Genomic DNA, 144179 nt, shown 5'->3' on the forward strand with positions numbered 1-144179 from the left:
TTTTTTGAATGGAGCTTTTAACTTTATTTAATGGAATTTTCGTTACTTGACGGCTAATTTTACATTTCAGTGCGTTACTTTAATTATTTGAAGAACTTTTTTCTCATTTTAATGGAGTTTTTAGGGTTCTTTAAGGGCTTGTTTCGTTTGAAAGTCCATTGAATAGGCGAAATAACGAATGATATTGCCAAACAAATAGTTTCTTTGCAACTTTGACAAAACATGACGGCAATGAACAAAATGAAAAATGATCGCCAAATTTTAAAATGAGCCAAGTGAAGAAACACGAAAAAGTGCCCAATTCCTTATGTTTTTCATTCATTTTGTGTGTAGAAAAATGTGCAAAAATCTATTCATTTAAGAAGTACTGCCTCTAACGCTTGTACACGAGTACACTCACCCGTTCTTTGGAGTTATTAAAAACATCTATTATTTAATATACGTAAAAAGAAGAAGTGTGGTAACTACATCATATTTTTCTTCGTAGGGAATAGCATTTCAACAATACATAATTAGCAAAAACTTAGTTAGCTTCACCAAATAAAAGTTTTTGAGGGGGGAGGGGGGAGTAAAAATTGTATTTTTACCTATATTGTGCTACTTTTTCTCCACGAAAAAAAAAAAAAAACTAAACAAAGATGGAAATTTAAATTCCTTTTACCTAAGTTTCACACTATAGGTTTATTTTAAGCCTATTGCGAAGAGAAATTAACTTTGAAATTTTAACCGCCTTGGAGATTAAATTTTATTTTTTATAATTGTGATTTTTGAAGTGATATTACTAAAAATCCCATAATTTTTGGAGATCTAAAAATAGGTAAATATGTACTCCCCCCCCCCCTTTCACTCTTAATCTTTTATTCCCCCACCCCCCGTCTTTGTATTATTTTAATTTTTTTGCTCTCAAAACGTATGGTACATTCATCCGGCAAGGATAACTTTGAACCAAGTTATTCATTCTAAACGTCTTTTATAGTTACTGTTTCTTTTTTTTGAAATTTTACAATACTTTAGGAGTTTTTTCTGTAGCTTTTTGTCAATCGATGCAATAACACTATTTTTATGAGTGGAGCAGTTAAAAATAAGGAAGTTCTGGTTCCTTAAAAATAAGGAAGTCTGGGAGTCAGTATCCTAAATACTTTCAAAAATTCGATTTTCTGATTTTTATATATTTTGAAACTCCATTTCAATACCTTTTTAATGATACAAACTTCTTGATCGTGCTCATATTAGAAGTAAGTTAAAATAGGCTTTTAAAAAAATGTAAACCTATTTTGATGAGGTATGATTTTCCCCTTTGAATTGCAATATCTCGAAATGTTATTTTTGAAACTAAATTTTCCTTTTTCTCAGAAACTAAACTGTGTAAGGCTTTGAAATTTTTACCACCTATTCCATACATCTAATTGCATATACTGAAGTAATTTTTTTTAATTCTAAAAATATTTTTTATAGAGCTGATTTTGTGTTGCAAAATGGCATTTTTGAAAAAAATACAGTGACTTACACATCAGAATTTAAAAAAAAACTAGCTTGCTTTCTGTAAAATTTTACTTCAGTATAGAAAAAAGAGTCTACTCAAGGCACAGAAAAAATTTCATAATTGCATCTTTAATAGATTTTCAGAAAAAGGTGCATGAACCTGTGCAAATTAACATTGACGGTATAGGGGGTACTGACTCCCCTTAAAGTTACTCTGAATGACCAAAATTTAAATGTGCAGTTTAGTAGCTGCGGTAGAATCTCGTTTATCTGGACAAATTTGTAGAGTTTTAAAATATTTCTATTCATTGAAATAAAAATTTTAAACTATGATAGCAAGAACGGAACTATAAATGCGCCAAATATTCGCGCTTTATTTTGATTAAATGTGCAAGTCCAGGCATAGGCCTTGAAATAAGTTATCAGCCTAATAAACAACATGGCGTATTTGGAGTGTCAGTTCGACACTACTGCTGTATGTAAAACTAAAATGATTAAAGTTTACGAGTAATAATCCTATATCATTTTGTTACAAAGCATGTTTTTATTTTTTACTGAAATAAAAGAGGAGCCTACCTACTGCTTATTGCGGATTTTTGTTTATCCGGATTACCTTTGGTACTACCAGTTAGTCCGGTTAAACGAGGTTGTCCTACATAATCAGGGGGCAATATCATAGGGTACCAGTGGGAGGGCACGGCATATTTGGAGTGCCAGTCCAGTACTACAATAGCTGAACTGAAATGTGAGGAGTATGCGAGTAATACTCCTATATAATTTTGTTAAAAAGCATGGTCTTTTTCTTTTTTTGCTGGAATAAAAGAGAAGTCTGCTTATTGCTTATTACCCATATACTATCCGGATTACTTTTGGTCCCAGTTAGTATGGATAAACGAGGCTGTCCTGTATAATCCGGGGCCCGCGTGGGGGGACACGGGAGATCACTGTGAAACTCGCAAAAAATTAATCATTCGGCACGTTTTGTATGAAAATTCGGCAAATTTGGAGACAGCATTGAAAATGTATAATTAAAAAAAATCTTCTAATATTGCTATGCTAACATTTTTGTATCTGAGAGCCAGACTGAAGTCAGTTCAAAACTTTTCGTTTATAAGTGCATTGTATGTAGAAGCCTATTCCTTGTCGAGCCATGTGAATGCAATTCTTAAAACAAAAAAATTCTTTTCAATTTTCACCAGGGTTAAAAGAGCACGCATCCCGTACTGGTTTTATCATTCGATAAAATTCGAAGTTTCACTCAAATTTCCACTTTCTCAAAAATTGAAGTTCGAGGCACAACTGGTTGTATGCGAGTGTAAAGCAGCGTTTCCCCAACTATTTCACACTTTTGTGGAACGCTTTTGACAATGTCCCAGCTTCAGTGAACTCTGTATTCCTTGTCATATTTCTTCAAAGAAATTCTTTGATCTGTCTCTACTTTTATATTAATTGATAATGAGTACAAAAAAAAGAGCAATTAAAGCAGTGAGAAGCAAAGAATGTAAGTGGCGAAATTAAATATTTGGAGATAACCAGTTCTCAAATGGTAGGTGAATCTCTTCTCTGTCTTGGGCAAGAAATAGCACTAGTAGCCCAGATAGGTGCGGCTGTACAGCATGAATTTGAAAAAAAAAATCAATTAAATCCTACTCAGAACCTTATCTTTTACTTAAAACCTGAAAATGTCCACTTACATCCCTTTTCTTCTCACTGCCTGAATTTTTTGAAGTTGTAATATGACGACAAAATGCAGATTTTGTTTTTCAAAGATTAAGTCACTGAATAGAAAAATAATATAGAAAAAAAACTTCCGAAATGCTTTAGCAGTTAAAGTAAACAGCATGATTTATGTTGCAATTTGAGATCTGAAATTGCAATAACAGCAACAAAAGCTCAAGAACAGCAAAAAAAAAAAAAAAAAAAAAAAGAAAAAGAAAAGAAATTTGCAAAGTTAACAAAAATGAAATAAATATGCCTCAGACCAACACCACACTAGAGACACTGTCTCTAGCAACACCACACGGCAGGCTCAGAGCAGGGAAATTAATGTTTTAAGTACCTAGTCAAAGACATACAGTTATTTTCCGGCAAGGGTGCACTTAATTTTTCTGTAACGAAACGATAACCATGACGTCACTCCACAACTACCAAATTAATTGGTTTATCAGGTTTTAATTCCACGGCAAGCCGTAGAGTAATAAGTGGATCGCTGAAGGATAAATGATCGCAGTCTTCAATTTTAGCATGACTGCAGAATAGGTAAAGCCTTCAGTGCCTTTTACACAAGGTAACTGCTGGCGACCGACCAAGCACTTTCCGATCCACGGAGGCTATGAACATATACTCCGATTCTAACCCATTGGGTATTTTTAGAGTCCAGGAATTTTGACGTGTCAGACGCAAGCTCCCAACCCGGAACCCTCCGATTCCTAGTCCATTATATTTCTACAGAAACAGAGGCCCAAACAGCACAAATCGTCCCAAAATCGTAGAAGTAATGTAACATCAACGTGATCACATGTACCGAAATCCTCTTAAATTCGTAGAGAACTGGTTGATAAAACAGCAAAATGTCCGCCCAGCACAGCGATTTTACGTGAAATCGCTGTAGATATGATATGACTTTCAACATTTTTGGGAGCAATTATCAACGTTTTTTGGATGCTTACAAAATATCAACGATATTTCTATTTTGGTTATATTGTTCTCTGGAGGAGTTTTCAACGGATTTTAGAGGTTAAATAGATTTATCTACTAATATTAGATGAACTAACAACCTGTTTCAGATGATTTATCAACGATTTTCTCATGTGTTTGTGTCACGAAATATCTACATAAATTGCATCTTGGTAAGTTACCAATAATTTATAGCCTGTTTGCACACTTTTTGAAAGTCTTAAAATCTTTTTTACCCTCAAAATTTTTAAAATATACTTAAGATTTTTTAAAAAATCATTTGAATGAAATTTAAATTTGGAATATAACTCAATAAAATAAGAAAGACAAGAAAATGAAATAATTTTTAAATTAATTTCAAATATAAATAAATATGTATATTTTATTTGGCTCTCCTCTGATATGCCCCCCTCTTGGCGAGATTTTAATTTTTCGCTCGATACGAAAATCGCCAATAAGGCGATAACTTGGCAACCCTGGTTTTGCAACTTGAACGCTGGAAAGTAGTTTCTCGAAGTCTGTCTTTTTGCACTTGTCTGTGTGGTAGGAGGTAGGTGCTCATATGTTCCGCTCTTAGGGAGATTTTAAGTTGAATACTCTAAAATAAAGTTTCAATTCAAACTTTATTTTAGAGTATTCTTTTTCTTGTTGTTTTTTAATGTTAATTTAGTTGAATTTTCTATTTTAATTATGAGTTCGGTTTGTGATGTTGTCCAAATGTATCAATTGAAATTTTTGAATGAATGAGGATATGTTTGTAAAGTTTTTGGAAATAATTCGCGAAATTAATTGGGTGGAGTACAAAATACAAGTAAAATAAGGTTGTTTTTTTTGGAATTTTTTTTGTCAAAACAAACATAATTTAAATATTTTTGTAAAGTAATGATAATAAAAAATGGGATAATTTCCCTAAGAGCGGAACATATGTGCACTGCCTCACGTGAGGAAGTAAAAGAAAAGTAAAAAAGGTAAGTGAACATATTTTGAATTATTGTGTTTTTAGTGTGTTTCTGGTAGTTTGTATTTTGGTCTGGTTGGCATTTTTGTAGCACAAAAATGGTGTTAATTTCACATAAAATCTGTGACTTTATTGTATACTGAACGGAGGAGATCTGTGACTTATATCCGACTGTGATGTATATTAAAAGTCGGAGGGATAACGGACCGAGCGGCAGCGAGGTCCTGGCGAGCCCGAGGTCTCATAGTACTTTCGTAATGAGACCGAGGCAGGGCCGGCGAGCCGAGGTCTCATTACGAAAGTACTATGAGACCGAGGGCTCGTATCCCGGAGAAACAACGGAAAAAAATTAATGCATTAATTTCATTAAATAATTAATGACATAATTTGAATTTTTCCTGTTGGCGCTAAAAAAGATGTATGACATATGACGTCATACATAGGTTTCTTGGCGACGCTTTTTTGGCGCCAACAGGAAAAAGTCGCCAAGAGGGGGGTATATCAGATTTGTTCCTTTTATTTAAATAATTTAAGAAAATAACTATTTCTAGCGTTTTAAAAAAGTAATTTTAAAGATTTAAGACTTCCAAGAAACATGCAAGTAATTTATGAATCATTGATAACCTATTTTGTGTTCATATTTAAGTAGACAATAAACCATTTCTTTTGTATGCACAATTCACAAATTTTATTCCAGCAACAATCTGAACAAACAAACAAAATAATAATAGTAATAACATGAGAACTTTTAATTCAGAGCTATCTCTACGTCGTTTCTACGATCAGAACATTGTTTCTTGAATTTAGAAAATATAATTTTAAAAAACTTAAAAAGCAGGCAATTACTTACTTTACGTTAATACAAGAAATCGCTAATTCTTTTACACACTCACGCTCGCAACAATACACAACCCGACAACTGACAACGTGGAAACATACTACAGTCAGTAAATAGCCATTTTTCTAAACTGAAATTGTTGCGCATGAGCAGATTAAACAGTTTTCAGACATGTAAAAACTCGTCAAAATGATTACAAAAATTAGAGATACGCTATATACTATAAATGTAAACTTTCAAACATATTTTGGATTTATTTTGAAACCTGTGCCAATTTCGTACTTTTGTCAACCATATTTGGAAAAGCCCAACTACGTGAGGAAATCGACATCGCGTCGATATCCGTTTGTGATATGTCATGAGTTTTGCACCAGTTCAACGACATAACAACGAATATTGGAAGGTCTGTGCTGTCTGGGGGGGTTTTGTTAGCTAAAAGGGCAAAAGGTTTCAGCCAAAGGGTTATTTTTAGCTTTGTTGTATTAAAATTGTCTGTACTAATGAAATAAAACACACCTTAAGCTCAATCAATACAATTTTTGCCACGGTACATTATTGCTCTTTTTAAATGAAAATACATTATAACTGTGGTTACAATACATTTTAGCCATATCATTAAAAATTCTTGCATTCATGGATATAGGAAAAACAGTTTTGGTGCTAAAAATGTAGTTCAAGCAATGCGTAATGCGAGACAAACACGATAGATATGACTGTATCACGTAATATTTTATTTTCCCCTGACGAACCATCTTCTTTCGAATCGGCCTTGAGAAAATTCACTGTTCCTACCTTCTATTTCTTTCTGCAGTTTGGCAATCGCATAATTTTCAATTGTAAACAAAATGTGTGAACATGGCCGTGCAAAATTCTGAGACGCATAGTTTGTGTCCTCCTGTGGTTATAAACGTAAGTTAATTTGTTATAAATTCATAAAATGCCAGTTTAAGTGTGTGCTTATCAGTTCTCTTAACCTTTCATGCAATTAAATTTGATTTCTAAAAATATATTTGATAGCCTATTGCAGCTACACCCAAATCTCTAAAATGTTATTTTTGTTTATTCACCTAAGGTTTCAGCTAACATAATTTGTTACGAATCAGAATAAAATCTTCATGTTTTGTTGAGTATTTTCGTAACATTTTTCTGTATTTGTAACGTTAAAACTAAAAGGCTGAAGTGTAAACTTGTGAACTCTGAGGTGGTTTCAGATTATTGACGTTTATCTGTAATTTGATGAAACTTGACCATGTTCTTACATTTGTTCTTGAATTTTAAGCTAAAAGGTTCTTACACGGAACTTATTTCTTATTATTTCTGAAATCCAACGGCCTTCAAGTTAACGTAGCAACGAGTTATTGCTAAATAAATTTATTAGGATAAATCTCATCTTTCCGATGTATTTTTCAAACGTAAAACAAATAAGTTATTTTTCCATGCCTGTGAAATATTCATTGGCCGTATTTTGTGAATCTTTTTTTTTATGTTTTCTATTTGAATACATATTGTAATATTTTGATTTGTATATAGCTTTGAAAATTATCATCTTATACTTTGCTTCACAAAACTAGTAAATACGGCCAACTATTTTTGCAACATTTAGGTTTTAAATAATTATTTTGCAATTTTATATCTCTGTACAGTTTTGGACCCGAAGTTGGCAAAGTTTTTGCAGGATGGGTCACAGTAATAAAAATTGAAGAAGATGTGAACTCTATGGGGTTAACGAAGTATTAATATCATCTCTTCCAAGAATTTTTTTTCTCCAAAACTAGCCTCTTAAAATGCTATTTTAGGCCATCTTTGATGCATAAAGATAAGAAGGAAAAAGGTTTGAGAGTTCTGTCCAGAAAATTTTCTTTCGTTGACAGTATTGAAAAACACTGTTTTTGTTTTTCTACGTATGGTTTTAACAACCTAGAGTTGAAAGTTTTTGCCCCCCCCCCTTTTTTTTTAATTGACGCCTTATGTTTTCATTAGTGATATAAGGAGAGTCGGGATCGTGGGTCTCTTTCGGCAATTTTCCAAAACTGTTAAAGTTCTAAGAATGCAATTTTAGGTTATCTTTTCTAACTTAAGGAAAGATTCAGGGGCGCTGCCATGGCAAGTTTTTGAAATTGAAATATTAAAAGGAGCTGTTTGATGCCCTATTTAGTGGTGTTAAGAGTTAAGGGTTCAGAAGATCATCTTCAAAATTTTGTTGAAATTGAAGGCTTTTAAACTTTAAGGCTGGTTTTGGAGATGTTATGGTAGAAGGGGAAATTTCAGGACCTAGTGTATTAAGGTGGTATTCTAATGTAGAGGCTTGATTTTAAGGTGATTTTACAGGTGTAATAAAAAAAAAAAACAGTAGCTATTTTCACTATCCATTTTTATCAGTTTTTTAAACTTTAAAAGTAAAAAGATGCATAATAGTTGAAAAAAAATTCAAAATTGTAGTTGGTGGAGGCTGGCAAAGTGGTTTCCTGGTTGACGCGATTCCAATCCGCCAGGTGATCTGAAACATAAAGTTAAGGTTAATTCTTTTTAATAAGGATGTAAAATTGTCTGGATGTAGCCAATTTGAAAATAATAAGAAAAAATTCACTAAATGGCGTCTCTTTTGAAAAAAAAAAGTTCATTTTTTGGCTCCGTTTTTTACTTTGGTATTTTTTTAAAAATAATAAAAATTAAAAATTACAAAAACCCCTACTTGGAGACAATTTTGATAGTACTAAGAATACATGAAATACACCGCCAGCTCAGTCAATTCCAGTCGAGGACTGCAGTTTCGTGCTTATTAGCACTCATCTGCCCGGCATAGGACTAATTGAGCTGGAGGCGGAAAACCTCTTAAGGAAGCCAAGAGTGCCAAACAAACTGGTAGCTAATATAGAATTAGCACAGACCAGACGAGTGACCGAAACAATGGTTCGGTTCAACTCGAATATTGCAGGCAAGGCAGGTATGGCGGTGTATTTCATGTATTTCTGCCTTAGCCCTTGCTATAGGGTTGTAACTTACTGAAGTACTAAGAATGTCTGTACCAAATTTCAAGTAAATCCTAGCATTAGGACTTGAGATTTCTTGTCAACCGTATCGAAAAAACTAGTTTCGAGAAAAACACGTTTAAAGTTTGCAGTCTCATTTCAGCAAAAGTGTTTATTTTTAACAAAATTAACTAACTCCAAAAATAATTTGAGTTTCCAAAAATCCTCTCAGAAACTTATTCTTGAAGCTTTAAACTTTGAGAATATGAAAGAAAAAAAAATCGATTTTTTTGAATTTCTAGACTAGAACACCTCCTTAAAACGCAGATTTAGGCCATCATTGATTGGGGACAAGGATTCCCTTCCTGACGTTTTTCAACACAGAGGTATTGAAACATTTTTTTCAAGCAATCTTTGAGTGACTTAACTGAAGGGGAGTCACGTACTCACCATCATGAACCTTTCGGAATGGATGACTTTTTAAAAATGCTAATTAAGTTCATTTTTGGTGTTTGATCGGAAGGTTCTGAGGCTTTTCCCTTTGTCTTATTTAAAATTAAAATCTTTGAATCCCAATTTTGTAAGGCAAAGAGAAAGGGTGAAAAAAAAATTTACTTAAAACAATGTTTTATGTTAAAAATTTTCATAAAAATTCATCTGGGGAATTTCAAACTGTGTCTTATCTTTTTTGTATATGCACGGAATTAAAAAAAAAAATCTTGGAGAGGGAGCAAGGGCTAAAAGTTCAATAGATGGGACATAACCCCCTCTAGTCCGCTCCTCCTCATTATTTGTGCCATTGATAACCACTGTGTTTCACCCACTCTGGATGGTCGTAACCCCTGCATGAGAACCAAACCACTTCTGTGTACTGTAATTATTCATGGTAATCCTAAGACATGATAAAAGGTGGGAAGTTCAAGAACAAAATAATGTTGGCTTATAACAGAACTGGTACTTTGTATGCTTTTATTTCCCCTAAGGGCCATTCATTAATTATGTAAGGATGATTTTGGCAATTTTTGACCCCCCCCCCTCGCGTGTAAGGGTACGTAATAGAGACCTACCAAGTACTTGGTAACTACTCGGTACTCAGCCAATTTGCCGAGTGCTTAGTACTCGGCCCAATTTTGATCAGATACTCGGCTAATACCGAATATTTGCAAAAAATTGAATATTGTCCAAGACATATTAAAATTTATAAAAAAGCAGAAGCATATATGATATTCTGCAATCATTTACAATTCAAATTTACAAGTCAAATTTAAATTTTGAGAATGATGAAGTTTGTAATGTTTCAATGGAATAAATCTTTATTTTAATGTCCCCAAAGTTAATAAAGCTTATTTATTAAAAATAGGGAAGTTGCAACCTATTAAATGTTCATATTTTGGCTATTGCATATTGTTAATTGACCCTCAAAACTAAAAAATTCACCATCGCCGAATTTTAAAACACCGTGGTTGATTTTTAATGAATTTTTAAAATCCACGCGCAAAAGTGCGCTCTTCTGAAACGTCACGAGCCTACGTCACAGGGCGCGAATGGGCAGCCTTCCGCCGAAGATCCCTTGTTTTCGCTAGGGACATTTTGAGCGCGCTGATATTTTTATTTTTTAGAAATTCAATAATCCTTTTGAACACGCTATGGAGGCCGGATTCGTTAAAGCACGATCTAATAATCTTCTTCAAGTAACATCAATGATGGTATTCGAATATTTCCGAGAGGGATGAGAGGTTTAATATTCCAGAAACGTGAGGAGTTAAACAACAAAGGTAAGCCTTACGTTTCGTCATTGAAGCCAACTGCACGTCCTTCGGCTTCTCCCGCGGCGGAAGAGCGCATGACGTCACTTCATGTGCCATTTGACGTCACAATCGCTTGAACTTTAAAAATTAATTTAAAAAAAACTACTTATCGTATCGCAAAAATTTTTTCACCTATGATGTTCATACATGTTACTCTATCATATAAAAATAAAATTGAAAAATCGAAAACTTCCCTATTGTGCAAAAAAGGTAAGTATAGAAAATATGGAATTTTTATATTAAAAATGATTTTTTGTTACAAACAAAAATTAGTTATAAGAAATATAAAAATACCTTTGCTTAAAAAATAAAAGGAAATAAAACAATGTTAAAAGCACAGTGCAGACACATGTTTTGGCATTACAAGGAATTCCTTTTTCAATGCACAAAATATGAGCTCGTGAATTTAAAGGCATCCGACAAAAGTCGGATTTTTTTGTCGAATGTCTTTACAGTCTTTAGCTCACATTTTATGCACTGAAAAAGACATTCCTAGTAAGTGTGTGACGTCCACTGCAAAAACACATGTCTGCAGTGTTCCTGCACATTTGTTTTATTTGCTTTAAAAATTTTTTTTTGTTTGGCGGATTAGAACTGTAATAGATTGGTATAATTTGTTTTAATTCCAACTTATTAATCATACCTTTTATTTAGTTATTTTTAATTTTAAAAATAATTTTTTTGTAAAATTTTTGACAAAAACAAAATTATTTTAATAATGCACAATTAAATTTCAGCAGAAATTTAGTTTTAAAAACTATTATATGGACAAGGAGGTTTATACTACTAGTCCAATAAGTTCAAAATTCATCACATGTGTGTCGGTGATTCTGCTTAAAGCATAATTGGTACTTGGTAACTCGGCCGAGTAGTGAAAGGCCGAATACTTGGTAACTCAGTTCGGCGGAGTAATGAAAAGCCAAGTACTCGGTACGTCTCTAGTACGTAAGACTTTTCCAACCCCTCCACCCTATTCTTACATAAGATTCCATTTCATTTTTCAAAATAATAAAATGCTGTTCAAAAACTATCAGTTACACTAAAACTCCCAGTTTGACAAAATCAAAGATTTTTATTTTTCAAATATATTATATGATGCAATACTAATTAAAAATAAAACATGCCATAAAAAGTGCGATTCTTTAATTATATTCTATACTATCCATTCTTTTAAAATAAGTAAAAAACAGCTTATCCTAATACTTTTTTTACCTTCCAGAAGCAAATGAAATATGATCTCTTCCAAACCACATGATCACGATTTCCAATATAAAATATCGACTTGGAAAATATTACTTAAGAATGGGTTTGACCCGTCCCTCCCCCAAAGTAAGGGTATGTAGTGATTTTTGCACCCCTCCCCCTCGGGACCCTTACGAAATTAATGAATGGCCCCTAAAACATTTATCTCATTTAAAATCTATGTAGGCATTGAAAAAAAAAAAAATTCCTATTTTGTCTGCAGTGAAAATTCTTGCAGAATTTCAAGTAATTTTTACATTCAGAAGTCTGGAGTCAAACTTCGCTTGATACGTCGGCTTTATTTCCGTTCGCTGATTTCAGTATAAGACTATAAATATGAAAATATTTTCAATACTTGATGACAATTTCATTGACATGAAGAAATTTGAATTCAAAAATTAGGACATATTACTGGTAAGCATTGAAAATCACTAAATAGAATTTGAGCCCTTGAAAGAAATTGTTTCTTACAGAATGCGCAAAACTCTCATTAATTTCAAAGTAAAATTATTATTGATGTAAGGATTCAGCTGCCAGGAAAATGTGCTGAAAAAGAAAAATACTAATCAAAATACAGGAAGCTCAAAAAAATAAATAAATAAATAAATAAAATAAATAAATAAAAAAGAATAGATCAAATGCTTTCTGCACAATAAATTGAATTACCTCTTTTAAATTAATTGCTTAGGTACTTTTTCGTTAAAGGTACATGGCGTTGGGACTTGTTTACTTTCTATCTCTGCGGCAATAGAGAAATTGCTTTAAGCAATTGGCAATATCTACAAAAATGCTTAAAGCAATGAAATGCAAAAATGTCGCAACTATAGAATTTAAGAATTATAGTTGTTGAGAATGTTGCCAACAACAAGATTTTTAGTTTACAATAGCAATATAAATAAATTAAAATTGCCAAAAACTAAAAATGCTTGTAGTGATTTACCTTTAACCCTCCAACGTAAAGTGTACCTCTGCTTATTCTGAAGAATATTTCATTGCATGTAATATAATGTTTAAAATTTATAGTTGTATTTGTTGAATATTAAGAATTTTCTTTATCGCTTAGGATCCTGATGCTAATTCAAGCTTAGAAAATACAGAATTTGTTCAACAACCTCCTCAATATTCAGAAATTCCTGGTACAGTTCCCTTAAACCTAGATACTGAAAGTGGTCCTCCGCCTTCATATGAAGATGTTATCGACCCTGAAGGTTTTTGAATATTTTTTTCAATTAATTACTATATTTCTTTATTGCGGTGCATTGACTTTGCATTTTTTAAAAATATAGAATTTTTCTCGTTGCGCTCATGTAGCATTACTTACTTTCTTTTGAAAATAGTGTCAAAGTATTTATTTATTTATTTTTTATCATCATTTTTTAGGAAGCTCCCCTTGAGATAGTTTTTGAAAAAAATGACAGAGTTAAACTTTTAAAATGCATTTTTCGGAAACTAAATTTCTGGTTGTTATAATTTTAAAATATTACTTGTATCTCAATATTTGTTGGACAAGGTTGAAAACTTGTATTTTGCTAGTTTACGCATAGATCAACAATGAACTCTTGATCTATGATATAATAGAAATACATTAAGTAATTTAAAATCATCGGTATAGTTAAGAAATGTAAATTTTCTGGAAGAAAATTATAATTAATGTGAGAAGTACATATATTTGTACATATTAGAATAACTTTCTGACAGACTCGTAGCTGAAAACATACCTTTATTCTCCTTGCTTATAAATGTTTGATTTCTGTTGGACAAGGTTGAACACTTGTATTTAGCTAGCTAGTTTATACATATTTCAACAATTAATTCTTGATCTATGATATGATTGAAATACATCAAGTATTTTAAAATCATTTTTATGGTTTAAAAATGTAAATTTTCTTGGAAAAAGTTACAATAAATGTGACAAGTACATATGTGTGTTATATATATTTGAAATATTTTCTTACAGACTCTTAACTGAAAAACATCTTTTGCCTGTAAATGTTTGATCGTGTTAAATGTTTGTTTACAAATATTTTATCTTTCCTTAGCTTCACCTCCATCCTATAATTCATTGTTTGGGCAAGTACGAGAAGCAAGAAAAAATTCTCATTCATTTGTTGACTTCCTGAGGAAAATTGTTGTCCTTCTCATAGGGACAAGTAAGGAAAATCATATATTTTTTTTATTAAAGTGTCCTTTTCACTGTTTTTTCTGTTAGCTTTTTCTCTCATTTTCACTGATGCATAGATACTCCTAACACAGTTGTATTTTTATTGAACAAGTTTGTTATTTAAGGTTTAATTTTGCATGAGTGGCATGCGGAACATCTAAAGTTGATCTTTTGTAATTTGCTGTATGAATTAGTTGCTCACTTTTGCTCTAATAATAGGCAATGGTAAAACAAGTTGTAAGTTTTGATAGCTGAGGTTCTGATGTAAAGGAAACATTCTCATTTGTTGGGAAATAACAATTCAAATCGTTGAAAACATTTATGTGTAAGACAAATCCACGAAAAAGTTGCCATTTTGTACCACACATGATGGTTCATACACAGCCATATGCAAGGAGGTGGTTTATAGGGTTCAAACCCCCTCCGAAATTTTTTTTCCAAATAAATGCTTTCCATTATTTATTTATATTTTGGGGACACAAATAAGATTGTTGTTATTATTATTATTTCAATTTTTTTGAAAATCAAGTTAGAGTGACTGAAAAATTGTACAAAATCATCGTGTGCTCATGGTAGTTTACGATAGTTATTGAGAAACTCATTTATTATGTAACAATATGGCATTTTGTAAGAACATCCCCTCCCTCTATTTAGACAATCCATTGTAACAAAAATCAATAGAATACACAAGAAACCAAATTGGATAGACCATATAAATACGTGAAATACACCGCCAGCTCAGTCATTTCCAGCCGAGGACTGCAGTTTCGTGCTTATTAGCACTCATCAGCCCGGCATAGGAAAGTGACTGAGCTGGAGATGGAAAACCTCTTAAGGAAGCCAAGAGTGGCAAACAAACTGGTAGCTAATATAGAATTAGCTTAAACCAGACGAGTGACCGAAACAATGGTTCTTAGCCCTGGCTATAGGGCGGTAACTTACTGTGAATATACCTGCCTTGCCTTCAAAATTCGAGTTGAATCGAACCATTGTTTCGGTCACTCGTCTGGTTTGCGCTAATTCTATATTGGCTACCAGTTTGTTTGGCACTCTTGGCTTCCTTAAGAGGTTTTCCATCTCCAGCTCAGTCACTTTCCTATGCCGGGCTGATGAGTGCTAATAAGCACGAAACTGCAGTCCTCGGCTGGAAATGACTGAGCTGGCGGTGTATTTCACGTATTTCTGCCTTAGCCCTGGCTATAGGGCGGTAACTTACTGTGAACATATAAATGTTTAAAAAAATGTCTTTTGTAAAACGTGCTCCGAAACAAAAGTCTGGTTACGGCCCTGGATTCATATATTTATTTTATTTATTTATTTAGTTTTTTTTTTTTTTTTGCTGCAGAAATCACACATACGATTATGATTTCTCAACTCTCTTATCAACAAAATTTTGTTTATTACCCTTTTAAATTACTATTTTCAATGAAATATATGAGGCGTAAGGTTTGAGATAAAATGGCTGTTTTCCCATGGAAGAACCCTAGATCACTTTCTTTTGTTACTTTTTGTCTGTGAGACTAACATATAGCACAGAAAGTTCTCATTTATTAGGGTCGAGGCAGAAAGAGGAGGGGGAGAGTAATAAAAAGGAGCCGGTGCTGCTTATTGTCCTACCTCAAATTCTGTACTGCTAGTACATAAACAATTTATGATAAGTTATATCTTGTTTGTTGAGTAATCTGCAAATACTGCACTATCAATTAGTTTAAGACTTCTTTTTTTTATTTAGTATGTGTCACGGCCAGATTAATTCAGAAGAAGGCGCCGTTGCAGTAAAATATTGTGAAATGAAATTAGCAACGGCAAGAGATAAAAATAGATTGCATCCTTCGAATGTTGGTTGTATTAGTTGTGTTTTGAAGGCACAAGCCTAATTTTTACTAATCCTTTTTATTGTAAATACATTTTAACTTTACTTACCTCATAGTGTTTTCTAACTTATTTGAATTTTACAATTTACAGTATGTTCAAAAAGTTTTCTCTTTTGTTCTGTTAAATCAATGTAGCACAACCTGCTAATACATCTTGAAAGATTTAGTGCTTCAAATTAATATAGTATTTTGCGAGCTAGTATACTATTGAACGCATACCTGCTGTAGTTAGAATATTGTGAAGGAGGGGGGAGGGGAGATTCGATTTCAAAGCAATCTGACAAGAACTACTTACAGTTCCGAGGAGTTTTTGAACAAGTCCCTAGTTATAGAATAAAACTGAAAAGTGACAGCAGCATTTTAATCATTTTTTGTTTCATTAGGAGAAAAAAAGAATATCCTTTTTAAAGAAAAGAATTTGAAGAAAATGTTTGCACAATAACAATCAACAGTGAAACATTAGAATTTTTTTCCCCCCAAGTTTTTTTTTTTTTGTTTGTTTGTTATTTTTAAGAAATATAAATGGTATCTTTCTGCAAAAAATATGAATGATGAAAACATCATTATTAAAGAACAAAAGTTGCTAATTTATATGCTGACAAGTGTTTCAGGATCACAAGAAGCTCTTTTTTCTTTCAATGCAAAAGAAATAAACTTATGGTTAAAAAATCCTTACATACATCAACTTGCTTCTTTTGCATGAAAAAGGGGTAATGTGTTAGAAGCATGTTTCTGGAATCATTTGCAACTAATGTGCTTTAAAAATATTGGGTTTTATCATGGATAGACATTTTGTTTTGTTCTATGTTATTAATGGACTGGGTACATTCCTCATTATTTTGATTTGTTTTTAACTTGGACTTGATCTTTTTTTTTCTTTTTCTTTTTTTCTTTCTAAATGCTTAGAAAAATTGATTGTGTTAAATACTTTGACATTTTATTTATTTTTCATTTATAGCTGATACAATTTTATTTCATTATTGTATTTGTATAGAAGTTTTATCAGTGGGATACACAGAAGATGCAAAGATGTTTAAACTTTATGTATAGTTAATTTAGATGCTGAATATATTATGTCTTGATATATATTAACATGTAAATATACTATATATTAACCTATAAATATCATCATATAATAGCTTCTAAATGTCATAACATATTTACACTCTAGCCGTGCGCAATCTACAGTTCACTAAGCTTTTGTGAGTCATCCAGCTTTAGCTCACTGATCAGTCTATAAATTTGACAAACCATGATATTAAAGCATTTAAAAAAATCAATAAAATATGGCCATGCAACCGGTTGATTAAAAAAAAAGTCAACAAACTTCCATGTTATTTTGTTATTTCCTATTTATTTATGGTGTTATTATACTTTGTATTCTTTTATAAATGATGTTATTTTGATAGTGATAGCTTGTTGCTGATTTATTTATTTTTCTTACAGTTGGTTGTACTATCATTTTGGGACTTACAATACTTGTTCCCATCTCAATGATTCTTGTTGGTAAGATTTCATCAAAAGTGTTCATGATTTTTTATGGCTATGTATATTAAGAAAGTTGAAAAGTTAATTTTTTGTTCCATAGTTCATTTTAAAACTGATTTCAATGAATTAGCTTAAAATTTTTATGATTAATATTGACTATAGATGTTGATTACAATCTTCTTCTGTTGATAACTAAAAATTCCTGTTTCCGTAATTAAAAAATTGTTTGTGGCAACCAATTAGCCCTCTTCAATTTTTTTGAAATCGTACTATTTTTAAAACTTTGTCATTTCAGCAGAATTCGTACTTTTCGTTCTTAAAGGTATGCATCAACTTAATAATAGCATTACTACTAAAATTAGTGAAATGTGTAATCAACAATATTAATCCAGAAGAATTTAAATCCAAGAAATCTGTTAGCGTTTTTGACAATTTTATAACTTTATCAGAACCTCTGTATCTCAAAAACTTTTTTTGAGTTTTTTGAGGGATACTTGTAAATAAGAAAAATAAATGTTTTTTCATAAAGATATAGGATCATTTCACAGTAATTTAGACATTTATGTAGTGTCCGTAACGTGACCTTTTTTGCCATAACTTTTTAATTTACTGTTTGATTAGCATATTATTTTATTTTGAGCTTTTCCTACCAAAAACACCAACTCAAATTAAAATAATTTGCAAATCAAACGGTAAATTAAAAAGTTGTGGCTAAAAAAGGTCACGCTACGGGCTCTACATAAATGTCAAAAATACCGTGAAATGACCCTATAGCGAATATGTAAACACAAAGTGTAAAATTTTTACCAACTCTAATTGGATGTATTTTTCAGGTACAAAATATTTTGGTCAGTGCCCAGTTGAAAAATTCATTCCAGTCTACCTAATTGTAGGAGGGACCTTTGGTGTTTTGAAAAATATTATGGGTTTTATTAGTAGGTGGCGAAAAGACGAAAATGAACAGGAGCAAATGATGCATCGGTCTCGAGATAGTATTCTAAATTGTTTTTTGTTTGCATGGTTCATTACTGGTAAGTATGAAAAGCTTAGTATACAGTAGACCCTCGTTTTACACGGGGGTTACGTTCCTCAGAATTGCCTCGCAAATTGAGACTTAATATCAGTGTTAAAATAGGGGTTAGGTTCCGTAGATAAAAAAACACACATCATTCTAGTGATGGCTAAGTGTATAATAAGTTTAATGAGTGCTTATATTGATTTCTATGCACAACATGCATACAAAAAATGCAAATTAATTTAGTGTTTATGAAAAAGGAGCTGGCTATGATAGTCTTTTGTAGTCAAGAATTTTTCTCCGTAGTTCTTTGCAGAGCATTAACTCATCCATGAATCATTTCCATGATAGAATCTTACTTCACTAACAAATCAGAAAGATCATTTCCATTGTCAAGGTTGGTTCTGTGTCATCGGTATCCTCGTTGCTTTTGTCCTCCTTTGTTACTCCTAAAAGCTCTTCTTCCAGTAAGTTCTGAACTGTATGAGTTTTATAACTTTACTTTTGGAAGGAGCTCTGGAACCAGTAGCATAAAATGCCTCCACCCTACTAGCAAAATTTCTTGCAACAACCTTGACAGATCTTGATATTATACTGACGGCGTCAATATTGACGTGTTTCATACTGCATAAAGCTTGCATAAAGATTAAAAAGCAATATTACAATAACAACACGTATGCAACATTGCATTCATCTTAAAATATCAATATTGATATTACCTTACAATAACAACATTGCATACATGTTGACGCCGTCAAGATGTATTGATTTCATGCTGTCGCCGTCAAGGTAATTAGTACACAATAGAGCAGGTGGACCTTCGTTGATACTTGCGCATGCGCACAGTTCTTTTTACCCAGCGTCCCTAGCATTGCTGGCACATCTCCCTCCTTTATCCTACGATTCAGTCGGTTCAGAGGAGCTGCACGTGGCGTTGGCGTTGCGTTCTTTAGGCTTCGTTAAGTTGGTTGCTTAGTTATTAGTGTGGAATAGTATTGTTTTAGGAATAACTTATGAATGAGTGATAATTGCATTTGTTTATTAATATAGTACTAAACAAGTCATATCGCAGACGATGTGCGATCAATGTTAGAAATGGTCGAAAATAACTTTTTTCGTCCCTAACAAAGGACATGAAGCCCAGAATTTTGTATTATCACTTCAATCTCATGAGTAAGATTAATTTTATTCAATGGTTATTTATGTTATTCTTTAAGATAAATTCATGTGTTTTGTCCATGGGATATTTTCAATGCTGACATCCATTTGGAAATGTACTTTATTGTATTTATTTACTTATTTATTATTTTGCTTTCTTTACTCTTAAATGTGTTATAAAAACTTCCGCAATTATTCCTAACTAGACATTTTATGTCTTTATAATACAATTAGAAGCATGAATTAAAAAATAAGTCAAGTATTACCCAAAACAAAGAAACTTTCATTTTTTAAATTAAATTGCGAGTACTATTAATACCTTTATATGAATTTCCGATCAGATGTCAGCTTTAAGGAAATATTCTTAGGCTAGAAAACTATCTTGAAGAATAACAGAAATAATTAAAGAATGAAATTTAATTCAATGAATGAAGTTTAAAGTGAAAATAATACAAATAAATAAATAGATAAAACACCTTGAAAACGTGCTGATTTCATACTGTCATGTCAATGTATCCTGACATTTTCCTGTCATATCAATATGTATGCAATATTACAAAAGCAAGATCATCTTGCCTAGACCTTGATTTCATGCTGTCATGACAACATCTTGATATTATCCTGTCATATCAATACGTATGCAATATTACAAAAGCAGCCTACCTTGATATTTTCCTGATATTATGCTGCATACACCTTGTCAGTCAATATTGTGGCAGCCTGCTGACAGCATAAATGGAGTAACATAACAACATTGAGGCAGCATTAATGCAAGATGATTTTTCTTGCATGTCAACCTTTATGCAATACTGGGGCGAGATATTTTGCTTACTGGGCAGTGGCCCAAGCTCGATTATTAGCACGCCAATATGTAGTTTATTATGTGTAATTTGCAATCTTTAGGAGTTTGGATTTTGAAAGAGGGGACAATTTTATCTGTTCGCATTGCCGCATCCGCGTAAAGCCAAAACTCATCCGGGTAAAATAGAATAAAAGGTATCAAATCTTAAACCACGTAAAATAAACCTGTGTAAAACGGGGGTCTACTGTGTTTAGTTTTTTGTTTTTCCCTAGACTTTTCCTCCCAAACCTCCTTCTAGGTGTAATTATTGAAGGAGTTTTATGATTTTTACATATTTATTTTGTTAACCCAACAGAATGTTTCAAATTTAAATATAGTTAGTTTACTATCATTTTCCTCCCATGTACTGTTATTTGCAAAGCAATAGTTTAAACTATACAATTTGCTGACTTGAGTTTCTGAAGTAAAAACAGAACAAAATGTTCTCATATGTTCCAATCTCAATGGTTAACCAGACTCATTTTAACATTTTCTTCTTTTTATTATCCCTGGCATTATTACACTCACTGGACAATGAATTAGAAACCTTTGAGAGAAATTTGCCTTACTTGCAGTATGCAAGGGTCTGGGCTGGGGCCATGGTGGCCTGATCTATAAGTCATTGGACTTGGGTTCAATCCTAGCCCAATCGAAAATCCACCATCTTCATTAATGGTGACATGGGGTCGTTAAATATACTTGTGATCACAAAGTCCTCTTAACTGAAACGACACCTCTGGGGATGCTGGACTGGGGTCCCACCAGGGGGATCGAGATTATGGCGCAAGTTGCGCCATCAAAATTTTTAGGGAGATTTTTTTAATGGTTTTTTATTTTATTTATTTAAATTTATTTATTGATTTATTTTTAAAGAAAATTATTATTTTTTTTTTATTCTGTTTATATTTTATTTCATGTATTTATTTAGCGTGTGTGTGTGTATGTCCTTAGCGTAGCAGTGAACTTTTCAAATAAAATTAAGAATAATAATAATTGTAAATAAATAAATAAATATTTTTAAAAAATAATCAAATAAAAAATATTTTAAAAAAATAAATAAATAAAAATAATTAAAAAATAAATAAAAAATATTTGAAAAAAATTAATTAAATAAAAATATTTAAAAAAATAAACAAAAAAAAAGAGAGGTACAGGGTTCGTACAGGTCATGGAAATCCTGGAAAGTCATGGAAAAAAAATTAGCAAATTTCAGACCTGGAAAAGTCATGGAAAATTCAAATTTTCTTTCCAAGTCATGGAAATTTATTTGAAGTCATGGAAAAATGTCCTGACCAAAGAGAAAGTAACGGTAGCTAAAAGAGTATTAGATATCTTGAGTGATTTAACAGCATTGCACATAAAAGCTATTAAAACAGGAAAAATTGGACAATCCCAAAAACAGGTCTGAATTTTGAAATCTCATTGCATCCACTTCTGTAGCAGCCACTTGTCTTTTTTTTGCAATGTAATTTTACTACTTGGACCATTACTCCTTTTTAATTTACCATTATTTTCAGCACTTCTTATATATTCTATAGAATCAAACTTGCGGATATTTGATTCGCCCTCTCAAAAAATGATTCAATTGCATCCGAGTTTTCCATCACTTGTAAAAACTTTATTATTTTATTATTAAACTCATCATAGTTTATCTTAAATTGTTGAAAGTTTTAGAAAATAAAGATCTTTAGTTAGGCATTGGGATACAGAAATAGGGAAATTCTAGTACACTCTAAAACAGTAGTACCCAACATGCAGCCCGCAAAACTAATCCCTGCTACTCACTGCTACATTCAATGTCAGGAATCAAACACAATGTTCTGGAATTTCTGAACCTATTAGTTTATATGCATTTAAAAATGTGCAAATAAGTTAACAAGTAGTTATGAATCAGAAAATTTATTTACTACTAAAAGTTTTTTTAAAAAACAAATATCTGGTTTAGAAAAATGAATTTACTAAAGAATATGGCTTTACTTTAAAAAACGAAAATACTGTCAGATTATGTGCACGTTTAAATGCGCAGTTGACATTAAAACGCAACTTTTAAACAAATCTATTAAAACTCGATAATAACTCATTCAACCTTTGTCCCATTCATTATTTTTTTGCCTGTTAATAAAATTAAGAGACATTTAAGAATCATTATACTCCATTCACTGTATTTTTACTTTGCTTTGAAATTTTAAATTTATGTGATGAAGACAATTAACAATAGATTTTTAGGTGTACACCAATAATTTTGCAATTAGAAGTGCTTCGATGAGGTAGTGGCACTCACGTAGGAGTTTTGCTAATGATTTTTTCTGAAAAAATTGGCAAATTTGATATTAAATAGTAATTTCCTTCTTGTAACAAGGTCATGAAACATTTTATGAAGTCATGAAAAAGTCTTGGAAAAGTCATGGAATTTTTTCATCCAAATAGAGTATGAACCCTGGAGGTAAAAAAATAGAAAAGGGAAAGGTGGTTGAGAGAAATTTTGGGGGTGGGAGGGGGGAATTTGTGCCATTGAACTTGGGGAGGGGGATGGGCACCCTTGTGCTGGACCAGAGATTGCTTGGCTTCTGGTCTGGATCAAAAAATCAGAGCTGTCTTCCGGGCTTCATCCAAGTAATTAAACCACAAGTAGTGGTAGGTACTTGTAAAGTGTGCAAGGGTCTGGAGGGAGTATCATGATATGGAACATATTCTGCTGGCATGAAAGTGGTGCCCTGGTGTCTCTTGAGGGTGAACAAACAGCCATGCGATACCTAGATATATTGGGTCGGTGAGGGACTAAATCAAATGAAAGTTACCGCGCCAAGAACCAATTTGGTACCCTTTAAGTCAGATTGTAATTGGAATCATGCGCAGAAAACAATACTTATAGCTGAAATTATCTTGCTTTATTTTTCTCTATGGTGATAATATACAAATGATTTCCTTGGCGGACTATTTGCATATGAAATGTGAATTGAAAATTTATTTCTCTTGAAGCATTAAATAATTTAGTAGACTTGCAACACCATTATTGATCTATCTGTAATATGACTAATAAAGAGTCATTTAAAGAATCAAAGTTTAAATAATTTAAAAGTTAGGCTTGCTGTTAAAATTTACAATTTTAAACTGCCTATTTGAAAGCATGATGGCCAACAGCCAACTCGGCTGACCAAGTAACTAAAAATAATGCGCCTTAAAAGAGAGAGAGCATATAAGCTACTGAAACATTATATACAGTCGGCCAGAGTCATTTGCATGGATTTCAAGACATGCATTGAGAAGCCCATTTCCTTTGGTGTTCCCATAGGGTTATACTCCTTATACGTCGTACACTCTCAAAAATTTTTTAGGCATATAGTGTATATACCCTTAAGCTTCAAAAATGTTCATATTATGACATATTACTGTGCACAATGGATTACTGGGAGTATACCCTCAGAAAAAAATGATGGGAACATCACTGCCCATTTCCCGATGTTAGAACCGCGGCCAATCAAATGAAAAAGGAACTTTGTCATTTCATGATGCATGGCACGCATGTGTCTAAGATCAGGAAATAGGTTGCAATCATTGAATTAGCATTTGTGACTTTGCAAGATAAAAGAAAACCGGGATTTTATTAAAGCAAAATATTATATGAAAATAAACATAAAGAATTGATAATATCATTTTGAATTCCCAACGAGATATACTGGCAGATCAAGTGCACCCTGCAATGTTGCATTTTTATCCTGATGGCGACGGATACTTCATGCACTATAATGCAATTATGCATCGTGACAGAAGTGTTGAAAATTGGTTCACTGAGAATCAGTCTGACTTCGACACCTTCCCCGACCACTGAATAGGCTGAATTTTCTCCACCATAGACAGGGCTGGATTTGGAAGGCCCTGGGGCAATGAAGGAGTGAAGGCCCCTAATCAGGGTTCGAAAAGATCATCATATTTTCGAAAATATCCGATACTTTGGTATATATCCGAATATTATGGTATACAGTGAAGCACCGTTTATATGTTTCTCTTTTATACGTTTTCATCAATTATACGTGTTTTAAATTGGTCCTTTCAGAGCCTCATACACATTAACCTATACCTGTTATACATTTTTTCATTTGTACGCTTTTTTCATACAGTCCCTTTAAAAACGTATAAACGGTGCTTCACTGTATATGTATATATCCGATATTTTCGACCCGTGAAAGTTAGGATATTTTATCAAAAGTTTATTGTGGGGCCCCCTTTTTTGTGGAGGCCCCAGGGGAGTAGCCCGCCTGCCCTCCCCTAAATCCGGCCCTGCTCATAGAAAATTTGAGATATGGTCAGGGCCTGATTACCCAAAAGGCTCGGGAAGCTTGAGCTTCCCCTTAGAATTTTTAGGGAGCCCAAATATCACTGTAAAACTGTGCTTAAAAATTAGTTTCTGCTTTTGACCTCGTTTTATAAAGATATTGCAAACATTAAAACTTCCTAGACAAAAATGTTTGAAAGAATTAAATATTATTAGAGAAATACATTTGATAAAATGTAGCCATAAGCTAGATTTTTCAAATGTGAGATTTGATTCAACTCTGTTACAATGTACTTTTATGTCATTTAATTTCCTTTATAAAGTATCAAGTATGATTCAACATGTTACTACCCATATTTCCTGAGAATTCAAGCGCAGCATACGTAATATATAAATTTCTGTCAGTCGGTAAGGTGGAATTGACTTAAGTTCTGAATTTTTCTGGCCCTTTTAGCGTTAGTTAGTGCTCTATCAATGTGCATAGAATGTTTGAAAAATTTCCCCAAACAAAAAGTGGGGGGCCCCAAAATGAAACCAAGCTTCCCCTAATCTCAGAGGTGAATCAGACCCTGAATATGGTGGAAAGACACATTTAACAGCACTAATTTAGCCATCTAATCATCTTTAGCCTTGAAATCTATTTACAAAATCTAAAAAGCTGCATAACCAATGCTTGGCATTATCTGGATGTGAATGCACTCCAGAAGATTGTAGACTCAATGCCCAAATGAATCAGAGCAGTTATCCGTGCAAAAGGTGGTCCAGTAAAATATTGGTCTTGGATTTCTTATTCATAAGCCGATGAGTGTATTATTAACATTATTATTTTTATTTATTAATTAATTTATTTTTTGCAAGAAAAGAAATATCAATTAATAAAAGGTCAATAAAAAGTTTTTTTTTCTCAAAAATAGACTGAACATAAATCTTCACAAAGATAGTTACAGTCAAACTTGCTTATAATGAACACAAATGAACTGAGGTTTTTACTCTGTAAAACCGAGTGCTTGTCGATGGATTTCGGAACAAAATCGTAACATTCAAACATACTTGCTTTGTTAGTGTTTTTTTATTTCATTCTAGACCCAAGACATTGGTTAATTTGCTTTTAACTGCATTATTGTCTCTCCCTTCTGTTATTGTTTTTGAAGAAATATTTATGGCCCGCTTCGAAAGCAGTTTGAAGTGTTTTCTGCGCATCAAAAGCGCTCGACTATTTTGAAGGCCACTCTGTTTGAAATTCTTTTCATTTGTTGTTATCATTGCTTTTATTATCTTTTTCATCTGTTTGTGCTTGAGTTGGAGATACAATATCCTTGGAAGTCATAACGCTAGTGTCAACAAATATGTTTCTCTACTCCAGGAATTAAAGGTTAGGGCTGTCATCTTTTGTTTTTTTAATATTTATGACTCGTCAGGGGGGGGAGAAGGGACACCTGTGTTGGTTCGGGACCAAGCCTGAAGGGGGACCAATATTTTTAAAACTAGGAGTGAAATATGGAGGGGGCCCGGAAAAACCATTTGTGACGGGCCCCAAAATTTCTGTGCACGCCCCTGTGACTCGTCACTAACTTTCGACTGCCTTTGGATTGTTGAAGGAATTTTTCCAACAAATAGGTTGTGCTAAAAGTCGATATAAGTTTTATGAATCACAAAGTATTGCAAGCTTTAAGTGGGGTGGGAATTAATCCTTCAAGGTGAGCTATGCTCTCATAGACTTAACAAAGGAATTCTGATTTCCTCCTTAAAACTGGGTTCTCATTAAATCCGGGCTCGTTATAAGTGATTTCAACCATATAAAAATTCTCAATTCTCCCTTAAAAGTTCTCTAAAATAAAAAGAAAAAAGTTACAGTTGTTTCCCTATTGTAGAAAGTCTTCAAATTTTCCATTAGCTTCTGTTTTATTCTTTCTGACTTTATCTTGCCATGTTTAAAAGATATTTTGTTTCATAGGTTGTGTCTGGACTTACAAAGTATATGAGCCAGAATATGAAGATCAGAAAAGCCCATTTTTTTGCAATAAGACACTGTATTTATTTGCGTTTTGGCTGATCACTGCAACATTTTTAATAATTGGTCTTATGAGTGTCTTCATATTATGTTTTTTGTTATCATCTATAGTTGCAAATTTGGAATGATTTTTTTTCCTTTCAAAAAAGAAAAAGGCTCACATATTTTTGCTTTTGCAAAGTAATGTATATAATTATAAATTTATGATGATGTGTGTGAATGTGAGAATTAATGACATTCATAGCTATGAAAATTCGTATTTTAATCGTCATCTTTGAAAGAAATACTGTAAGCTTAATGCAGCTTGTTTTGTATAAATTTTCCAATTTTATAATGAAAGAAGTGCAAACGATCACGTAAAAAGTTGATAAAAATAGTGCTTCAAGCTTTTTTTTCCAATTTACGGTTTTGATTTATAGTGTAACCTACAGTTTTAAATTTATAATAACGCCATACAGTCAAACTTCAATAGAACGAACATGGGATATACTGAGTGCCTACTTATAGTAAATGCTTCATTGGTACTCAAACTTATTTTCTGCTAATTAATTCAGTTTTCTACTCTTCTACTATTTCAATTGATCATAATTAAAGCCCTGATTTTGAAAGCTTTAAAAAGCCCCAAAATACCCTTAATTTTTGATATTTATTTTGTAAATTATTTTTGTTTATTTTATTTTGTTAATATTCTTTAAAATTAAAAAGTGTTCCAATTCTTCAGTTTAAGTGACGAATTTAGAACAGTACCCCCCCCCCCCTAAATTTATGATAGTGTATAATACACTCAAACCTGTTTTTGTGTGATCTTTTTTTTGTGCGTGAAAATTTCAATCATATTGGGACTGGACGAAATTATTTGTAAAATGAGTGCGAGATAGTTTCTTCAAGTGACGACAGGGGGACCCCGATGGGAGGTCACTGTGACCTCCCAATAATTTCAAGTTACTTTATAATTGGAGTAGTCAAATGTTTTGAAAACAGTTTACTGATGACTATAACTTGCTGCAAGTTTAAAATCCAATATCAAAGAAAGTAAAAATTGTTTCTATAAACGAATCGAAGAACACGAGAAAATCCAACATCTACGATTAACTGCTATGGAACTTGGTAACGGTTTAGATCTGAACTCGTTTGTCAGTGAATTCGCCTACCACGAACCTCATTTCGACCGAACTTGGCTCCTTTTTTACATTTATGTTTTGTTGGGATTGCTTTTTTTCAACGCTCAAAATGTTACTTGAAAATGGTCATTTAAAAAAAAATTATTTTCCAAGATGCAGTTTATTTCAACATGCAATTGTAAAAATTAACAAAATTGCGCAGTTCAAAAGATTTTTAAAAGAAAATTGTGCTAAAATATTTATTAGATTTTTAAAAAATAAAATGTTTTGTTTACCAGGGTTCGTACGCTCCTTCAAAACTCCTCCAATACTCCTTCATTCAGGAATTTTTTTTGAAGGGCCATTCAAACTCCTTCATTTTGGTTTTAATTCCTTCAAAACTCCTTCTTTTTTAGTTCAAGACTACGTCATCTTCCTCTATGAAACTTAAAATACTTCGATTGACAACAAACTTAGTCACAAAGGCGATTTTAATGTGGTAATTTCGTGCATTTATTTTTTTCGATTTACAAATTGATCATAGTTAATTCATAGAAGTTGAAGGTGAAAATTTTATCACTAAATGGTGCTTAGCTATTTTTTCAAGTTTTATGATTGTTTTTCCCTCCACCACTCTCGGCAATAAAAGTCAGGTTGTCTAGTTATTATTTAAATATTTAAAAATACATATGTAGCTGTACTATATTAAGTGATTGTTAAAAAAACAATTGTTTAGTTAATCGCAATTATGATATTGTAAAAAAGGTCATCCACAAATGCCGTCATGCCTTAAGGAGGAGACAGGCTCATGATATTGTGACATGGAGAAGAGAGAGGGTGACAAAAAGTGACACACAGTTATTGTAGCAATATGTTTGTAAAAAATATGACATGTGACAGGGGAGGAGTTAGGTGAAGTGTGGCACTTTGTGATAAAGGGGTCAGAGGCCCAAATATGTTGGAAAAAAAGTGTGACGTCATTTAATAACACTCCATTAGTACTCCTTCAAAATCTCATTTTACTCCTTCAAAACTCCTCCAAAACTCCTTCATTTTATTTCTGAAATTGAGTACGAACCCTGGTTTACATATTCCTTACTTTTTCATGAAACCAATTTTTGAAGCACATTAATTCAAATGTGTTAGTCAATATGTTTGTCTAGTTTGATTGAGACTGATATGCTTAAATGTTGGCAATAGGGGAGTCCCAATGGGAGGTCACTGTGACCTCCCAGAAAATGCCTCATTCCATACATTGTATCCGACTATTCTTCAACTTGGAAGTTACTAGTGCAGAATTGCATTTTTTTGCCATTCCTGTAATATATCTTCTCATTAGATGCAGATATGTATGCATTCTCGTATTTTACAACTCCGCAAAATTTGAAGTTTCATTCCGCAAATTGAAAATTTTCTACAAGTTTTAGGTGCCCCAGTTTGTCAGGACTGAAATTAAGATAAGCGAAGTTCATTAAAGAATCAAAGTTAGTGGAATAAATTATCATTAGTTGAGGCTAGAAACTTCTGGGTTTCTGAAACAGATAGTAGATTTGAATTTATGTCGGGGTTGTCTTATTTTGTCTTAAAGAAGTTTGATTGTGTGTGCGTTGAAAAAATTGACTGTGGGACACAAATAAATTTAAAATTCTAGTTTTTCTTTTGTTGAAATCATATGTTTTAATTTATGCTTGAAAATTTTGTGCTATCAGTGGCAGCTTATGAAATAACTTAACTCATGAAATGTGTTAAATATGAAACATTAAATAAAAATGTTTTGCAGAAATTTGAAAAAAAGGTGATAGTTTACATAAAATGTAATTTGCAGTTGCTTGAAAACTTACCCATCAGAGCTAAATTATTTGATTGTTGTATTGCTAAAAAATATTTCTGGTGTGTTAAATACAAAAATATTTTAGTTCATCATAAAAGTTTTGCATTTGAACCATTTAAAATGCAAGTTCATTGTTGAATTTGATGATATTCATTAACTTTTCAAAGTTAGAATTTAGTCTGAAATAATGTAGCCAATTGGCATATACATATTTTATCATATGGGCAAGGAAAGGGGGAAAAATACATGTATATCAAGGACTTTAAAAAATATGATGAATTCATAAAGTCACTGTAGATTAAATTTGCTGACATTTCTCTGAAACTTGTTATATATATATATATATATATATATATATATAACCAATTTTAGGTTCTGTTCTTATAAAATTCGCAAAATTTTTCGTTTGAAATCCAAAGATATTTTTGATTTTGTGAAAATTTTTGCTTTCACAGTATATGGCTGGAAGTTTTAAAAGTTTTCCAATATTGAGTTAAGGTAGAGAGATATTGTGTGTGTGTGAATATGCTACAAATGCCAGGTGCTACAAATTATAGCGATTCATGAACGTGAATGCAAAACAACTTTTTGAATTCTCCATATTCAAAGTGCAATATTGTAAGGGGTCGCAAAACAATTAATATCATCGGTGATTTTTCTTGCATTTCTGTGTGGTCAGGAAATGACTTTTGACTTATGTTTATCTTTTTGGGGTAATTTTTTACAATTTCTTAGTTTCTATTTCAAAATGTCTTAGATGACTGAAATTGTAAATGAGCTTAAATGATCTTTTTAAATCTTAAAAAAAAAAAAAAAAAGATAATAAAAGCATAATTTTTGAATTTTTTAAATGTTTGTGTAGTCATATAAATTTTATATTGTGTTTTGTGTATGAATTTTATCTAAAATATGTTTGTTAAGTTTGTTTACCGTTTTATTTTACATTTAAATTTGAATTTCCTTTTATCACAAATTTCATAAAACAGTCTGATCTAACAAATAAGTCCTTATTTCATATACTTACTCTGCTTGAATTTTTCATGCACCGATGAATTTATCACGAAAATTATGTATTGCTTATGATCTGTCTTATAAATTAACTTTAAAAGAAGAAAAAATATTTTGTCTTTACACTCAATTTGTGTACTTAAGCCGCCTCTTGTCAAAACTATTGCGCCGTATATATTTAAATCATTATCATTCATTTTTTAAGAAGTATTTTGGCTTGACTAAGAATGTTTACTTATACATACTTGTTAATTTTGTTGTATCTTCAATAACCTGTTAAACTACTTATTAGGTATAATCAGGGGTCTGGCCAGGGGAAATTTAGGTCCGTTAACGGACCCTTCACAAAATTCTAATCAACAAAAAAGGATCTTTCACAAATCATTTACTGTAAAAGCAAATTTAAAATCAAAATAACGGCTAATTTTTCAAAAGAAATGTCTGCATATTTCTGTGATGCTTACTGTTTCTTTTATCACAGCAGAATAAAAATAGCCTGCAACGATGTTGTTGTTATAGATTTTTCTGAAAATGTTATGGCCTCTGCATATTGATATTGCTGCCTCAGCATCTTTCTCCCTCTGCTCTCAATCTAAACAATAATAACACATATCAGCGAATTGAACTTGGTACTGCTAACAAATAGAATAGCTATAGGTTGGGGAAGAAATGTGATCGCTTCAGATATGGTTACCAACTATAAAATTAACATTAATGCTAAATAAATAAATGTCTAGTAAACCTTTCACAGGGACTTGGAAAATATTCCTAACATTTTCCAGTTTGGCAATTTTTGTGCCTTTATATTGTGATGTTTTAACGTTATCTTAAGAAGAAATTATATTAGTTTTGAATTTTTTATGCTAACAGGGGTGCTCGTGTATCGGTTATAAACCGGAATTCCTGTATTTTTTTCCTATGTCCATATCGGGAATCTGGTATTGTCCATTGTTTAACATTACCCCACCTCCTTTTTTTTTTTCTTTTCTAACTACGAATTTTCGGCGAAAATGTCGGTGGTTATCAATAATATTCATCATGTAAACCTTTTAAAATGCAATTCTAAAATTGTTTTACTTAAATAAACTCTTTTATATGCTGTTTTTCACTCTTGATGCCTTAATTTTGAAAAACGCGATCTCTTTGCATCCAGTATGACAATCAAATCTTACTCATTTTTCATGCTAACTAAGCTTTGTTACGAGGCAAATAAATAAAAATTCTCATTATTTTTAGTGAAATCATTAGTTTAAGCAGAATTTCGTGTTCTTTTAAAAGTGTCAAGACGGTTCGATGGTTTAATTTTATTTTTGCTTCAACTATGTCGATAGACATTATCAATATGTTTATCATTAACCTTTAATATGCAATTTGAAAAGATTTTACTAATATGAATTCTTTTTCCATTCTTATACTTTTGATGCCTTCACTTCAAAAATTTCAATCTTTTTGCATCCGCTATAGGAATGGAATTTTTTGCATTTTTTTAAATGCTTACTACGCTTTATTCAGAGGTAAACAAATAAAATTTATACTTATTTTTGTTAAAATTACAAATTTAAAACGAAATTTCGTGCGCCAAAAAGCTAAATACTGAACAACTGCCTGATTTTTTTTTTTTTCAATTATTTTATGATTTTACTCTTTATACAAAATCTTCAGAAAAAATTTCTAGTACAATTTAACAAGATGTGGAACGGTATATAGATACTGATACATCTATGATAACCTTAGAAAAGAAAAAAAATACTGTAAAACTTCCAACAAATTATTTCAATGCCGTAGTTTGCTCCATGAGCCTCCCCCTCCCCCAAACGCATTTATTAATGTTTATAAATTTAAATTTTTCGTTTTTACAAAATAATTTTATTTAAAAAAAAAACGATCTTTCATAAAAAATTTTTTGATTTTTCACAAAAAAATTTCGTTTTTCACAAAAATATCTGATTTTTCACAAAAAACGGACCCTGTGAAAAACCCTGGACAGACCCCTGGGTATAATTTTAAATATTTTCTGTCTAAAAATAACAAAGAAGCTATTTCTTTTTCAGTACCTTTATGCTCTTATACAACATTAATTAAATCTTATGTAAAGCAACCGGCAATATTCAGCACTTTTTAAATTTGTAAATGTCTTAAATTCGTATTTTTTTCATCAAGTATGGGATACAGTTTTAACAGTGTTTTATATTATATCTGAAAAATAATACATTACGTAAGCTGGTTTAAAAATTGCTGTATGCACGAAAATGAACAGTAAAAGAATAGTTTGCATTTTTAAAGTTATTTTCATGTGCTATTTTATTACCTGGGAATCTTAGGTATTGAAGGGCTACTATGCTAATGTAGAAAAGTATTTATTTTGTTTGAAAATTTATTATCAATCAGATGGATATTAATTTTGCATTTTAAAACAGTTTGTATGTTACATGCATCAAAAAATGAAAATGTTTTTAACAAAAAAAAAAATTAAAAAATATATATATGTGTGTTATTGGATGCATATTACATTGTAAGACAATTGAAGAATTTTTTTCTTTCTTTTTTCCTCCTTTTTTTCATTTTGTGGGGTCCTGAGCTTATCTAATAGATTTTATTGCATATTTTTATTTTTTCAATCAAAGTATCTGACCATCAGATTAAAGCTTTAGTTCAATATCTTTTCACCTGTTGCATTGAAAAAAGTTCAATCCAGAAACACATGTATGGAATTATTTTCGAAATTCCTGCCTTTAATGTTGCTTTTTATTAGTTTCATTTTGCAAAAACAGTTCTGGAAGTATTAATGCTTTTTCAGAACAAAAAGAAAAAAAAATGGATTTTCAACTAGTCTCTATTGTTTCATTACATAGACCAGTTAATATGCAGAGAGTCATAGAGCAGTAAAGGATGTAAAGTTTAAGATGCGTCTAGTAAATTTACTGTGCAAAATTTCTAGAATTTAGTGCTTTGTCAACAAAATACTTTATTTTAAATATATATCCTTAATACGTTTTACATACAGGGTGTTCCGCTTTAACCTGCAAGACCTTTATTTTCGCAATCGTTATTCGTAGATGTATACTTCCAATTGCAAAAACGTTCAAAATCAGATGCAGGGTTAAGATATTGAAAGTTTGAAGCGAAAATAAAAATGAGTCAAAAAATACAAAATTTAACTTTTTATATGGGCCCTAGGTCCCCCCAACTAATATTTAGAGAAATAATCTCCATTGAAAACCATTACTAACACAAAAAACTTGACATTTATGTGACCAAAACTCAAGGAGATATTCCTGTTTAAAGTTTTAAGGGACCATACAGAAGATGAGATTGGAACTTATCGCCCTTTCAGAAGAATGACAGGTCGTCAAAGTAAGAAAAACAAGGTGTTTATATTTTACATTGCTATTCAAAAATCAGTGCAAATGTTATATCATGATGAGCAAAAACACACTACAAAACCTTGAATAATTTGAAAAACCACACTGTATGCATACATTATTTCAAACGCTTGTTGACCGCTATATTTCCCCCAAATAGTGTTATTGACAGTGCGTGAAAAGTGGTGTAAGTCACAAAATGCTGTGTTTCATATCTCAGTGAATATTGGTCATACTAATTTCAAACTTTTTCTGATGAAATTATTTTTCAATGGGGATTATTCCCCTAAATATAAGTTAGGGGACCTGGGGCCCGTATAAAAACTTAAATTTTGTATTTTTTGACTCATTTTTATTTTTACTTCAAACTTTTAATATCTTAACTCTGCATCTGATTTTGAACATTTTTGCAATTGGAAGTATACATCTAGACGAACGGTTGCGAAAATAAAGGTCTTGCAGGTTAAAATGAAACACCTTGTATATAATATAGACACACATACACTTGCCTTACCATTTTCCTAACTACATGAGTAAAATCCTGAAAAGTAAAAACAATTGTTTGGAACATTAAAGGCTGTGGGTTTTGTTTAAAGTTATCACAAAGAAAAATGCATGGAGTGTTTATGCAAAACCGTTTTTAATAAGTTTACAGAAAAAAGAAGTAAAATAATTTTTACTTCATTTTTTGCATTTATAGTATTTTTTTCTGCAAAGAGCTTTTGATTTTGCTTATGATATTTGTGATAGTGGAAGGTATTTGAATGGATCATGACATATATATTATGCATATATATTTTACATATATTTATTTAAATTGTAAAATATTTAGATTATTTTAAGTGTTTTGAATGTCGCAAGGTTTATGTTAATTGACTTTTCTTGAAACCAGAATTTTGTTTAATCTGTGCTACTTTAATAGCTTTAAGTAGTTTGCTGTATGTGTGTGTGTGTGTGTGTTTTTTTTTTTTTTTTTTTAATATTCCAATTTCTTGTCTGAAATAAATTTTGCATTTCATTTTCGCATCAACATAGTAATTTGTTGAAAAAATGTTCCTGTGATATTTTGAAGTTTATTTTTATCTGATCAAAAATCTGTTAGGATTTCATGAACATGATCAGTCTCAATAACAAACCCTGCTATAATTTGCTATGTATGTAAAAAATAGAAAATATTATTTCCTTTATAAATGTCTTAGTTTATATACGAAAATTTCCCGGTGATTGATAAAAGTGGGAATATAATAACCAAAAAAAATTACAAATTTGATCAGACAGTGATCTATTTCCACAAATGTTACACATTTGAAAGTCTAATAATAAATGCTTTTCATGTATGTATTTCTAAGTTTATCCGAAACTATCAAAATTATAAGGCAGCTGTCTAGTGAAAAAAAAAATGGGAGTAGTCTGAAATTTTGCTAATAAAACTGGCAACGGAAGTGTAATTGCTGCACTGAAGTGGCTTTCTTTTTCTTCTTCCACTGTTTATTTTGTTTTGAAGGGGTTCTTCGGTAAATGAAGAGAGGACAGTCATACTGAACAGAGATGAGCTTTTATTTTTCAGAAACATAATTTTTATTTAAAGAATAAATTATATCCTTTTTCTTGAGGGTTTTTTTTTCCTGAGTATTTGACATATTGCAGTTTACTATGTTTTATTTCGATATGTAATGAAGTGTATTTGTTTTTGATGCGTAACAAAGAAATGACTATGTAAAAATTAAACAGTAAATACCACCTTTGACCCAGGGCCAGGGCTAAGGCAGAACTACAAGCAATATACCAACAGCTGGGTTATGACATTCATCCTTGTTAGTAGTCAAAACCCTTTGCCCTCAATGGGGTTGTTTCCTTCAGTCACAAGTACTACTTTTAGTCACTGAAATTGATAGAATAAGCAAAAAAAAAAAAATAATAATAATAATAACATGGACCCAGAAAATACTTTCATTTTTCCAACATTTATATTTCAATTAATTTTTTAAAATGTCCGATTTTTCAAACAAGGCGTGGTCTTTATGACGTCACAAACGATGCACTTTGGCGCATCTTTCTGCCACGTTTCCACGTTATAATAATCAAGAAGCGAATTAAATATTTCTCTCCACGCTTGCTATCAACCCTATCGTTGCCATTACACGTGAGTAAAGATGCGAATTAAATATTTTGTTCTGTGAATGGAAACACTGAATGACATTTCATCATTTGTGATGTCATCGGCAGAAGAGTAAACAATGAAAGCGCACCGATTAAAGTTTTTTTTTTTTAAATATTAAACTTTGTCAAATTATTTAAAAAATGGTCAGATCCTATGTTTTTAAGCATGCTCTTTCAGAAGAAAATACTTTTAAAATTTTGGAAACGACCCCATTGATGCGTTGAACTGCAGGCTCTCCCGGTGTGCTGAATTTATTTTAGCAACCTGTTTGTGGACACTCTCTTTTTCAATAAGATGACATCTGCCTCCAGCTATCTTATTCACTATTTGTGACTAATGAGTCCTCTGGATATCAAAACCAAGTTGTCAGTATATTGCACATAATGGTAAAAATTTCACAGAGAGCAATTAGAACACACACTTCAAGGTTACAAGGAACCCCTTTAAATTTTTCCTTACAATGCTTTGAAAATTAGCTGTGAATCAAAGTTATTTTTCTTTTTTTTAAAAACTTTTTCATAAATTGTTACAGTTCTAATAATTTGTTTTAATGTTGAAGTTTTTGCCAATTAAATATGATGAAGAATGTTAATTTGACAGTTTATACCTATCGTTACTATTTCTTCTATTGATATAACTATTCAGATGTTTAAGGGGGTATTCTAGTCTAGAAATTCAAAAAAATAATTTTCTTCCTTCATATTCTCAGAGTTTAGACCTTTTAGAATGAGTTTCTAAGAGGATTTATGGAAATTCAAATTATTTTTGGAGTTACAATTAATTTTGTTGAAATAAACTCTTTTGCTGAAATGAGACTGCTAACTTTAAAAGCTTTTTTCTCGAAACTAGTTTTTTTGATACGGTTGACAAGATATCTCAAGTTCTAATACACCGATTTACTTGAAATTTGGTAGACTTTCTTAGTACTATCAAAATTGTCCCTATGTAGGGGTTTTTGAAATTTTTGATTTTATTATTTAAAAAAAAAATACCTAAGTTCAAAAAAGGAGCCAAAAAATGAACATTGTTTTTCAAAAAGACGCCATTTTGTGAAAAAAAAATTTTTCAAATCGGCTACGTCCAGACAATTCTACATCCTTTTTTAATAAGAATTAACCTTCACTTTATGTTTCAGATCACCTAGAGGATTGGAATCACGTCAACCATTAGACCCCCGTTTATTAGAGTCCCCACTTTGCCAGCCTCCTCCAACTACAATTTTGATTTTTTTTTCAACTATTATGCATTTTTATACTTTTGAAGTATTAATAAAAAAACTGATAAAAATGGATAGTGAAATTAGCTGCTGTTTATTTTTCTATTACGCCTGTAAAATCACCTTAAAATTAAGCCTCTAGACTAGAATACCCCCTTAAGCCTACAACACTTTGCTATTGATCTGTAACAATATCTTTGATACTTTTTCCTTTGGCTCTCGCTGAAATTTTATGTAATGTATGTTTTGTAATACTACAAAGAAATTTCCTGCTTCCAGTCAGTATTAATGCATGAGAGTATTTTTGTTCCAAATGTGTTCAGTTTAATTTGTGTGTCTTACAACTTGCCCTTTCTTTTTTTTTTTTTTTCAGTGACTAAAATTCTGTAGAAACTACTTGAAAGTTACACTTCTATAAAATTTTATCTTTTAATTTTAGAATGAAATCAATTTTAAAATTTGTATTTTTGTGTGTCAAACATGTAATAGCATGGAAATTTTAAATAAAAATGTGATGTATCTTTTAATTTGTTTTCCTTTTATGTTAACAGTATTTGGCATTCATTTTAAAATAAACAAAATTTATATGCATTCAATTACTGTTTTCCTGATTTAAGAAAATTTGAGATCTTGCATGGCCTTTTTATTTCTTAATTATTATTCGTTATCAATTCATATGTAAGAAGTTATGGCCTGTGATTTTTTAAATTAAATAATTTAGATGAACTGACGATGAAATATCGCTGGTCCATTTTCTCATCATATTTTCAATCATGTTACAAATATTTTTTAACAGTTTTGACAATCTTTTGTTGTTTTTTTAATACATTTTTACATAAAATACCGGAGGAAAGTAAAAGTATTATGTTTTCGAACATCAAGCTTAATTGTGAGGGTATATTTTAAATTAATTAGTATATTTTTTACACATAATTCACATCGACCGAAAATTGCAACCTTTTAATTCGCAGGGCTGCCACTGGCGACTAAAAAGCCACAATTTTGAAGAAAAGGCCAATGTGGCGACTATTATACCGAAATATGGGCAAGACAGACTAATTTGCATTTATTGTAAAAAAAATGCTACTTTAAGTGAAAAAGCGACTGTAAACAATACTCCTGGCTTTTCTTTCTTTTCGTAGGGCAAAAAAAGGGGGTTAAATCGAATCTTCATTTACCCCGGTGTTCCGTCTATGAGACTTTGATTTTGATAAAAATCTCAGCTTAGTCCCTGAATCTTATTCTGATGTCACTAATGGAAGTGCAAAATTGAGTTTTTAGAACGTAATTAGTTCAAAAACATTTACGGAAAACAGTGCGACGCAAACAGATTTTTTTTTTTTTTTTAGGGGAACACTTTTATTCACCCCTCCCCTCCCATCTAATTGGGGATCAGAGGGCTCTTCCCCGAAAAATATTGAAATAGTAATTCAAAAAGCGCAATTTTCGGTACTTAGTGTTGAGAGGGGATAAGTTATTTAAGGGGTTAGCCCTCGCTTTGTGAAATTAGTGTTTTTTTTTTTTTTAATTTTAGTTTGCATGGTTTTTGTTGTTTTCCGAGAGAAATTGAGTGGAGTATGCACTCTTTTTGCCCCCCCCCCCGATAAATTATAAATAACAGTCCTGGGGGAAAGAAAGATTCAATGGAATGTCCGAGGAAAAATGTAGAAATTGAAGTTCTAAAACCGTGATGATAGGAGATATTGTTGGCACTAGGGTAACGGATAGAGCTTGGGTACTGTCTCTGTTCGATTTTTAGAAAAACAGGTAGAAATCGATTTTTCCCATTTTTTGAAATTTTGTTTCCACTGCAGCTGCAGACAAAACTAAACTCTGATGTTATTACCGGAAGGAAGGGGGGGGGGGGCGCTAGAAATGCGATTGTAGAACTATTTGCTGACGTTACAGGCACATTTGATGACGTTTTGGAGCTTCAATTTATCGAAATTTAAGCACCTAAAAGCAATTTTAAGCGATTTTTGACGTTGTTAGAGGGCGAGGTGTTTTGGGGGCTCACTAACTGTAACTATTCAAAATTGAATAGCTTCAGTTAGTGAGGTTGAATTGAAATCTCTGGAAACGAGATTTGAAATGTTTTTATGGTTTTGTCGGGCTATAGGGGAGGGGATTTTCTTGTTTTCAGACAGACGAGGGAAAAAGAGAAAAAATGAAAGGCATAAGAGGTGTGAGACGTAATCAGCTGACCAATAATCTGCCACTATTGAACATTTTTACTTTAATTATTTCTTTTCAAGAGAAATTACGATTTTTTCCGGACACTTATTTTTTCCTTTTAAAATAACTTTCTTATCTTTAACTCAGCATTTGGGGGGGGGGGGGGAGCATGGACACTGTGCCCCTCCTCTCCTCTGGTTGAGGCGCACTGATAGCACGCACCTTTCATTTTCCCGAAGTCCACATATCATACTAAGGGGAATCTTGCGGGCCGTAACACATGCAAAATAAGGACAGTTAAATATTTTTAGAAGCATGGGAAAACGCGGAAAAGAAAGGAAAATTATAAAGCAGGGGATTTTTTTTAAAGTCTTTATATCTGTTTAGAAACACTTCTGACTATGACTATCAAATTTGCAACAATAATCCCGGCTGAAGATGATTGGTTGTTTTGGAAGATATTCCAGCGTATAATTTTCGATTCTTTGCGAGCCACGTGTGGATCAACTTCGCGGGTAGTTCAGGCCCCACACTGGTTTAAAACACCAGTTTTGGAATTTTTTCGGGAAGAGTCTTCCCGAAACACTTCACAACTCTTGCTTTTACATTATCAAAAACAAAGACAGTCCAAACTGTCTCCCCCCGCCCCCCAGTTTCGACGAATTACCTGTGTTGGATCAGAGACCTGGAATCCTGTCCTCGTTCTCCAAACTCTGACAAAACTCGAGTCCCTTTCCAGGACTTTGGTCCAGGTCCGTCATTTCAAATTTCGAAGGCAATTTTTTTTTTGAAAACAACAAAAACCATGCCCACTTTTATGTAAAATCATTAATGTTCAAAAACCGGGGGGGGGGGGGGGAATTCCCTTCTGGGACCGTCCTAAATGATGGCAATATAATGATTGTTAATCCTTTGCGAAACCATTGTTGGAGGTGACGTTTAGACCCTCTCTATGATGGCCATATGGCTGGGTTTTGGCAGCGGTCCTATATGAGCGCGCATAAAAAATTGTAAGTGGGGGTTCAGATATTTTCCCCATAGTTTAGCAGGATATTTTTCCCATGGAAATCGATTTCAGGACAGATTAGAGTCATTAAAATTTGACATTTTTAATAACTTATTCATTAATGACTGGAGAAAATGTTTTTACATTTTTCAAAGAAAATAATACTAAAAGCAAGGAAGTTTTAATTTCTAAGGAGAGGCTCGAGCCCCAAACTTACCCTCCTATATAGGCGCCTATGGTCCCATCTAATCGATCTTTATATAAAAAATGTTACAAACTGCAAAATATCACCCTGCACATCAGTTTGCCGAGTAGTCAGAAGTACCAGCTCCGACAGCTGCTTGCGCGAAGTAGTGGAGAGGTGAATTAGTCAAGCAGCGCCACTAGTGGATTATAATGGATACATGTAGGTTTCTCCATTTACAGCGTATTCGTGTAAACTGTAACGGCCTATAATTTAGGAAGACATTTCAAACACATATCGGGCTTCTGAGATGTCAACAACTTGTCGATGAAAAAAAAGTGGATGTTCTTTGCGCATTATTTGATCTTATTTGATAAGTGTAGATGTCTTTATCAAAAATTACTCTTGTCGCATTGGCAAGTTTAGCAGTTCTGTCAACTTTGGTTGCTAAACTTCAAAATATTGTACATGTTAGTAATGATATTGAGTATGAATATGAAGAGGTTAAAAGAGAATTGGAGGACAGGCTGTTTCCAGGGGACCGGTTGCGACATCTCATGTGGTTTTTACAAGTAATTTTTAAAATTTTCTTTTAATGCAACTTTATAAACACGTAGTACTTTTTTGTCTTTTACCCTGATAAAATTTAAGTTGCATTGATGGATTTCTTTCAGGACCCTATGTGTTCTGCTATAAATATTTTTAAGCGAAAAAAGAAACTTCATTGGAAATTTCAGTTAAAATGTAAAGGAAATGCATTTTATTACTGCTAGAAATATTGTGCAACAAATTGTTTATACTAAGTTTACTTATTTAGCATTAAAAAAAACATGTTATTAAAAAGTAACTTATGCAAGTAATGGTTTTTGATATGTGTGATGTTTTGATAAAGTGAAATGACTTTTAAGTTCATTAATTTATTTAAATGTTAGTAAAAGTTTTGACAGCGTACTAGTCATTCTGGATAACAGGATAACATTGTTGCTATTTTATACTGGCCCTCTCATATTTTGGTGTTTGACTTTTTGGTTTTTCTTATTTTTGACTTTCGGTTGTGTACTTAAGGTATCCATTTATTTTTTTCTTCAAACCAGAGCATTTACCAATTTTTGACGTCTGCTGCATGTGTATCTATATTTTTTAAAGTGACTTTTATGAATGGTTTATGACAGACAAAACACGAATCAGGGTTTAAGCTGGGTTCAAAAGTTCTTTAGCATAAAAGCTAAAATTAAGGGAAAAATGTTAGCAAAATGCTAAAATGTTACACATTCTCATATGTTTATATATGCCTCAGTGTGTTTATCTCCAGTTGAAAATAAAATTCATATTTCATCTGTGACATCTTTGAAGAAATAAGTACAACAGCTATTTTTTTAAAACATAAAATAAAAAAAGAAAACACGATTGGTGTTTAGAACGTTGCAGTCCCCTCCTCCTAATAAAGCAGTTATTGGGGGGACATAATGCTGGATAAGACTAATAGTTATTGAACTTAATTGTAGTTTAAACATCTTAGCTAAGATTTAAAAAAGATTAAGTTGATTATCGCCATACATGCTTCCTCTCTAGGATCATAGATTTCTTCTTTTTTTTTAATTAATTTATTTTTTATGTGAGCAAAAAAGCGAAAATGCATTGCTTTATTTTCGCAATTCAGATAGTGTTTTCGCATTATGCGAAAAATGCGACCGTAGCGGAAACCCTGACACGAATGAACTTTTGAAAGCGAAGAATTCATGTAATTTTTTACTGTGCAAATTCTCTTGAGTACATTTGGTGCTGATTTTAAGTAAAAATGAAATTCTTGGTAGAATTTCCAGCAATTCACTTTTAAAATCAACATTACTTTAAGAACTCTATTTGCTCTTTCGCAGGTGGAAAAATTAGTCAAAAGCAAAAATATCTATGAGTGCATTAGACCTGCGCAAGCATAAAACATGTATAAATTATCCATGATTTAATTTTATTGTTATGAAAATACTTAAAACTTATTCAAAAGGTTCAAAACATAGTTTTTAGAATTCCCCTCTGCTTCTCCAACTACTCAAAATGGTTTAATAATTTTTGTTTAAAAAAAAAAATTTTTTTTGAATTTAAATTATTATGTTAAATTTTTCTTTTTAAAATTATTTTTAGATATCTGATTTACACCTTAGTTTATTTCAAGACAAGAGTAGAGGATCTGACCTGAGGAAATTTTGTAAAGAGACAGTTTCTGTCATTCAACCATCTGTAGTTCTTGCAACAGGTATGTTCATATCATTTATCAGCGATTGATAACGTATCTTATCAAATTAGAGTTTAAAAAAAAATGGTATCTTCTCTACTTTTCGCAAATGATAGTAAAAATTGTTTAAAAATAAATTGTACTTAATTTTCTAAGCATAATAAAATTTCTGTAAATATAGAGGTGCCGGGGAAAGGGGAGAAAAAAGAAAGGAATCTGAAAAAAATAGAAAAATTGATGTTTTGCAAATTGAAATGTATTTAATTGCTATATTTTCTTTAAAAAGAAAAAATGACGAAATCATGAAAGATACATGAAATCCGTGTTATTTTTTTTTTCTTTTAAACATAAATTTATATAAAATTTTTACTGTAAATACAAAAGCAAGTAGCTTTTTTTATTCAGAACAGCAAAAATGATCTGTGACAGGGGTGCCCACCTGGGGGGGGGGGGAGTCATAGTGCAGACTGCACCATTGAAACTTTTAGGGAGGGGTGTTTTGGTTTTTTTTCTGATTTTGCTGGGTGGGGGGTCTTCATAATATTTAGGGGTTGCGCCATTGCTGTTAGGGGGTGGGCGCCCCTGTCTATAAATTTGTCAAATCATCAATCAATCAGCCATTAAATGTAAGTAAAATGTGATTTTTGTAAATTGTTAAATCTAATTTTTTGACAAAAATTGGCTTTTTTTTTGCACACATTGTGAAATTTTTTATCTAAAAATTTTCTTATTTTTTAAAAATTTGCTACATTTCTTTTTTTATATGTGTACATATGCACATTACATTTCATGAAACTATATTAAAATTGTTACTTAAAACATTTTCAGTAACTGACATTATTATTAGTAACATACACTAATTCTGTTCTGTGTACATATTTACAGTATCAATGAGAAATGTAGCAATTAATACTTTGATGTACAGGGAAATTAAGTAATCTTAGTTAATGTTTTTATGTGAGACACTGAACAAAAAGGAAATGTTTAAAAAAAATTTTAAAAATCAAATCAAATTTTTGAATATATAGTTTTTTTACTGGAAATTTCAAAGTTTTTAATTTTTCCTCGTACCCCTTCGGAGTGGGGAGAAAAATGTTTATCCCCCAAAATTTTCAGCATTTCTTCCGGCCTATCGCTAATAAAAATTCTTTTTTTCAAATATTTATATTCTGGTTCAGCTCTGTATTCAGAGTTATAAGTGTTGGAATTCAGGGAACTGATGTGATATACCCCACCCTTGGCGACTTTTTCCTGTTGGCGCCAAGAAAGCGTCGCCAAGAAAACGATGTATGATGACATATGTCATACATCGTTCTTAGCGATGCTTTTTTAGCGCCAACAGGAAAAAATCAGATAAAAAAACATGATCAAAGCACTTCAGAACACAATATATATAAAAACAACGTAAAAGCACAACAAAAAACATCACGAATATATGCTTCAAAAATGTACAGGGCCGGGGTTTTTTGTAAACATATTAAAATACAATGAAATAAATTATTGTATTAATTACAAGTCAAAATTAATGCATTAATTTTTTTTCATCAGTTCTCCGGGATACGAGCCCTCGGTCTCATAGTACTTTCGTAATGTGACCTCGGCCCTGCCTCGGTCTCATTACGAAAGTACTATGAGACCTCTGGCTCGCCAGTTATCCCTCCGACTGTTAATATACATTACAGTCGGAGTATGGTCACAGTTATGTATATTTTCTTGGAGACACCCAAGGGTGGCTCCTTCCGTTCAGTGTACAATAATGACACAGTTTTAAGTGTGAAATATGCACCATTATTGTGCAGATTTATTAATAAAATTCAGCATTTTTAAGAGTACAACCGAAAGAACTTTCAATTGTTAACATAAAATTCAGTACCTAAAGGAGGCACGTTAATAGAATGTCTAAATAATTCGTGGCATCGATAAGAATTAACTTTTAGAACAAAATAACTGTACTATTTCTGTAAAATTAATTTACATACAGTAAAAATAAAGTTAAAAACTACAAGAACCCCTCAAGGATTTGTAAAAACAAAGAATTTTGGAAGTGAGAGGTTTTTTTTGAATTCTAAAATAAAGAACTTACCTTTTTATATGGTATAAATATTCACACTCAGTCTAAAACAATACATCATATGACAATGGCACGTTACAGATACACACCACGTTGGAGTTAACTTTTAATTAACCTTCAAGTTTGAAGAAACTGGCATTTTCTAATGTTTTTACTTCAAAACACAACTACTGAATTTAAACTAACACAAAATAAGCATTCCTGTAAGTTATATTGCACGAAATAACACCACGTATCTCTCCTGCGTGAAACCCAAGTAAACAAGTTTGAACAGATCTGTAAGATTGCCTTCGGGTTGCTAAACACAGGTTAGTTTGGCCAGGGATGCCATGCATAAAAACTTATCGCCTCATTGGCGAGAAAAATATTTTAATTTTGTGCAAAAAAATCGAATGTCGCCTAATGGGGGGGTATATCACATCTGTACCGAATTCAGTTATGAGCATTTATAGGGACCAAGAGTTTCATCATATTTTATGATGAAATGCTGCAGTTCACGAATATTATACCTTCAAGTGTAAAATTTTAAAGAAGGAACATTTTGTAACAAGTATGCCTTTATTTCAAGTGTCCTTGAAAAGTAGATGCACAACATTGTTAGAAATAAGCGGTCGTTAATTGTGTTTTGTGACTAAAAATTTTGATTTCCAGTCCTAGGTGCTAAATTTGGATTCTGAAACTTTAGCATATTGGAAGTTTTTCTTTCTGACCCATCGTGATTTAGACCCGTGACTGATCAGAAGGGTTTATTTGTAAAAGTAATTTTGAAATACAATCGGGTTTGTCTTAAAAGCATCTTTTCCTTTTGTAAATGTTACAGCTATTTTTTAATATTCTATCGGCAGCATGTAGATTTCTATTCAATTTTTTTTTAACGTTCTGATAAATATGTATTTGATTCATAGAAAATCTCACATATAGTTAGGGAAAACATAACCTGGCAGCATTGTGAAGGCAACGCAGATCCTTATCACAGCCTAACCATACTGCCAGCTTAGGTTTGTCCTGACAATAGGTTGTTCACTTTATTGCCTGGAAACATATTCTAGATGTCTAGAAATAAGAATTTAAATCTAGGTATCTTTGTGAAACCTAGATTTAAATTCTTATTTCTAACACTGATGCACAACTATTAATGCATATTTAATTTTCATCCAAATACAATGAAACACGGAAACAAAAATCTCACTCAAACAGCACACAGCCAAACAAACTCACATTTAAGCTAAAACTAGACTAACTGAATTAAGATGCAGCTCCTATATTTATAGCTTTTTGAGGAGACCACTACAAAATTCCAGTAGATTTTAGGGTTTATTATTTGACTCAAATTATTATCAAGTTTTAGCAACAAAAATCAATCCCCAAAAATGATGTCAATTTGGCAATCTCTCTTCAATTTCTCGCCAAGCCCATAGATGCAATGGCGCAACCAGAAAATAATTTTAGGAGGGAAGGGCAGAAGATTTCGCTCTCCTCTGATATGCCCCCCTCTTGGCGAGATTTTAATTTTTCGCTCGATATGAAAATCGCCAATAAGGCGATAACTTGGCAACCCTGGTTTTGCAACTTGAACGCTGGAAAGTAGTTTCTCGAAGTCTGTCTTTTTTCACGTGTCTCTGTGGTAGGAGGTAGGTGCTCATATGTTCCGCTCTTAGGGAGATTTTAAGTTGAATACTCTAAAATAAAGTTTCAATTCAAACTTTATTTTAGAGTATTCTTTTTCTTGTTGTTTTTTAATGTTAATTTAGTTGAATTTTCTATTTTAATTATGAGTTCGGTTTGTGATGTTGTCCAAATGTATCAATTGAAATTTTTGAATGAATCTTCTTTTTCGTCAGGTCGTCCAACGTTTGGACGTACCGGAGTCCTAAATAGATTTTTTATATTTAAACTAATTGAAAATAAAGAGGTTAGGTAAGTGAACATATTTTGAATTATTGTGTTTTTAGTGTGTTTCTGGTAGTTTGTATTTTGGTCTGGTTGGCATTTTTGTAGCACAAAAATGGTGTTAATTTCACATAAAATCTGTGACTTTATTGTATACTGAACGGAGGAGATCTGTGACTTATATCCGACTGTGATGTATATTAAAAGTCGGAGGGATAACTGGCGAGCCCTCGGTCTCATAGTACTTTCGTAATGAGACCGAGGCAGGGGTCTCATTACGAAAGTACTATGAGACCAAGGGCTCGTATCCCGGAGAAACAACGGAAAAAAATTAATGCATTAATTTCATTAAATAATTAATGACATAATTTGAATTTTTCCTGTTGGCGCTAAAAAAGCATCGCTAAGAACGATGTATGACATATGACGTCATACATAGTTTTCTTGGCGACGCTTTTTTGGCGCCAACAGGAAAAAGTCGCCAAGAGGGGGGTATATCAGATTTGTTCCGAAGATTTTCTCATTTGAAATGGATGTCATTCGTTCCATCTCTCTCTCTTTTTCCCAACAATTTTTTCAATCATAATGTTTACATTGTATATAGAGAGAATGAGGTGATAAAACTTCTGGTTTTGGAAAGGGGTCGGTCAGTACTCAAAGATGGAGCACGTAGAAATAGAGGAGTCCAGCAGTTGTAGATAATCTTCAGTGATGTCAGGAAAAAAAGGAGATGCTACGGCACTCCGCTGGAAACTTTTGGAAATTGAAGTCCTAGAGAGCGTTTTTCAATGATGGTACCGGAAGAGGTTCAGAGATTCCTTCCCCCTAAGTTTTTCAAAACTGTAGCACTAAAAATTCAATTTTCATCGTTCTTTTGGTAATATCAGAGAGATGAGTTTCGGAGTGTCGTTAGAAGACTTTCTTATTTTCGAGGAACTAGAGAAAGGGGAATAAATGAAAAAGGAGAGCGGAGCACCAGTACGCCTGAAATGTGTTTAAAGGAAATGTTTGATGTTTGATTTTTTCAGATACATTTTTTTAAAAGTGCTTGATGGAAACTATAAAATACTGTTGATACGTTTTTCTACAATAATAAGTAAAAAGTAACACTTTTAACTGTAGAAATGTATATGAAAAAGGGTTTCCCAGAATCTTACAAACAGTTTGTGAGGCAAAATGGCATTAAATGGCTCTTTCTACCCAAAATGATCCGATTTTCATGACTTAGGTTTCATTCGAAAGCCCGCGAAAAATATCCCTCAAGTTGATTTACTTCCTTTTCTTCAAATTTAAAATTCCAAATAAATAAATAAATAAATAAATAAATTTAAAAAAAAGGCTGTAAATCACCAGGAAAAGAGTTATAAGCATTTTTAAGCCTAATGGAACATCCATATCAAGTCGGAAATTTATCGTTTGCCAATGAGCTCAGTTTAAATTAACGTGAATAAAATCATTTTGGATCTGTTGCAACTTTTTTCTTGACTGTGAACAAACAAATGTCTTGCTTTTGCTTTGAGGTAAAAATTTCTCCTTTTGCATATTTTTGGGCTTTTTTTTTGCACTGCCAGCATAAGATCATCAAGGATTTTAGTTGCATTAATGGAGGGTTGCGTTTAATTTATTCAGGACTTAAAGATTAACTGTTAACAAAATTTAAGAATAATTTTTTGACAGGAAATTTTACAGTATATTTTTTCTCTTAATATTTGAGCCAAATTGTTGAACACGTGTCACTTGATATAACTTATATTTTCGAGGTAGACACCGTATGCAAAACCGCTAGTAGATAAATAAATCAAGTAATTTGCCGCCCTTAAAATTAAAGTGAGTTTGTAGTTAAATTCTAATCTGGTTTTTGCATATCCAAACACTGATTCACACTTTAAACTCTTTTTTAACACTAAAGTAGCGCATCTTGTGGCACTGAAACATGTATTATGTAATATTTTTCAAAGACTTTTAAATCGCATAATTTGCCGCCTTCAAATTAAACTGAATTTCTAGTTGAGTTCCGAACTATGTTTTGCATATTCAAACACTGGTACCAACTGTAAATTAATATTATTTATTAACATTAAAGCTGCGTATCTTATGGCACTGAAACATATATTAAAAATTTTTAAAAAATCGTTTCAATTTCGGAATTTGCCACCCCTAAAATCTGCTGCCCTAGGCGGCCGCCTAGGTCGCCTACCCCTAGAGCTGGGCCTGCTCCTATCTTAAAGGTGTTTTTGTATAGCAGGCAAAATCACGTAAAGGTAAATTTCAGAAAGCATAGTAATTTTGAGTAAAAATTAAGTGAGTGAATGGCAAACGTAGAAAGATTACGACAACTTATGCACATAAAAACATAAAACTGACAAATATTTACAAAATTTGTTACCATATACAATTTTAAGTATTTTGGGGTTAAAAATAATTGCAATTTGTACATTTATGTTTGTTCTACATTTGGATGCTTCACTTATCAAATCAACTAGCTCCATAAAACAAAAAGTAGAGAATAGTTATGAAGAAGATGATGTTATATCCATAGGAGTGAATAGGCCCTCGTGCAGGGGCGGCAAATAGGGGGGTCAAGAGGGGGCGGTCGCACCCCCAAATTTTTTGAGAGGAATGATAAAAAATGAGCAAATTCAATTTACGTAAATCGCCAATCAATGTCAAAGGAAAACAGTCTTGCTGGTTTTCCTTAATGGTTCATGAAACTTGACACATTTCAACACTTGAGCAAGCGTTTTCCGTTTTTTAAATTATTAGAAATTCATCAAGCCTTTACCGGCCTTTTCAGAACAGAAAAAAAAACTGATGAAGAATCATGGTTAATTTTAACTAACGACGTAATTTCTTCATATAGGCTAAATATCTCGTTCTTGTGTGCTCTGCGTAACGATGGTTAGAGGCCCGTGCAGTGGTGTGGCTGCATGATTTTCACAATAAAATGACTTGGTATTTTACTTTCATTGTTACACTAATACTTTAAGTGTGTCTATTTAATGAGTGTTCATCACTTTCTTCTGCTAGAAACACGTTTCAGCTGCTCAACGCATAGTGTGCTTCCACAGATACTCTTTAAAATAGAGACGTACCGAGTACTCGATAACTACTCGGTACTCGGCCTACTCGGCCAATTTGCCGAGTACTCGGTACTCGGCGAAATTCTGATCAGATACTCGGCCAATACCGAGTAGTTGCAAAAAATTGAATATTGTCCAAGACAGATACTAAAATTTATTTTTAAAAAAAGAGTAAACAGTATATTCTGCAATCATTTACAATTAAAATTTGTAAGTCAAATTTAAATTTTGAGAATAATGAAGTTTGTAATGCTTCAATGAAATAAATCTTTATTTTAATGTCCCCAAAGTAAATAAAGCTTATTTATTAAAAATTAGGCAAAAAAGGTAAGTATAGAAAATATGGAATTTTTATATTAAAAATGTATTTTTGCTACAAACAAAAATTAGTTATAAAAAATATAAAAATACCTTTGCTTAAAAAATAAAAGGAAATAAAACAACGTTAAAAGCACAGTGCAGGAACACTGCAGTCACGTGTTTTGGCGTTTCAAGGAATTCCTTTTCAATGCACAAAATGGGAGCTCGTGAATTTAAAGGCATCGGACAAAAGTCGGGTTTTTTTTGTCGAATGTCTTTACATTCTTTAACTCACATGTTATGCACTGAAAAAGACGTTCCTTGTAACGGGGGGGGGGGGGGGGGGGGGGGCGAAACACGTGTCTGCAGTGTTCCTGAACATTTGTTTTATCTGCTTTTAAAAATTATTTATGTTTGGCAGACTAAAACAATAATTGATTGGTATGCAGTGAAACCCCTCCTAACAGACACCCCTCAAAGGCGGCGGACACCACTCTTATGCAGACAATTTTTAATTCCCCAGTTCCAATACAAATAACTTTATTAAATCCCTGTCCTGTGGACACCTCTCTGTTGCGGACAAAAAAAACTGTCCTGTTAGTGTCCGCATTAGAGGGATTTTACCGTAATTTGTTTTAATTCCAACTTGATTATCATACCTTTTATTTATTTATTAAAAAAAAAAAATTTTGTAAAATTTTTGACACAAACAAAATTTTTTATGTAATTCATAGTTAAATTTCAGGAAGAATTTAGTTTTAATAACTATTATATGGACAAGGAGGTCTATACTACTATTCCAATAAGTTCAAAATTCATCACATGTGTGTCAGTGGTTCTACTTAAAACATAATTGTACTCGGTAACTCGGCAGAGTAGTAAAAGGCCGAGTACTCGGTAACTCGGTACTCGGCCGAGTAGTGAAAGGCCGAGTACTCGGTACTCGGCTACTCGGCCAAAGTGCTACTCGGTACGTCTCTACTTTAAAAATACTGAAAAAAAAAACCTCACATCAACAAATATCTTTTCTGGGGGCTCTTTAAGTATGCAATCTCCCCCCCATATCATGATAATACTTGCTGTTAGCCAATATGTGTTTTGTTCCATACTGAGACTATTCGTATTAAAGAAACTCGACCCCCCAAATGAAATGCTGAAATGCCGCCCCTGCCCTCGTGTTACATTTTCTGCCATCACATGGTCAGAAATGTACTGAACCAAACCTTTAATACAAATTCACATGCTAAGAATTGACAATGCACTATTAAAGCAGAAATGAGAATTTTTTAAAAAAGAGTGGAGTTAATCGATTTGGCAATTGAGGCATCCATATAATGCTTGATGCATGACTAATTCAAAATTTCGGTACTTTTCTTTAAGATTTTAAATTTATTTATTGCTCTTGCAAACTAAAAATTTTGCAGTTGTCGACATTGAACAACTTTAATTTCTAAATTATAAGACTGATATATATTTTTAGATATGGGCAGTTCTCAAAAGGTGGGAACAAAAAAGTTAACTTTGAGCAATTTCAAAAATTTTCAAATTTGACATCAATTTTGCTTTTATTCTACAGCATGCATGCCTAGAACACAATATATGAACATGAAAAGACAGCAGGTATTTGTAAAAATTGTTAATTAGCAAATTAAATCAGCTGTCTGTAGGTAACAGATTTTGGACATTGTTGTCCTGTAGGTAACGGATTTTGGACATCATCATAATGTAAGTTTCACCATTTTTGACAGTTGTTATTCTGATTTTTAACTTTTCCAATGAAAATTTTATTTACTACTTTTTGAATTTTGAAATTTAATAATAAAGAGGATATTAATGAAGTACTTGAATGGCTATACATACTGCTCTTTACATATAATAAAGTTTTGGAATGATTTTGAAGAAGTTGATGAAAGGTAAAAAAAAGCTTCATGGAAATAACTATACAAACTCGTAGCTTCTTTTATTAAATAACATTTGTATTTTTCTGGATTATTAACTTTCATTTCTGCAGATATTTTCCAAACTTAGAATGTACTTCTACCAGAACCTCACTTTTTGTTCTACTTCTAGGAGACATAATCTCGTGTGAGCATTAAACTTTGCAATAAATCCTTTTGCAAATAGGTATTAAAAATCAATAATGACTTCAAAAAGCATATAAATACAAATTCCATAAAAGAACTTAATTAAATTGTTTAAAGCACTTTTTCAAAACATGTTGTTAATTCAAAAGGCTTACTATCTCTCAAATCTCAAGATAGAATGAAAATTACCAACTGATATTTGTTTACAAATCAACTGCAGAAGGATTTTTTTTTACTCTAAAAAATTAAAAATAAAAAAAATTGCTAGCGCAGGTGATAAAGTCGCCAAAACTGGTGCAGCTGACGATAAACTACATTTGTCAAACTGGAATTCCTCTCTGGTAACCTTTAGCTGATCGCATACTGTGTTGTCGCCAATGGAGGTTTGCTTGGCGATTTTAGCGCAAAATAGCTTTCGTTACGAACATAACCAGCCATGTTTCTACTGTAATTTATGTATTGTTCTATGTGTAACGTATTAATTATGCAAAATACCAATGGATTAAAGAAGATAAAATTATAATAACCTTTTTTATTGAGGTTAGAAGACAGTGGATCATCAAAAATTATGAATAAACGGACAGAATTATCGGCGTCAAGATCGTAACGCCATTTGGACATCTCACATGTATGTTTAAGAAAAATCATTTTTCTTCTAAGATACTGCATAAAAGCTTATGAAAACACTTTAAAACAATTAAAAATTGATTTTGAGGATCGATAAATACCTTTAAAACGAAAACATCATATACTTAGTTCTCAAATAATAGCGTTGTAAAGATCGTAACTTTTGGACATACATCAAATTTCAAACTTACGTTTTTTAAAAATCGTTTACAAAGTAAATAATCTATCTTTACTTTTGTTATTTGTGTAAAATATTAACAAAAAGTTATTCAGTGTAAGATTCATACCTTTAATTTTTTTTTGAAACGTATGAAAATAATTTAAAAATTTTTTTTTTTAAATGGTGCATTTGCTCAGTTAACGTTTTGGTATGTCCAAAATTGTGCCCTTTAGCAAAGAAAATATTTTTTTAAGGGCATTTGAAGAGCATTTTTTCCATAATTTATGTCAATTCTTGTCTCTATACAGTATTATAGTTTAACTCAAAAATTTTTGAGTTAATTAAAATGAAAGTTATTTGGTGTTGAAGCTTCAAAGTTGAGGTCTGTGTTTGTTCCCACCTTTTGAAAATTGCCCATATCACCAATCACTTTAAGCATTTTTTCTATCGTCGCCAAGGTAGAATGTAAACGAAGTTGGCTAACCAAGTGACCTTTAACAGAAAAGGACCGAAATTTCTTTGTTAATGGTCTTTAATTCAATCTTCTTTTTTTTGTTTGTTAAATTTTGGGTTTTCCTGTTGAATTATGTATCAGTAGCTAATGATGTATTATTCTTGTTTTAATATCCTACATTTTCACTAATGTTCATCATCAGTTTTGCAACTAATCAAGGACGGATCCAGAAATGTTTCAAGGAGGTGGCGATTGATTTTTTAACTTACTTCGTACAACATACCTGGTTTTTTCATGTTTGGGGAGGGGGGGGGGGGGGGGCTGCCACAGCAATTCATCCAAAACAACTAAAAAGAGGTATGCAAAATTTTAATTTTAAAACTCCAATTTCATAATATTTCTGGGGAATTTTAGCAACCCTATCCTCTCATCGAAGTTCAACTAAAACAGGACTTCAACTCGGGAAAATTGCTGATGCAGGATCCCTCCCTTGTATCCGTCCTTGCAATTAATATGTGAGAAATTAACTTGCAATTAATTTATCATTGCACACAGGTGACTTGGTGGATGCCCGAACTAATGATATTTTGGGCTCGCGCCAATTCCCAGAAGAGTGGGAAATGTACTGGAGCATATTGAATGAGACTGGAGTCACCTCAAACACCACATGGCTTGACATACGTGGAAATCATGGTAGGTTATTTTTTCAAAAATAACTTAATGGCTTGTAATGATGATTATAATGCTCTGTGAAAAAAGACATTATTGTGTATGCATTCCCTGAGGGAAAAAAATATTTTTTAAGTTTGTTATACAGAAATGGGAAAAGATAATTGTAATGATGTAATTGTTATTCAAAAATGACTTTATGTTAATGTATGATAATCTATATAAATAAAACAGAGAATATACAGAGTGATTATAATTAAAGTTCCACTTTCAAAACGCTGTAAAAATAAAACCACTGGTCAGAATGACGTCAAACTACAACGGAATATTATCGTAGAAGGGGGGAAGTTGATGGCAGAAGAAAAATAAATAGTTGGAACTTTTAGCAATAGATGGTGCTGTAAGCATCATAATTTAATAGTGGTCGACTAAAATTACAAATAAATCATAAAATATTACCTAAGGTGTAAACTATACCTTAAAACACCGTACTACTCAGCGTGCACGAGGATATTGGTGTGATACTGTTAGTTAAGTAAGCCCATACAACACGGAAACGTCGTATCACATCGGATGGGAAAAATCGGTTTTTAATTGTCCTGAGGCCGAAAACCGCATAAAAAGCATCAGTAAAAATCAAATCTGTCTTTAATTTTCGTGAGACTGGCGCAAAAGATGTTCAGTATAATGTACCCTGTTTTCTGTAACAAGTTGAAATCGAGAAACAGCATGTTCCACGACTAATTAAAGTGTTTCCGGGGTCACGTTTAGAATGTGTTGCGTAATGCAATCCTTCAGCTCAGCAAAGTTTGCAATCGGAGCACTGAACACAACAGCTTTCAGATAGCCTCATATCCAGAAGTCACACGGGTTAAGATCTGGTGATCGGGACGGCCAGGTCTTTCATTGAGCCAGTCATAGTGAACTTCTCAGATGCGAAATGAGGAAGAAAATGTGTATTTGGCGTTTTTATAACAACTTCAATGAGTCGGGCGCATGACAGGTGTTTTGATTTACATAGTGACACTTGCAGCGCTATTGCTAAAAATTCCAATTATTTATTTTTCTTTTGTCATACGTTTTCTCCCTTCTTCGATAATATTCCGTTGAAATTTGAGGTCATTCTGACCAGTGGTTTTATTTTTAGTGTTTTGAAAGTGGAACTTTAATTATAATCACCCTGTATATATGTGTGTGTATATATGTATGTTCCCTATACAAATTCGCAGTTTTCGTCTGATCTCGACCAAATTTAGCAGGGAGCTACTTCGGCGCCCGAGAAGGAACGTAGGGAGGTTTTGAACGCCAAAACAGAAATGAACAGTTCGAATTTTACTTTTGGGGCCCGAAAATAGCATTAAATGGCTCTTTCTACCCGAAATAATTATCCCATCAGTTCAAATTTAGAGCCATTCAAAAGCCCACAAAAAATACCCCTGAAATTGAATTAATTCCTTCAAATTTTCAAAAAAACTAAAGCAGTAAAATCACGGAGAAAAAATTGAAAACCATTTTAAGCCTAATGAAACAGAAATTTTATATTGGAAATTTATCGTTTGCGCAATCTCGTTTTAAATTAGCGTGAATAAACCCATTCAGAAGGTTGCCATTTTTTTTTAACCGACTTCAAAAAAGGAGGTTATGATTTCGTATTGCGGCTTTTTATGTGTGTTTTCAAATTATTCCAACACTACTGGACCGATTTGAATTTTTTTTTTATTTGGAAGGGTATACTTCCCAGATGGTCCCCTTGTAATTTGGTCTGGATCTGATAAGGGGTCTCGGAGAAATCCAAGAAACTTTAAATTTCATACATCATGGTCACGTGGTGTTGCTGTGATCGGTGTATTTTCACACCTAAGGTTTTGGCTTTCTCTTGAACGATATTTAATTCTCGCGGCACATGGATGATTAATTTTCTCAACGCTGCGCCACATGGTAATTTTTTATTATAGGTGTTACTAATGTATTTATTACTGCATAGCAAAGCAGTAAATTAAATATGTTTTGCTACTTTAATAGTTGAATCAATTACCTTAATATTTTATTTACTAATAAATAACTTTATTTAGGCACTAAAATATAAAGTTCAATATTTAATATTCCAATTTTTAAATATATTTAGTGTTCAATTGAGGGGCAATTGAATACAGAACACCCCTCCCCCACGATTTAATTTATATTCTTTAATAATATACATTATAACTGTGTATGGTTTCTGAAGTTTGACCAATATTCTAGATTTACTATTTCACGATGCCGCCAGTTCAATTTGAAATTAGGGTTATATTATTTAGCAGACTTCAAAAAAAGGAGGAGGTTCTGAACTTGTCGGATTTGTTTTTCTTTGTACAATGTTCCATAAATACTCGAAGACACCTGTACCCAGGGGTGTGCACAGGGAGGGGGGAGGGACACCTGTTGGCCCAAGCCTGGAGGGGACCCAATATTTTTGTAACTGGCGGTGAAATATAGGGGTAAACAATATGGAGAGGGGCCCGGAAAAGTCATTTGTGATGGGCTCCAAAATTTCTGTGCACGCCCCTGCCTGTACCGATAAGGAAAAGTCTTTTTTTGTTTGAAATAGCATAGTTCCGCGGAGGTCTAATGTTAATCAAGTTCAAGTTTGATGAAATTAAGGGAACTCTTCAAATATCATAGTGAGATTTAAATCGATTTGTACTTTATTAACTTTGTATATCGTCTCACTTAGTGAACCGGTTTTTATGCTTTTTTTTTGTTTAGTGGTGGTTTTATTTATGGGTGGTCTAACTTAGGTTCCAAATCTTTGATTTACCCTATTTGTTCTTTAGGGAAAAGTTAAGGGTAAAACAATAAATTTCATGCAATTTCCCTCACAAACGATTAAATATAAAACCCATTGATAAACAAAGGCCATAAAACAAAGGTTTATACTTTCTTTACCTATAGTTAAAGAAAGTACTAAAAATATATATTATTAAGAGTAATGATAATGAAAATTTTGAATTAAGGATTCTCTGAAGCAAACATAAAATTCATTCTAGTGGAATTTTTAATCTTCATCTATAGTGGGGCCATGTGAAGAAACATGCGACTTTTATTACGAGTTACATGACACGAATTGCAAAACATAAATTACAATTTACAATATTACAATTCTAAAATTCACAATTTTACAAATTTAAACTTAAAGCATTTAATTTTTTTTTAGTGACTCATGCATTTGCTTTCCGAAAGCAAACTTTGATAAAGTTGAACAAATGATGAAGACAATTTTTTTTGTACATAGTTACGCATTTGAAAAAGCCTTTCTTCACAGTCGTCGGAAGTCTCCGAGACGCTCGGTGTGTTATTTCACCACTAAAAAGCAAAAAATAAATTACTTTTAAATAAATAAAAAAAAACGCCTTCAAAAAATACCCAGGAACTAAAAAGCAAATAATAACTGATTACACTTACATTCTATTTCCTGCCCAAACATAGAAATGAAATTTATTTTACAATTCCAGTACAAAAATCAACTAAACTAAACACCGAATTATAAAATAAACACTGATTTAAATTACTATAGGATGAATTATTTTAAATACCTAACTAATTATATACAATCTCTTAATTTTTAATAACTTTTTGAAGTCGGGGCCTCCTATAAACTACTATCCAACGTAACTGAGTAGGTTTAGTTTTAAAGACTAATTTCGCGTATAGTTAAATTAGTGTTTAATTCAGGATTCGGTGGGTTGTCAGTTACGTTATGTAGTTGTTTATGGGAGGCCCCGACTTCAAAAGATTATTAAAAATTAAGAGATCGTATATAATTAGTTAGGTATTTAAAATAATTCATCGTATAGTAATTTAAATAAGTGTTTATTTTTAATTCGGTGTTTAGTTTAGTTGATTTTTGTGCTGGAATTGTAAAATAAATTTCATTTCTATGTTTGGGTAGGAAATAGAATGTAAGTGTAATCAGTTATTTTTTGCTTTTTAGTTCCTGGGTATTTTTTGAAGGCGTTTTTTTTTTATTTAAAAGTAATTTATTATTGACTTGGACTAAATGAAATTTTGTGTTTCGAGGTAAAAATTTCCCCTTTTGATTATTATTTGGCGATTTATCTTCTTTTTTTTTAGGATTTGAGGTGTAATTATGGATGATTGCGTTTAATTTATTCGGGAATTTTTGATTTGCTGTTTTCTTTCTTTAAGAATGATCATTTTGAAGGGAAATTTTACCGTATTTTTTTTTTCTCTAATTGAAACCGGATTGTTGAACATGCATCACTTGACATAACTTTTATTTCCGAAGTAAACCATGCAAAGCCGGGCAATGCAGCTAGTATTTAATAAAACGATCCTTTCTAAGTTTGCAACCTGTACAGAAATATCCTTTTTAAACATAGTATTATACTTTCCTATTTATGAAAAAAAAAATAGTTTTTTTTGCATTAAATTGTTGGTGAAGATCAGGGTTCACCATACCTGGCTTGCACAAAAAAAAAAAAAACCTGCCCGGTTTTTTTCTGGTAGGGCCATGTGAGAAAACCCACTATCGTATCCTGGTAAGGGTGGGTTTTTTCAGAATTTACTGCATTTTGAAACAGACTAAATATTATAACTATATCGATCAGTACCTAGTTGAGAAATTGCTATTTTCCTTTCTGGGCAATTAATTAAGTATTAAAAATTAAAACTACTTATGAATGTTATAATTTATTATTTTTTAAATGTTTAGGAGACCAAAATGAGCAATTATTATTGCAATCAATTTCAATAATGTGTTTTACATTGTTGGGATAATGGCTTTGATGCCTTGTGCTAGGGGAATGTCTTTTTTTAACAGCGAATTAGTGAAAGGTTGCCAAGTGTAAAAGTTAGATTACAATAATCACATGAAATTAGCCCAAAGTACCCAACCTGTTTGATGGTTGCAACATATTCTGTAAACTGTAACCATACCTGAATATTTATAACATATTCTTGTATTATTATATGCAAGATTTATTATGTGACTCACTAATTTTATTGTTCAAACTTTTATTTCTCGAGTCAATTAATTAAAAAATATTTTGTATATATTAATGTTTATCGTTTATGTTGCCCCTTAATCGTGAAACTATGTCATACGTTAGAAGAAAAAAATGCAAAAAAAATTAATACATAATGTGTTTCAAGATTATAAGGAGCACGTTTTGCAAAATATTGTTCTCAAAATTATCAATTTTTTTTTCTTTAATTTTAGGATTTTTTGCAATTTATTTTAGTAAAAATAGATGCATAATTTGAAATTACATACAGCTCTATAAAAAGTAAAAGTAGCAAAGTATTAGTTTGGTACAAATAAAAATTGAAATTAAAATTATTCTTAAAACAATTTGAGATAGCCCGGGTTTTCCATCAAAAACCCGTCTATTTGATCTAAAGCCCAGGTGGACTGGTCTTTTTCAAAACACCTAAGTTTTTTCAAACCGTGGTAAAGAATAGAGATGAAAGATGATGGCTAAATAGTTAATCTTCAAAATTTGTAGTGATTAAATCAAGTTTTCTTCAGGATGTATGAGTACATATTATTTTATGAACAATTATGTATATATATAAAAGGCAGACTCAAAGTTAATAGTGGTCCTCTGGTCCATCGGACTAGCAGAGCGTAAATTTTACTGTCCCAGCGGAACCAGAGAAGTTGTATTCCTTTTCTCCTTTCAAAAGTTTTAAGCGTGGGGCAGCTGGTGGCGTGATGGTTAGGCGCTGGCCTTCTACGCCTGGGGACCCAGGTTCTGACCTGGGTGCCCAGTCGGTGGATTTTCGAGATGCAGAAAATCTTCAGCGCCTTTGTCGTATGATTATGCGGCATGTAAAAGATCCCTTGGCCATTCGTTTGGCTTAGAATATCCCTCGGCTAAATTAAATTCCTAGTGCAAGTTCGCATCAAATGAGAGCCCAGGTGCCTCCATCTGGTGGAAACTGGGCATCAAAAACGTGTCATGCATCAGCGCCTTAATGGTGACACACGAAAGACTGATGCATTGTTGGGAAGCGCACTAGGTCTGGTTATGGCCCAGACACCTCTTGAGGTGGGTCTCTTATACAGCCCCATTAGAAAGAAAAAAAAAAAAAATAAATAAAAATAAGCGTAATGTTTTCTTTAAAGAACTTCTACAGTATTACAGTTTATTGATTTGGGCTTCCTATTTCCTTCACCTAAGTATACAACAAAGATAAGATTTCATTGATATTCATCTTTCACCTTCATTTGCCATACTCTCTACTTTAATTAACACTAACCTTCCGAGTTTTATAACATTTAAATTTGTTACAAAGCAGATATAAATGTACATTTTAATATGCAACAGTTTTTTTTTTGTTTGTTTCAGCAAGTACTTTGAGTACACCATTAAGCTGGGGTGCCCATCCCCTGCAAGTTCAATGGCACAAATTGCCCCCCCCCCTCCCCAAAATTTCTCAACACCCTTTCCCTTTTAAATTTTTTATTTTTAGCTCTTTTTTTAAATTTTATTTACTTTTTTTAAATGCTAATTTTTTAGTTATTAGTTCTTTTTTTTATTTCATTTACTTTTTAAAAATAATTTTATTTATTTATTTACTTATTATTACTATTGTTATTATTATTTGATTAGAAAAGTGCAGTGCTAGGCCAATGAGAGACACACGCACAAACTAAATAAAAAAATGAAACATAAACAGAATACAATAAAATAAATAATTTAAATTAGAAATAAACCAATAAATAAATTTAAAAAAATCCTTCCCCCCCCCCCCCAAATTTTGATGGCGCAACTTGTGCCATAATCCCCCCCCCCCCCCGTGGGCACCCCTGCCCTTAAGCACATATTCATGTTTGTTTCTTTTTCAATCATTTCACTTTAGAATTTTTTACTTTTCAATATTTTTAATCCCTGTTTTGTATTTTTTTCCTTTTTGCTATCTTTTTATTTTTTATGACAATGTTAAATGGATTTTAGGAATTTTCATTTTTGAAAATACTTTTTAGATGTAAGTTTTTTCTCTCCATTTTATTTTAGATAATTTCAATGTTAAGTCACTGGACAGTAAAGATGATTTTTTCAGGTATGCATTATTTTGAAATCTTCGTTTAAATAGTCTGATAATTTAGTCAAATAAATAATGTATATTATATTGTGATATATTGTGTCTATTAGTTCATGATCGTATATTGTGATACATGATCATAAACTAATAGAAATCTAGGAAATGAACAAAAAATAAATAAATACCTTTTTTAGGAATCTGAAAGAAAATATAATTACGTTAAACGGTACAAAAACTTTGGATTATTGCAAACGTGTGTTTCGGGGTTTCCAGGAACTCCATAACAAGTTATGCGGTAATCTGCAAATTTTGTGCCATTTAACGTCGTTATATTTTCTTTTATCAATCAAAATCTGTTTATAATTAAAATTGTATCGATCAAAAACAAAGCTTGGCACAGAAATAATTTTTATTTAAAGATCACGAAAAATTTGCTGTCACTGTTGATTATTCTTTCACATTTGCTTTTATCCAAAGTTTGTTGGAAATATGTGATGTGTTTTATTTAATGAAAAAAAAAATGTCAGAATACATGACTATACAAAGTTAAATTTAGCAAAAGACTTAATAGTTATGTTACATTTCAAATGGAAATTTTGTGTTCTAAATCTACTAATAACACTTTTAAAATTGATGCCCTTGATAAGTAATACAAGTTAGGAAGGTGAGGGAATACATCAAATGTTACGAGGCCTACACCAGATTAGCATATTTATTTTAACTTATTGTGATACAACTAACATCAAATTTTAACAATTTTCAACTTTGCACATTTGCTAAGCATTCAATAAGGGGCAACATTGGGTGAACAAGAAGTTAACCACGAAATTCATGCTCAGGGTTCACACTTAGGAAAAATGTAAGGCAGGATTTCTTAACCTTTTAAACGCTGTAATTCAAATTTTTAATTTTTAATTTTAATTTTTTGCTTAAATATCTCAATTTACCTCTAGTATAGCTAACCTAAACATGTTTTGGCGAAAAAAAATTTCTAAATAGGAATTTCAGGATGTTCCCATTTGGGAACATCGGCGTTTGTAATGAAGTAAACGGGAGGATTGATCTCGAAACTTTATTACTTCGAAATGGATGAAAAAATATGAATATTTTTGTTTATTTTACATACTATTATACTTTTCTCTTCTGAATGACACTTTTTCTTCCTTATTGTCCATGGTATTGAGGGAAGCAAGATGAGCGGAGTCTCGTTTAACATTCAATGCCCGTTTTCGCACATTCTTCTGACAAACCGTACAATGTCTGAGTGAAGGGGACAAGATAATGGTTATCTGTTTTTACATTCAGAACAGGAAGATGTGATTTAGGTTCATGTCTGCTTGACACCTTCACTGAGAGTTAATATGATATCAGCTAGATGTTGCATATAATCCGGAGGAAGTATTTTGAAAAATAACTGCAGAAGATCCAGTGCCTAAAGTTTTTGGAATTTTTCGAGTTTTTTTCCTGGAAGATTTTTTTCAAACTTACGACCAAACGGCACGACCTTGAGGGTCACGGATTTTGACAAAATTCTAGATATAGGTCCATTTTCACTAGGTATGAGCGCAGGTAAAGTGGTTTGACTGCATAAGGCCTCATTTGGATGCAACGAGGGCCCAAAGTTGCTAGTTTGGCCCTAGAAATGCAATGGCGTTTCCATTGGAATTTCAGACTTCGACACTATGTTCGATCTCCCAACACCTTTGGCATCTTTTGTTAGTAAATTGAGTAAAAGGGAGAACACGTATTTGTTTATGGGCAATATCTAAGTTATTTGAAAAGTCGAAACAATCTTGTATATTTTTGTTTTTTGTGTGTGTACCATGTGCAATAAATCAGAGTTTTTTCTCCTCTCCCATTTTTGCTTATCAATGTGGGGTATCTTCGATAGCAGACGATAAATATTTTTATCAGCAAACGATAAATACTTTTTACTAGCCCACGATTAATATAAAACGAAAATAATTAGTTTTTCATTTTTAAACGATAAATATCATGTAACTATGTTATTTTGGCATTCAAGTTATCGAAGTTAAAAGTAGTAACCAATTTTAATTCGAGAACCACTTATTAAAAATTAGTATCCAACATAATTAATGTAAAGGTAAGCATGCATATGGCTCATACTGCAGAACAGTAACAGAAAAATGGATAAAAATGGTAATTTTAAAGGAAACTCCGTTGCATCCTGGGTCCAAATTATCAACTTCTGACCCCCATTGCTGCCGAACTAGGGCCTATGCAGTCAAACCGCTTTACGTTCGCTCATACCTAGTGGGAATTGACCTTTATCTAGAATTTTGTCCAAATCCGTGACCCTCAAGTTCGTGCCTTTTGGTAGTTAGCATATTTTTTACACCTGGGATAGGGTTCTTGTTTCCACTTCTTTGCCTTTGGAGTCGAGCATGAGGTTGTGTTTCCCTTTTGATATCCTGAATTGTGAAGCTGATCATCTGAACTATTTGAACCTGTATCTTCATCACTAAGCATCAAGTCAACATGGCCGCAGACATCTTTAGGATAAACTTCATTTAAGGCTTCATCGTTTATGTGTTCTTCATCACTCAGACTCGCGTGTTTATCAGGTAACAAAATACAAAGATCATGCTCGTGTTCTTCATCAAGTTTGCTGTCTGATAAGCTGTAGAAATAATCTAACGCAGCTTCTAATGTTAAAAACTTGCGAGGCAAATCGCTGTTTATACGGAATGATAGTTCAAAAACACTAAATAGATTAAAACTACATTAGTCTGAGTCTAAAAACAAAATCGTTGGTACGTATGAGACTCGCTAAAAGAAACAGAACGCACGTGAGCCGAGTAATGAAATGAAATGATGAAATGAGACTGGTCAAAGTTCATAAAAGGCCCTTATCTTTATCTACCCGTCAGTCACGAGATACATTTCAAAAGTGTGAAACACATACAATTCTTAGAAAGTGAGTAGGGTAGAAAACAAGAATTAAAACCCCGAAAACGCGATTTACTTATAATAGAGAGAATGCATGAAGGCGGGTGTGAAGGTCATATTTACAATAGAATAGTGGTGTGAAGGGCAAGCTGATTGATAAAAAATGTATGTTCGTGAATTCAACACAAAACAGATCTTCCACAACAAAATATTTGAAATAAAGAGGAATCACACTCAAATTCCGCGATTGACGAAAATCCCCTTCAAATACTATACTCTAAACGCCGATGTTCCCAAATGGGAACGTGTCGGTTCTTATGGAAATAACTCACAAGAAATAATAATTGGAAATATTTTGTTAAGTTGAAATAAAATATATGTCCTTTGGCTACAAAATAACGCCAATAAAATATTTCTTACATCTTTTTCTTTAAAAGCAGAGACAGAAAAATTTAGACAAATTCCAAGTTCAGAAATTCAGTAAATTTGACTTTAATTTCAACATAAAGGTTAAACGTACTTTAAAAATTAAGAACACCTAAAATAAATTCATACTGTTATGTGTCATTTCAGAAAATATGACAAGTCTAAACAAATAATTAGGTTACTAAAAAAATTCACAAAAAAATGTTCCCATTTGGGAACATCGGCAGGTAAAAGGTTAACCTGACAAACATTTTGAGTGGGATTTTTAAACTTGAAGTTGGGGTAGTTTTTTTTTTTTTTTTTTTTGCTTAAACATTTTAGACGAATATTTCTTTGAACAAAGTAAATTGCACATGATGTAGCACCAAAATTATTTAAAGAAATATGAACCTTTAAAATTTCTTTTAATTTCTGCTACGTAGTCAATATTCTTTTAAACCAACCATTTATTAAATGGTGCTCTAATGAAGTACTATCAATTGTTATAAGAATTGTTTACATGCTTCCAAAAGAAAAAAAAAAGTCTGACAGTAGTAATTTTGCTGACGAAAGCATTTTGGTGCAGCTTCCATGCAAAATGATCATAAAAATATGTTTGGTTTGGTGCAACTAGGAGCAAAAGATGAAATCAAAGTTCCAAAAGGTTTTTAAATACTCAGTAAACCCAAAGTCATTTATGTAACTAACATTTGATCACAATGCCAATGTAAAATAGAGCCAGCTATCATATTGAAGAAGCTTGTGGTACTTGGATCTGGACATTCTTTTAATTGATTAACAAATACTAATATTAAATTAAATATTGAAAAACTTCTGACCCTGATTTCTTACATTATATTACAATGAACTACTCTGGTCAAAGCTCCATATAAAATTTAAAAAAAAATTCTTGATGGCATGCAAAATTTCGAAAAAGGAACGATGATCACACTTTATCCTCTGTTCGTAGAATACATAGACCGAAACTAAACAACAAGGTTTCCAGAAGGTTTGCCGTTATGCCATTTTTGGGGATTTTCTCTTGAATAAAAAAAAGTTGACCAATAGGATTTGCATTTACCATCTGCTTGGCACCAATTTGTTGTTTCCAAAGCCAAGTAGGTGATTGAGCTCCCTAAATGGCTCAATTCATTTTTTTTTTTTTTTTGAGCAATCACGATTGTTTATTGTTCTCATTTGACGGTCCTTGGTCCTGTGGTTCCTTTTTCAGCTTGGACCAGTGGTCTCTGCAGCACTCCGGTCCTGAGCGCTGTCCCCCTTTCGCCTCTTCTCTTGGTCGGTGGCGTCCATGGCCTACACACAAACATACGCGCTCACACACATACACACTCACGCATCGTTACGCGCATACGCACTCCCACACACAGTCACACACTCCGTTACACAAACACGCTTAAGTGCACACACACAGGTCTACGCACACACACAAGCCTACACATGCACGCACGTGCACCTGCACACACAACTATAAGCACATAACCGCCCAGGAGGAGAGGCAGACTTGGGGAGACAGGAGCCATTTCTAGAAACAGTAACTCCAATGAGTAGGGACCTGTCGTGATTGTGAAAAACATAATTTGAATTCAAAATTTCAGAATTCAAATTAATTTCTTTTTTTTTTTTAAATCTTGTCAATCTTTCCCACAAATGAAGTGTAGTAATATTTGCTAGGCAAAAAAGCAGAATCCAGAGGAACAGTTAAAAATCCTTTTAACCTTTAAGAACACGGACGAGAAAGCAGCTGTAAATTTTAAAATAGTCGCTTGACCTACACCTGGCCATTATTTACCTTTTTTGCAAGGTCCGTTCAGTGACGTACTTGTGTTTAAAGTCAAAAATTGCCTTTTTCTCTTGTTCTTTTTTAATATTTTCTATAGAAACCACACGTGAATGTTCCCAATTTTGTATTTAAAAAGCATATACACGTAATAAAATATAATTGTAAGAGCTGCAATAGTTGTTCAACAAATGCGAACGAGTTGTCTCAATGACTAAAATATCATTTTTATGAATGCGTTTTTTATTTGTTTATTAATTAATTTTTTGATTTTATATTCATGAAATTTGCAAATTAAACGTTATCATCATTTTTTACTATATTATGATGATCATATTCATTTTAATTGTGTTCGTCTGTTCGTTCATTTAGATCTTTGCTACTTCTGTAACATTACTAGACATTGTATTAAATAGGAAAATCTTTAAAAATTGATAATTGAGCTTTAAAAAATGCTTGTGTACCTAGTACGCCACTTATGTTACTTTAAACCAGGGTTTGTGACTTTTTTGATAAAAAAAATTAAAAAAGTCTGGGTATTTTGATTTGAATCGGATTTTTTGGACTTTTTTAAAATGTTCAAAAATTTGTAGATATTAATAACTTTACATTTATAAACATTATATATTTCATACAATAGATGAATCCATTCAACTTACTTTTAAAATTAAGATAAGTTCTCTAACTATTCAATAATATTTTAAGATTTATAAATACGTATAATGCTTAGATAAGATGTGATTTTGTTTTATGCTTAACTTGAAGATAAGGCTTCTATTATCATGTACGTTTTTTGTATAAAATAATATGTTGAACAATTACTTTTCTGAACTATATTAGGCATGGTGTATAAGAAAACTCACAATTTTTATTTTGTTCTAAACTGTAATTTTGGAGTAAAAGCAATAGAGTGAAAATCTGTTACTCACACAGAAAGAGGGATCTATGTAGTTTTGCCTGTTGAAGTTAAAATAGTATAATGCTATGTAGTTAAACTTAGAGCAATTCTAAATTTCCATCTAAAAATGCAAAATCTTACTTAAATAAATAATAAACATTAATGTGTAAGAAAACTAAAACCAGCCGAGGTTATGAACCCTTTCGAATTCCCGCATTGAGGGGAGGGGGAAGGGGTCCGTTTTCCCAGTCGAAGATTTCAGAAATATGGTAAGCGTACTATTGGCTAACGTACACTTTTTTAAATTTTGTAAATTCGTCACTTTGAGCCCTATGTAGCTTAAAAACTGACGTCTGAAACTGAGATCATTTTCGGACCAAGAGGCAATGAGTTAGAGTTAAGACACTGAGTTTTGTTTCTTATTCAAATAACTGCGCCTTGGAAATATTTTGCCATTTTTAGGATTTAAGAGGAAGGAAGTGATTTCATTCTAAAGTGGTTATTTGTAAGAATTGGAAAAAAAAATGATTCATGTTCGCTGCTTGTTAATTTATAAAAGAAAAATCAGCTGATTTTATTTAAGATTTTGGTAAAAAAAAACTTTTAATTCAAATCAATTGATTTAAATCAATGATTTAAAAAAAAAATCATTTGATTAAAATCATGATTTAAATCAAGCTGATTTAAATCAACGAACCCTGCGTCAAACTGTCCGTGTTCTTAAAGGTTAAAACCCTTTCTATCTGCTCAAAATTCAGATTACTCAAATAATTTGGAATGAACTCCCTATTTTTCAAACTATGTATCTTTTCTTAGAAAGTACTCCGTTCAGGGAGCTCAACATAGAAGATCATACAGATACACTCTCCACCATGACACTGAGGTTTATGACTTCATTGGGATCGATGCCTGCATGAATCCTGGCCCTAAAAGGCCCTTCAATTTCCTTGGAGTCTTAGAAAAAGTGAGTCTAAGTCATCTTGCAATGCATATTTCGATAACATCTATTTTAGTTGTTTTTTTCATCCACTGATAAGAAACAAAATTCATTTTCGAATTTATTGAAAATATTGAAGTTTTATAAGCAGGGTGTTTCATATTTTCTATAATTTTTTTCCCATATTTTTAAAATATGTTTCAGGTATTAAGAAGCCTGTTCTTTAGAGTAAAGAACAAGTCTATAAAAGCAGTGAAATATTTTTTAAAGTAAATAAATTAAGTAGTGTCTTCAGTTATTATTGAAAATTAGTATTTTTTCAAAGGCACTTTAAGATGGTAATACTTTTACTAAAAAAACAAGTTCATGCATTAAGTGCCCAAGAATATGAGTAGGGGTAGAATTACCAATTAATGTAATGTATCAACTGATTTTTAAGAAGCTATATTTTTCTGAATCTTTTGTTTTGTTAGTCAGTATAACAACTAGAAAATCGCCCATCAGAGTATGACGGGTGAAAATTTCTTCTACATTTGAACGAAGCAATTGCTTGTTTGATGATATTTTGATAGTTGAAATTTTAACCCTAACTCCACTAGATTAAATCTAAACTTCAGTAGATGGCGTTCATTGTTGACCACTTTGTTTTATTTTTTTCATTCTCCTAAAATGACAGTGTTACCAGTAAAAGTTACCAAATCCAGTTTAGCCTTGTCAAAATAAAGCATTTCCCTGCATGTCAAACATTGCGGAGAATATTATCAAATTATCATGCTGTGGCGCAAGTTTCATTGTTGGTGGCATCAGCGTCACTCAATCAGTGAATTTGCTGTTATATATATATATATATATATATATATATGAAGATGCTTATTTTTATCGTTATCTTCATTTTTACTTTCTTCTGTATCTCTACATAGTATAAAATTAAAGACCAAAAAGCATCTGTTTGTTTGAACTCTCAAAACTCGAGATCTACCCGGCCGATTTCGCTGAAATTTTCACAGTTTGTTCCTTTAAGTCCTGAGAAGGTTTGCAGACCAGTTCGAAAATAATTCGATGAATAGTTCTATTTTTATTCCAATTTGGACCCAATTTTCACATAAATTCCCGAATATGGGGGTGAAAAATTACTTGCACATATTAACATTGCATATTGTTGGAAAGAGTAGAATTTTTTGCGTTCTACGCAATTTATTTCAATGCTCTAACCTCATTACAGCGGGAGTTATTTGCTTTTTTAGCTCGAATTTGTTTAGGCTTAGCTGAAATTTAGGCACTACTTTCTTCATTAAATCCATCAATAAAAAGTGAAGGAATTGTCCCACAGTTTTCTTTTTGACAGCATTGGATAGAGCTGCTTTTTTTACTCCAGATCTAACTCGACCTTAGGTCGAAAGTTTAACCCTCTATCTCCAATAGAAAAAAGTTACAAGCGAATTAAATGAAATTCAAAAATCTGTTCTCTATTCAAGTTTATAACCATTTTATTTTGCGTTTCCACGGTAACGCTTTTTTGAATCCATTGTTTATTTTCATCTTTCTCATTTTCATTTCTTAAAGTTATTTTACTTTGTGTTTCCATGGTTACGCCTTTTAAATCCATCTTTCTCATTTTATTTTAATTCCTTAAAAGTATTTTAGTATCTGTCGTCATTGTTTGGTGAGAAAATTTTGCATGATGGTTTTTTTTCTTTCATTTAATCCTGGTTATTGAAGATACTTCACTTGATGCAATGGTTTTTTTCAAGGTAGACCGGGCAAAGCCGGGCAGCGCAGCTAGTCTAATATATTTAATTTGTTTTTGCATAAAATCTAATTTACTATTTTCAATGTCTTCCTGAGTTGCAAACTTATCTGTAAGTTTTGATTCTGTAATTACATAAAAAATGTAAAAAACATTTTTTTTTTCATTTTGATATTTATTTTTAAAAATGTTTTTACTCTTTTATTAACAAACTTTTCATTGATATAATTTGCTACTTTCCATTAAATGTAATTTTTATAATGTTTTGCAAATGAACCAAAATAACATGGGAAGGTTTGAAATGTAATGCTGTGTATAACTTTGAAGAACTTAAACTGTTTTTGAAACATATTTATTAACGTTTAAAATCAATGAACATTTATCATTAAATCATTTACCATGTCCTTAAATATAGTGCTCTAGCTGCGTTACCCGGCTTTGCCCGGTCCACCTTGAAAAGAAAAATTGTGTCAAGTGACGTATATTCAACAATCAGGCCTAAATAAATAAATAAATAAATAAAAAAACATCATGCAAAATCTCCCTTCCAAACAATGACGACAGGTGTTAAAATATTTTTGAAAAATTAAATCCAGAGAGATGGATTTAAAACACGTAACCATGGAAGCACGAAATAATATAAGTTTACGGAATTAAAATGCGAAAGAAAATAATTAACAATTTGAATGGACATGAGATTTTTTGAACTTGATTTAGAAATGCTTGTAACTTTTTTCCTTTTGAGATAGAAGCTAATTTTTTCGACCATAGGTCGAGATAGATCTGGAGTAAAAAATGTCACTTTTTCCAATGGTGTCAAAAAGAAAACTGTGGGACAGTTCCTTCACTTTTTATTGATATATTTAAAGAAGGAAATAGTGCCTAAATTTCTGCTAAACCTAAAAAAATTCGAGCTAAAAATGCAAATAACTCCCGCCATAATTAGGTTAGAGCATTGGAACAGATTCTGTACACCACTGAAAATTCTGCTCTTTCCAACGATATGTAACAATAATGTGTGCAAGTAATTTTTCACCCTTATATTCAGGAATTTATGCGAAAACTGGGCCTTAATTGGAATAAAAAAAGAACTACTTGTCGAATTTTTTTCGAACCGTTCTGCAAACCTTTCCAGAGCAGAAAGAAAGATACTGAGAATATTTCAGCGAAATCGGCCGGGTAGTTCTTGAGTTTTGCGCTTTCAACAACCAGATGCTTTTTGGAGACTTCATTTTACACTATGTGGAGATGAATAAACATAATTGGAAGATAAATATGAGCTCTTAAAATTTTCTGAGTTTTGTTAGTTTTGATTTATAACAACTAAATTTTGAAATGATAGATTTTATTGGTTGTAATGTGTAATTTATTTTAGATTTGTGTTGATATCTCATAAAATTTTCCTGTAAAGTGCACGTATAACTCATTATTTTACTTGAAAATGAAATTCAAATTCTAAGCTTCTTATTCAAATATCTTGTCTTATTATTTTTTTTCAAGGAAGAGTTTTCTCATATCCAAAACTTAGCAGAGGGTGCACAAGACAATAATTTCACCATCTGGTTTGGACATTATCCAACTTCAACAATTGTGGCTCCTCATCCAGGAGTTCGAGAGTTCATGAGGTAGAGATATTGCATTTCATAATCTGAAACAGCTTTATATTTATTAAAATTCTAAAAAATTCCAATTTTATGTACGAACCATGAACAATGATTTGGAACAAAATTAAATAAAATTATTTCAAAGGCAATAAAAAATAGATGAAATAAAAACGTGAATTTGTTCCTGACGATTTAAATTTTTTGCAATTAACAATTATTTAAAAACTATAACGCATCCCGTCAAGGTATGACGTGTGAAAATTACTTCTATTCCTCTACATTTGAACAAAACCATTGCCTGTTTGGTGATATTAGAAACTTTAACCCTAACTCCAGTGGATTAACCCTAAACTCCAGTGTATAGTGTTAATTTTCAACCACTTTTTCGATTCTTCATTCCCCTGAAGTGACAGTCTTACCAGTAAAACAGTTAAGTTACTGGATCGAGTTCAGCCTTGTCACAATAAAGCCTTTCCTTGCATGTTAAATATAACCAAAACATATTATCAAATGATCATGCCGTGGCTCGAGTTTCATTGTTGAAACAGGCGGGTCGATCATCAGCTATTATTCATATGAGGATTATAATTTTGCTTAAATTTTATCAAATTAAATGTGTACCAATTCATGGATTTACATAAGCATTTGTGTATTTTTTTTGCAGCATTTTATTACGTCACTACAAAGTGAGCTTTGTTGTGTTTGTGAGCTGTATTTTTGAAAAAAGAAAGATACAATAATGAATAATTTTTAAATAAAATTCTGCTTTTGTTATTAATGGAGGATTTCATTTAAAAATATAATTACAGGGTATTTTCTTAACTTGGATGCGTAAATAGATAAAAAATTTGCAATTTTTTTGAGCTATCGTGTATTCTTAGATGGTTTTATGGCAAAAAGATATTATGAATGAATGTTTACCTTTGCTGTAGTTGCATATGAGAAATAGCATATTTTTCTTGTGTTAAACTTTAAAAATGGTTAATTTTCTTAAAGTGCTTGAAGTTCTTGACCTAATTGCAAATTTTTTAAGTCAAAAAATAGAGCTGAATTTCCAATGAATTTTAACACAAAAACCAAGTTTGTGTTATTATTTATGTACTAAATACTACTAAATCAAAAAGAGTCCGTGACTAAAGGATTATTTAATTCTTAGTCATATGATTGGTTGGAACAGTCAGAAAGACAATAGTTTACTCCTTACACTGTCTGAGTTAGCTCAGTAAGTAATCTTCTAGATAAAATAATTTTTCATATCATTTCTTAAGAAAAAATTGACCCACTGTCTTGTGTTTGAATGAAGCACTGTCCTGCAAACGCTTTTTCATCAGTAGTTCAGTTTGTCATCACTGGGGGGGGGGGGGGGGGGGGGCAGGGTTCACCGATATATATCAGTCGATATATATCATGATTTATATCACGATATATATCCGATATTTATTTTGGAAATATCATGATATTTTGATATTTTTGATATTTATTTTTTGAACTATGGTAGTTTTGATATAAAAAGTACATTAATCATAGTAATATTGTTTATTTATTATTAAACATAACCAAAAAGTTATGTACTATATTTTTATGAGGCATTGATTCATCATTAATATAACAAAGTAATATAATATTCTTTTTTTACTTGTATTTTATATTAATAAAACTATTAGTTATAAAACAATTTTAATTCATATTAAAAGTGCCTAATTAAATATTAAACATCGCTCAGCAAAAATGAAAATGTGTTATGACTGTGCTCAGACAAATGTATAATATGTATTTCTGAGTCATATAACTAAAAGTAGCTAACAGAAGAAAAATGAGTAAAACAGCTAGTGCTGAATTCAGTCCATTAAAATTGATAGAAATGTAAATTGAAACATTAGATATAAATAATGAAAGAAACCTTAATTTTATGCCTACATATTGTAATAACAATGTAAAATAATAAAGAGTAATTTGAGGATGCATTTACTATTTTGAAGACTTTAGTTTGTGCTAATTGAAAATATCAGACAGATATCAAAATCTCCGATATATATCAAAATATCGGATTTTTTCGAACCCTGCCCCTGAGGACCCCCCTGTTCCTATCACTTGGTGACTGACCAGATGAAAATCCCTCAGGAAAAGTTCAGCTGGACTTTTATCTGACTGACACTAGATGTTAGATTACCAATAATTTATTTACACTCTGTACAAGAGTTGTATGTTTACTCAATATATAAAATGCATGTTTGGCATACTTTTAGTTTTGTATTTGCTACTATAATTTAAAATTACAGTGAAATTCCATTATAACGAACTTCAAGAGGCTGCAACTTTTGTTTGTTGTAACAGGAATTTCCTTGCAATGGAATTAACGCAATGTAATGGAAATTAAATCGGGCCTGAAAATTTTTTGGTTGAAATGTGAATTTCATTGTATTGGTATTTTATGTGAATATAATCAAACATCCATACAGAGCACTCAAAGAACCATTTAAATTAATTGGTCTTAACCATAGTTCGTCTTATCTATAATACGATTAGGTAATGTGTAAGTACAATGAGACAAGGATCACAAATGTAGTGTCTTAGAAGGTTAAAAGTACTTCATTTTAATCACAATCGAATTAATAAGGTTCAACAGATAAAGTCAACAGTTTTGATCTGGATTAACGAGGTTATGTTCATCTTAAAGATTGCGTTTAGTTTTTAGTATTGCAATATACAGTCAATTCACGATAACTCGAAGTCTGATAACTCGAATATTACTATAACATGAAGTTTTTATCAAATCCCGACCCCTTTGTCTTTAATTCCATGCTAATTATTATCAATAGCTCGAAGTTAACTTCCTTTAACTCGAAGTTTTTTCAAAGATGACTCGAAATTTAATTTGAAAGAACAAAAAAAAAAAAAAAAGAAAGAAAGAAAGAAACAAGTGACTATGAGAGAAAAATGAATTCACCTTCACTTTCAAGTCCTACACAATAGAACTCTAAAGTAAGAAGAGCGCCTGTTGAGCCAATGTGCGATAAAGGAGTTACACTTGCGGAAATGGGGTAGCTTGTTTTCTTTTGTTGTACTGTACTGTTTACACTTTGACAAGTTGCTGGACTGAATTTTCCTTTAAGCTGTCAAGTGAACTGATTGTACCTTTACTTAAAGGCTGACCTAAGTTCAGATGCGTTCCCCTTCATTCTTTAGTTTGATCATTTGTTGATAAGTTCCTGACAGACAGAGTGAGTTTTCTTTACTATTAAAGATGTCTAAGCAAGTACTCTGTCAATGATATTGAAAGAGAAACTTCTAAAGCGGTAGAATCCATGAATTCGAATTAGAAACAAATAAAGATGTGCAACTTTCCTAAAGTAGAGTCAGCTCTATTCAAGTGGTTCCAGCAGTATCGAAAACAACACCATGCTTTTGCTTTTTCTCTCTCAATGTTTTTGATTAAACTGTGCATATTGTGCTTAAAAACTTTTAAATTTTGTAATTTTGTCCATGTTTTGTAATTTTGTCCTTTAATTCCATACTAATTATTCTCAATATCTCGAAGTTAACTTCCTTTAACTCGAAAGGTTTTCAAAGATTACTCGAAATTTATTTCGAAAGAATGAAAAAAAAAAGAAAGAAAAACAAGTGACTATGAGAGAAAAATTAATTTACCTTCACTTTCAAGCCCTGCACAATAGAACTCTAAAGCAAGAAGAGCACCTGTAGAGCCAATGCGCATTAAAGGAGTTTCACATGCAGAAATGAGTTAGCTTGTTTTCTTTTGTTGTACTGTACTGTTTACACTTTGCCATGTTGCTAGACTATGAATTTGTGTTGGCCTAGAGCCATTATTTTTTTCTTGGAGAAATTCCTAAAGTTTTAGAAGGATTAGAAAAGTTTCCAGAACTTACTTCCTTCTTTTTTCGAACTTAGAAAGTCATCCCGTTATTTTACCGGCGCTCGAATCGTTTCCCAGAGCCAACATTCCCTGCATGCGTAGCATGCGTTTGTTGACCCGCCACGATGATGTGACGTCATAGGGAAAGATGTTGAATAGATTCTTGCTGTATGCATGTGGGAAACAATTTTAAAGAATTTAGTTTTAAACTGTAAACTGTGTTGAGATGTTTCCTCAACGTAATTTATGCATGCTTTTTGATATATGTCACGCCATCGCGTAGGGAGATAGGGAATGCTATTTAAGTGTGAACTCTCTATCAATCATTCTCTTATTGTTTCACCTCTTGTTTTACTATGTTGTGACTGCAGTCCGATGTTTTTCTGAGGTGCTGAGATTGTGCCTGGGAGCTGTGTGCTCCGGAGTTCCACGTAGTATAGTGGATTCTTTTTAAAAGATGTAGGAAGTTTTGTCGTTGAGCCCAGCTAGAAATGCGGGCATGTTCCAGTTGTTGCCTTGAGATGAGTTTTTAAGTGAGGGATTTTCTCTCTAAAATTGAGAGTTTGAATCAAGTTGTTTTTTTTGCTGTGAAAAGGCCTAACAAACAGGACCATTGAAGGTCCACGCTCGAGAGCTGGATTGGATGTCCGTTAGATGGATGGATGGTTCCTGTTGTCCAGGAGGACAGGTTTATTTTCTGAATTCAGCATGGTGGCATGGAATGGTCACGGACAATTTTGATATGGGATCCAAATTTGGTGGATCGCGCCCTCACATGTTGTGCCAACTTTTAAGGAAGGGATAGTTTGTTTGGTATGAACTTTTTTAACTCGTTCGTATGAACTATTCTGTTTATGGCATTGGACTCAAGGTTGTACTTATATTAATCTAGTCATATAAATTTTACTGGAACTTTAAACGATACTATTTTTAAGAAATGTTTCCTACTGATATTTTTGGGGGGATTTTTTATTCAATTGTTGGGGAATGTGAATTTTATTTACACTTGTTATTATTTCCATGTTTTGACATATTTATTGTTTAATAAAATGTTTATTTAATTGTTAAATATGTGTCTGTAAGTCCTTTCTTCCCGAGCAGATCATTCCACAAATTTTCAGTTGGGTTTGCTAGCTTAAAACCTGCTTTTAGTTCTTTGAACTTCGGTTTTTGATTGAGCTATCAGTTCGAATTGCCCAACAATTTGCTTTTAAGCTATCAAGTTGTCAAGTCAACTGATTATATCTTTATTTAAAGGCTGGCTTAAGTTAAGATGCATTCCCCTTCATTCCTTAGTTTGATCATGTGCTGATAAGTTTCTGAGAGACAGTATGGGTTTTCTTTACTATTAAAGATGTCTAAGCAAGTACTCTGTCAATGATAATAAAAGAAAAAGTGAAACTTCTGAAGCATTAGAATCCACAAATCCTAATTTGAAACGAATGAAGATGGGCACCCTTTCCTGAATCAGAATCAGCTCTACTCAAGTGGTTCCATTAATATCGAAATCAAAACCATGCTTTTAATTTTTTTTTTCTCTCAATATTTTTGACTAAACTTTGCAAATTGTGCTTAAAAACTTTTAAGTTCTGTAATTTTGTCTGTTTTACGTACACGTTAATTAAAATATTCGATGGTTTTTAATATTAAAATGTTGAAAACCGAAACTAGTGGTAAGTCGAACTTCCGATAAGTCGAAGTTTTTCGTCGGTCCATTTAGATTCCAGTTATTGCGAATTGACCGTATTACATTTGTATGACTTTTGCTAAAGTTATGCTGTAAAAAACACTAAACCTTGTTAACTTTTTTGTTGCAATTGTTATACAAGAAGTGTTTGATGTATCAATTGTATTCTTTTCACTTCAAATTTTAAGCCTTTCTCATCTTTCTCAGGCACAGTGGACCATATCTGTGTGGGCACTTGCACACACTTGGAGGAATGGTGCCTCAAATGTATACCTTGCAACCTCAAGGAAATCTGGAGCTGGAGCTTGCTGATTGGAAGGAAAACAGAAAGTAAGTGGTTTTGTGTCTTCCAACATTCTACATGGCCTAAGGAAGCTAGCTGCCTGGCCTTCTGTTTTGATTTCAACTGCTTTTAAGGGAAAAGAGAGTACAATTAAAAAAAATATGTAGGTACCGTAGTAAATTGAATCTAGTTTTATGTGTATGTTAAAAGAAAAAGAGAATTCAATAATGTGAAATTGGATGTGAAACATTGAATTTTATTCTAATGTTTTCAAACTTTAATTGAGGCAGTGAGAAGCAAAGGGATGTAAGTGGCAAAATTAAAAACTTGGAGATAACCAGTACACTACACATGGTAGGTGAACCTCTCCTCTGTCTTGGGGCAAGAGATAGTAATAGTAGCCCTGGTAGGTACTGCTGTACAGCATGATTTAGAAAAAAAATTCAATGAAAGCCAACCTAGGATGTTATCTTTAAACGCGTTTTACTCAAAACTTGAAAATGTCCACTTACATCCCTTTGCTTCTCACTGCCTCAATTTTGTCTTCATCATTTTTTAAAAATTCATAAATTTATTAAAGCTTATTCGTAAGCATAGTTACATAAAACATTATGATTTATATCTTTTATTGCATCTGTTTAATGCATGTTTCATGTAGTTTAATGTGTTTTAGAAATGTATTAAAATTGTCCTGTATAACATAAAGCATAAAAAAATAATAAGAAAAAAAAACAGGTGGGCAGAGTGTGAAATGTTTTTTACCTCTGCTGTAAAATTTAAATAATGAACTGAACTGGTTTTAATACTAAATGCCTCATTTAAAAATTACAATATTTTATTAGTGTTAAATAAAGTAGTACATACATAAAATGTTATGGAATATTTCACCCTTTTTTGTGCCCTGTAGTCTCCTCAGATGGGACATTGTAATTCTAGCATGACATTCAGATGTCTCCTCAGAACTGACATTGCAGATTATTTGTGACTAGTGGTACCTACACGGCTTTGCCCATAGTAGAAAATAAAAAGGTCAGTTGGTTAGCCTGTATATTTACAAATAATGGATGATAAATTTCTCGCCAATTTGCTATGCTTGCTCATGGTACGGTTCCACGTTATGATAATTTGGTAATTTACTTGCCCACGTTGTGATAATTTACTCGATGAAAACTGGAATAATTTTAAAGTTATTATTAGGGTTATTAAAATTGGAAGAAAAAAAAGAACAAAATCGCTTCAAGATGCACACTCTCGTGCTATGAACTAATTCTGTGCCTAATTTCATGAAAATCGGCCGAACGGTCTAGGTGCTATGCGTGTCACAGAGATCCAGACTAAATATTCCAGGGAATTAAACTATTCCAGTGCAACATTTGAAAAGTTAAAACTGATCAAAAATTGAATAAATTCGAGCTCAAACTGAAAAAAAAAAAAAAGCAGATTTCAAATGGTTAAAACTTTTTTTTTTCCCTCTAAGTTCCTGCTTTATCACTTGATGACTCTGTTATATAATTGTCAAACTAATCTTTTTCTACATTCAATATGAGTGTTTGCATTTTCAAGCTATCAGTATTATTGCATTTTACAGGTATCGAATCTGTGCAGTGGATCACGGAATTTTTTCCTTCACAGACCACTACTTAAACCAATGGCCTCTTATATTAATTACTAATCCTAAGGAAGCTTTGATGACTATGCCTACCATAGAACCCCTATACAGAATATCAAAGTCAACTCATATTAGGTTATCTTATATATATTTCTTTTGTATAAAATATTTCATGTGCTTTTATTACTAAAATGAGTATAAAAAGCAGGCCTTTATGTACCTTACTTTAGCTTAGTTTGAATTTCCAATGCTTGTTACCATAGATTTATTTATGTTCAGATTAATACATACAGTTTATTTGTTTGTACTTATCTGAGGAAATTTTCCCATAGGGAAATTGGTCCTCAATTTAAGAAGTTATTTATTGTTGCATATCCAATGATTTTAAGGAAAAAGTGATGGAAAACGTAAATCGTTATTCTGGATGTATTTTATAAATCATTATAATTAGTTCATTAAAACATGATAAATTACTTAACAAAAATTCTTTTTACTGATTTATATACAGGTAGTATATACAGGTAGTTATCAAAATAATGGAAACACGTGTGAATAAAAGTGACATTTTCCAATGTGCTTCGTAAGCAATAAAGAATAAAACTAGGTGTCTGATTTTTTTATGAAGAGCAATGTATATCTTTTGCAGTGTTTGCGCTCAACTATCCGTAACTTGGGTCCCAAGGACCCATTAATGAAATAGATTTGGGTCCTTTGGCGGAAAAAATGAGTCCCTTAAATTTTAAACAGAAAATCTTAGCACATAATTAAATAATATACAACTATTTATACTTAGGGAAAAGAAACTATCCACATAGTTATTTGAAAAAGGTATGAAATAAACTAAATTGGTTAATTTTGCCCTTTTTTTCTGTGATTATCATATGTTCAAATTATACACTTGCAAGATTTAGTTATTTGAGAAACTATTTAGTCAGTTACAATCAGGGCTGTGGAGTCGGAGTCGGACTAATTTTGGAATAAAGGAGTCGGAGTCATTAGAAAACATGCCGACTCCGACTCCGGGCTTCTTTTTTTCTTTCCTTTTCACTGACTCTCCTTGCATTTTTAAAAAATTGATTACCGATTGGTTCGATTACATGTATAAAAAGATACTAATGAGAAAATAACTGCCATTATGGCAATCAGCTAGCTTGAATGCTTACCGAACTTTCTGTAGCCGTCCCCTAGTTTGCTTGCTTTTTAACTTAACTAATAGCAACTGTCAGCAAACGGTTTTGTTGAATAACATTTTCAAGTAATCACTTTCAAATAAAAATAGAAATATAGTGTTTTGTTCTATCTCAGTTTAAAATAGTAAAAGAAACGTAACAATTTAGTAAGTCGACGCCCGTAGCTAAGATTGAAACGTTTAAGTGTAATCGGCAAATTCAAAGAAGTTCTGGCTAGAAAGCACGAATCCAAAAGATTCGATGAAATAATCTAATGTTTTTTTTCTTTATTAAGACTATTTCTGTAAGCTTGGTTCTCACTAAAAAGTATGGAACAAAATAAGTGTAAATGATTTCTTGATTACAACACTCAAGAATTGCAGTTAATCTTAAAATCTTCATATTTAGGTTAATTCTAAAGCAGCCAATAAAATTTAAATTAAAAATTGAGCGAAGAAGAAATATAGGTATAGTAAAAGCTATTCGTACAAATTTGTATACCGCCGCGTTTTGTGTTAAACTAGCTCCTAACGTATATGTGCCCTATATTTTCGTTGAAATTTTATTGATGAAATATAATTTAAAATATATTCGCGAAAATTTTCAGAATTAAAGTATTTATATTTTTTATAAACTCTGAAATTAACTTTGGGTGTCATCTACCAGATGGATATCACCCGGGGCAAACCATTCCCTCTCAAGAACTTGTATTTAGAAAAAAAGTTTTTTTCTCTCTCAAGCTACAGCTTTCAAAAATTGAAAGCACACGATTTGATCAATATATATTTGTTAAACATTAAAGGGGGCAAATTACAGATAATCATTTTCAAAATTTTTAAAAGGGGTTTTTTAGTCATTTCACTTTTAACTCGTAACTATTGGAAAGTTTGATTTTTAAATTGAATTTATAACGTTGTATGACGTCTTGGGTTTACAATAAAAAACAAAATGCGAAATTTTCATAAAAAGGAATTAATATTTCAATCTCTGTTAAGAGGTTTTCCCCCTTCCCTTGAATGGAGAGAGGGAGTTGAAAAAATGCAATTAAAAAAATTTTAAAAAATCCGGAGTTGGAGTCGGGCGTTTCAAAATCCAGGAGTCGGGGTCGGAGTCGGCCATTTTCCTTCCGACTCCGCAGCCCTGGTTACAATGAGGTAAACTCAAAATTTACTTTAAAGTTGGATTTTACCATGAAATAAAAAATAAATGCCTTTGATTGATCAAGCAGAAAGCACTCCCTTAACCTTTGCTTTCATGAACATTTTTCTAGGTGAAAAAAAGCAAACGCCCTCCCCCCCCCCCCTCCATCAATTATCATTGGCAATTTCATAGAAATAGAAAAAAATCGCAAGCGAATTAACCCAATGCAAAAATCGCGATCGCAAAAGCGAAACATTTGCTCACATGAGTATGAAAATTGCTCATTTGCAATCTTAAATTAGAAAATTTGACTTCATTTTGACTCTTTTAAAATATCTGTGTTGGCTTTGGTGCTACTTTAAAAATTTCGCCATTTTCAAAATGGCGCGATCGATTAATACGTGACTTTTGCAAGTCCAAATAAAAATAGCCCCTCAGAAATAGGTGAATTACTAGAAAATGAATAAGGTTAAAGTGCTTTTGTATAAAATTCATATTCATAAGTAATTTAACAAGAAAAATGTTAAGTTCAGAACTTTGTGTTTTGCGCGATCGGGAAAATGTTCGCCATTTTTTTTTCACCCATCCTTTTATTGAGGATGCAAGATAATAATTTTCAAAAGTAATTCTGGTTAGGTGAATGCAAAATAGATAAGCTTTTACTACTCAGTTGTCCTGTATCAATCCTGAAGATTGCATTGAAACCACTCTTACTTTTGATCTTTATTGTTGTTTTCAGGAATTTCCCCCAAGGTAAAAGTTGAGGGAGAACTTATTCTTAGAATACAGTACAATGGGCTATTTATGAACTTGCAATATTTTGCTCCTTGAGCTCTGCCCAGGAGGTCACTGTAAGCTCCAGTCTTATCACTAAAATTCCATTGACTGGTCAACAGTAGGGGTGTGTTTGAATAGCTGATAAAGAGATAGGGTCATTTTAATCCTTTTCTGTTGATTCTCCTGGTCATTGAAGCTTAAAAGCATTCACTAGATAGATCTTCAGCATTTTCCACAATTTTTTTCTGGTTTTTATCTTTTGGGTGTTCTGGGTCCCTAGGACCCGAATTTTCGCGGAAGTTGCGTCCCTTTCCCGCGAATTTGCGTAAAAAACCCGCTATAGCGCGTAAACGCGAACCCTGTTTTGGTAGTATGTGGTGGCTTAATTGAAGTTCTGGAAGTTTTTTTTCAAGCGCTTGAAATGTCGGACCTCTCAAATTTTAAGAGACCAAATTGTTAGAGCGCGCCTAGCTGGAGCAAGTGTAACTGAAACATCTCAACTTTTTGGCGTTTCTAGAGGCACTGTATCTAAAGTCATGACAGCATTCACATAGCGTGGTTAGACAAGCTCGGTTAAGCAAAATAGTGGGCGGAAAGAGAAGCTCAGTGAAAGAGGTTGGCGGGTATTGAAGCTGATTGTAAGGTCCAAAAAGTGCGCAACAGCAGCAAAAGTGACCACAGAACTCAATCACCATCTGGATTCACCAGTGTGAGTGATTACCGATAGAAGGCACCTTTATAAACAGAACACTTATGGAAGAATAGTGATTCCCAAAACTTTTGCCACAGATGTTGATGCTAACCGTCATCTATAGTGGTGCTACACTCAAAAATCCTGGTTGATTAATGAGTGGAAGAGAGTAATATGGTCTGACGAATCGTCTTTGATACTTTTCCCTACTACATTACGAGTACACCTTTGGAGGATACCAGCAAAAGCGTGTGATCGTGATTCTTTCCTTCCAACTGTCAAGCATGGAGGAGGATCTGTCATGATATGGGCTGTCAAGTCGTGGGTTTTCGCTGGACCAGTCGTAACCCTAAAAGGAAGGATCACTGGAGAGAAGTATAGAGACATTTTAGCTAACCAAATCCATCCTATGATGCAAATTTTGTTTCCTGGAGGATATGGAGTTTTCCAAGAGGATACTGCACCTATCATGCAGCGGGACTTGACCAATCATGGTTTGATGAACACGAGGATGAAGTTAAACATCTTCCTTTGCCAGCACTGTCGTCTGAACTTATTATAATTGAACCTTTATTGTCTATTTTCGAGCAACCGAAACGGAATCGATATCCTCCACCAGCGTCTCTCCCAAAGCTTTCATAATATCTCCATTAAGAATGGTACATACTCTGAAGAACATTATTCAACTCTTGTATGAATCGATTTATCGGTGGATCCAAGCTGTATTACATGCCAAAGGTGGTCCTACACCATACAAATAAAGAATTCTTTATAAATCTCAAGTGTTCCCATTATTTTGATAACTACTTGTACATTTTTATCAATTGACAAAACTGGTAATCTTAATATATAAAAATTTTCTGTGTGTACGTTTGTCACCATAAGGCTTTTAAACAGCTGGACCGATTTTCATCAAAATTTTTGTATGTAATTAAGTTGTGGCAAGCATGGTTTCGAAGCGCGATGGATCGAATCGGAAACGTTTTTAGCAATTAATTAATTAATTTAAACATTGGACGGTTATATCTCCCAAATGATTAATATTTATTTTAACCAATTGTTGAGCGAGAACTGAAATAAATATTTAACCCGTTGCCAAAAGACAATAAGAAAGCCGGCTCTGCTTTTTGTAATGAAATTGAGAATAGATAAAACGTAGAGAGAGAGAGAGAGTGAAGCCTTCATTTCTCTTGAAAGCAACGATTTTAGGTCTCGTGATATATTTTAAAATAAAGTACTGGAAGGTTCACGCAAAACGTGTGTTCTTTCGTCGCAGTTGAACCATGTGACCGGATCGGTGCTTTAGATTTTCCTAGCGAAATAATTAGGAAGTACCGTCCGTACTTAGCAACATTTGTTTCTCGGCTGAAATCCATCTGAGTTTTGGCACCAATGTCAAGAATACGTTAAGGATTATCTAACTAATCAGTACATTATTAAAGGAAAAGATGATGGAATTTAAAGACGAAACAAATTTTATTTTCGTCCCGATAAATTACAACAGGGTAGTTCTGTACACGAAAGATCAGTGCAGTGGGAGATCTTTATTTTTGGTGGAAAGAACAAATTAGGCAATATATGAAGTTGAAAAAGTTTTCGTTCAAAAGATCGTCGGAGATGGCTTCGCTCACTGATCGGCTGGATTACAGTAACGTGGTGGCTTGGCGACTTTGGCTGTAAACAATAGAGTTGTGTGATCATTTGTTTACATTTTAAAACTACTGGTAATGTAATTTATTGTATTTTTTATTTATTTGGCGAAATATTTCAAATTGCAAAGAATTGTTTTTCGTTTTTAAAGAGTGTTTAGTCCTTTTAGTTGAAGAATGTTTATTTTACATTGGGAGGGGGGTTGGGTGATATGTGATTTTTGCTTATTCAGAGAACTGTTTTACATTTATCATTTTTTGAAACGATATCCTGTCGATTGTTTTATTCTTTTTCATATGCGGAATGTTGCAGCGAGATTTCTCGTTCGTTTTAGATGGGTAGTTAGTTTTTTACACTTAATATCTGAGGAAGCTTTTTATCCTCTGAGAATGGTTGAAGGAACAAACCATCAAGTACGGGAGAAAAACGTTAATAAAACAACTGCTCAGTGGGCATTAGATAAACCAAGTTGTAATAAATATAGGCATTCTGACAACAAGCAGCTTAAAACATTTTCTTTTTACTTATATTTTTCAACAAAACGGTTGGAACAGTTCATAGTTTATTGAATTTTTTTAAGTTTTAAGTTTGAACAGAACAACGTCTGTCGGGTCCTCTAGTTTACTTCTAAATAAATTATAACTTTCATGTTTTTTTTTTTTTTTTTTTTTTTCTGAAGTTGATGGTTCCTTTGTTTGAGTCTGATTCAAGAAACATTATTTCGTATTAAATAATTGTTTAAATTTTTAAATCACTTAAGGAAAAAAAGAAAGAAGGGGAAAAAAAGGAATTGTAATGTATTTTCCTATATATTATGAATTTTTGTTATAAGTCATTGGAATAACTTCTAAGCATATTTTAACTTCTAAGCATATTTTTACCCTCTGTATGTGGGCTAATTTCGCTGAAAGCTACCAGTTTTTTTCTTTTTGTGTGTGTGTAATATTTTTTATTTTAAAATTCCATTAGGGCTCTTGTGTTTTCACCTCATCTCATTGTAAGTGTTAAGTTTCAACTGGATGGTGGTCAGTGGACGAACATGAATTCTTCTGATTCTCCACTTTACACTGCACAGTGGGAACCAATGTTCTATGAAGATGGTTTACATTCGATTGCTATCCATGCCAGAGTATGTTCTTTTAAAAAATTTTGAAACTTGCATTCAAAGCTTTTATATTAAACTCTTTATAACTTTTAAGTAAATACTTGCTATCACATTGTCTCTTAGTGAAATTGTTCTATGGAGAAAAAAAGGTTGCTCCTTTTTAACTAAGCAAATTGGAAACGTGTTTTTAAATGTTTAGAAATGTTAATTAACAAGGTCAATATTGATACTGTTGGCCCCGCTTAATCCAATATCGTCGGTTCCAAGAAATATTATTCGATAAAGCGGGGAAATTTTCTTCACCTTTCTGATATAACAATATTTATCTTAAAACAAATTAATAACAAAGCAATAGCTATAAATGAATTAATTAATGTTATTGACAAAATTTTTTTGTAATAGGCTAAGTTAACAACAAAATAGTTTAATAATTAATTATATTGCAATTACGTGTGAAAATTATAATAATTAGGTAATTTACAACTTGCGTTATGAAATCTTTGTTTTGGCACCTTTTTTCAGTACATTATTTTTTGAAAAATTCAGTAACAGAGGATTACTTGTTCAAGATCTTTTGGGAATACTTTTCTGGCTCTCTTTTTTTCCCTCCTCATCTATCTTATCTTGCGTTCAATATTTATCAATTTATTATCGTCTGAAATTATAATGACAAAGACAAAAGGAATTTGATAGAATAGTGCAAACGTTTTGATTAAATATGAATGCTGTTTTTCTCGCCCGTTGTCAGCAATAAATATTACTTCTTAATTTTCTGACAAGTATTCTTAATTTCTTTCTAATTTATTCAAGAATTTTCTTAACAGAAATATTAGCAAAAGCAGAGTAATATTATTCGATTTAGCGGGGATCTTTAGCATTGCTTCTATAAGGAAATATTCGGTTCTAGGAGGTTTTATTCGTGTAAACGGGTTATTCGTCTATCCGTTACCCGATTAAGCGGGGCTGACAGTATTTTGATTTTTCACTAAACTCACTCACTTCCTTTCTAACTAAGCAAATTGGAAACCTTTTGTTTTTAAATGTTTAAAAAACTTAATTAACAAGGTCAATGTTAATATTTTGACTTTTAATTTAGGACATTGAAGGAAATGAACAGACTAAAATAACAAGTTTTGCTTTGGATGGCAGTCGCCCTAAATTTCCACTTGGAGCCAGGCTTGCTCTCAGGGGTCACATATCAGTTGTAAGTTTTTTTTCTTTCATTGTGTTTGAAATGCTTAGTTAGTAAAATACTGAAAAGAAAATAATAATAATAATACACAACGTTCATTCTATTATTAACTTCTTTTCAAGGGCACCCATATGCAAAATTTTAAGGGGGAGGGGGGCTTTATTTTCCCCATGGTTTAGCAGGATATTTTCCCCATAGAAACCGATTTCAGTGCAGATTAGAGTTATTAAAATTTGACATTTTTAATAACTTATTCATTAACTGCCGAAGAAGAAATGTTTTTACATTTTTGCGAAGAAAAAAGTATTAAAATAAAGGGAGTTCTAATTTCAGGGGGGGGGGGACTTGAGCCCCCCCCCCCATATGGGCGCCCTTGCTTCTTTTTAAAATTAAGACATAACTTTCGTTGAAACATTTCCTAATATGCATACTGAATTTCATGTTAATGCAGGCAAGTTTGATAAAAATGCTTTAAAATCTTTTTATTTAAGAACTAGATGTATTGACTAATCATACTTATTGTGTACTACCACTGATATTTTAGCACACACACACATTATCTATAGCTATGTCTCTTAAAAATACAAAACTCCTAGCACTAATTCTTGGTCAAAAGTCAAGCTGAGTGAAAAATAGGTATGATTGCTGCAATATATGAGCTTTGATGAAACTTTTAAAGTGCTCTTAAAACCTCTTTTATAATTTTACAAAATTAAATGTAAAATAATTTTTTCAGACAGATAGATATATAGGAGGAAGGGGGGGGGGACCTGTGAACATAATATGTTTTACCAAAATAACTTCAGGCAAAAAATTTTGAAAAATTCTTGAGTAATGGCAGTACCAGTCCTACCTCTTGGCCAAACTTTTAGAGCAATGAAACATTTTACATTTCTGTGGTAGAAACTTCTTTGTTTGAGCAGGTTTTGTAGGTAATTTTTATCACCGTGTGTTATTTTTGAAAACATATATTAAACTAACTGTTAAGCTGAACTTAATTATTGTAAACATTCAAGTAAAATTTTGACAATGTTTTAGTTTTTTTCATTAAATAAAGATTTTTCTTTTTTTGCAAGTTTGTTCTAAGGTGAGAACTTGTGAGCACAACATCTAGCAGCACATGTGAACAGTTCCCCTATCCTCTCCGTAATGTCAATATTAACGTAACATATTATAAGTGTTTAAAAAATGTGTAAATATTTATAACTATTTTTCGATAATCAGATTGTAAATTTGTTACTTATTATTATTGTTGAATATTCAGTTTTATTATTTTAATTTTTTGTTACTAAATAGTTGGTCTGCAATTCAGTGTTACATAGCATTTACTGGAAATAAAAAGACACGAAATAGTTTCATTTTTGCTAAAAACTGAAGTTAAAAAACAATTTAACATACATTATCATACTTTGTATAAAGCTTAACTGCAATATTTAATTAGAATAATGTATGTGATAAAAAATTCTTTGTAATATGAAGTCTTTTAGGTTTTTTTTGTTTTGTTTATCCAGTGATCAGAACAGGCTACAAGACTTTGAAATTTGACTGTGAGCTGTTCTATCTCCAAGAAAAGTATTTTCCCTATGCACAATTTCTGTATAATTTAAGCTGATGCGGTATAGGTTACAAATCCTATATGCTTTTGCATTAATATATATTTATATGTTTAATGTTAGAGTTTTTCTTAAATATGCTTGTCTGCTTGTCCTGCATTTTTTAATCGTGCCCCTATGTGCCCTCTATTGGGGCACATGTGAACAATAAGGCATTTTGTAAGAATAACATAAAGTAAAAAAAAAAAAAAAATAAAAAAAATAATCTCAAAAATTCTATGACACAAAGAAAAAGACTATTGAACATTTTTTTACTGAGAAATTGATAATATGTTTTGAAGATAATTTACCAGTTTACTCTCAAAAAAAAAAAAAAAAAAACTGCATAATAGTTCATTTTAGCTAAACAAATACACATGCATATTTTTTGCAAAACCTCAGTGAGTTTTTGCTGGTATGCTCACCCAGAAAACATACTCTGTTTTTTTTTGGGGGGGGGGGGGCTAGGCTCAGTTTCCAACTGTTCTCTTTCATTCATTACTTTATGAAAAACTCGTAAGGTAAAAATCTGGTATTTTAAAATTGTTAAAATGAGCCCAAAATCAAAACAACATCAACATTTCTGATCTTTCATCCTTATTTTAACTTATTCTTCAAATAACAGAATTATTTTTCGATTTCTCTGTTGTGAAACCAACGAAAGAAATATTATTTAGTAGTCAATCTGTGTATTTTTGAAAAGTGCATGTTTGCGTATTAAGTTTTCTAAATTTTTTTCAGGGACAGATAATATTTGGAAGTGTTTTACTAATAACTTTGATGCCTCTATGTGTGCTAAGAATCTGCCTTTGTTTTGGAAAAGGTAAGAAATATTTCCCTTTGTTTTTACAGTCAGATTGGCTGCTTTTGGGAGTTTTCATGTGATTATTGTAGTTTTGCTTTTTCACTTTGTAAATCTTGAATTAAGTTGTTGTTAAAAAAAAAAAAGAAAAAAAGATTCCCTGTTACAGTTTATCAAAACATTTTTCCCAACAATGCGGCACCCCCCTCCCCTATTGAAATTGATAAAAAGAAAATGACAATTTCTGCACTGGGTATTGAACAATATTGTTATAATATTTAGTTTGCTTCTGAGCTAAATTTTTCAGTAAGAATTCTGAAAGAAAAAAACTATTTTGCTGAGATAGTGAGTTTTTTTCAACTGGGCTCACCAGAAATGCCAAAGCGTTTATTTATTTATTTATTTTTTGAGTTGGGCCTTGTTTTATGAACACTGGTTTCGGGGGGACTCCCCAAAATAATAGGAGCTTTGAAATCTTTTGCATTATTTTTACAATCCCCCTCCCCTCAAGTATTGCATCTAGAAGAGAATCACATTGAAATGAAGTTTGGTTTTTAATTTTAGGCACTTTAGTATTTTGTCGATTTAGTGTAAGTGCATTAGGGTGATTCCACCATCACTTGTGAGACAACTCAGTCTATTAATTTTCCTTTTATTTTTATACCGTATTACCCCTTATTATCCGGCATGCTGCAAATTTCGGGGATCACCAAATTTTCAATAACACTTGCCTGGGCCTTTCCGGCATGCCAGAAAAATCAAGGTTAGGAAAAAAAATTAATACTATAAAAAATATATGTTCAGTTTAAAAATGAATATAAGTTCTATACGTATCTTATTAGTATTAATAAACAGTTTAATTTTGTTAAATATTTACTAACAATGTCAGTTGTTATTTTAACTAGAAAAATATTACAAATGATTGTATAAAATTTAAATTAAAACTATGTAAGCAAACATGTAAGCAGTAAATTACCGCCCCTAAACCAGTGCTAAAGAATTTACCATATCTATTCAATAAATAAACCTCCATGAAAGGAACCTAAAATATTTTATTTAAAAAAATTATGAACAAATCGCAGTATGATTGCTTCTGAATTGATTACTTTATTGGCATATAATTAAATCCATTAATAATGACCTACCATAAAGAACAAGCACATATTATAAGCAATACACATTTTTTTTTTGAAGGAAGGTTACTTTCAGGATTTATTATTTTTTTTCTTACAGTGGTTTGCTTTCTGATTGGAACTGAATGGGAAAATTTACTTTTCTTTTGTTGCAAAATAAACCTTGAATTATCCGGCATTTTGAATTTTCCGGAAAATTTGAATTTCCTGGCATGTTGGTCCACCTTGCTTTTTTCCGGCATGTCGGGTAATGCGGGGTAATACGGTATATGTACACAAATTATGTAGGGCTAGAAGCTAAATATTTGCTGGTATAGTAAAAGTGCTTTATTTGTGTGATTTATTCAGGGAATGTGTTGTTGTTGTTGTGTCTGATGACGTGCAGAATGCGAGAGGTTTAGATGTCTCCAAAAGTCTTGATAACAAGATCTGCTCATTCTGGAGCCCGATGGCTGTACAGGATTTCAATTGGTGGTGCTCCAAGTTGGAGGAGGGAGCAAATAGTGGCCTGACAATTAAAAACATGATCCGGGGTGAGTTGTAAATGGGGGCAGTGCTTGCAGATGGGATAGGATTTATTATTAGTTGGTAATATTCGTCATGTCCTTGAAATGTCCAGTGCATAGCCAAGCTGTTGTAGAAGAGAGGTTTCTTGGGCAGTGAAAGTCAGGGATTGTTGCCTTGCTGAAAAGCTGATCGTAGATCCTTCGCCTGGCAACAGCATTCACGTCTGTGAAAGTGGCTGTTCGAGGTTGATCTTGGTGACGTGCTTCCTTTGCAAGGGCATCTGCACACTCATTTCCCTCGATTCCGACATGAGCGGGGATCCACTGGAGAACACAAGTTATGTTGACTGAGTGGAGAAGAAAATTAATTTCTTGCGTCAGTCTCGTGACACCGTTACATATGGCTTCGAGTGCTGATTTTGAGTCGGAAAAGATCACAATTTCTTCCTATTGAGGGAATTTTTTCTATATATACATATTTGATTGGTATTTTTTAGGTCTCGTCATGTGCAGGACACAATTTTATCGACATCCGTTTTAAACTTCTCAATTCTAGCGAAATTCCCCCTAAATCTATTCCAAATTTTTAAATACATTTCTTTGCTTCCCTACTAATTATTTTTAGTGTTAGTTTCAAAAAGAAACTAAACTTGTGGACTTTCTCATTCCACGGAAGATTTAAATATTTTGTCCTGTTCACAACCATGATTATTTCAAAAGTGATATTTTAAATTTGTAATTAGCAAAAATTTTTGTCTAAGAAATCACACCTAAATGTGTTCCTGTAGGCAAAAGCACTTTGTTCATTTATGTTTTGAAATGAATCATTGAGTTGTTAGGTGCAGGACAAAATGTCTTTTTTCATTTAATGGCTCTTTACTGTTGAATATAAATCTTCTTGGAGTCTTAAAAATAATTGAAAATTTATAAACTTATCTAATTCTTCTTGTACAAAATCAAATAGCTTTTACTTTTCAGAGTGCATATTAAGTGTAACTATTTATAATTTTATGAAAACTTTTTTAAGTTAAAATTTCTTTGTTCTGCAGGAGACATGATTCAAGCAGATTCTGAAAAAAGTTGCTGTTGCAGACTTTTGTTCAAGCTCAGCTTATTAGCGAGTATAGATATGATTTTTTGGCCGATTGTGTTTGGAGCTTTATATGTTGCTATTGGTAAATTACCTTGTTATTTTATATTAATTTGAAATCTCCTGATATGTATAGATATCAAATATGAGCATTAAGAATATCAAGTTGTTGGTAATAAATTTATTAATCAATTTAATTTTAAATTCCTGTGGTGTTAATCAGTCTTATAGTTGCATGCTAAAGAGTTCTTGTATCTTGTAATGAACTCTAAGGTGGTTTATTAGATATTAAAAATGTATAATGATGTACATATTTTGTTTCCTTTCCTTGAATAAGTACAGTGAAGCACCTTTTATACGTTTTTGAAGGGACCGTATGAAAAAAGCGTATAAATGAAAAAATGTATAATAGGTGTACGTTAATGTGTATTAGACTCTGCAGAGACAAATTTAAAGAACGTGTAATTGATAAAAACGTATAAAAGAGAAACATATAAACGGTGCTTCACTGCATTCCCATTTCAGTACAAAAACTAATTATTCATTTGTACTCCTCCCCCGACCCATGATGGTCTTAGCATACTTTTGCTGGGTATCGGTAGTTGTTATATGAAATTTTTTTTTAGCTTAGCCTAAAAAATTTCCGTCTGCTGATTTTAATGAAACTGATTTCTATATCAAGTAGAATTGCAAAAGATATGATTGCACAAGAAAAGTAAAGTAAAAATCCAATTTCTCAATTTCTTTTTAATGTGCTTATTTCAACTATCAGTGAAATATTTTCAGCCCCGCCAAAGCAAATACTGTTTGTTCCAACTCATAATGTTTGATTAAGCTGGGTAGATTATGCAGGGAAATGTTTTTTACCTTACCAAACTGATTTCACTTGTATGAAAACATGATAATAAATCAGTAGCTATTTAAAAGAAGTAATAAATGTTAGTGGTAAAAAATGCTTGAAATATACCCAATTAACACCAAAGTAATATAATAACTAAATGCTTACATAATATTATGTGTGCATGTGAAAATTTTAAAAATGTAAGTAACTTGGAACTTGAATTAAAGCAATTTTGTTTCAACCCCACTTTTCAACATTACTTTTTGAAAAAGTCCACTAAAAGAGATTGCTTGGACAAAGCTTTTTGGGAACGTTTTATTTCTTTTTAAGCATTTTTATTATACTTGGCCTGTTTGTCATGGAGTAAACTGGGGCTTGGTTTTGCTTATATTTCAGCAACTTAGATCACTTAGAGACTTCTGGATTTCACTAAATGATTTGCTTCATCTTAAAGTACAACTTAACGCTGAAAATTTCAAATTCTGAAATAAAATTAATGTTTCGGTTAGGATGGAAAATAGCAAATTTCATGCAATTTTCCCATTAAATTTTTAAATATAAAACCCATTGTTACAAATTTTGTTGCCTCGCAACGGTAATGTTAAAAGCAATCATAATGAAAATTTTGAATCAAGGCTTCTCGGAAGCAAGGATGAAATTAGCAAGCTTAAATCTTAGAGAGGAACAAGGACTAAATTTTAATGCAACTGCTTAAAGTTTTAGACACGTATATAGTTTTTTTTCCTTTAAGTACCGAGCATTTGTATGAAAAAATAAGGTGAAGTTTCGTGACGGTGAAATTATTCTATTTCGGAAATACATTTACACTAAAGAATAAAATAACAGAATTTTTTTAAAAAATACTAAGCACTTTTCATAACACACTCAAAAGGACAAAATAACTTTTCTGGGTCAGAAAGGACAATTAAGAATTCCTGTAGTTTTCGAAAATTCCAAGAAAATGACACCACAAACAAAGAAAAGTGCAGTTCTAGTCATTTCAAACCAAACTTTCCCCTTAAGAAAAATATGCATGTTTGAACACTCAAATTTATGATTGAAAGCTAGATAATGATAAGTAATTCTCTTCATGACTTGAGCTGCACTTTTCTTGGTTTGTGGTGTCATTTTCTTGGAATTTTGGAAAACTACAGGAATGCTTCAATTGTCCTTTCTGACCCAGAAAGGTTATTTTGTCCTTTTGAGTGCATTATGAAAAGTGCTTAGAATTTTTTAAAATATTCTGTTATTTAACTTATTAAACAATATTCTTACAAAAATATTTTCAAAATCAGACCAATCTTATTCGATTATTCCGGGAAGTTATTCAACTAAACAGGGGTCTTTAACATAGCGTTTATGGTGAAATACTCGGTTCTGGAAGGCTTTATTCTAATAAGTGGAGTATTTGTTTATCCGTTATCCAATTCAACAACATTGACAGTATTTTAAAACTTCCTTACTACTTTTTACAGAGGGGCACTTATGCTTTTTACAAGCTTCATCATTTTGTTCATAGTTAAACTTCATTACTTAAAGAAAACATTTTTATAAGTGTCAAAAAAAAAATTATGTTCTAATTATTTTACAGTAAAAAGAGAAAAGAGAAAAAAGACAGCTATATTCTTGATTTATGTAATGTTATTTCAATCATAATTATTTCATTTCATTATGTATGTTATTTCAATCATAAATGCTTCAATAGAAAATTGTATCCTTCAGTAAAAAAACAAAATATCTATTTTCAGGACCTTGGTTTGTTGGTTACATCATTGATGACCAAGTTAGTGTTTGCTTCATTTGGGGCATTTTTATTGGGTCCAAATTCTTACCTGGTGGTCTTACTTATTTTGCTGGAATAGTTTATGTAAGTTGAATCTTAAAAAAAAATGTTTAAATAATACAGTTGGCTCTCTGTTTAACTACTTTCAAGGGACCACAAAAAATCGTCCTTAAGTAGAAAGCGTCCTTCAATAGAATGCTTTTAACACTATACTGCCGTGCTAAGCACAGATGTGGTATCTGCAGTAGAGCTCAAAATGAGAAATTGACGATTAAAGTTTTACAACTTGTTTCTTTGATTTATGACTTAATTAAATGCTCAACTTGCGGTAGTTGTTTCGTAAATAACTTATCTAAAAACCGTAAGAGAGTATTTTTGTAAAAATCTCAATTTAAAATTAATAAATGTAGTTACGACAAATTTTCTTTTCAAAACCTTTTCATATACTAAGTTATTTTCACCGAAAGTGACAATTACTAGGCATTTTTAGGGGTATCTGCACAGATACGACAAAAATAGCTTAGTAAAACGTGCTCAATGTATCATTAAATAATACTGAAAACATCTGCTTTCTTTACACTTAACTGTTTCGCTTTATTTTGTTAATACAAATCTAACAGAATCTACCTTCTGAAAGATACCATTTTCAAAACTCTGGACACTGTAATCCATAACAATTTTCTGTTTTTTATATTCAAAGAATGTGTTTTATAATGTTTTATTTCCTAGATTCATTTTTACCGAGCATGAAGATAATTTTGACAGCAGACGATACTTAAATAAAAATATTACTGGCCGTAGAATAAAATGCATTTTTTTTTTTTTTTTGCATGAAAGAATTAGATATGAATATTTTACATGCATTTCATTTTTAGAATTTGCATTTTAAATGAACATTTAAATAGAAAAAGCTGAATATTTACCTTAACAATTATGCAAAGTTGTATTAGTTTTTATGCTCAACTATTCAACAGTAAACTAATTTTAATATTCTGTGTTACAATAAACTGCTACATTATTAAATATGCTGCTTTACTAAGGTATACAAGTCGTATCTACAAAAAATACTAAGGAAAAAAGTGATAACTGCGCAGATACCACTTTAAAGGCTTAGTATTTGTCACTTACGTTCAAATTGCCTTAGCAAACTAAGCAAATTTGCAGTTACGACCTTTTTTCTTAAAGCTTTTTTTTAATATTTCGCGTTCACAAATCGCCAAAAAAACTTGACATTTAGGCACATTAAATTACTAACGACCACCTGGTGACAATAACTCAATTTTGGTAAAATGTGCAGATACCACATCTGTGCTTAGCACGGCAGTATAGTGAACCATCTGGGACCGTGAAAAGCCGTCAAACAGAGAGCCAATATTTAATTTACCCGAGTTTCTTTTCATCAATCTGTCTTTGTCTTTCTAGCTCATCACATTTTACATTCCCTTCATTTTATGCCTCTCCCACTGCGTCTACCACCAACACCGCAGCGCCATTGCCCCCACTCGCTCCTCCAAATGCAAAACGGCATCGGCGCTGTGCCGGCACTCCACCATGCTGCTGTTCCTCGCCTGGCAAACGGCGGTTGCCGTCGGTTACTTCTACTCCTATGGCACCATGGTGCTCCTTCTGGGATTTGTGCACAGCTGGTCTGTGCTGGCTGCCATGCTGCTGTGGTGCGTGGTTTTGAGGCTGCCGGAAAGCAGATTGCGCCACGGTTTGGGACTCGCGGTTCAGCGAAACGTCGGCACACCCCTGTTGCCGAGTGGGAAGGCCCCCCTTGGTCGTTCGCTCGATGTTCTGAGTCCCACTTGATGTCGAGTGCCGTATATATTGCTTCGAATCTCGAGGGGGAGGCAGTAGGGCGGTTCAAAGCTTCATGTAAAAAAAAAAAGTTTCTCCTAGAAAGCAGGACACCTCTCAATATTTTTAGACTTGTGGATAGCAATGTACTGGAAGAAGTTTAGCTTCCTGTTTCGACTGGAAGATGGTGCTCAACTCCTTCCTCCAAACTTCATCAGTATGGGGGGGGGGGGGGGGGTTAAAAAAATACTTCAAACTGAAAAAACAATGCTACATATTATGATATACATTAGAAATATGCATATACACAGTCTTGCATAATATAAACAAATGTGCGAATGGCATCCGTAGAAAATTTTTGGCTCTGCAGAAATTTTTTCAAACTGCTAATGTTAATGAAAAAAAAAATTAATTAATTTGAATTTTGACCTCTTGAATTCAAATTATGTTTTTCGCAATCACAAGTGTGTGTGTGTGTGGGGGGGGGGGTTGTGTGTAGGGGGTATGTGTTTGTGTGTAGGCATGTGTGTTTGTGTCCGTGTGCAGGTATGAGTGTGTGGGTAGTTGTGTGTATGAGTGTTTGTGTGTGTGGGGGGGGGGGAATTTGTATGTGTGTGCTGGCATGAGTGTGGGTAGTTGTGTGTGCATGTGTTTGTGTATGTGTGTAGGTGTATGTATGTGTGTAGGTGTATGTATGTGATTGTGTGTGTGTGTGTACATGTGTCTATGTATGCGTGTAAATGTAGGATATTGACATAACCTGGAGACTGTTTTCGCTATAGGAGCAGCATCGCAAGGAGCCGGTCGACGGTGATGCTGCAGAGGGTGCTGGTGGGAAAATAAAATGATAGCACATCAAAACAGTCAAATGAAAGCAATAAGCAATTGTGATTGCTCAAAAGAAAATATTTTTTAAGGTAATTAAAAAAAAAAAAATCCCAGTTTATTTCTGTTAAAGCCTTTCTCCAAAAGCCTTTTAAAGCACATGTGTGAAAAAAAATAATGCTTTTGGCAGTTTTCTTCAGTTGGTGAAAAATAAGCACTAACTATATATTACTGTAAAAAAATAAATAAATAAATAAATTAAAAAAAAATGATTTAAAAAATTTTTTTTTGGCCTCTTTCATATTTGAATATAATTTTAATCCTTCATTCAAGGGTGAGTTATGCAAAATAATTATTTGCAGAAAATTTTCCAGTTAAGAGTTGTGTTGTTCGCAGAAAGCTTTTCATTTTATCTAAGTCTGCATATACATTGCAATAAAACAATTATTTACAAAAAAAAAAAAAAAAAAACAGCTGGGGAAATCAAATATTTCTCAAATTTGTGACATTTTCTATGGACAGCTCATGTTAAATGCAGGGGTCAGTGAGCACCGTCTTAATTTTTGAGTAAGAAGTTAAAGTTTTTACAGCATAATACTATTAGTAAGTGTAAAAAAATAGGGGGTTGTCCTGGACTCTAGCTGAAAAAAAGTTTTTTTGAACCACCCTAGGGAGCAGGGTTGGTCTCTGTCTCCTTTAAGAGATGTTGTGTGTGATAAATTTGTAATGCACTTGGAAAACTTTGTTTTTATATGTATATACAAATGCATGTATATGTTACTTTATATATATATATCGAAATATTTATGCATACTTGAAAACAAAGTTGAAATGTGACTTAGTTAATGGAAAAATTTCAAATTCTAAATATTTACTTAATTAAAGCCCGTAACTTGAATTTTTTTCGGGTCATAATTGGTTCTTCCTATAGCTGAAAGTACAAAATACAAGAGAAGTATATGAAATGCTTTAATTTATTGAATTTTAATATGAAAAATTTCCAAATTCATTCTTATTTTAGTTTTTTCTTTTATTAATATTATTTTGATGATTGTTGGACATAAAAAAAAATGTAGTTATTAATTTTATTCCTGATTTATAAAAATTCTTTCCACATTCTAATTGCAATGTTGGTGTTTTTTCTGCATAACAAAGTTAAATTCCAGAAAAAGCATAATTATGCTAAAATTTGAGATTTTATAATTTATTAGCTTTAAGCTAACAGTTGCAAATTCAGTAGTTGAAAATAAGTTAGTGAATAAGGAATTAATGACTCTATAAATAATTAGGTTCTGCATTTATTTCACGTAATTTATATAAAGTTGCATTAAAATGAAGTGTACATGCTCATAATTGAAACATAACTACTAATCATAGGTATTTATTCTAATTGCCAGCTTTTAGGTTTCTCAGCATTAGTAAATGAGGAGCTGAAAGTTTATATAGATATATCTTTTATTTATTCGGACCAGTTTAAATACTTACGTTTACAGGTGCAATATTTAAATATATTTTTTGTTTCTGCTCAAAATAGTTCCTTTGATATATGTTTAAGTTGCTCAAATGTTATTCAGTTTTTTCTTATGATATTATTATGTATTTTTTTAAAAGTCGTGAAATATTTTATCATTATTTGTAACTAAATTGAAAAAAAAAAAGAAAGTTTTGAATGTTTTTCTACTTAATATTTTTAATTTCTAAAATTAATATTCTTTCCATCGTCATGTTGGAAATTGGTCAGAAAATTATTTAAATTCTGGAATCAGAGCAATCTAGATTAACTCTATCCTGGTGTTACTATTTTTATAATACATTTACAATATGTATAAAAATTGTTTGAAATTAATAAACTTTTATAATATTCTTCCTCAGCATATTTATTGAAAGATAATATATATATACATAAAATCTATGATAAACAATTCATTTTTATTGTAATTTCTTATTTTGTGCATTTCAGTAAGGTATATTTATGCCGTTTTGGCATCATATTATCAAAGATTATTCGGTATTAAAAGAGTTGTTAGGTGTTAGAAATAAGTAATTGTAAATTTAGCATAGTGGAAATGCTTGTGGCTGTTTTCCAGAGAGTGAAATAAAATTTACTACCAAGTAAAGTACCATGCATATTATATATGTGTTTTTATGAATAGTCTATGCTGGCGCCAACACTTGACAATGTATCGCAAGTGGTTTTATTTTATTTTTTTGACACTGGTATGTCTATATATTTCATAAAGAATCAAGCAGAAAAAATGGCATATATCTGTAAAATTTTGAAGAAATAAGTAAATAAAGAGCAAAAAATCCAGAAATTTTTTTTTCTCTCTTGGACTATTCCATTTTAATAGAAATATTATTTGTTGCTCAAAACACCTTATGAAGACTCCAAATACGAGGCATGTTTTTAAAGTAAGTACCGTTCTGATATAAAAAAAGAACGAGTACAGATAGAGCAAAGAAATTAATTGCACAAAAATCTACCATCCTTACGCTATTTTTTGACATTGCTCCCGTGATTTTCCAAGCATTTGTCATAGCGTGGTACAGGTTTTTGTATACCTATTCATAGAAAATTGCCGCCTGTGTAGTCAGCCATGGGATAACATGTTCTCTGAGCTCATTATTGCTGTTGTGCCACAGACCACCTAGGAAAGGCTTTAGATGCCGAAACAAATGAAAGATGCTGCGAGCGAGGTGAGGGCAGACCAAAGGATATTCAAAAACGCCCCAGCCAAAGCCCTGTAAGAGTCCTCATGGTTGACTAAACGGGCGGTAACTTTTTACGAATAGGTATACAAAAACCTGCACCACGCTATGACAAATGCTTGGAAAATCACGGGAGCAATGTCGAAAAATAGCGGAAGGGTGGTAGATTTTTGTGCACTAAATTACTTAGCACTATCTGTACTCGTTTTTTTTCTATATAAAAACGGAACTTACTTTAAAAACACGCCTCGTATGTTAGATATTTGTTTCATTGCATGAACTAGATGAAGAACATAGACTCTGCTGAAATTAAAGTTTAAAGATTTCCAGAAACATCATTTAACTAAAAATTTTTGTCTTGGTAATGGACCTACCGTAATTTCGGGTAGATAAGCCGCGGTTTATACGTGTTTTAAAGTTGAAATTTAATATCTGTGGTGCATCTGCCAGGGCGGCGTATCTGAAGAAATCCCCCACTCCCCCACCCTTCTTTCTTGGTGTTTCTCATGTTCGCCCAATCGAGCAGCAATGTTAAAATTCATTAAAAGACGCCAGTAGAGCTACCTAATTGCACTATGAAATAGGTTTCTCATTAAATTTAATTTCTCACTCCCTTAAACCTGCGTTAGTTTGCACTGATTTTACCGCTATTCGCTGTTGTTGTTCTTTCCAGTGTTGCCAGATTCATGATGGTACCATAAGTTTCACAAGGTTGAAAAATGGAGGAATCGCTAGCTTGTCTGAGTTAAGAGTCCCGATAGTCTGAGTAATGTTTTAAAATAAAAAGAAAAATATTTGAATATTGTTTCTAGAAATCCTCAAAATTTAATTGCATTATATAGAAGGGAGCTCATGTTCTACATCAAGTTCATGCAATGAAAGAAAATTCTAACATGTTTAGTCTTCGAAGTGTTTTTTGTGCCAAATTGATACGTCCGTAACTGTGGCCCTCTTGCCTTCTTATGAAAAAGTTTTGTGCTTATCTTTTCTTAAAAGCAGTTTATCTGATGAATTTACTTCTAATATGTAATTTATCTGCACTGAATTATTTAAAGTGCAGAAAAGTCTTTGCTTTTAACTTCACACTGTAATAGGTATGCATACATGTGTAATTTTTATGCTCAGTTATGCATTTCTAAAGTTGAAAGAAAGGAAAATCTTGCAAGAAATGCTTATCAGTTTATAAATAATTTGAAACTTCCAAGATTTGTTTTTTTTTAAAAAGATTTATTTATTTTTTTGATTAATTGCACAATTACATAAATAATATTGTATTAAATAACTTAGAAAATCCATAGAGTATTCTCATAACAGCAGCATGTTTCAAAATGGCATATTTAAACTTGAAATACCTTATTACAAAATACAGGGTTAAATATTATCTTTAAATTTCTTTTTTGAAAAAAAAAAAAAAAGCCATATTATGCTGCTGTGTGCTCTCTTATATTGCTCCTTTTAATCTAATCATGTTTTAGTAAAATTATAGCCGATTAATGCTCAACTACAACTTTAAAAAACTGCAATAAAATATTCTATCCGCTTTACGAAAGTACCATACAAGTTTATATATTTTCATCCGTTTAAAAGTTTTTAAACCAGCAGCAGTGAAAAATGTTTCATATTCCTTTCTAAAGCTCTGCTCAATTTTATGTCTCATAAATAAAGCTGTTGAAGGTTGTTCATCCAGTAACATTTTAAGTTGCTTTTATGAATTTATGCTGCAAGTACAAGTGCAATGTAAAAAGTTAGTTCCTTAAGCTACTTGTTCAAGACATTCACTAGTGTCTAAACAAGACTTTCTTTATCTACAGTATTGTTCAGTTTTTACTACTCCTAAACCAGCATACTTTTATGAATGAAGTTGATTATTTCTCCACTGCTTGACTGTGTTAGCTCTGTTTAAAAGCAGGTATAAAGAAAAAAAAAACTTATTTCTTTTTGTTTTAAGTGAAAAGGATCAAACCTTGAGTTGTTGTGCTGGATATTCTAGACAATTCTCAATACAGCTAACTCATCATTATTGAAAATTGTGCTTGAGGTTTATTGGCTTTATTGTAGTTGCGTAGTAGTTACAAATGTAACTATGCAATAGGTTAGATATTCATGCAATATGAATCTAGTTGTCTAAAAATTAATTACCGTAATAAATACTACTTGTTTTTGAGTATTAGTTTATAGGTATTACAATATTTTTTTTCTACCCAACAAAATCTGTGTGTTTATATTTCATAGGTATTTTTGGAGTAAATTCATTTTGTACAGCAGTTGTTAGTATGTTTTATTTTCATACCTACCTGTTCTTGAATTTTTTTTTTTTTTTTTTGAAGTATCCACAAAAATTACTACTCAAATTACTTCTCAAGTCTCTAAATTCCGTCCATAAGTGCAGAATTAGCAGTACTTTTTATAGAGCTAAGCAGTGCTTTCCTACTGACATGAAAAAACAATATGACAAAAGATTTTATTTTTAAAATTTTTAAACCAAACACTATAGCTGAGAAATAGTTTTATTTTATGGTACTTTTCCATTTTGGTATGCTGTTTGGCACATTTTTTCATTTTTGTCAATTTTAATTTATTTATGGCTGTTGCAAACTAAAGATTTCGTGTTTGGCAACATTCAACAGCTTTAATTTCTAAGTTCTGGGTTGCCATATACTTGTAGATATTTCCAATCTCTTTAGGTAATTTTTTTGTTGTCCCCAAGGTAGAAAGTAAATATGTCGTCAAACCAAGTGTACTTTTAATGGAAAAGTACCCTTTTTATTTTCTTCTGTTATAAATTTCTGGTCTATAGCTTTAAAGAATTACTGTACTCATGGTTTTATTTCCTTGAATTCTTATTTCTAGATTAGTTTGCTAAAAGCAACACTGTCTGATCGTTTAAATACTTATGTAATATAAGCCTTGGGCACAAATAGCATTAAGCTAACAACATATCTTTCCAGTTAAGGAAACTAACTGTGATTCTTTCTTTGCTTTTCATATTCATTGCTATTTGTTTTCTTTAAAACTAAACTTTTTGAAAATAAATAAATAAATGAATGCAATAAAAAAAAAAAGGCAAAGCTTTTGGATGTCAAGAAAATAGTTCTGAGTTCATAGATCGACATCAATGATGAGTTGCTGTTAAATTTTCTCAACTCTGAATCTAGCTATCTAGATGATTATATTTAAATTAGGGTTATAGATGAATAGAACAGTATATCATGGTTTTATAACCATAAGAATACTAAGCAATGGAAAAGCTTCCAAAAACTTCTCTGTTTAGTACCAGAGTATAGCTTACATTATTAGAATGTACTTTCTCATTTCCTTTAGTTTATCGAGTTCTGAAACTCATTCATACTTTCAAAGTGCTATTATTGATTGCACAAGATACATCTAACTGACGGATGAATTGTTCTGTATTTGTGTATAATATTTGGTAGTTAAAATTAATATGAGAAAAGCACTTAGTAAACACATAGGCTAATAAAGGGCTGACATTTTGTGCCACATAAAATTGAAATAGTGAACCTTATTAGTTTAATCAAAATATAAATGTTGGTCTGTTTTGTAATATCATTCAATTTTTTTTATCCACATAGGTATATTGTTTATGTATTGTAATTGTAGATATGTTTTAAAATGTGTATTTTAAAAATAGGTATTGTGTGCATGTTTTATTTATTCAACTTGTTTACCTCACTGCAAAATAAATCAGGTAATGAGAAAGACTAAAAATAGCTTTCACGAGTTCTGTAGCATTTTAGTACTATACCAGAAAATAGTTTATAAATGCTATAGTTAAAAAAAAAAAAGACTATGCTCAATTTAATGCCATCCAACCAATGCCGCTGCTTTTTCTTTGTCACATTTATTTTATTTCAATTTATCAATTACATTGCTTCAATTTTTAAGGATTCTTTTTTTATTTCATGAAACTGATTAAACATAAACCTGCCATTTTTTCTAGAATATACAGTGCTTTTTTTGTTCCAACTTAGGTTGTATTTTCAAAATGATTGCTATTTGATGATAAGTAAAGCTTTAATGGTTAATTGATAATGGTCTTAGTAAATTATAGTCTATTTGTGGACATTGCACAGTTATTTTCTTAAAATAACTCCTTAATAAGAATGTTCAATATTTTAAGAAATCTAATCATAAGTTAAGATTTTTAATTCTTAGATGAATAAGAACTTGCTTCCAGGGTTTAGAGTGGACTTCTGTATAAAATAATACTTCTAAAATTTAAATTACTTTTTGAGAAATTAAATAGTGATAAAAAATTTGAATTTAAAATCCTGAATTCTGCTAAATCTGTTTTTCACGGGAGATTCCTGCTTTTTTAGGATGTTTCCCAGTTTCCATCTTAAGCAGGGGTGCCCACCTAAAGGGGTCATGGTGCAGACTGTGCCATTGAAATTTTTAGGGAGTAGGGGGTGTTTTGATGGGTATTTTTTCATTTTTAGGGCGACTCCTGCTTTTTTTGGGGGGGGGGGTCTTGTGATATTTAGTGTGGGGGGATATGTGCTCTTGTTCTTAGGGGGTCCCACCTCTGTTTTAAGTAAACTAATACAAACACTGGAAATCAAGCATGACAAAAAATGATAAAAAAATTCCCCCAAATCTGAGATTTTCCTTCCATTGTTTTAAAATTTATCCAAAAGTTAAACTATTGTGTTAGTAATTATTAATAGTGTTCCCCATGATCAGATTAAAATATATTTCTAAAATAATTTTATGTATTCTCATGTACTCTCAAAAAGTACTCTCATGGCTTTTCTTTTTCACATATTAGCCGATGCTTCTGATTATATGGCCTAAGTAATATGGAATTCAAATTGTAAGAGTTTTGAGTTTCAATTCAAATGGTAAGAGTTTTTGGGGGGTTTTTATGAATTTGTATTTGAATTAACATGCGTGTAATTATGTTCAACTAGCTGTCCAGGTATATTTGTAATTAATTTGGTTGCATAAACATTCTTTCAGTAGTTTTAACAGTTAATTTTCTTGTTTATGTCACAGATTCATCTGTGTAATTGTACACACATTTTTATGGTTATTGTAAAAAATGTTGAATGTGATTATATTTCTGTTGTATTATATTTCTGTTTTGTGTATGATGTTTTTCTGTTGTTAATTTCTACAGATATGCTTTCTTGTCTGTGTAACATGCACAACTACACAGTAAAACATTTCGACCATTTTATTCCAAGTAATGTTAAATCGACTGTAGTTTTTAAAACTTTGTGATAAATATGGTATATTATTCTGTACTTTGTTTTACATGTACGCCATTTTTTTAAAACTGCCCTTAGTTTTTACTCTTGTAGTTTTGAATTTAGCTTGCAATCTAGTTTGACCGTCAATTTTCATACAGTCTTAAAGAATTAAGCTTAGTTTTAGATCTATTATTTATTATTCCCAAATTTTTAACCAGTGACATTTTTCTTTTTGAGGTTTTGAATGATAAATCTTCTAGCACACTCTAGTAACAGTATGGTAATAAAGATGAATTTGTGTAAAAGGGAAAGATATAAAGAACATGTTAATTTGCACGTTGGCAATGATAACAATTTTTGTAATTTTCATCAGATATTAATTTTTTAATGATTTATCTTTTACTATATAATATTTATAGCATGAAGTAATGTGGCTGTGTGAGTGAAAGACATGCAGAACAACATATTACAATGCTCAGTCCAAATGATATGTCGTATGTTTCTTCCTCAGAGTTCATTTTTATGCATCACTGAAAGGTATCCTGCAACCCTAAAACACATTTTTGCAAATTTACTTGAAAAATTTCCCTTAATAGTTTAATACTCTCAAAATTTAAACCAACTTAAAAGCATTCTTTGTTACGTATATGTTGTGAAATATTTCCCTATCTTCAAAATACTTTTATCCTTTCAATCTTAACTGTAGTGTATAGTCTCTCCTCCTAAGAAAGAAATACCTATCTCAGACCTTTACTGCAACCAGTTTTCTGTTATTAAATTGTACTTTATTTTTCTGTTTTAGTAATTCATGTTTTCATTATTTATTTTTGTTTATTAAAGTCTAAATTACTTATAATTATGTAGTAAACCTGATTCGTAAATGAAAACTAAATAATTTAAGAAAGACTGCTTATTTTGTATAGCAGGTGATGTCCCACTCAAGTTATCTTGTTACTCAATAGATGGCGCCATTGAAGTCGAGTGTTTTACACATTTTAAGTGCCACCATCTATTGAGTAATTATATAAATAGCTAGAGATTGCCATTCTTGTTAAGAAATAATAGCTAGTCTTTTGAATCGTTTCTGCAAGAAGTCGTGTTCTATTAGCTATTTTTTAGAATGAAGCCATTTTATATTGTTACTACAGTGAAACCTGTGTATAACGATACTGTCTATAATGATAATCTGTCTATAACAATATTTTTTTTTTGGGCCCCAGCAAAATGTCAGCATGAATAATCAAACTGTCTATAACGATAACCTGTCTATTACAATATTTTTTTTTTTTTGGCCCCAACAAAATGTCAGCATGAATAATCAAACTGTCTATAACAATAACCTGTCTATAACAATATAGTTTTTTTTTTTTTGGCCCCAGCAAAATGTCAGCATGAATAATCAAACTGTCTATAACAATAACCTGTCTATAACAATATAGTTTTTTTTTTTTTTTTTTTGGCCCCAGCAAAATGTCAGCATGAATAATCAAACTGTCTATAACAATAACCTGTCTATAACAATATAGTTTTTTTTTTTTTTGGCCCCAGCAAAATGTCAGCATGAATAATCAAACTGTCTATAACAATAACCTGTCTATAACAATATAGTTTTTTTTTTTTTTTTGGCCCCAGAAAAATGTCAGCATGAATAATCAAACTGTCTATAACGATAACCTGTCTATTACGATATTTTTTTTAGGTCCCAACAGTATCGTTGTAGAGGGGTTTTACTGTATTGTAATTGCCTTGGGATGTAACTGTAATTGGATTTATTTCCAGAATTTGCAGGAAGCTAGAAAAAGTCATTCAAAATGGTTAGAGCCTTCTCTTAACTTTTTTGGGAGGTGATTATCAAATACTAAATTGTTCAATATGACTAGATATTTTTAAAAAATTCTAACTTCCATTTTCACAATATTTAATTTCGTGAGAAGACATATGGAAGAATTTTCAGAGGAGGGCATCCATCATTCTGTACAGGGTGTCCTCTGTATTGACTAGTAAAATATTATTGTGAAACGTTTTAGCGATAAATTTATGTCCATCACTCTGGAAAAACTTAAAATGGCACGAAAATACTAAAAGTTGGTGAATAGTCCACTAGGTACTGTGATACACAATTAGTGCAGCTCCATAAGTGAATTTAATATTCCTTATCGTGTGAATTATATATTTATGTAGTGACTTATTCAATTGAATGTTATTCCGTTAGAACGCATTTTTAAAACGTCAATGTGTTTCTTGTTCAGAATTTATGTTGTTTTGTATGCACTGTTTTTGTGCTTTTGCCGTTTCGAAATCGGGTTGTAGTACTGATTTAATGTAATAAATAAATGTTTAAGTTATTCTTGTTTTGTCTGTGGTTCTCTATATGACATTTGTGTTGACAAAATTCCGAAGCGTCACTGATTATTTCTGGGCAACATTCCGTCATTTCACGGATTTGCACAAATTTCATGTGAAAAACAAGTTTTCCAAAAGGTTTCCTGAATCGTTTTGGAAAACTTGTTTTTCTGTTTCGAGCAATTTGTTTTTCGGTTTACCTGAATTTGCCGTTTCGAAATCGGGTTGTAGTACTAATCTATTGAAATGAATAAATGTTCAAGTTATGCTTGTTTTGTCTGTGATTCTCTTTAGGACATTTGTGTTCACAAAATTCCGAAAGGTCACTGCTTATTTCTGGGCAACATTCCGTCATTTCACGGGTTTGCACCAGTTTCCTGTGAAAAACAAGTTTTCCAAAACGTTTCCTCAATCGTTTTAGAAAACTTGTTTTTGCGTTTCAAGCTACTTGTTTTTCCGTTTTCCTGAATTTGCCATTTCAAAATCGGGTTGTAGTATTAATTTAATGCAATGAATAAATGTTTAAGTTATACTTGTTTTGTCTGTGATTCTCTTTAGGACATTTGTGTTCACAAAATTCCGAAAGGTCACTGCTTATTTCTGGGCAACATTCCATCATTTCACGGGTTTGCTCCAGTTTCCTGTGAAAAAAAGGTTTTCCAAAACATTTTAGAAAACTTGTTTTTGCGTTTTGAACAACTCGTTTTTCCGTTTTCCTGAATTTGCAGTTTCGAAATCTGGTTGTAGTATCAATTTAATGTAATAAATAAATGTTTAAGTTATGCTTGTTTTGTCTGTGATTCTCTTTAGGACATTTGTGTTTACAAAATTCCGAAACGTCACTGATTATTTCTGGGCAACATTCCGTCATTTCACGGGTTTGCACAAATTTCCCGTGAAAAACAAGTTTTCCAAAGTGTTTCCTCAATCGTTTTAGAAAACTTGTTTTTGCGTTTCGAGCTACTTGTTTTTCCGTTTTCCTGAATTCGCCATTTCAAAATCGGGTTGTAGTATTAATTTAATGCAATGAATAAATGTTTAAGTAATACTTGTTTTGTCTGTGATTCTCTTTGCGACATTAGTGTTCACAAAATTCTGAAACCTCACTGATTATTTCTGGGCAACATACCGTCAATTCATGGGTTTACACCAGTTTCCTGTGAAAAACAAGTTTTCCAAAACGTTTCATTCCAATTGCTGCAAGTTTCACGAATGCAGATATCTCACCATTGTGGAAATCATTTTTTAGTAACAAGTGTCCAAGTATGTTCAGTTTCTTTATTAGGTGCTTCGCCTTTAGCTTAGTTGCAGTCTTTTCCAGCTTGACTTCATCCAAAACAAGGGCAAAAAGCAGTCTCTGGATAGTGTAGCTTTATCGGAATTTCAGGAAAATACGCTGTTCATTATTTACTGCAAGAGCTTTCCTGGTGGATCAGGAAGCTGCAAAAGCTATTTCTATAAACATATTGAAGTTTTCTCTGAAGCTTCATGGAGTTAATCTAAAAACGCGACTGGCTTTTGTTCTGTTGTGAAGGTTTCTGAAATCTTCTGAAAGATTCCAGGTTAATTTCAGAAAGGTTACTGCCTTCTAGAGGGGAACAGATCTGTTTTTTGCCAGATATGGTACTGGCAGAAATTAGCTGGCCATTATTTTCCAGGAACGCTATGTGTATCTTCCCTGAGAAATTTAATTATCGGTCTTTTAATTAAATCACATCTTTGAGGGCTCAAGAAAAACAGTCCTGCTGTATTTATATTAGGGGGATAGGAAAGTAATAATTTTGTCCTTTTTTTTTTTTCAAGCAAGTGAATTTTTAAAGAGTGAAGATTTTAACGATTGCAGAAAAAGTATGATTCTGAAACATGATTGTGCAAGAGCACACTACTCTAGTTTAACTCTGGGAAAAAAGGAGGAATTACGTTGGGTTGCCTAATGTACAATAATCTCCCGACATTGCTATTAGGATTTGTTTTTATTTTGTTTCATTTCTTTTAATTCAGATCGCTATACGACAAAAAAAAAAAAAAAAAAAAAAAATTAAACCCCAGAAGATTGTTGATAACGAGGGTTTAACATCGTCGATTTAAAATTAAAAGTTGTAGTGAATTATTTGTTTAAATAAAAAATAAAATAAAAAAAAAGCTTAACTTCCTGGTCCCTGTAATATTTACCAAAATTATAATCGTAGACACAAAATTGAAATTAGTGTCTAATCTGGATTTAAAGTTATAAAAACAAGCTTTTGGAATTTTCACAATGCCTTAAAACTTTTTTAAAAATCTTTGCATTAGTAGTGTGGTTTAACTCTTGTTGGAGACACGATTTTTTTCATCAAAACTAAAAAAAAAAAAAGAATACTACATAGTAATTTATTTTTGCAATTACAGAGCTGTCTGGTAAGAAGAGTGACTGATGAGCAGGGAATAAGGTAAATAGTTATCTCTTTATATTAAAAAAAAGTAAGGTTCAAAGAAATTCTGAAAGGAAGTCTGTGGCGGGCCTGCGTCCAAGGAGACCCCATAGCACTCCACATAGCCTTGAAATTTTGTACAAAATTACTTCGAGCCCCGTTGGTTTGCACCTGGTGTTTTGTTCGAGTTAGTTTTGTTGTAATTAATTTTTTAACTTAAATTTCGCGTAAATTGCCTTTTAAAGGGATGAAAATTACTTGCACATACTATTAATATTATATATCGTTGGAAAGGGTGAAATTTTCCGCGTTCTACGCAATTTGTTTCAGTGCTCTAACTTAGTTACGGCGGGAGTTATTTGCGTTTTTACCTCGAACTTTTTTATGCTTCGCTGAAATTTAAGCACTACTTTCTTCATTAAAGCTATCGGTAAAAAGTGAAGGAATTGCCACACAGTTTTCTTTCTGATACCACTGAAAAGAGCGGCTTTTTTTACGCCAGATCTAACTCGACTTCAGGTCGAAAAACTAAGCTTCTATCTCCAAAAGAAAAAAAAAATGTTTCAAGCTGTTTTAATCAATTTCGAAAAATCTCATCTCCATTCAAATTAATGATGTTTTATTTGAAGCTGCCATAATTAAGACTTTTAGATTTTGTTTGTATCTTTTTTCTTATTCACAAACTTTAAGGGTTTTGATTTTAACGGAAAATCTTAGGCTGAACTCAATTCAAGCCCCGAGCTAAAGAGCAAAATATATTACAAGAGACCACGAATATGAAAGCGACTTTTCAACCGTAAAAAACTGCAGTTTTGCAATGCTCAGGAGCCCCTTAGCGCTTACGGCTCTGCAAGTTGGTACAATTTATTTTGAAACCTGGGGAAGGAGTTCTTTTTGTTCCAAAGGGAACTCATATGTGTTTGTAAACTGTTTCTTTTTAATTGACGATGAAAATCTTTGCTTCGCAATCTTATTTGATTCTCAATCTTCGGGGGTTGGTAAGCGTCAGCGTGCAGGAGGCGGAGCCCCCTAGTGTTTAACAAAATAGTATTCCAACAAAGTGTAAACGTCAATACTAACTTGCATCGGAAAGCACTAGAAGTTTCTACAATGATCCATAAGGTTCAAAACGTCGCCAAACTTGGCGACATTTGACAAGTTTTGGCCAAATTAGGCGCCAAAATAAGTTAATGGCAATGAAAGTAAAATAAACGAGCGATAGAAGATGAACGTGTGAGATACGTGCGCAAATTTACCGGTAACTTTCGTCCATGTCAGACCAGCGCCTCCAACATTGAGAAAGCCATTGCACAGCAAAACCAGGGGTCGAAGTGGTCCTATATATCCTATATTTCCTATATTTTCAAAAAAAGTATGAAAATCGTCCTATATTTCCTATATTTTTGGGAAATGTCTTATATTTCCTATATTCCAGTTTTTTTATCCAATTTACTTCTTTAAAACAACAGTAAATAAACTATCTGACTTCGGATTTTTCGTCGAAAGTGCGTGTGCAAACGAATTTAAAATTAAAAAACGCAACTCACAAAATCCTGCAACAGGCATCTTCTCTCATTATCTACAGCAATATGACGTCATTGTAGTGGGTGGAGTTTCGAGAACGAATTCTGAAATTGGTTTTAGAATTTTGCGTTTGGCAACAGCAGTTTGTTTTGTTTTCCAGCGTGTTTTTATTTCAGTTTTTGTTTTCGCGGGTATATTTTTGTGTTCAGTGCATTTTCTGATCGGAATGTTCTAATAGTCTTTTTGCAATCTTTTCTTTTTGTGGAATTTCATTGAACAAAATATCTGTATATTTGTGCTACAAAGCATTTTTTATTTTCTGTTAGTTCTCAACGCAAAGACGGTTTTTGTTTATTTATATAAGCTATGTTTGTGACACTTCTATCCCTGCAAAAATTGTGAGTTGCTGTGTTAATTATCACTAAATTTCACTTTGTTCTTTTTTTTTTTTGTCTGCAAATTACACTTTTTTCAAAAGCTATTCTTTCAACTACAGGAAAGTCATTTCAGGTGTAAGTTATAATTTTGTTTGAGGGTTTTTTTTTTAACAAAACCATTGATAAGAATAAATAAATAATATGTATGTATTATTTCTTTTTTCATAGCGAAACTATTCATATAATGTGTCCTATATTTGTCCTATATTTTTTGTGGAAAATGTCCTATATGTGACAAGTCGATCACTTCTACCCCTGGCAAAACTAATAGCCCTCATAACGTAGCAGCAGAAAACTGAGTCAAAATCCTTACTTGGCTAATTCGCGCTCTCAGCACTCGCCAACGCGTGCGTCAATCTCAGACGAATGTTGGATTCTGCGTTATTTTTTCTGTCGCTAATGTTACGTTGCAGCGGAGTCACTTCGTGGATTTCGAACTTTTTTTTTAATTGATAAATTCCTTTCACTAGAACACCAGTATTTTAGTAATCCTGTGTAAAAAAGAAGAAAAAAAAATCCTTGAAGAATTTTAATCATCTATAATGAAGAGAAGAATTTGATTACAAAGAACAGGTAAGTGATTTATGCATTCTTTTATGTTAAAAGATGTGTTTCTAAATTAATATTATTCGTTGCTTATCATACATTAAAAAGTATTTAACGTGTAGATCTATATACGATAGATTAAATTTATTATTGGCTTTGAATTATGTTTTCTTTTTCAATGCAAAAATTCTAAACCTGAATGCTTTTATTCGTTCTTTCTGTCTAATTGGGTTGTTTCCGAAATTTTAAAAGTATTTTTTTTTTTCTGAAAAAGCAAGCTTAACCCGGGTGTAGTTTGTGTCTTTCTTTTAGGGTTTGCTTCAGCTAATAGAAAAGAGAACATACAAAAGTGATGGAGAACAGTATTTATAGCGTTCGCTGAAAGGAAGTTACTGACGGGGACCTGACTAGGTTGTCGTGCTATTGGTCTAAATGACTGACACACATTTCGGAAAGCTAAGCAACCTTAGTTAGTTATAAAGGAATTTTCAGAATTCTGCTTGAGGGCTGGGGGGTGGGGGATACTAAAGGTCAACTACACAGATTTGCTCCGTTATCAATATAAGCGATAGTGTGATAGAGCAAAATAAACGGGCGTCTGAAAAACACAAATACGCGAATACTTAAGGATTAAAAACATAGAGTTTAGCAATTTTTAAAATAATTTCCCAAAGTTTAATATGAATTCTTTTTTTTTAAATTGGTGCTCAGATTCAATTTTATTTTTATGCTTCTGCACATGAAATGCTTGATAAACTTCTGCATCGCAAGTCATGATCGATGATCAAGTCAGATCGATGAAATGCCTTTAGTGTAGAGCGCAATATTTAATTTGCTTCTTTATTATCATGTACTGGCAACTCGGTTGACAGCAAAACGTAAACATTTAGCACGTCAATGGGGTAGTGCACTAAAGTACATCACTTGTGACATCATAAAGGCTATGGGTTTTAAAAAAATTAGGCAGTTAAAAAAATGAATAAAAAATCACTGTTGGGGCGAAAAATAAAATATTTTTCTGGCTCCATTTTTTTTTTTTTTTTTTTTTTTTTTTTTGGCTTATTCTACCAATTTTAGGGACTTTAAGTAGTACTTTTGACTGAAGGAAACATCCCCAACCCCATTGTAATTTTACAATGAAAGAAATATTTAAAAATTTCTACATTTTAGATATTTTTCAAATTTTGCATAAAAGCAATTCTGATCTCTAAATTTCCTGTTGTCGTTTCATTAATTATAAAAAAAATGCAGCTTTTAAATTCACGGATATTTCTTAGAATAAAGCTGAAAAACTTGTTTTAATTAATTGGGATGGATGAAACGAATGTCGTCTATAGTACAGTAAAAATAGGGGTCGGACCCAAACATCCAAAAAAAAAAAGCTAAACCTGGTGCAAATTGTTTATTACCCTCCCAATAAGAACAGGTAAAAAGTCCCACCCCATTGTGCGTCGGGTTTTGGAATGGGGGGCATCTAAAAATTGCAGTTTTGAGTATTTTTTCAGAATTTTTAGAATAAATTTAAAGTAAGAATATTATGTTATACTAAATTTAAAAGCATAAAATTAAAGGTATTTGACCCCCAAGAGGGATGACAAAACCCACAAATGCTACAGAGCCCCCCTATCCCCGTAAAGCGAAGCAGTACCCCCGAACCCCCCTCCATACATTTCATATGGAAACATTATTTTATGCTAAGAAAATTGTTAGAAATCAAGTGTGTCCATTTTCCAAGAACGATGGTGCACCTCCTCTCAAAGCTACAACCCCCCCCCTCTGCCAAATAAAATAAATCCTCACCCCCCCCCCCCCCCCCCCACCTTTTATTTCAAGTAGAAGTATTATTTCATGCAAATCTAAAATGCATAAATCAGGACTGTCCACCCCATAAGAACAGTAGCTCACGTCCCAAAACGAAATTATGTACTAAAATATTATCCTCCCCCCCCCCACCCCCTCTGATGGTGCACATTTGATTAAATGGCCAGAAAAATAACGCTGAACTGTTTTTTGCTTTCAAATGATTTCTCCTAAGCTTGTAACAAAAAGTCTTCATTATCAAGATGTTTTTTGGAATATAGATCCTCAGCAAAATCGTTATTGTTGCAGCTATGTCTAACACCGTTTGTGCATATAATTGAGCACTTCAGTCTACTTTCAGACTTTTCAAACATTCACTATATCCAATGAACCCCTCAGAGCAAGCACAAGATTTGAGACGTAGAAAGTCTTCTAGAGCAGAAGGCTTGGCTGTTGTAATAGGACTTCATTTATATTTCTGTGGTGCTTTCTTTACACTCATCAAAAATGACACTAGCTTTCCCATACTTACAAGTGACCTACACGCTGCATTGCTGGCATATTCCCTTGAAACTTACATATCATTACCAAAAATATGTTCAAGCGGGTATCTTCCTTCTATTACATATGAGGCAGTGAGAAGCAAAGGGCAAAATTAAAAATTTGGAGATAACCAGTACAAATGGTTGGTGAACCTCTCCTATATCTTGGGGCAAGAAATGGTCCTAGTAGACCTGGTAGTTGCTTCTATACAGCATGATTTAGAAAAAAAAATCAATGAAAGTCTACCTAGGATCTTATCTTTAAACGCGTTTTATTCAAAACTTGAAAATGTCCATTTACATCCCTTTTGCTTCTCATTGCCTCATATATGACACCAGCTGTTCGTTCTGTGATGGTGGATGAACCTTTTGCTTCAGATAAAAGCACTTTAACGATACAGGATTTCTTTCCTTCTGAAACCAGATTCATCGAATACTGATGGAGGATCAGCGCATAACTCGTACCAGAAGTTTTTAGCAATTTGTTATTCCATCTTTACTGTTCATACCATTCGGTGTAAAAGATGGTTTGGGCTTACACATCTTTACAGATAGTAACTACTCTCGTAACAGAAGCTAAAGACATAACTGTGCTTACCTAATTTACAAAGAAATGCCACAAAATTGTTTGACTTCAATATGATTTGATGTTACTACCCGAACGTTAAAGGTCTTATCGCAACTCACCTTATCATCAGCGAGCAATACCTATACCAACTTGAGAGGGAAGAAACTTCTGGGGCTTTAGAAACGGATTGAGATTTCCAAACTGGGAGACAAAAAGGTGTAAATATTTAGCATTCTATTGATGTATTGCTCATTGCTCTCATCAAGACTTGTTCTATCGTTGAATCACTACAGGTTCTAGACCACCTGAATTTGTCACTGCGTTAGAACGATGGATTGCTGATGTTTGATGTGATCAAATTTTTTTTTATCGCATAATGTACTCAAAAGTTTCAGATAGAGTTGCAAGTATATGTCCGCATATTTAGCATAATTCACATAACCAGCTGCGTAAAAGAGAGGTAGCTTGGTGTTTGCAAATGAGAACCCCCACCGACTTAGAGGGTGCAGAATTGCAGCATTGCCCGTCTCACTATTGGCAATTCCGGTTTGTCCCACCCTTACGGTGATGGCAAAAGATTGTAGAGAAATTGAAGTAAGTTAATCAAGAAGAAGTAGGGAAACTTTGGTCAATTTGGACTTTTTTTATGCTGCACAGGAATTTTTTTTCCAGCGCTCGAAACAGTTTAATAACTCCAGTCACAAATAATTTGGTGACTGAGCTCGCTTAGATCTTTTAGAATTATCATTCTGACATTACCATATCATTGTGAGGCATTTTGTACTTCGGAAAAGTTTAAGTCAGGGAAATTTTTTCGTGAACTTCACTGCAAATGTGCACTCACTGTGATTTTGGAATGTAAATTCAGGGTCCCCCCCCCCCTCAAAGCGATGGCTCACACCTTAAGTGTGACGGAGTACCCAGCAAGAATAAAAGTCCTCAATAAAGAAAGAAATACCCCTTGAAAAAACTGCCTTAAAAATTCCAATGACGCAAAGCTGCTCCATGGACACCCCCCCCCCCCCCCCACCATTCCCCCCCCCCCGCCTGTACACCCCGGTTAATTAGAATTTTTTTATGTGAGAGTTTATTGTTTTACTATTATAGAGTGGTTTCTGCGAGGTTTCAGAATTTTTTTTAAGTAATAGAAATTATTTTTATTTAAATAGAGGATTATTTCGTCTCCCCCCCCCTTCCCCCCAAAACCCGACGCGCAAAGTGCTGGGACTTTTTACCCCTTCTTGCTGGAAGGGTAAGAAGTAATTTGCAACAGGTTTCACTTTTTTTTTTTGGATGTTTGGGTTTGGCCATTTTTTGGCCTAATTTTACTGTACTACTAGGACCAGCAAACAAAGAGAAAGTCTTTCACTCACCTTTTTTACTTCCTTTTAATTACCATTTTTCTCACCCCGGAATGAATGTTGAGTTTCTTTTTCGACCCGACCACACGTGGATATATGCCGAGGAACGTACAGACACCCGAAATACCCATTTTGACGACCCCCCGAGTTAATTACAACGAATTTTCTCGTGACATCTGTATGTATGTGTGTATGTATCTCGCAGAATTCAAAAACGGTATGTCCTAGAAAGTTGAAATTTGGTACGTAGACTCCTAGTCGTTTAGACTCTAAACTAGTTGCATAGTAACTGCATTTAATTATTATTGCTGTTCACTTTCAATCTTAATTTGCTTATGCTGCCGTGTGCAGGTAAAGCGCAGTAACTGCAAATTTTTCATTTTTTTGCATTTTTGTCATCTATTGTACGTTATCTTTATTGTACAATCTCGCGAATTTGTTTTCCGCTGAAAAAAAAGCGCGAAAAAGACGTCTAATTCCAACATTTTCCTATTGTTAGTATTGAATCTACCACACATTTCTTCAAATATCTCGAAAACTCATTTCTGCGGATACTACCGTTTACCTGCACACGGCAGTATGCTCCTTCCTTTTTTTTTTTTTTTGAAATATTGCATTTACTTTTTAATTTTTTGTAGCTTTAAGTATATGAGCTAAAAAAAATTTCATCATTTGAAAATTATCAAATGATTTATGATTACAATTGAGATAATTACTATATACTATTAGATTTCATGCCTTTTGGATTAAAAAAAAATCTCTTCCCCTTTTTAGGAAAGCTAAATTTTGCATCTCGTGCGTTATTCAATTCCTTTAACTTAATTTCCTTCATTCTCATGGCGCGCTTAATCTTTAAATATTTTGCTTACTTAGTTAGAATGTCCTCTATGATTTCTTTTTTCCTCTTTTTTCTTCAAATTCAACAGCAAAATAGAAGCGAAACTTTCCAAGATTAATTCCAATCCAATCAAAACGATGCTAACGGTCTTACTTTTAATAGGATAATCGAGGAACTCGAGATTTCAGCACCGTCATTTTTCTATTATTCTGATTTTGATTGGATTTCGCGCTTAGAAAACAATATTTCGGATTAAGTCCGCAATTTTTCGTCACGTAAAGTGCAAAAAATAAATAAAAATAAATAAATAGTGAAAAGATGTTTTTAACAACAGCAGAAGTTGCGCACATTTTCCAACAGCAGAAGTTGGCACATTTTTCTAAGACGAAAGGGGAATATTTAACTTGATTTTGTTTAGTTGAATAAAGGTTTGGCAATCATCGACTGCTTTCTGGTATAATAAATAATGTTATAGTGAAACCCCGATTTTACGTTTCACGAGGGACTGAGTTAAAAATAAACTTAAAATACGGGAAAACGTAAAATACGGGGAATACATAAAAATCAGAAATCAAATTGACTAAAGGTAATAAAAATGACCCTTTCAAAGGGTATAATATATATTTCTTTTACGAAAACAACATAATTGTAGATATCATTTAAGATCATTTTCGCACATTTTGTTGCGAATCCGGGAGATTAAATTGAAAAAAATTCCGCTATAGTGAATTGCTTTTTAGTCATAGAGTTCAAATTTAATGCAGCATTTTCCAGGATTGAAATAGTACTTTGCAAGTTTTTCCCCCCTACTTTTTATGAGAAAGAAAATAGTCTCACTGTTGGTAAACTATTCAACGCAATATTGAACGAAGCGACGGGCACTTCTGTTTTTATAAATTAACTTTTAACAACGTGGATTATCTTTTGTTGTTGTTGTCGTGTGCCAGCTAAACTGGCAATTTGGGGGTGCGCTGCTTCACTTTTCCAACTGTACCGTAATATGGTGTGAAGTCCCACTTCCGCAGTACACCATGCCATAAGGATCCCGTGTATAGGGTAGGCAACCTTCACATCACATTGCTCTTTTTAAAGAAAAGTAATGTTACATATTTTTTAGAGCTACATTGAATAAACGAAACCATTAACGAAAATGCTATCTAGTTTGTCACATTCAGCTACATTTAAGTCCCTTGACCGCCGCATGTTATGCTATTCACTATTTTCATAAGTATATTTTTATTAACCAGGTACGTATAATATGATTACTAACATAGGACTTCTTTATGAACAGTTTGGGTCCATACATTTCAGATTGCTGCGCATTAAAAGGACAAGCAGTATTATCATTTAAAGATAGTTAGAAAGTGCTAGATTGGTATACAATGAGACATGTCATTTGGGCGATAATGGTGGGATGGCTCAATTTACAACCTTAGATTTTAGAAACGTAGTGTAATTATGATATTTTTTTGTGTTTTGTTGAGTTTCTCTGCTTGTCGACCTGCTTGTTGAATTTCTTGTTTTCAAAAATGACTCCTGTCCAGCGAAGTCGGCTTTGTTTATCCAATCCTTTCGACTTTACACAATCTTCTTTAGACATAAAAAAATTTTGAAAAAAAAAAATAGAACCGACTTCAAAATTGCTCTAAAAAGTGAAAAATAATTTTATTCTTTAAACACCATCGATAATACTTTTAAACATAATTTTTGAAGTTGGCGCAAAAATGATCGATAAAATCATTCACAGCCATAACTCAACTACAAGTACAAATTTAACCACGTCCAGTTTCTTCACTACCACATGCATTACGCATTGATGACAGCATATTAGAGTAACGATATAAATGTTTCGTTCCTAAGTTTGGATGATTTTTTGATAAAAATATGAACGAAGCATGGTTACAATGGATTTTACATTTTGTTTTTGCGCCAACTTCAAAAATTATGTTTAAAAGTATTATCGATGGTGTTTAAAGAATAAAATTATTTTTCACTTTTTAGAGCAATTTTGAAGTCGGTTCTATTTTTTTTTCAAATTTTTTTTATTTCATTCTTTTTAGTGTAAATGTAGATATTTCAGTAAAAGTAAGAAGTTACCTAGTAAGAAGTGCGGCTCTATATCACTGTATTACTTTAGAAAAGCCTTTATTCAAAATTATCATTACAATTACTATTAATGTTACAGTTATATGGCACCAAACTTTTATAACAATGAGTTTCATATTGTCGCGTAGATGAAGATAGCGAAGACAATGTGAAAGCCAAATGAAGCGAATGCTCGTTAGTCTCAACTCGAGATCTTTCTTCAGAACCACGAATGAACGTTACATCTCCTTATATACAACTTGAAAAAGTGCTGGAACTTTCCAGACTTGGAAAGATACAGAAATTAATAGAACATTCGAGAAAATACGGGAAACAGTAGAAACGAAATTTTAGTAAAATTCACTTTGTCCTAGTCGGGATTTGAACCCGGGTTGCTCGTGTGGGAGACGAGAATTCTACCACTGAGCCACCGTTATCCACGGATGATACGTGCGAACTTCGCTACAATATCATTTTAATCATTTAATAGGGAAATTTACTGTTTTTTTGCCCATAACTTTTTTTCTAAAGAACAAATGTGGTCAAACAAAGTAATGGGACCTAAGTTGAGCCATCCCCTATTCATTAAAAAAAGAATCATCAAAATCGGTTCACTAGGTGAGACGCTATGAGTGGACAAACAAAAAAAAAACAAAAAAAACATACATACGGTATGAACTGATAACCGCCTCCTTTTTGAAGTCGGTTAAAAAGCACCCAGAACAAACCTCCGCGAGCACGTGCCTTCATCTGGGAGTTAGCGCGTGTTTATTAGGGTGAATCGAAACATTTTTTTTTTACTGAAATAAATTGAACTAGGGGGCTATCGCCCCCTGCTCGCTAACGCTCGCCAACCCCCGGAACTGCTTACGCAGTTCCTTCGGATCGCTACGCGATCCGAGCTCGCTACGCTCGCTCACCGGTCACCAAATATTGGTCTAGCTTTATCTGTATCAAAAAAAAGTAGTTTTTCTTTTCTTAATATGAATATCATAACACTTATGATTTTCATACATTTAAAAGGGGACAATTACTTTGACATGCAACTCGTGCATTGGATTATTATAAAGCAAAAATTTGCAATACCATTATCTTTTGAGAGAAGTATGCAAAGGAACATTTTTGAACTAAAATACAAACATAATATAATCTTTCTTTCCTTCATTTACTGAATGCAAAAGAAATTGCAGCGAAAAAAAAAACCCCACAATGTTAACACACTTAAAAACATTTCATAGTCATTAACTATACTATGTTCAGTGTCAAAATATGTGTATATATATGTTTCAAAATGTCTAACAGTTGCAAAGAGCAAGCAACTTCTGACATTCTCTGAAAGCAGTGATTTAGTTTAAAAAAAATGTTAGAATGAGTGTTTTAAAAGTCAAGAAACCAAATCCAGTGGCACGACAGCTTATGAGGGCCAAGGCCTACTGTACCCATCTCACTCCTTCTAACCAAGGGCTCTGGGGTAGGCAGATGTTCCGGTCAAGAGGTCAGCCTAACGCGGAACCCCCGGTGTTTAGTTCCCAAGCATACTTGGAACTTATTTTATCTACCCACTGAAGGAATGAACAGCTGAATCAATCATGCCCAATCCGGAGATCGAACCCGGACCTGCAGTGTGGAAGGGTTACCACTGAGCCTCTGGAATTCAGAGCACTTGAATATAATTTACGAAGAAGAGAGCAGTGGGCTACGGAGTCTTTAGATGAAAGATCTGAACGCAGATTGGTCAGAAATGCTGCCGATATGCTAAGGTGCACAAATTTATACCGTCTTCAAATCAAGAGAATTTTGCAAGTGTTTCCGAATACATTTACGGACTAATCATGCACTTTACTGGAAGAAAAGGGTTGACCTAAGACTGATAATTATAAAACTGCAGAAAAATATTATTGTAGCAAAAAAAAATATATATATATATAACGCTAATATTTCTCATACCTCGGATACCATTTATTTCATTCGATAGCAATATGCCTTTCAAATTCAAACGTAAACAATTTCCTGTTAGATTAGCCTTCCTAATGACTATGAATAAAGCAGATGGTCAGAATGATTTTTTGAAAACATATTAGCAGTAAAATCAGGTTTCCAAATTTGTTGCTTTACTTTGCCACTGTGGCTCAGTTCTTAACATCAATGCCATTGCAAAAGTATGTGAAATGTTTCGCTCTTCAGGTCTTCACAATTCAATTTGTTGCTTTACTCTGTCATTGTTGTTCAGTTCTTAACTTCAATGCATTGCAAAACTAAGTGACATGTTTTGCAATGAGAATTGTCCAATAAATTCATTTAGTCTATGTGGAATAGCATAATACAGTGAAGCACGGTTTATTCGTTTCTCTTCTATTCGTTTTTATCAATTATACGTTTTTTAAATTGTCCCTGGAGGGTCTAATATACATTTTCTTTACAAATTATACATTTTTTCATCTGTACGCTTTTTTCATAGTCCCTTCAAAAACGTATAAGCGGTGCTTCACTGTATATAAAAAAATGTGGTTGCAAAAAAAAAAAAAAAAAATCAGTATTTACAGGTTGCAGTTAGTTAAGCTTGACCACGAAAAGAAGGCGGATGACCTTGAACGGAAACATCATTTGTCATACGTAGAATCTTCCAGAAAGCACCAAATAGTAAGAGGCATGGTCTCGCTAATCCTATCTATTCTAAAATAATAACAAACAACCTATTACAAATGATGTTTTTGCATTAAGGTCATCCACCTTCTTTTTGTGGTAAGCTATAGCAGGGCTGTGGAGTCGGACTGGTTTTATGGTAAAGGAGTCAGAGTCGATGGTTTAAAATTTCAAGAGACGGAGTCAGTAATTTTCTCTCAAAATTCGCAGCTCTCCCAATATTTGAGGAGTCACAGCCAGAGTGAGACTAATTTTGGGTAAAGGAGTCGTAGTCTCTAAAAATTCTGCAGTCAGAGTAAGACATTTTTCCTCTGACTCTGCAGCTCTCGTAAGCAGGGAACTTTAATTTTTGTAAGCACTATGGTTAAGGGAAAACCTTTCGACATCAAGATTAACTTTGCAAAGAATTTCAAAAAAAAAAAAAAAAAGAGAAGAAAATCATAATACTTCTCTGCATACACGATAGAAAATTTCTGGGTTTTCAGATACTATGACTCTTGAATGCCTTACATATCTGTCATCTGCCTTACATATAATCTTGAAAAGTGGTTTTGTCAAATCTAAAAATTTTTTATCAAAAGTTTGACTCTGTGCGTTATTTATAGTTATTAGGGGAAGGCTAATCTAACAGGAAATTGTTCACGTTTGAATTTAAAAGGCACGTTACTATCGGATAAAATAAGTGGCATTCGAAGATAAGTATCAGTGTTATTATTAGCATTTTTTTAAAAATAAAATAATATTTTTCTCCGGTTTCATTACCATCACTGTCATTTCTACTCTATTCACCGGTAAAGAGCATGATTATACTGGAAATATGTTTGATAACACTTACAGAACTCACTCGATTTGCAATTCGCGGTTCACGGCATGCGTTTGCGCGCCTAATCCTATCGGCAGCATTTCTTACCGATCAGCGTTTAAATCTTTCATCTAAAGACTCCCAAGCACACTGCTCTTTTCTTTTTAAATTATATTCAAGTGATCGAAAACACTCATTCAAAAATCGAAATTCTAACGCTAGACATCTAACGCTAGAAGCGAGTCTGCAGCACTTGTAAACATAGTACGGTGCAAATAGACCGAAAAAAGGTCTAACCTCAACATCCAAAGTAAAAGTTTCCCGTCAACAGCAAATTGTTGTATACTGTCCACATATTGTTTGGTAAAAAGTTACACCGTTTTCAGCGTCGGGTTTTGGGGGGAGGGGCGGAAAAAGTTGGTAAATTAGTGTTTTTTACCAGTTTTTTGGAAATATTTAAAAAACTATGGCGTTTAGCGCGAAAAGTGCAATATACAAAATAATCTACACTAAATTACGAACAAAATGTTCCTAAACATTATTTTGTTAAGTGAACGGTTTTAGAGTTAGGGCGGGTGTAAAAGTAGAAAATTTTTGCATTTTTTTTAATATTTTTCGGAAAAAAAATTCACTATCACTCTGAAAAAATTCACTATCACTCAGGAAACTAATTTTTTGTATGAGGAGTGTTTTGTAAAAGCAAATTGCGATTTATGGCGCCGGTGGTATGTTTGTGATTAGCCCTTGAAGGAACGACAACCTCACCACCTACTCAAGGGGCTCAACTTTAAAAAGGGAAAAAGCATTCATGGACCGTGGTTATATAAATCTGCGGCACGGAGAAACCCAAACTTTCTCTAGACAATGCCGCAATAAAAATGAATATATTTTAAACATAGATGATTTTAAATTATAAAAATTCATTACAATTATGATTTATAGTTATATCATTTTTAATAATAACATTTTTATAAGTGCTGGTTTTGATTTTTTTTCTTTAGTAAATAGGCTTTTTTGCCTGTATATTGCAACCATATTTCATCAAACTTTTTGACGTTCGTAAACTGAGTTCAATACTAATATTTAATAAAAATGTACAACGTTGAATGCGACATATTGTGATGCAAAGTATTCACCAGTATTCAGTCCTCTTCAAGTATACCACCGTCCTCTTCTAGATCTTTGTCTATGATATTAGTGCCCTGTTATTACTTCCTAGACCTGAGCAATTACTGTACATACTTGAGCAGTTTAGACCATTACTTCTGCACTCGCCCAGTTATGGACGCATTCCGCTTTTTAAACGCGCACTATGAGGGAAAGTAATTCCTAGGGAGTTGCAGAAGGCATTGTTGTAATTGATTAAAGTGAAAAAGCCAACGTAAATAAAGCACAAATAATGAAGAAAATACAGCATATAGCTATTTCAAGGCTACAATGGAGTTTCTTCATCGGTGCAAAAAGCTCACCAGCACAACCAGAAGTTGCGAGAGAACTGACAGCAACCAAATGGACACCGGTATTTATACCAAAGAGGGCCAACCAATAAGATTGTTGTAATTGGTCTCAGATATTCACCAATATTCTTCCACCCCCACTGGAGGTAAATTCTTTTTTTCATCCAGCCGCTGCTGAACCTGGTGTTAGGTTCTATATGAATGCTGCCTGGTAGCTATTGAAGTGAGGGTAAGCCAACTTGTGTGTGTGTGAACAATGAATGTATGGGCTGCTTTGCAATGGCCTGCAAGTAACACTGGTAGCGAACACACTGGTAGCAAGTAACACTGGCACCTTCTCCTGCTGATTGTCTTTCTTTGGTATCACCATTTTCAATTTGTTTTCTGATGGTGTGCGAACATTCAACAAGACTAGTAAGTTCATGTCATCACCGATCACACAAGCTTCAACTCGATTCTTAGCTTTATTAATCGCTGTTAAAACTATAAATAAGTCATCGTCACCCGATGCTTAATGAACTGTGCAACCGCCTCTTTGCAAGTACATTGTCAGGAGAGAAATAAGGCCCATTTTTTTCTTAGTGTTAGCTAGAAATTCACTTTGGTTGATAGTTACATCGATTGAGTCTTCAACTTTGACTTCAATGTTAGTGGTAGAACGTGATCTACGTAATTGTTCTTCTTCTTTTGTGGTTCCTTGCTCGTATTTATCAAAAACAAGTTGCTGGCCTATAATGAGCAATTACGTAATTTATGTATTGCTCGCAAATCTGTCTGAAGGTATCTGGGAGACGTCAGAAAACACGATGAAGAAGGGGAGGTTCATCAATGATGTAGGACACTTTTTCTAAATAAGGGGTGACCGATGATTCATTTGAATCTGAAACCAAGGGTGGAGGATATGCACATAATTCAAATTAAAATACAGTCGAGCCCGCTTATTAGAATAACGGTTAAAAGAATATCCCGCTTAATATAATACATTTTCAATGTACCAAACCAATGTAATGTGTTATTTTTATCCCGGGTTTTTGGAATATCCCGCTTATTAGAATATTTTTCGTGGCAAAATGGCTATTCACTTAAGCGGTTTCGACAGTATTTCTTAAAGTCTCTCATATTTTCTTACAGTGCACACCATCCGATGTGAGAGAGTATTAGGCAGGGGTGCACGTGGACTCAAGTAACATTTTCTGAAGGCAGTGTGAAATTTTCTGAAACTATGAGGAAGCTCGACTCTTCTCCCTCCCCAGTAAAAACTCTTCAAATTATGCATACAAAAATCATTTAAATCATAAATGAAAATTATTTTTAAAGTTTTTTTTTATTTTTTAAAATAATTTTTCCGTTTTAGAATGTGCTGTCAACCCAAAAATTTCGGAAATTTCTGAAATTTCGGATCACAAACACCCCTGGTATTAGGGTTCACACATACAGTGGTGTTGCTAAGTGTCATAGACTTGGTAATAGAGGCTAGAGACTGAACAGCTAACTTTCTTTTCTAGTGTATCTCTGAATGTTTTGTTCTCAATCTTTTTTGAAGCTAGTAGTCTAACTTCAAGTGCTTTATCACAGTTCACGCAAATTACAGAAAACCGGTTCTCGTACCCAGTATTTCTACATTTCTAACCCCATGTGGTGCCTTTTAGTTTTTTTTAGACTAGAATACGATTGTACAATATTACTTTTTAATAAAATTGTTTAGTTATTTCTGTTTACGGATGAGTTAGAATTGCATTTTCCAAAAAACCTTTAAAATGCGAAAATTTTCTACTTTTACACCCGCCGTGACTCTGGAATCGTTCACTCGACAAAATAATGCTTAGAACCATTTTGTTCGTAATTTAGTGTAGATTATTTTCTACATTGCACTTTTCTCGCTAAACGCCATGTTTTTTTAAATATTTCCAAAAAACTGGTAAAAACAACTAATTTACCAACTTCTTCCCCCCCTCCCCCCGAAACCCGACGCTGAAAACGGTGTAACTTTTTACCAAACAATATGCGGACAGTATACAACAATTTGGAGTTGACGGGAAACTTTTACTTTGGATGTTGGGGTTCATGTCTAATTGCACTGTACTAAACAGCGATCGTAAACAAAGCGGATCGTTGCCAACGGAGAGAAAGAAATAAAGGCTCGTTTTGCGCCACGCATAAGCGTTTTATATATATAGATTTTTAAAACATTTTACAATTCAAAGTTCCCTTCAAAACAATCTTGTCAGTCGACAGAAATTTTCTGACTAATAAATGAACCAAAACTTGTATTCGTCCCCTATTTCCTTTCATTCAGTTATAAGTGTCTGCATTTGTATTACGTTTAAAGCATTTTAAAATGCTTCCTTTTGTTGTATGTTTATATCCTTATATTGAAACATCTATCCATTGGCATTTCGTTTATTGTTTTTTGTAGAGTATCATTATCTTTTAAACAGTAACTAATGTTACTTAAAGCGAATAGAGTGTCTAATTTTTTGCGTTGCGAACACATTTTTTAAAGGTTTCCAAAAGTGCAAAAGTGGTTACCATTTTTTGTGACTTTTGAATCCAGTGGCTTCTTTTCAGAAGTCCCAGTCTTGAGCTTTATTTAACAACGTTAGGAACGTTTGAGTGTAATGACAACTAAACAAAACACCATTGCCAAATAAAATTATGTTTATTAATCCAAAAAAGTAAAAAATAAATAAATAAAAGGAGAATATTTTCAAGTAAAACTTTTTGATCTAATCGATGATTTTTTTTTTTTTTTTTTTTTTTTTTTTTTTTTGTTCAACATCTTTTGCAGCGGGGTTTTATATTTTTTTTTATCACAGTGGACGAAAGAGAAAGCAGCCATCACAGGGAAATACGGATCGGCACATTGCATCTTCTGTGGTAATGTCTTAGTCTTAGTTTGTAAAGTCATATTCAGTCATTCGTAGTCAGTAAAGTCAAAATCGGTAGTCACAGTCAGTAGTCCAAATCGGTAGTCACAGTCAGTAGTCACATTCAGTAGTCAAGGTCAGTAGTCACACTCAGTAGTCACGGTCAGTTGTCTAAATCAGTAGTCGTAGTCAGATGTCTAAGTCAGTAGTCACAATCAGCTGTCTAAATCAGTAATCATAGTCAGAAAAAAGGAAGTCATGATCGAAGTTCTTAAATATCCGCCTTTTTATTTGAGGCCTTCGTCTTTTCTTACATTTTAATCCAATTGTCCCACGCAGCGTCTCTTCCTTGGAATTTTAATCTTATTCTACAAATAGTGAAAAATTCTTTAGTTAGACATACTTTGAGTTAATAAAATAAATATTCATAACAGCAAATAGTTTTATAGTCCACTCCACAGTTGTTGGCATCTTTTTCAGTGAATCCGTTCCGAAACCAATTGACAGAGTTGCTAAAATCAAAGTTGTAACAAGGATTCTTTAGAAAAATGTGAAGTAACGGTGTTATCTTCTTTATCTTTATTATTATTATATTACTAATAATAAAGCTGAAAGTCTCTCTGTCCGGAGGATGTCTGGATGTCTGTAGGATGTTGGGATCTCTGTGACGCGCATAGCGCCTAGACCGTTCGGCCGATTTTCATGAAATTTGGCACAAAGTTAGTTTGTAGCATGGGGGTGTGCACCTCGAAGCGATTTTTCGAAAATTCGATGTGGTTCTTTTTCTATTCCAATTTTTAAGAACAAAACTATCATAAGATGGACGAGTAAATTACGAAATTATCATAACGTGGAACCGTAACATGGGCACAAGCCAATTGGCGAGATTTGAAATTATCATAGCGTGGAACCGTAACATGGGTACAAGCCAATTGGCGAGAAAATTCACCATACATTATTTGTAAATATACAGGCGAACCAAAAGACCTTTTAATTTTTCTATTACGGGCAAAGCCGTGCGGGTACCACTAGTGCTTAATATTTTTGCTAGAAGCACGTACGTAAAAATAATGATTTTTGTAGTTTGCCGACTGCTAACCATAGAGAGGTCGACTGTAGGAATCAAATAGGCTTAGATAACATTTATGCAAAAGAAAAGGACGAAAAGCAAAAGGTCTTCAAATAATTAACGGAGATTTTAACAAAAACCTTCACATCAGTATTACGGATGGACGGTGTAGGAAATTCTTTCGCGAAGAGCTCGTGTTTTTTTTTTTTTGGTGTGGTTAAAACATATTTTTCTTTTACTACTTCTCCGTCTTAAAGTTATAAACCATGGTGAACCATGGAAGGCCACTGTAACGAGTAAACAGTTTTTATGAGTTCAATTACTGCATAAATGAAAGAAACAAATTATTAATTAACACTTTGTTCATTGTGTAGCATGTAAATTACTTTTTTCTAAATTCTAGATAGAATCACTACTTATTAAACTTAACTTTTGTTAAGCTCTTAAAAATTTCTTTGCAAGGAACAGTGCCCCTTACAAGGCCAATATTATACATCAGTCTTTCAACTTAAAACTACAATTGTAACAATCAAACTATCTGCGTTTACTAAAACTACATAAAGAGCTCTTTCATTTAAACGATTTAGTAAATGCTTAACATATTATAATCTTCTTCAAAAAAATCTCGACGAATATTTCTTGAACACCGTCGTATAACTAAGAATGTATTACTTGAAATTAGTTAGAAATTACAGTAATGAGTATTATATCGATAATAAATAAGTTGCCTAGACGTTTTAGAATGAAATTTTTAAAAATAAAATAACCCGTAATGACCTTCTCCTGGATCCGTTCTTTTTAAGGCAAAAGTATTCCTAAGAAGGCCAAACTGACAACTACCAACTTTGACAAGCTCTTTTTTTATATTAAAAAAAAAATCATTACTTAATAAATGGTTTCAAACAGTGCGTCTTGGAATATTGAATATTAACGCTGCAGCACTTGTATGAAGTTGATTATTTTGTACTGTGTCCATGGCGCGTTTTAAACTCTTTATCTCATGTACTTCCTTTTTTTTCTAGGTTTTGATCCCTACATTCTTGACATCTGAAATTACGCGTAAAAATTTAATCATCTATACTAATATCGACTTATTCTTGTAACCGTATTTACAGAAATAACCTTTCCATTAAAAAAAATATTGAAAGATATATATGTTACAAAATAATTTTAAAAGAAATATATAATCAGTCTGAGTTAAAAAGTGCAATAACCCTTATAAAAATAATATTATAAACATGAAATATTTTTTCAACTTTCCCGGTACGTATTTATAACTAAAAACTAAGTGTTCATATTTCCATGATTTGTAAGTGTTCCTAGCAAGGCCCATGTACCCTATCAAGTCCAACTGTCATTTTTTTTTATTGTCCTTACAAGGAATCACCGACATTCATAGGAAAACTACCGATATTTTAACTAAAATCGTAACAAAATTATTACTTTTTTCTTTAGTACGATAGCAAATCCTTATGTGGCAATTTACAGTTTGAAAAAATAAGATAATAAATAATAGGTTATTTACACAAAAAATTACCTTTTGCTGAGTGTGCGAATTGCAATTTTGACGTCGATGTCTGCAAGGTATTTCTTTTCAGCGCATCATAATTCAAAAGAATGACTGGATTCGTTTACTGGGCTGTTGTTATTTTGAGTTTTTGTTCATTTTCAAAAGAATAATATCTATAATAAGCTTAACGTTTTTTCAGAGTACTCTTCCATCTCAAACCACATGTGTGTGTGCGCGTGCTTTTTCCATCGTGACCAACCTGTCAGCCTAAAGAAATGTGACTTTTGATGAGAAGTTGAAGGAATATGATCTATGGTGCAGGTAGCGCCATTGAAAGTGTTAGGGGGGGGGGAGGTGGCAAGTTGAAAGGGTTTTTGTCTCAGTTGGGGTGGGGGTGCTCTATAGCATATGAGAGGTGCTCCATCACTTTTAGAGGGATGGGCACACCTGCTTACTGATACTTTTTTACGATGGAAGTCTGTTCATTGAAACTTGACCCCCCTTACAAAAGTTCTGGATCCGCCCCTGCCACCTTACTTATATGCGTAACAGATGTTTTTTCATGAATACCAAACACATGGCTTGATTATTTTTAGTAATAGAGTTATAAACAGGGAAAGCAAATATCGGAATAGAGAGATAAAATGTAGAAATGAATGCTGTCGAGTAACTTTATAGACGTTTAAAAACTATTTACCTTCTGAAGAGTTTTCCCAGGCTTGACATTTTTGCCATCTTTTTTCCCGATGTAGTTTCCATTGTTCTTCTAAATTAAATAATCTTTGGTCGTGGATTCCGGAATAAATTTTAAACCAATGTAAATCGAAGTCGAAATCTTCGTCCAAAAAGTTTGCCGGAATAGTTGGTTCATCGGTAACTTGGTTATGTAAATTGGTTTTCTTGCCAAAAATGGTTTTGGGAATGATAATCTTCTGATGATCAGGAATGTTGGAGAGTTTATCAGTTTGAGGAGAGAGATTACTAAAGAGAACATGAAAATTTAATTTAAATAATTAGGAATAAAGTGCTATTGAATATATTCATCAATGTGAAGATGCGTTAACGTGCTAAAAAGCATACGTGTACGAAAACAATGAATAAATGAGCTAAACTATTTTCTAGATAGACGTGAGAATCCTGTTATCAAGCACCTGGTGTCATCCCAAACATATAGATCCTGGTTACCAACCAGAAAGTGAGCGCACCTCAATGAATGTAATTGTTGACAAAAAAAAAAAAAAGGTTTTTTGAGAAAGTGTTTTTCATGAGTGAATAGGCAACTGTAACCTTTCTTTGCACAATTAAAAAATACAAAATAATAATAATGAAAAAAAAAATTATTTGAAAAAAAAAAAAAAAAAAACAGAAATTTGAGACTTTAAAATAAAAAATTAAGAAACTTGAAAACAGGGAAAACAAACAATAAAGGGCAATCATTATGCAATATTTCCGAGCCTCAAAATTCAAAAATTGCGTCACTTTGAAGTTTTCATGTGCTCCCAAACTCTTGAGTAGGACGCGAGAACTTCCCATAACTCGAACTACAAATAATTAAAATGTTTTTGCCTGGCTCTTGGGACTTCGAGTTATCGAGAGAAGTGTGTAATCTGTAGATGCATAAAACAAAAGAGGTCTACGAAACTAAGAGAGACTATGAGGAAACCTCCATAAAACTACGGTTTAAATATAATTTCATTTGTTCAATGACAATAAAATGTTGCATTTGCTTTGTTACTAAGACATGTTCATTGACTGGATTACTGCTAAATTTTTACGCAACCCCCGTTCCCTCTCAAAAAAGAAAAACAAACTGAAGCTGAACAACAAAATTTTTCCTTGCTTTTTACTAGTAGAAGATGTAAAAAATAATGTGCTTACTGTACATGTTACCACTGTTATAGTTACCACTAGTTTTGAATGTTATACTGAATTTCTGAAAATTAAAACGTGCTTCAACGTTCACTTTCGTGTCAGACTAACTTTCTCAGTCCAAACATTTCTAAAATCTTTTTATTTAAGTGCATTTTATTATCGAGATAGTTTAGACCACAGATATTCTACACCTATGTAGCGCATGCAAAGTTTGTACTGTACAGTGTACAATTTCCAAAATAGTCCATTAAAATACAAAAATGAGGAATGACTTTGAAATATACAGTTATTTATTATGCTACCTATCGTAAATACATCGATTCAAAAGTAATGTCTCAAAAGTTTTAGTTAAAAAAAATATTTTTAAAGGCCATTAAAGAGATGTAATAGGACATGGTTTTACCAAATAAGTAGTTTCTACGCTACTTTGCCTTTTCAAGGTGTCATAACTAGGGTTGGATTGCCATACAGGCGGTGTTAAATGTAGCCAAATTAGGAATTTGTGATTTTCCAACTGCGATGACTCGGTTATAACCCCGACCTACCACCATCGTGCACTCTAGTACACTCATCGAATCTTTTAGAGCCCTCAGAATCCTCTTCGCACACTCTGCGACGTTTTGAGCACTCAGAATGGACTTTCTACAGTCTTTTTCTTTAACTTATTTTTATCGAGTCCGGAATCTGACTACCAAATGGCACTACCTTGAGGGTCACGGTTCAGGACGAAATTCTGGATTTTGCTCAACTCACGTTAGATATGAACCCAAGTACAGCGGATTGACTGCTTAGGCGACTGGTTAGTTCGAACGCAATGGGGCTCCATCGTTGCTAGTTCAGCTTTAGATGAGCAATAGTTTTACCTTTGAAACTAAACTTTTTTAGCCTTTTCTTGCTAATGCATTGCAGTATTACCCATTTGAATGCATTCACATTAAAGAATCAATTCCCCCGTTCCTACATTGTACTAACAATAGACGCAAAAGATGTTAGGAAAGCAGATATTGTGCCAAAGCTTCTAATTGGAAAGAAAACGCTATTGCAGTTTTTGAGCCAAACAAGAAAATGTAGCTCATCCTTGCAGCCGAACTAGAGTCTATCCACTTAAATACTTTAACTGGGATCATATTTAGTACGAATTGACCTAAATCCAGAAATTTATCCAGATTCGCGACTCTCTAGTTATGGCCGTTTGAACAAAACTGGGTTCCAGGACTCTAAAATTGCAAGGGACTCTAAAATTGGGGAAGGGGATTTATTCTATGTAGTAAATGTGTTCAGTTGGTTCATACTGCAATGCAATTGCAAGGAAAGGGTAAACAAAATTAAATTTCAAAAGAAAAACCGATGCATTCCTGGACTCAACTGGCAACTTTGGACCCCCATTATGGCCAAACTCGGGCCTAAGCTGTCAAAACATTTTACCTGGGTTGATATCTAGTGCGAACTGATCTAAATGCAGAATTTCGTCACGATCTGCCTCAAAGTCGTGCCGTTTGGTAGTGAGGTTATAGCAGAAATAAATGTATCTTTTTACAAACAAAATTAACAAAGTCATCCGTTGTGTTTTGTGTTTTGGTTTTTCGAGTAAGTAAGGACTGAATTTCTTAATGTCATTTGGGAAAATTTAAATTAACTTTAGCTCTTGCTGAAAATTAGCTAAAATACATTGATTATGAAAAAAGCTATTTAAAATTTATTACCCAGAGTATTTTGTGATATCGTGAGATGGTTGTGAAGAATCCATTTTTTTTATTCAAAGTATCTGAAATAAAGTAAAAGTAGTAAAAGTTAAAATAATGATACTGCTAGGATATATGATTAGAAACATACAATATTAAAACGATAACAATATATTTTGTTTGCCAGGGAATGTGGTCTGAAACGGTTATAACGGAAAAAACCATCCCCATTATGATTTCCTACATCAATTGTATCGGAGCACTTAAACTAGCGTTCCCAATGAAAAATAAGCAATCATTGTATTCAAATGATCGCATCTTACCTTCTGAGCAGAAATGCTTAAAAAAAATTCGGTTTATCAGCCTCTTTTATGAACTAAGCATTATCTTTTCAACGTACCAGGACTATTTTCATTTTCACCATCCCATAGCTCACGAATTAAAAACCGCAGTGAAAATGAAAAACATTTTTCGTAGAAAATTTAGGTACATCATCCAGCTACTTCTCTTCATAGCCACCATTCTAACTGGGACATTTTTCGTAGCCTGGTACTAACATGACCAACCCTTCCTCACTGTTTACAGACACCTGGTCTAACAGCCAGATATCTAAGCTGGTCTGAGCCAAAAATTTGTCATGCGAAGCAGATTTTCATTTGAAAAAAAAAAAAAGGAAGGAAATTTGGCTTGGTTGCTCTTACTCATGAAAGTTTTCTCGTGCACAAAAGCAAATGTAACTATTTTTATGATTAGGACCAGTGTAGGGTAACGGTACCAGTTACAGACATGCTGAAGACACCGTTCTCAGGTTAACTCGATTTTCTGAGCCTTTTAATATATTTAGACTTCTTAAACTATTTTTCTCTCATGCAACTACATCTCATCTATCGATTGGTAGCTTCTGGTCCGACTGAGCAGTGATAGTTAGACACAAACATCTTAAACCTCTGCTCAATCTTTCTTCAAAGTTTGGACACCATTTTGGATACGTTGCTCTTACTCATGAAAATGTTCTCGTACGCAAAAGCAAATCTAATATTTTTTTATATTTAGAAAATGTTTAGAAACCCGGTACATTTCCATTATATGAACGTCAAATCGAACATTTTTAATTTTATTTAATGTTGTTTTTTTTTTTTTTTAATTTATGTATTGCTATCGGAAACCAAATGCTTTGCATTTTACGTTATTCAATAACTTCAATTTCATGGTTGTCATACACTTGTAGATATCACCAACTGCTTTAAATATTTTTTTTTATTGTTGCCAAGGCAGAAAGTAAATAAGTCGCAAAGACAAGTGATTTACGTTTAAGTGGTGTATCTGGAAAAATACCTGGAACAATAATAAAATCATAGACCTTATAAATACGGGGTTTTTCTTTGGATTAATAGGAAATCTTCTGTTAGTCGTTCAGTTTGTACGTTACGAACACAAACTGCCACCGCCACCTCATACTTAGCATCAAAATTATCGCCACATTTGGCAGAACCTTTACTGTTTCGCGAAAAATATACTTTATAATTTTATTTAAAAAAAAAATATATATATCGCCGTAGGAAATCTGAAGATAAGCATTAACTTACTTTTCGCAGGAATATTTCGCAAATTCTCGTCAAAAAACTGAAATTCGCTGAGAGCGGAAGCAGAATCCAACCTATACGGTATCAAATCGGCTTCAAAGTGAATTTTTCGGGTTTCATTCGCTGTGTTGTAGAGTACGTCATAGTTGCAACAAAGACAATTTATTTGTTGCATCATAACTTTTTCCTCAGTTGGTAATAATACGCAAAGTTTGCATTGTTGGTATACAATGAACTAAACTTTTTCATACTAATGACCAAATTGTCACTGGTTAATGAAAGAAAAAAAAAGCAGAAAAAAAAGAAACATTGGGAATTAAAACTGATGATAGGACATATAATACACGGTTAAATGAATCAGCATATAGCTTTCTTCTGCACAGTTAGTCTATACACTGCACTTATCAAACTCAACCATGTATTTTCGTGTATAGCGCACACCCATTACTGTTTAACATTCATTTTTTTTTCAAAGAAAATATATATTCAAGTGAAATGGAGCTTTGTACGTCCTTCTTTCATAACATCATTAAAATATGATAAAAACGATCCGTTAAAAAAAAAAAAAAAAAAAAAAAAAAAAAAAAAACAATAAATTACTCTTTTTCGCGCAAGTGCAGTGTCAAATTAAATTACTTTAAATGTTCATATTCCATCAAATTTTCAAAATTGTTACTTTAAAATTTTAATATTAACGCTTCTCTTGCTAGCTGGGTCATTCCATAAGAAATGAGCAAAATTCGCAAAAAAGTGGTGGCCGCATGGTAACAGATTTTTATGAAATTTGGTATACAGGTTCCTTTATGCCTATATAAAAATATTAAAATATTTTTGCTTCAAATTTTTTATTTGAATAGTTACATGCGATTGAAAATTGGTCAAATTGAACAGCATTCTCATAAATGCTAAGTGTTGCATTTTTGAAGGCTTGTATCTTATTAACTATTTTATGAAAACATAAAAGTTATATGTTTTTGCAATCTATGGAGCAGGGTAATTAATCTGATGTCAGTAAAATTTTCTGAGTTTTTATTGTTAACTTTTAACCGAGTTTCAAAAACTGAAAATATTTCAATTTTCTCATAATTAAGCATTTTATTTTTTAATCCCAATCTTTAAGGAATGCATTAGCTTCAAAGAAATTAATACCTAATAATGTGCTAAGTATCATAAAAGAAATACCTTACTTTTGAAGTTGTATTTTAACTCCTTTGTCTTCAAAATCAGTTTTAAACTTAGTGACATTTTGTAAAATGATGATTTTCCCCTTCACATAGACGCAAAAATTCAAATGAGGGAAAATTCAGACAACTTTAAAATTTTACAAGAATCTAGAGCTGTGTTTCTACTATTTGCTTGAAGAAACTCGAAATTGGTTTTTGATTTCCAAACGTAAAATAAAATTCAGAAAAATAGCATTTTCTTTGTGTTTTATGGGTCAATCCATACAGGTTCGACGGATGGGTGCGCTCGACCATTTTTAATTTTTTTGAAATTCATATCCCTAAAAGCTGGATCTGAAAGATGTTTAAAACCACTTTTATTTTTTCTCTCAACTGGACCTTTGATTTTTTAGAGGTCATCAAAAGTGGTTTTCATAGTCAAAAATGGGACTTTTAGATCTTTGCATTTTGGCCAAAATCTATTTGAATTACATTAATGACAGTTAATTTAACGCTTTGATTTTAAAATGCGTAAATTGATAGTCTTACATGCTGAGTTACGTAGCTATAAGTTAATAATTAAAATAACCGCAACAGGTTAAAGTTCAGGGTCAAATGTAAAAATTTTACTCATTTCAAAGGGAGATAACTCGCGTAGTGGACGGAAACACAAAATGAAATCAAATAAAAAAAATTTTGAAAAAAAAATAGAACCGACTTCAAAATTGCTCTAAAAAGTGAAAAATAATTTTATTCTTTAAACACCATCGATAATGCTTTTAAACATAACTTTTGAAGTTGGCGCAAAAACAAAACGTAAAATCCAGTGTAACCATGCTTCGTTCATATTTTTTTTCAGAAAAGCATCCAAAGTTACGAACGAAACATTTATATCGCTATTCAAATATGCTGTCATCAATGCATAATGTATGTGATAGTGAAGAAACTGGTCCTGGTTAAATTTATAGTTGTATTTGAGTTATGGCTGTGAATGATTTTATCTATCGTTTTTGCGCCAACTTCAAAAATTATGTTTAAAAGCATTATCGATGGTGTTTAAAGAATAAAATTATTTTTCACTTTTTAGAGCAATTTTGAAGTCGGTTCTATTTTTTTTTTCAAAATTTTTTTTATTTCATTCTTTTTAGTGTAAATGTACGTATTTCAGAAATAATAAGAAGTTACCATCACGAAACTTCACATTTTTTCTTAAAAATGCTCCATACTAAAAAAAAAAAAAAAACTATTGACAGGCGTTAAACTTTAAGCGATTGGCACTAAAAACTTATCTTTGTTCCTCTCTGGAAATCATGCGTAGTTAATTTAATTATAACCATTTAAGTATTACGTTTTTCCTAACTAATTTACATTCCACAGCATCTAAGTTGCTCATGATGCAATCCTGTATTTTCTTACTTAGCCCCGATCATCTGTTATCGGCATAGATGATAACGATAAAAATACTACAGAGTAGTTGAGTCAAACCTAATGGTAGCATTGTGAAGGCTAAGCAGATCCTAATCATTGCATCACCTCGCTTCCAGGTTAGGTTTACCCCTACTATGGAGCAATAGCGCTGAAGAAAGGAAGATTTTGATAATTCACATAGGGTTACTATAAATCAGCAGGGTTACTAAAATAAAATTATTTACGCCAAAAATGAGACGACAGCGCCAGATTCCCCATTATCGAAATGTCCCTTGAAGAAATTTGATGCTTGCTTCAGAGAAGCCTTCATTCAAAATTATCATTACAATTACTACTAATGTTACTGTTATATGGCACCAAACTTTTATAACAATGAGTTTCATATTGTCGCGTAGATGAAGATAGCGAAGACAATGTGAAAGCCAAATGAAGCGAATGCTCGTTAGTCTCAACTCGAGATCTTTATTCAGAACCACGAACGAACGTTACATCTCCTTATATACAACTTGAGAAAGTGCTGGAACTTTCCAGACTTGGAAAGATACAGAAATTAATAGAAGATTCGAGAAAATACGGGAACCAGTAGAAACGAAATTTTAGTAAAATTCACTTTGTCCTAGTCGGGATTTGAACCCGGGTCGCTCGTGTGGGAGGCGAGAATTCTACCACTGAGCCACCGTTATCCACGGATGAAAAGTGCGAACTTCGCTACAAAAACATTTAATAGGGAAATTGCATAAAATGTACTGTTTTTTTCCCATAACTTTTTTTTCTAAAGAACAAATATGGTCAAACAAAGTAATGGGACCTAAGTTGAGCCATCCCCTATCCATTAAAAAAAGAATCATCAAAATCGGTTCACTAGGTGAGACGCTATGAGTGGACAAACAACAACAAAAAAAAAAACATACATACGGTATGAATTGATAACCGCCTCCTTTTTGAAGTCGGTTAAAAACTAATCACTGGAACCATGCTAAAAAGAATATGTAACTGTTGCTGTGTGTTTGTGCACCCTTTATAAAGTACAGCCCCTCAAAAATCGGAAAAATGACAAAAATGACATTTTTAGACCCCTGTAAACCAAAAGGGGATGGAATTAAAAATAAAATTTCGTGGCCAATTGAATATTCCATTCAAGTACTATACATGTTATACATATTGTTTTTTGTATTTGGTTTGTAAAAAAGATACAGGTCTTTGAAATTGAGCAATTTTGCTAGTCAATTCACGCACTAAAACAGAAATAAAAAGTGAAGAATTCATTGCACCTTCTTAAATTACGTATGTTGTGCCCTATATATACTGAAAAAACATATTGTAATTTTCAAAATAATTATTTTAATTTTATAACTTGGAAATATTTGGACATGAATGAGTAGTTTATACTGTATGGAACCTGTATGGATTGACCCTTATGTGAAATTACGAGAACTCACAAAACTAGATAAACGACTCAATGATGCAAAAGCAAGTATATCTAACATTTATTTCGATTTTTAAAAAATGTACATTTTAGCAAGTACTTCATAAACATGCTTTTGAGAAAATGAAACACGAAAGAAATGGTTAGTTTTGCTAAACTTACAATAAAAAGAACTTACTAATGAAGTTTTGGCTTAGTTGAAGTTACTCTAGTAACAAAAATATGCTGATTCCAATGATTAAAATTTAGTAGCATCTAAAAGACACTTCAATATGTTACGTAAAAAAATTGAGTAAATTTAGAGCATTCCCTCATCTTCAAAAAAAAACATCTGAAATAGAGGAAAAAATGAAATTTTCGGAAATTTTCGATTTTTTAAAGTACGATTTCGTCATCAAGAAATTCATAAACAATTACTAAATTAGAGCAGATTGTTATAGATAGTTTTTCAATCTGAATCATTTTTACTGTTATTTTTTCATTAAAAGAGCTAGAAGAGTGATTTGAAATCTGAAGTAAATAGGCAAAATTTCAATATTTGTTAATATCTCAGATTCAAAAAAAAAAAAAAGATCCGAATAAATTTTACTTTGCTTTTTCCCAATAGAGATTTGTTTATAGAATGCGGAAATATTTATTTTTTAAGTGTACGTTTATAACTTATGGAGTTATTGAGTCACAAACTGGCAGCAATGAACTCTGAAAATTAGGCTTAGCGTAAGCATCAACTTCTAATTTTAATAACAAAACAACAAACAGTTTTTAAACTTCCATACTTTGCATTCCTTCATAGATATGAATGGTTTACCTAATAAAAATTTTCATTGAAATCTGTGACATGTCAGCCACAGCTGATTTACTCATTTCGCATGGAATGACCCAGCTATCAAGTTCCCTGAAAATTTGGTATGCCAGAAAGGAAAACTGAGATGAGCCAAAAAAAAAAATAAAACAGAATTGACATTTTTTTTTTTGTAAGGAATGCTTATATCTTCATAAATATAGGCGATACTTTCAGGAAATCAACAAAATTTTTGTACAAAATCTGATTTCAGCACCTTATTCTATGATGTTGACGATGAAAGCATCATCAAAAAACGTTTTTTCTTTCTTCAATTTGTTACTAGTTCCATTAATGCATGGGTGATATAACTTTTATTGGAAAATGACAGCATACATTTTCTGTGACAAAAGTTACAGAACATTTGGTCTCTTAATTCTGGAGGAATTTCTCGAAAAATGAGAATTTTTACAATTGTATTGAATTTAATGAGCGGTAGTGTAATTTAAGTCAAAGTAACAGTATTTGTATAGCGACGAAAATGCGTTAAAAAACTAACATAGTTTTTAATATTGTTTCTCTTTTTACACTATTACATTTCATTTTAAATAATACTACAAACAATTATTTTTCTCTGCCATGATACGTTCAAACTAACCGTTATTAGTGCAGGTAAATTATGACGGGATGTGAAAAAAACACAACAAACATTAAAAAAAAGAAAAAAAAATACTTTCACATACTATTAAGCTTTTTTCTAGTTCACTATTGATGTATTTTAATGCTTATATCAACTAGGCTCAGAATTTTTTTGAGTAGCAGACTCTTCAAAGTATAATGACCCTATATATTCTCAATAATCTTTTTTCATTCAAGGAATAAAGTAATGTTATGAAAAAGGTTTTAAACGGAGAATCGCTTTCATCTGCCAGAACTGAAATATGTTCTTGATTGCTCCCCCATGCAGAAAGGTTGTCGATTCTTTTCAATTGCATTTATTTTAGACTTCTCTGCAAGTGACACAGAACGATAAATTGTATGAAAGGCACTGCATCTTTCAAAAGAGATTGTAATAAAACAATGTCTAGGACTGAGTCTATATAAAGCACATATTTCATTGGTAACATTTAAGTATTTCATTTTATATCTCACAGAATTATAGTGGCATTCTATAATTATATGTGTAATTATTATTTAAAAAATCTAGTACATTTAGAAGTATTGCAAAATAACCTGGAACAAAATATTTTCAAACTTTTCATTTACATTTGTTTTACAATATTAGCCATAATAATTCACTTGAACTCAGAAATTTAATTTCCATTCGTTTTATTGCTTGCCGACATATGTGTGAACAATTTAGTGAAAGAAATACAACGGTAGAAATCCAGACTGAGTTAGGACGGGGTTAAGTTTGTATGGCTGGCTAATAGTAATGCGAAAACGGTGCGATTTTTACGTTGTTTGGCCTCGGCGGTAGAGCACTGAGGTTTAAGGGGGAAAATTTCAGACGGTGAAAAGCTCTTGAATTTCCGCTTTGAGCGCCTGATAAAAACCCTATACTAATAATAGTCTCAATAATATGTGCCTAAAAGTATGAGGCGGGAGCACTTAACATTCGCATTACTTTCACGTAATTGAAATAATAATTACCGTTTCAGATCGAAACTATTGCCTAATAACAGCAAAAGCCGTTCTAGTATTATGTAAAAGTACTCTTGAAAGCTAATCTAAATATATTGTTACACCTTTTCAAGCCAGGTTCCCCCGTATTTACCACTATTTGTGGGTTAACCAGTTGGATGTGACCCTGAAGACAGCTCTGATTTTTTTATCCAGACCAGGAACATTGCAATCCCTGGGCGGTCATTCCAAGCTCGTCAGCTTGCGAGATCGAGATTTTCGCTCACGTGATCGGTTGTGACGTAGAAATGTCGCAAAGTAGCATTCTAATCTACTCTAACCTAGCCGCAAGCTAAGTTCGAGTAGATTAAAATGCTACTTTGCGACTTTTCTACGTCACAACCGATCACGTGAGCAAAAATCTCGATCTCGCAAGCTGACGAGCTTGGGACCGCCCTGGTCCAACACCCCCAGAGGTATCATTTCACTTGGAGGACTTTCTGACCACGAGCATATTCAACATCCCACAGTTACCATTAATGAAGACGGTGGATCTTCGACCGGCTAGGATCGAACCCGTGACCCTCCGGTCACGAGTCCGATGCCTCACCGATCAGGCCACCACGGATCATATTGCGGCACCCAAGGCTCTTTGATAAGGGGGATTACCTTACATGCAGCAGCTAATTAACAACAGTTGGAGCAAACCTAGAGCTAGAGACAACTGGCATCTCAGAGTGCCAACAAAACAGACTTTGCCTTCAATTTACGAGTTGAAACAAACTATGTCTGTGGACTATGTATGCCGGTGAGATAGTTTTTTTTTTTTTTTTTTTTTTTTTTTTTTTTTTTTTATCTACGTGACCAGGACCTTTCTGTGACATTACGCGTACGGGTCACGTTTTCGTCACTGTGCTATTGGGAAAAGTAATTTTTAAGTATGGGATTCGATCCATTTTTGTTGCGATGTAATTTAAAGCATTTATCGAGTTCTCTAACGCAAAACTTCTATTGCAACAACTAACTACAGTAGCAAATAAATGAATGAAATTTCTAAATGTACCTACTCGGGAGGGAGAGGAGGAGAATAAACTATAAGTTCTTGCTAAGCCAATTTTGGGAAGAAACACAATTTCCAACAGAAAGGTCGGATCTAGTTCAGCCCTATCAAAATAAAGCATTTTCCTGCATGTCAAACATTACCAAAAAATATTATCAAATTATCATGTCGTGGAGCGAGTTTCATTTTTCATGACGTCAGAAGTGTTACTCGATCATTCGCTATTATATATGTGAGGATTACATAATTGAGGCAGTCAGAAACAAAATGATGCAAGTGGACTTTAATTAAGCTCTGAGTTAAAGAAGTGTTAAGTTCAATTTCTAGGTAGACTTTCAAGGTTTTTTTTCTCTAAATATTGCTGTACAGCAGCATCTAACAGGACTACTAGTACCGTCTAACTAATACTAATTTTTTATTTTGTCACTTTCACCTCTTAACGTCTAGATCCTTCAAATGCCTTTTGTAAAAATTAATTCACCAAACGAGAGTTTTTTTCCTCAAGTAGATGCATCAAAATATTATTATTTTTTTTTTTTTTGAAAATGTCTGAGACTGAAAAGAGAGTGCGTTAGATTGTTTTCCTTTAAAATTTTCAATGCTGGGAGTTAAAATGTTGGAATTTTAAAGAACGATTTTGGAGAAAAAACTATTATAATAAATTATTATTAAAATTTAACATTTTCTCTAAAACTGAATATTTTACTAATGTGCTTCCGAGCTATAAACATAAAAATGAAAAACGAAGGATTTATTAGATTTAAGAAGATAACATAACGTATGTTTTTTCTTAAAAAGGTAAGATTTGAGTCAACTAACCACTCTCAAATGGGTAATGAAATAAAGCTGTTGTATTGAGTGGATTTCTACCGTGATCAAGTAGTATAGACCAGTATCCGTAAATTTTTTATTTTTCATATTTTTCCATTTTTGTCATGCATTACAAGTTAACTGTCTTGAACAAGCTTGATTATTTGGTTTCTGCTGGAAAAGCCCCCGAAAAAAAACCCGTATAACTCCAACATTGTTGTTAGCCTTGAATCAAAAACGCGTGTCTTCAAATGCCTCCAAAATTCATTTCTTTGTTATTATTAGGTTGTTTGTTATTATTTTGTAATAGATAGGATCAGTCAGAACGGCTCTTACTACTCGGCCCTTTCTGTCTGATTCTACCAACTACCAGTGATATAAATCATGTTCCCACAACGAGGTCATCCGCCATATCTCCGTTGTAAACCTCTACCTGCCCACTGCAGATTCAAAAGGTGGTATGTCCTGCAAGACGCTGTTGGTAGAAAAGGTAGGAATAATTTAATGTTTTGTTTTTTTCTTTTTGTTGATGTTGTTTCTCTTTTGTTTCCAATCCCTACTGACGAGTGTTGTTTACAGTGGTGGGAAAAAAAAAAATTGCATCATCCGGCGCCGCAAAGGAGAGGAATATCATCCCGACTGCATCCAACACACAGTCAAGCATCCCGCATCCCAGATGATTTGGGGATGTATTTCTGATCAAGGAGTTAGTGGGCTTCACTTTGTGCAAGG

The 144179-nt window shown here is 32.5% G+C and overlaps 2 protein-coding genes across 2 annotated transcripts; both read left to right on the top strand.

Moving 5' to 3' along the window:
• Positions 1-6809: 6809 nt before the first annotated feature.
• LOC129225048 (transmembrane protein 272-like) lies at positions 6810-26930 on the top strand. Its single transcript, XM_054859594.1, has 6 exons — positions 6810-6863; positions 13037-13181; positions 14013-14123; positions 17455-17514; positions 18330-18527; positions 26738-26930. The coding sequence occupies exons 1-6, from the start codon at positions 6810-6812 to the stop codon at positions 26920-26922; spliced, it is 753 nt and encodes a 250-aa protein (XP_054715569.1). The 3' UTR covers positions 26923-26930.
• Positions 26931-41220: 14290 nt separating this feature from the next.
• Positions 41221-96625, top strand: LOC129224664 (transmembrane protein 62-like). The gene is made up of 14 exons (XM_054859204.1): positions 41221-41409; positions 42977-43088; positions 54289-54426; positions 61422-61467; positions 68277-68424; positions 71645-71769; positions 77517-77639; positions 79181-79336; positions 85598-85757; positions 86830-86937; positions 89259-89340; positions 92008-92133; positions 94638-94756; positions 96095-96625. The coding sequence occupies exons 1-14, from the start codon at positions 41221-41223 to the stop codon at positions 96482-96484; spliced, it is 2022 nt and encodes a 673-aa protein (XP_054715179.1). The 3' UTR covers positions 96485-96625.
• The last annotated feature ends 47554 nt before the right edge of the window (positions 96626-144179 follow it).

Source organism: Uloborus diversus, chromosome 6 (genome assembly GCF_026930045.1).
Source record: "Uloborus diversus isolate 005 chromosome 6, Udiv.v.3.1, whole genome shotgun sequence".
In the NCBI taxonomy this organism is placed as follows: domain Eukaryota; kingdom Metazoa; phylum Arthropoda; class Arachnida; order Araneae; family Uloboridae; genus Uloborus; species Uloborus diversus.

Excerpts from the sequence above, each read along its gene's own strand:
- LOC129224664 (XM_054859204.1), top strand. The coding sequence starts at position 41,221 with ATGTCTTTATCAAAAATTACTCTTGTCGCATTGGCAAGTTTAGCAGTT. Across the intron at positions 43,089-54,288 it reads ATCTGTAGTTCTTGCAACAG|GTGACTTGGTGGATGCCCGA; the intron begins GTATGTTCATAT and ends CATTGCACACAG. Across the intron at positions 94,757-96,094 it reads ATTTTGCTGGAATAGTTTAT|CTCATCACATTTTACATTCC; the intron begins GTAAGTTGAATC and ends TTGTCTTTCTAG.
- LOC129225048 (XM_054859594.1), top strand. The coding sequence starts at position 6,810 with ATGGCCGTGCAAAATTCTGAGACGCATAGTTTGTGTCCTCCTGTGGTT. Across the intron at positions 14,124-17,454 it reads TGTCCTTCTCATAGGGACAA|TTGGTTGTACTATCATTTTG; the intron begins GTAAGGAAAATC and ends TTTTTCTTACAG. Across the intron at positions 17,515-18,329 it reads CATCTCAATGATTCTTGTTG|GTACAAAATATTTTGGTCAG; the intron begins GTAAGATTTCAT and ends TGTATTTTTCAG.